Source organism: Camelus ferus, chromosome 23, assembly GCF_009834535.1.
Source record: "Camelus ferus isolate YT-003-E chromosome 23, BCGSAC_Cfer_1.0, whole genome shotgun sequence".
NCBI classification, from domain to species: Eukaryota; Metazoa; Chordata; class Mammalia; order Artiodactyla; family Camelidae; genus Camelus; species Camelus ferus.
Window position 1 is genome coordinate 13712964 of NC_045718.1, and position 107795 is coordinate 13820758.

Genomic DNA, 107795 nt, shown 5'->3' on the forward strand with positions numbered 1-107795 from the left:
AGCTATAGAAGGCGTTTTTCATACAATTAAAGAATTCTGAATGTGCTGTGAATGTTAGATGACATAAAATTATTGTTAATTTTCTTAGGTGTGATAATGTTATTAAGGTTATATATGTGTCTTTATTCATGTTAAATAAAGGTGGAATGCCAGTGTTACTTTCAAATGGCTTTGCCTCTCTCACCCCCAAAATTCATGTGATTTATTTTATGTATGTGTGTGTATATATATATATGTATGTGTATATTATATATATATATAAATATAAAATGAGAGATGGGGAGAGAAAGCAAATATGGCAAAAGCGTGGTGGAGAATATAGAGGAGTTTACTGCACAGTTTTTTAACTTTTCTGTTTATTTGAAAACTTTAAAAGTGGGGAAAAGGGAGGGGAAAAGAGGAAAAATTGTTATAACAATGTACTGAGGTTATTTGCCTAAAACCTTTTTTGTTGTTCAAAGCAAATGTACTTGGAAACAACAGTAATTCACATGGTTTTATATCTGAGGCGATTTGCAGAAGCCATAGGGAGAGGGACTGCCAGGAGTCTGTTTATAAGAAAAGTAGAAAAGATTCTACCTCTGTGTCTGCCTTTTGCTTGGCGTGTGCCTGGGATCTCGGCCACGGGGAGGACCTGTTCTGCTTGTCTTTGCTTCTTGTCCCAAGCAGCCTCATTTCTTCAGTCTGTGCCCCTGTTTAGTATCTCATCAAGATGACACATTACAAATAAAATTAGTTAGCCCTCACTTGATGACAAGTGTGTTCCAGGTAAGTTTGTAAGGAAAGTAAATCATATTTTTCCATTGATTTTTCAAAAACACGGTTCCAGGGGGAAATTTTGGCTCTGATCATTTACTTTTAACAAGATGTCCCCAGTCCGTGATATCCATCAGGTGTTGGTAGAAAGTCCAGCACAGCACTTCTCTGGGAGGGGCCGAGTCTCGGCAGTGCCTATTAGCTAGGACCGGAACGAGCGTGGGAAGGTGATGCTCAGATTTCCCTCCAGCTCTGATTCTTGTGACTCGTGTTTCATGGGGCCTGGAATTGGATGGCCACGTCTGTGGAAGATGCGCTTTAGATCCTGACAAGTTGTAAGGACTTTGTGATCTCTCAAATATTGGAGAGCCTCTGATAGAGTTACAAGTTTTCATTTCTTATCAGATGGTGGGAAACACCATCTAAATGAAGCATGCACCCATTGCCACCTTTCTTACCCAAATGTGTTTCCCCTTCCTTTCAGAGGACAGGTTTTCCTTGATCTGTATAGAATCTGAAATGTATATAAAGAGAGAAGAAATGAAAAACTGGATCTCAGTAGCTATCGTTAAGGCCTAGTTTCATTTTATTGGTGGAGTCTCAGAGCCATACACACTTCCTCGAAGCCATTACAGTAATTCTCAATTCTCTCCAGTCCCCTAGATTAAAGAGCAAGTGTGTGGGAGGACTGCAGCCTCCCGTTCAGTACGAAGATGTTCACACCAACCCGGACCAGGACTGCTGCCTGCTGCAGGTCACCACGCTCAATTTCATCTTTATCCCAATTGTCATGGGGATGATATTCACCCTGGTAAGTGGAGACGGGATGTCACCCTCCGCTCTTTCATAGACTCTCACTGTGCCTAGGATTCAAAAGAAATCTGTCAACTTAACCATTGAGGAAGAAATCTTCGAAGAATAATTTTAAACAAAATCTGAAAGCAGACTTGTATATTAGGAACAGGTAGATTTGGGGAGAAGTTAATTATGTCTATGAAAATGTTCTACCTCTGTTTCCTTCTCTGTAGTGAAAGGAATGTTTTTGCATCTCCTGTGTAGTGCTCATTACTGTTTGAGAAACGTTATCCCATTAAGGTTAATAGTGAAGTGGATACATGAACACTGTATGTCAGAACCCTAGACATACACGTGGTATCATAAATGGAATATTAAAATGTAGGGTGACCAGCTCTGTCCTTTGTGTGATGCTGTGACATTCAAGGCTTAGCTAAGAATTAGATTAGTAAACAAACAAATATGCCTCTGGCATGCTTTCCAAGTTTTTAACAATTTTCACTGTATTGGCAACTGGAGAGTTTATGTAATTTATCCTTTCTATATTTTTAGGCTTATGTTCAGAGATATGCTTTTCCCCCCCACCTTTATTTTTTTAAGAGTAAAATAAATAATGCATGTGAAGAATTTAAATAATGCATAAATACATTGAGAAAGTAAAGGTGACTTAGACTTCCACTCTCATATAATTGCAGTTAACTTTTGGGGAGCTGTTCTTTAATATATCTGCTAATATACACATGTATACACTCACTCTCTTACATAATTTTGTATAATTGAGATTATGTCATATCTTTTTTTTTTGTAGGCACCTCTCATTAAGCCACACTAATGAGTTAAACTCCATATACTTCATGCTCATACAATTCTATATAGGTCTACATATACATAAACATATTTAGAGATTTTGTGGTTTAATTTACAAAAAATATGTGATCAGATGTGTTTCATCCATCTTGCTTGACTTGCTCAACAAATCCATCAAGATCCCTTCATCTCTTAACAGCTCTAAACCAATTTTTTAAAATTGTCATTGATAGTCATCTATGTGCATGTATCCTAATTTATTCAGACATGTGAGAGGCTTTTTTTTTTTCAGCACAGTTTAACTATATGAAGCTAAGAAAAACTTACTAGAATCACCCTTAATTTTTAATTTCTTTTCAAAGGTGCTGGTAGTGTAACTTAGAGATTATCTTGTGGCCCGGTCTGTCTGTCAGTGTTGTGTAGGCTGTCTCATTTCAGAGTGAACCACAGGAGGACAAAGTTGTTTAATTCAGGTACTGAATTTACTTCTCCCTCCCAGTTTACCATCAACGTGAGCACGGACATGCGGCATCACCGAGTGAGACTCGTGTTCCAGGATTCTCCGGTCCACGCTGGTCGGAAACTGCGCAGTGAGCAGGGCGTGCAAGTCATCCTGGACCCGGTGCACAGCGTTCGACTCTTTGACTGGTGGCATCCTCAGTATCCGTTCTCCCTGAGAGCATAGGTGCTGCTTCCTGTCACCAGGGGCAGCCCTGAGCTGGGCCAGTCCAGTTGTAATCAGATTCCAGTTTGGAAGGAGTGGCTAGATTGTATATCTGGTCAGTAATGCACGTGCTCATCAGGTGTCTGGGGCTCCTGTTAGGGAGAGAAGGATGGAATCAAGAGGAAGAACACTATGGTTTATACACATATTTTAATGTACGATTTTGCATTTGAAAGGAGAGGCCTGCCCGACTTCCTGTGTTTAACCCCGTTTGGTGCTACTGCGTTTGTTGCTCTTTATTCTTTTCTCCCAGCAAACATGGGTGATCCTGCCCTAGGGAAAAAGTAGACTTCCGTCTCCAAACAAGGAAATTTCAGCATTTCCTTATGGATCAGAGGAACCTTAGAGGCCTAAAGTTATTGTTACTGTTATTTCAGTTTAGCCACTCCTCAAATTCAAGTGAATATTTTCTCTTCTCCCTTTACCCTTCTCCAGAAATAAAGCAGGTGACAGGGTTTTCAGACTCTTACAATATTGACTTGTGTATCTGTCTTCAAAAATTTTTTGGATATTTGTCACATATTCTTTTGCCAGTTTGGGATTTTAGGTATGTTTTTTGCATGAAGCTGATAGTAATGATGATGATGATTGTGTGCCTTCGGTACTATGCTAGGAACTTCCCATACTATCTCTGGTTCTCACAGTCCTACAAGGTAGGTGATACTACTCCCATTCTTTGGTTGAGAAAACTGAATCAGTGACTTACCCAAGACCGTTAATATCCAATAAATGGCAGAGCCGGGATTCTGACCCAGGTCTTTTTGCTGCGTCACAATTAAAAAGGTCAGTCTCATTATTCTCATGGTAGATGGTGGCAAAAGGGGGTAGGCAGAGTGTATGTAGATGAAAAGGTAAAAGGGTGAGTAAAATTAATTTCGGTATACCTTATCCCTAATCAGCCTGTAACACGTATAAGATTGATGAATCTTTTAAACGCGTTTCTAAGTAAAATATAAAACAAACCAAGAAAGTTATTGCAGGAAGAATGGTGGTATTTTCCTTGAATTGTTAGAAAGACATTTCTTATGCTGAAGGTCATTTAAAAAAATGCATTTCTGTGTTGAAACCAGTCTCCTGCACTGTAAGAATTTAGTGACTTTGCCCTGCCCTGCCTTGCCCCGAGTGTTGCCTGCCATCCTGTGTGCCTGTGGGAGCCTGGCCTTTCATCCCTGCAGAAAATGCTAATGTCCTGTTGATAAGAGGACTTGTTGTAGCTGGTGTGCTCTGAGAAGAGGATCGTGTTTGTTTTGTTCCTGCTAAGGAGATAACCTCGCTGCCTGTCTGGCCCTCCCTCCCACATACTAGCTAGGGAGCTGAATATTAGCTAGATCTTGCCATGAGGTGGGCATTAAGATGATATTCTTTAAACATGAAAGTCTCATGGGGGCAGTTATTATCATGAGCCAAACTGCTAAATCAGTGTGTCATTTTTTCCTTATCATTCTGCCGACCCCAAGAGGATTCTTAGGAAGCATCTGCCTAATACTGCTGACCTCTAACCTTACGCCACACTGAGGGTGCTGCTAAGGCTGGTCACACAGAAAGTGAGCCTGGGTCACTTCAGTATTTAAATGATAAAAACAAAAACCTCAAGGACAATAAGCACCTTACAAATGTCTACAATCAAAAGTTGCCTCTTTGAGGCAGGAGGTGAGAAACACACAGTCCCTAGTTCCCTGAACTAAAGATGCCATGGAGCAGAAGGGAGTTGTCCTGGAGGGTTGTGTGTCCTCCATTTAGGAGTTACTTTTAAAAGGGGAGTGAAATAAATTCGGCTTCATAATTGTGTTCTGATTGAACTTCCTAGTTTTTCTATCGAACTCCACAGTATGATGATTGATACAATATTAGATATTATAGCTTCAGCTGATCTCTTAGTATAATATTGATAAACACTTGGTAAAGTATGTCATCAAAGATTATCGTGGCTTCAGCCTTCCCTCTGCACTTTCTGAGTTGCCTTTTCTAGGATGATTCCCGTTTTATTAGTGAAAGGCTATGAAGTATCTCAGGGATTTCCTTTTGATGAAAACCCCAAACCACATGGAGAAGAGTTGGAACTCTCTGGACTGCTTTTGTAAAAACTGCCTTGTAATTTTCACTTCCTTAAATGTATACCTTGATTTTGCTTTGAGGGTCAAACAAAATATTTAGCTTCATTCCTTACCTCAGATAAATCAGAATTACTCAGATTTTCCTGCCTTCTACCAAAGCTACAAGGAAACTGAGCCAAATGGTGAATATACTGGGGGAAAGATAAAATAATAGTTATGTGGCATGATCTCAACCACAACGCTTATTGCTGATATAGAACATGTGTGCATATCTCTAAGTATACATTGTCTGTGTATAAAAACCCTTCACACTTCTAGCAGTTATTACTGGGGATTGTAAAGGATTGAGTAGGCACTGTGATGAAACTTCACAAACCAGATGGGAGGATGCATTAATAGCCACAGGGGATAGGGTAAGGAGCAATTCAGGAAGATGGAGAGATTTAACTAAAATTTGTCAGGAATTTTGGCATTAAGAGTGTTCATACTATGTATAATAAGACAAACGTTTCAGTTTGTAGTAACAGTGTTAACACAGCCAAATGCTTGATTCAGGCAAGTGACACAATTTGCTGAAGTACACGCTAATGGGAATGTTACCTGGATTTCAAGTTTCTCCACTTAAAAAAATGCGTGCAACCAAAAGAAAAGTAGTAAGTGGGCGCAGGAGTGTGAAAGGTGACAGCCCATTGGCAACAATAACGCCAGTACTGAGGCCGATTTAGGGAGCAGGTGGTTAGAGACAAAAGGGGTTCAAAGGGACGTGTGCTGAGCCTCACGGGACGGGAGGCAGGGCACCCCTGGGCTCTGCCACTTCACTGGCGTTGGGTAGAACCCCAGCGCTGCTCCTCATACGGGCCTCTCCAAGCTGAACCAAGATGGCGCGCCTCATCAACGCGGCTCCCGTGTCACTGTGCGAGGGGCGTGGGCGTGGCCTCGAGGGAGCCGGCCAGGCCCCGCCCCCGGGGTGGGGCCAAGGACGGTCCGCAGCAGGAGGGGGTGGGGCCCCGAGGCGGGGCGCTTAGGCGCTGGGGGAGGCTGCGGCTGCCTCCGCGCCTGCTCTGCTTCCTGAGACGCGCCCCGCGACCCCGGTCGGGGGTGGCCTCCTGCTCCGAGCTGGGCTCCCCGGCCTTCTACGATTGCCCGCAGGTGAGCTCCAGAGCCCGGGTTGAGGGAAGGATGCCCCTCTTTCCCACCTTCAGCTCCCCTCACAGTTTGCGGAGGGCGGGGCGGGGGGGAGAGGGTCTCAGTCTAGCGCTTTTTGGGAAACAGCATCTTTTTACTCCAATGTGTCCTTTCCCGTAGGCATCGATACTGCCCCCTCTGCCGCCCCTCACCAGCATTTGCAGCGCACTGTGCCCTTGTGGGTGAGAGTGGCCGGGGTGAGGGGCGGGGGGAATGCCCGATTTGCGGGGAGGGCGTGGAGTTCGTCCTCAGCTCCGATGCTGGGAGGGGGCCTGAGTTGGCAAGTCTCCTGGTGGGAACCGGATGGACTGCGCCCCTAGTTCCCCTCCAGGAGAGTCAGAAAAGAAGTGCCTGGGCCAGCTCCGCTCCTTGGGCACAAGAGGTGCTGAGGTCTTCGCGCTCCCCGGGGGTCTTAACCCTTCCCGCGTTGCTCAGATCACCCGGTCTTAATATCGCTAGCTCTCCATTCCGCGAACTGCCAGTCTCAGGCTGTGCCACAGATGCCCCGATCTCCGCAGTGCCAGGGCGGTGGAGTGGAAGGAGCGGCCGATCTGTTCAGAGTGGGGGTAAAGGTGGGCGCAACCGGAAAGGAGGGCTGGGATCGAGATTCCCGAAGTGGGAGGAGGGGAGTGAGGAGTTGATTTTCGACCACGCAGTAGGGATGTTTTCCAATACAGTTTGGTGGTGGGGAGGGAGAGAGAGGTCTGGTTGGAGGATTTGGAAAGGTGGTGTGGCTGTTATTTTTGTTTGTTTTGAGAAGGAGGGATTGAGGACAAGGTGCCATTAAGTGCTAATGTCACCTTTGAGGAGAGGTACGCTGTAAAGGGACAGGGGAATTGGCTGCTGTTCTTTAAGGAGGAGGCTCTGCTTAGCCTGGAGATTCCCTCCTGGTGGGAGTGTAAGGGGCCCCTCCAGTGGCCAGGTTTCAGGCTCTTCCGTCAGTCTTTCCAGCTGGAACTGGTACCTGGTACTTTGTTCACATCCAGCAAACATTTATTGGGCACCTACTATGTGCCAGACACCATGCTAGGTGGTAAGTGTTCTGAAGGCAACTTAGGGCCATGGAGCACCTGAAAAGTGCACACAGTAGGCCCTCTGTTAACAGCTCCCCGCCACCTGCCTCAATTTTGTTACATTGCTGTTGGATTAGAAAAAGACATGGCCACTTGCTCTCAAACAGCTGTCTGCACTGGTTCCAGCCCACCCACCCCCTACCACTGTTAATTAGACAGGCAGCCCCAAGGGAAGCTGCCTTCAGAAAAGGAACAGCTTGAATGACTTCCTTTGGCTATTTGCTAGGACTTTGTCCTGAGGCCTGAGGAGTTTGCCTGGGATAAGTGGTATCTCAGAATATTGAGATGATGAGTGGCACAATGATTATCGGGGGCCAAGGATGCACTAGACACCCCGCACCATGGAGCCGCCATCTCTGGAAGATAGGAAAGTGAGGGGAGAGGGGATGTGGAAGGAAATCTCATCCAGTGGTATCTGGGCATGTCATGGTGGTATCCAGCGGCTACTGAGCATATCATGATGCCAGAACCGTGGCATGTATGAGGTCTGGCAGCTGGGTGGTAGAGAGAGATTGGAGGGGCAGGGCAGGGCAGGCAGCCAGGCTCCTGGGTCTCCTCTCTGCGTTAGTGGCTGAAATCTTAGCGTTGGAAAGAGTTGTCAAGGATTGCCTGTAGGTCCTGGCAGAGTCTCTGAGGATAGCAGGGGAGAGGAGACCAGGGGAACGGAGGAGAAAGCTGCATGGTAGTGAGGCGGGGGTGAAGGCTCAGCAGGGCCAGGGAGCTGGGAGCCAACAGAGCTTTAGGATACTGAGGGAGGACAGCGAGGTCTTTTTATGCCAGGATACCCTCCTGTGGGATTTAGGCCCTTGGATGGGTTGCTGTAGAAACCCATGGTATGCTTTCTGAGCGGTCTGGAGTTGTGTGTGGTGTGCGCGCTGGAGAGGAGGAGGTGGTATGGAGTAGGGGGCACTAAGGGAGTGAAGGCTGCCTCAGAGTCTAGGTCCCAGGTAGGGAACTGGGAGAAATGGAGGGGAGGGAGTGGGCTCAGAGGGAGAGGCATGTGTGTGTGTTGCAGCCACATGAAGTTACCATATGTCCCCTCTCTGGTCTGCTAGCTCACTGAGCTATAATTAGCTCTGGAGGGCAGAGGGTGCTGGCTTCCAGGAGGGTGGCACTTGGGATGGACAACGGAGTGAAAAGTACTCAGAGGGATGCTGGCGCTGGGTCGACTCTGAGAGGGGCTGCTTCTAGGGGACCCTCAGCCTTCACTGAACTGGGAGGGACCTTTGGTAACTGAGAACGTCATGGGGAAATAGCACTGGGGGAAGGGGCTCTGAGCCAGGATGGTATGAGACTCGAGGCCGGGCGGAGCCTGAGGACTCCCCTCTCATCTCCTGGCCTCTGGCTTACCAGTCACACAAAAAGCATGATCACCGCCCAGCTCATTCCTCTGCTTTCAGAGAGCTTAGGAGCTGCACCCCACCACCACCTCCCTCAAATATCTTCTCTTCCCCCAGGTCAAGTCAGTTCTAGCCCAGAGCAGCTTCTTGCCTGTCGGTCAGGGGCTGAAAGACCTTGGCTGGGGCTGTTTCATTCTGAAAGAGCTGGAGGAGAAACTGCCACCGGTTAATTTAATTGGTCACACTCCAGTTGGTGCCCGGCACTGAACCCCGGGCTGGGCCAGGGACTGAGTATTTGGTCACGTGCCGCTCTGTTACTGCTCTCAGATGATTACTTGTATATCTTCTGTTTTCTCAAGTAGACTGTGAACTTCTTAAGGGTTGAGGTCATACTTGCCTTTTGTATCCCTAACAATTCTTAGCTCAGTAAGTAATCTATTAGAGAATAGGAAATCTACTCATAGTAATTGTTGAATTAAATTGAAGAGGTCTGTCTGTCTTTGCATTCCCTGGGTTCAGTGAAGCAGGGCCTCCTTGCAACTAGAAATATTTGAACAGAAGCAGTGGATCCTCTGGGGACTCAATACAGTGGTGTTCTATCAGTGAGGGGCATTAGATTCTGTAGGCGGTAAAGTAAAAGTCCCCAAATCTATGAAGCATGGTATGTGGGTTTAGGTTTATAATTCTGAATAATAATAGTAACATACAGATAAAGTATACATTATATAGTAATTATAAAAATACATAATGTATACAGTGATTTAAAGGAGTGCAGTGTACTTTTGTAGTTAAGTGTCAGAGGAAATAGTTGGTTTGCATTTGGAGGCCTCTGTTGCTCACTTTGCCCAGCCAGTGGCGTTGAATTCTCACAAATTAAATGCATGTCTGATGTGACTTCGTGGCCACTGTCTTCAGGTAGATAACTGTCATTTTACTTATTATTGTATTATTTAATTGTTTTATTTTGGTGGGAGGGAGGTAATTAGGCTTGTTTATTTTTAGAGGAGGTACTGGGGATTGAACCCATGACCTTGCGCATGCTAAGCATACGCTCTACCACTTGAGCTATACCCTCCACCAGGACAACTGTCATTTTAAAGGAGAGATAGGTTTCCATTCAATTTAAGAAAAAACTCCCTTAGGACAATGAGGGCTTCCTCATTCAGTAGTGAGCTCCTTGTTCCTGAAGGTGATCAAGTAAAGACTGAGTGCTCAGGGATGCTGTGGAAGGAGCTCCCACCCAGGGTGGGAGGTTGGCCTTCAGGACCTCAGAGAACCTTTCAAGTAGGAATCTGCATTTCCCGGTGGGGGTAGTGGGGAGCAGGGGTGCTGGATAGTAGACATTCTCAACAACTACCACAGAAGAGGGCTTTCCTGTGTTTGGCTTAGAGGGGAGCTGCCAAGAGGAGGGCCTGGGAAGTGGGGCCAGGCTGGGAGCTTGGCCTGGGCCGTCCCATGGGAGGTGTGGTATGGGTTTAGGCTGTGACCACTGCCATCTCTAATGCACATGGAGCCCCGGGCTTGGGAGACCCTGCAGTGCGGCCCTGGTGGGTGGTGATGAGTAGAAGGATGTGTTGGGCCCGGTTCCTTGACCTCAACTCGCACCAGACCAGTTGTGGAGTACCCCGAACTTTTGGCCCTTGTTTGGGGCAAATCACCTGGAACAGGTGGAATTTCCATTCGTTCATTATCATCCCCATCCTTCCCTCCTTTCCCTCTCACACATTCTCACAGAATTTCAGGACCACACGTGCGCTCACTGCTCTTTCATGACCAGCAGTGTGCTTTCATGATCCCGCATGCAGGCAGAGTTCTCACAGCACCCAAGTGCTCTTGTGAACGTAGGTGATTTCATGACTGCCCATGTGCCAGTGCCTGTGTAACCACGTGTGCTCACTCTCATGGCTGCACAGACACACATGCATTCTCAGGACCACAGTCATAGCACTGTGAGCCCTGACATACACTCGGAACCACATGCATCCCCATGCAGTCTCGCTGTTATCCATACCCACGCACACTCAGGCCCCCGTTATCGTGAGTATACTCTGACACACACACACTTTCATGATTACACATCCACACCACGAGTTCTCATGCCTGTCCACTTACACATTCTGTTGCATGAATACACCCCCCTGACATATTCTCTCTCTCTCACAACCGCACATACCTCTACGCGCATTTGTGACCATGTACACGTGCAGACTTTTCATGGTGCCTGCATTTCTCTGGGCAGCTCTGTGCGCTCTGGACCTTTCACACCCCAGCACCTGACGGCACCCCTCCATGGTGTTCCTGATTACTCTTCGAGCACTTCTGTTTTCTGCTGCCTAATAGCTCCCTAGTCTGATGGGCTGATCTACTGGTGCAGAAACTTCTGAGCAACTTTTTTTCGACACCAGAGGACCCACATTGCTTCCACACAGACCTCTAGTTGGGAAGATTTTTAGTCTCTAAATACACCACACTTACTACTTTGTTTCTTCTTGTGCAAGCATTACTGGAGGACATATGGAAGTGTTTATCAGTGGCTCTGATCAGCGGAGGATGGCTAGGGTTACTGTACTCATGATGTCAGTTTGGCCAAAGCCATGTGCCCTGTTCAGTGGTGCAGTCTTTAGCTTTTGTAAGTAAATGATGTCTCTTAGACATTTAGAACGTGGGAAATAGCTGGTGGGTCTCCAGTGTCACCTGCGTGGCCCTCCCAGGTGTTTGTTTCGCTCTGTCGCATTGATGTGCTGCCCCTCTAGAGAACATGGGTTTATTTTTGCAGAGGCCTCTGTAGACAATGCCTACTGGGGATCTTCTAACTGCTTTTTAGCCTGGAAACCCTTTTATACAAATGAAATCTTAATCAGATGTCCAGTAAGGTTGACAGATTTGAAGTTGGTGAGATGAAAGAAAGGAAAGAGCCTTCAGAGCCCTTTGCACTGTCTCACCTCTTTGACCTTTTTAGGTCCCAGGCTGCCACTCAAGGTGCTGCGTCTTGAAGCCCAGTTTGCAGGTCCCTGCCTTAACCCAAAGGGGTAGTTGTGATGGCTGTAACTTTGGTTATTTTAGAAGAGGAAGTATTTGGAGGGGGTGCACAGAGACTCGCAATCTTCCTGTCCCCACTAGCCTTTGACATCGGTCCTCCTGGGTGGTGAGGATGAGAGACCGTATGGCCAGGTCCTGGGGCAGCTGCGATTTATACCTGTGTCCTGGTGTGGCTGGTAACCGTGCTTGCATTCCATGCCGTCTTGGTTTGGACGGTAAGTTGTATGCTCACCCAAATGATAGGTCATGTCTTGGCAAGAGGTGGCTCATAAAACTCCTGGGGAGCAGCTGCAGAGATCAGAGATGGAATCCACAGATACGGGCCCGGAGGAGCCTGTCAGGTGGGCATCCGTCTTCCAGCATCTGCCTGAATGTGCCGACGTTCGAAAGTTGAGCATCTGAGCTGGCAGTCGGTGCCAACCTGTGCTCGGGTAGCGTTTTATGCTTCTCAGAACAGTTACATGTCTCTTGCCTCCTTTGACCCTCATGACAAACCATGAGGTCACTGGAGTGGGTGTTGTGTCTTATGACCTTCGTTTTCCAGATTTGAGAACTTGAAGCCCAGAGAGACAGAGTCTTGCCACTGGTCTTTTAGGGGCCCAGACAACTGGGTACTTTTAAAGGAATCTGTGGCCAGCAGTAAAGGTTTTCCATTTTCTTATTGCACCTGGTGTGGGCCCAGCCTTGAGGTCCTTCAGGAGCCTGGGGTGCTCAGAGTTAACACGTACTGTGTTCGCTGGACACTCATGTCAGCACTTTGCATGTGTTGACTCTAGCCATCCTCACATCAGCTGTCTGAGGTGAGTATTATCATTATCCCCATTTCACAGATGAGGAACTGAGGCTCAGAGAGTTTAGGTGTCTTTCCAGAGTCACATGCATGGTCAGTGGAGGAGCCAGCATTCAGTCCCATCAAGCTGCTCCAGAGTCTGCCTTTCAAGGCAGGAGTGGTCCCTGTCTGGCTGTCAGGATGCTTTCAGTTGTCCAAGGGCAAGACAAATGAGCTTATTCCCAGGCCTCGAGTCAGTTTTGTTTTCTTCCTATTTTAGAGATCCGCTTCTATAAAGTCAGTCAGAGATGGACTTCCCTAAAGTCTGTCACATGTAGCCATTCAGCTCCTTGTATGTTGGGACCCTGCTAAGTGCTGGAGCATCCAAAGATGATTAGCATTTCGTTCTTACCCTGGAGTCTTCAGATGAGATGCTGGGTCACAAACAGAGGGAAAGGTTGTGCTGGGTCAGTGGAAGTGTCAGTGTCACCTGTGGGGGAATCAGGAAAGGCTCCATCAAGGAAGCGGCGTTTAACATGAGTTTAGAAGGGTGACCAGAAGTTCCTTAGACTAACACGGAAAGAGACTGAGGCAGTCCAGGTGAGCTGCTAGAAACTCTGAGCAGTAAATGGGTGGACCCCGGGAGCGTGACAGTGAGCGAGGCTAGGGAGCACGCTGGTGGGGGGGGAACCACCTGGGCTTTAGGAGGAGGGCATGAGTGAGGGCAAAGCTTCCTGGGGTGTTGAGCTGGACAGGGAGAGGAACGAGGGAGGAGGAGAGGCTTCTGGGTTCGAGGGAGAGAGAGGTGGGGAGCTAGACTTCATCCCACTAGGAAGCCCCACAAGGTGAGAGGAGCTGAGGGCTCAGGGGAATGTGTTTCTGTCATTCCTGTGGCAGTGGGAGTGTGGTGTGGTGTGGGGGACCCAGCAAGTCTCCTTACAATTCAGTGTGGAGCTGGCTAGAGGGAGGAGGGGAGAGATCTGAGCAGGTGATGGATGAGGTCTTGGAGATGGATCACTTCCCATGGGTAAGTGGGTGCCTCGTGACCACGATGCCTGCTGTGCAGGGGCCTTCCCCAGGCTAGAGCGGAATCGGTCCAGGAGGGCCGAGGTGCGCGACCCCGGACTGCCATCACCCTGGATGAGGGCGAGAAGTGTTGGGGCCCAAGTGCCTTGGCTCCTTGGAAGAAAATGATGCCTGAAGGAGACGTGTCCACTCCCTCTTCCTCCATCCCCTGCCCCTCTCTGGACTCAGACTGACTGGAATTCCTTACTCTTGATCTTGCTAGCTGTGTAGACTTGGTTACATGACTCTGAGTCCCGATTCTCAAGTCTGTGAAATGGGGAGAAGGATTGTGTCTTCCTTGCCCAGGAATTGTGAGGATGAGAGGAAGTTAACATGTCGACTGGCAGCCCAGTGTCTGGCACGTGGTAAATGCTGAACGAATCATAGCTGCTGTTAAAACTGTTACTGTTTTCCTAGGTGACCACCTGCCTCCCCACCCCCTCAGCCCTTCACCCTCCCTCCAGTTGAGTGGGTGTCTGAGCCTCCTCCTCTGTCTCTTTACCCTGAAGGGCCTCTCGCCGTGGGGCTCCCTCTTTGCCTGGCTTGTGGCCCACACAGCCCTTTGGCCTCCGGGAGCCGGCAGCTTTGCCCTGGCTGAGCTCTGTCACCGTGGTGGGGCCTGCCATCTGGTGGGGCAGTGGGGAGCCAGCCTGTGTGTGTGTGGCCGGCCAGAGCATCAGACCCAAGTGCCCATCCCTCTTGTTTGTTAGGACAAGTTGGAGGTGCCTTTTGCGAAGCCCGAGGCCTCAGAGTCTGCCTCTTCTGTGTTTATAAGCCAGAGGCCTGGTTTGCATCCGACCCTTCCCTCCACACACCCACACTCGCACCAGCTCCCTCCGGAGCCCTCTTGTGTTGTTCACAGCCTGCCCACACTCCTCCCCAGCAGGGCCCCTGGCAAGTGTATGCTTTGGGGCTGGTAGCTTTCGCCTCTGAATCCAGACCTGTGAGTGTCACTTAGGAATTGTGCAGGAGTTGAAGAGGCTTCTGTTAGGCTGAGATGGTAATTGCGCTATTTAAAGACGGTCGGGGAGCCAGGAGGAGCCAGACACCCGACATGGTTGTCCTCAGGCTCCCTTCTGCTCACTGTGCTTGTGCAGGCGGCAGGGCCAGGGGCACGAGGTCCCAGACAGTCATCTCAGGGGCGTCTGCGTGGCGTCTCCCTCTGGGCTCACCTTGTCTGCACGTTTTATGTGATGCCATTTCTCCAGGGAAAAGTGGATTGGCTACCTGGCCCCTGGTTTGCAGGGAGTCTGGGAAAGGGCTGGCACCGAAGCCAGTTTCTCAGTTGCCAGAATGACCGGGAGGATTTGGGGAGGCCAAGTTGGACCAAATAGGCAGCACATCACCGTGGGTAGCCTGAGGTCCCAACCCCTTTCCCGCAAGGAGCCGTTAAAACCCCACCCAGAGGCCCACCTTTGCCCACTACTGAGGTAATTCATACTCCCCTACAGTCGTGGGGCACTTTCTGCTTTTCCAAGCTGTGTTTACTCACGATCTCATCCTTCTGAGGTGGGCTCAACAAGGGTCGTGGGTTCTGTCTTAAAGCAGAGGCTTCAGTAGGTCATGACAAGCCCGAGGTCACCCAGCTGGTCGGAAGTCCCAGCTCTGGGCTCCCTCTTCTGCTGCACTGCCTGGAGGTGGGCTGGACTGGGTCCGTGAGCTCCTGAGCACACTCTATCCTTCTCCCAAGGACAGCCTCTGCCACAGGGGGCCCCTTCCCCAGAAGGGCCTTCTCTTCTGCTTTCTCATTTCTTCTTGGGGATGGGGGCATGGGAAGGGATGAGGGCCTGGCTGTTGATAACTTGGAGAGGTGTGGTGGGGCCAATGAGGCCTTTCAGCCTCACAGGTTGGAACTTGTCAGGTGAAGGGGCCTGGGCACAGCTGGTGGGAGAATCAGAGGAATTGCTCATCAGTGAGATGGCAGCTCTGGCCAGACTGGGGTAGCAGCCCCTCCCATCTGCTCCCAGCTGCTCTGTGGGGCAGGGATGTTGGGGTAGGCAGGGTGCAGACCAGGGTGCTACTTTTCACCTCTTGGGACCCTGCCCTCCACAGTGGCTGTCCCGCTTGGGGCAAGGATCCCTGCGTCAGTTTTGTCCAGTCTCTGTGACAGGGGACATGTGTATATCCTAAGTCTCCTTGTCCCTGTGTCTGCCTGCGCACATGTGCGGGTGTGAGTGTGCGAGTGTGGGCATGTCCCCGTGCCGCCTGACCTGCTGGGCCCTCCTCTGGGAATGGCTGTGGCTGTGAGCTGGGGGCTCTCAGCCCGGTGCTCTAACTTTGATCCAGGCCCACCCCGCATTCCTCCCCAGCCTCACTCTGGCTGTCCCCCATTTCTGGGGGCGGGGGAATGAGGGGATGACAGGTGGCTTCAGGTAGAAGAGGCCTGACTCTTTTTTGGTTCCCCTGCTGAGTTCAGCCTGCCACAGGTGAGGGGCTGCCCGGGTGTGACTTCCCAACTCACGCTGGATCCAGATGCCACCTCTCCTCTCCCTGCCCCTCCCAATATGCTTGTGGCCCAGTCTGCCACCTGAGAGGTGGACAAGAAGCTGTCCCTGTGTCTCCCAAGTGGGGAGAGTGTGGGGAAGAAAGGGAAGCACCATTTATGGGGCATCTCCCGTGTGCCCATCACTGTGCTGGGTGCCTCACCTCTCATTCTGATGCAACAGGGGTTCTGAAGACAGCTCCATCCGAAAACCGATTCAGGTGGTGGCTTCCAGCAGTGAGCAGGGAGGTTGGAAGCCGAGCCAACGGCAGGCAGAGAAATTCCCAGCTGTGTGCTGCCTTCCTCAGTTCGCCTTCCTTTGCTCTGACCACCAGGCTTCCCTGTTCCAGGCTCCCGGCGTTACTGCCAGGCTGTGCTCATGCTGCCCACCTTAGTGGGTGCCTTCTGGCAGTGCCAGCTCTGGTCAGTTACACGGAGGGAGAAGATTCCCCGCCACGAGCAGGGGACCCCCAGTACGGCAGCTCTGCCCTAGGAGAGTGACTTCCCCACCCCCACGTCACCCCTGGGTTCCTTCACATCATTCAGTCCCTGCTCCAGCCCAGAGCTGGCAGGTCATGAATTCAGAATGGAAGGCGCTTTCTGCCCGGTTTCAGGGGTTGGGGGTGATTTGAGCCAGAGCCTTCCCCCTAAAGGATGTACAGAAAGCCCTGACTGCTCCTCTGCCAGTAGGAGCTACTCTGGCCTTGTTTCCTGTGACCCAAGTAGTACGGCCTGCAAGGGACTCACGCCCACTAAGAGCCCCTTAACCCCGTCTGTGCTTGCCTTGGCCTGGATGTGGAGGAGAAGGCTATGAGGGAGGGGAAGGGTCGGAGACCCTATGTCCACTCCTCCCACTCTCCCAGCCCCAGGTCTCAGGAGGACTCTGGGCAGCCTCTGGCTGCTCCCTGGCTGCTTACTGAATCATTTCTATATTTGGCCAGCAAGCCACGTGGGTGGAGGAACCACTCCACTGCGGCTGCACCTCCGACAGCTGAGGGTGGGGGAAGCGGGAGGCAGAGGCTACAGCAGTGGGCATGTGCCTTTCTTGGGAGGACCAAGGAAGGCACCATCTCGAGTGAGTTAAGCCCGGAGAAGGGGTGTATGCCAACCCCCCCACCCCGTTCTGATCCAGGTCCCTGCCTCCTCACCCCTCACCCACCTCCTGCTCATCTGGTCCTCACAGCACTCTCTTCTCCCACAGACCCCTGCCCTCCAGAAACAATGGTTGTCGCTGGACCCAGCTGGGACTCTGCCAGGCTCCAGTGCTCAGTCTAAGCGAAGGGCCCACTTCCAGCCCTGCTCTCCCTGCCTGTCATGGCCACACTCAGCTGCTGCCTGCTCGTCTGGGGACACAGGGCCCCCAGCCCCAGCCCCGAGAGGTTAAGCCAGGCCCTCCAGCTCCATTCCACAGGGGCGCTCTGGGCACCAGGCCCCTTTCAGACCAAGAGCAACTGATGCCACGGGCGAAGCCCCTGCCCACCTGTTCCCTCATCTGGCACTGCCTGCTCTGAGACCCATGCGCTGGGTCCCCTTGGAGGTGCCAACCCTGTGAACCCCCCCCCGTCCCCTGATTCTGAGAAGACCCTGCCCACCCCCACCATGTGTGAAGTGATGCCCACAATCAACGAGGGGGACCCGCTGGGGCCTCCCCATGGCACCGATACTGACGCCAACTTTGAGCAGCTGATGGTAAACATGCTGGATGAGCGGGAGAAACTGCTGGAATCCCTTCGGGAGAGTCAAGAGACTTTGGCGGCGACACAGAGCCGGCTTCAGGATGCCCTGCATGAGCGGGACCAGCTCCAGCGCCACCTTAACTCTGCCCTCCCCCAGGTAAGGCCCGATGGTCCATACCTCCCCTTCCCTCACCCACCTGGCACCCTCTGGGCCCTCAGCTTTCTGCATCTGTTGGCATATCGACAAATGGGATTCGCAGAGAATTTCCTCTCCTTCACCTCGCTTCATGAAACCTTTCCTTGTTGTTCCCAAATGCCTCCACCTGGTACTGGCTTCACCTGGAGAAAAGGATGGACTTTGGTGTAGGGATATAATCCAGCCTTAGTGGCCAACCGCAGTGAGCCCACTGGGCCAGCAGGTGGCACCCGAGACTGGAAAGACATCTCCGCCCTGGTGGCTCCTCACTGGTGCCCTATTCTTGGACGTCGTGGGTGAGAAGCCACAGAGAGTGGAGCCGGGAGAAGACTCAGAGATAATCTAGTCCACCTCTCACTGCACAGATGAAAAAAAAAAAAAACAGGCATCACATGGAAAATTACGGGCAGAGCTGTGACACCTGTCTCATTCTCCGCAGTCAGCGCCACCACCAGCAGTAACAGTCACCATTCGCTGGGTGTCTCCTGTGTGCTGAGCGCTCTGTCTGGGATTTACCTCCCTGAGTTCTCACCGCTGTGAGGCTGGTGCTAGTGTCACCATCACTGGGGGAGGCAGCCCCGGGGCCAGACCAGGCAGGACTCAGCCCCAGGCCCTCCCCCCACACGTAGGGAGAAGGACCACGGTGGGCGGGTTTCCTACCCAGGGCTCAGAAGTGTTTGGGGGAAGGGGGCAGAGTCTCATGATGCTTTACAGACAGGAATTGGGGTGGGAGGTGGCCCCTTCCTACCCCACTGTGTTCTGGGCCCTGACCAAGCCCTGGGATGAAGGAGCCAGTCCCTGCCCCTGGGGAGCTCACACACCGGAAAGGAGACAGACGACAACCCACAGGCCTGGAAGAGAGCGTGGAGGAAGGGAGGCCCCCAAAAGGGCTGTTAAAACAGTGTTCACTGTTAAAGTAGCTGCCAGCTCATTGGTCCTCGTGGCCGCCCTTGAGGGAGGACTGTATGTCTGTCTTTAAGATTAGAGGTTCAAAAGGCTAGATTTCTTGTCCAAGGTCACACAGGTCATGGGCAGAGCTTAGCCCCGCACTGGGAGCTCTGTGAGGGCAAGGGTCACGCCTTTCTTGTTACTCTGTCTCCAGTGACCAGCACGGCACCTGATGCATGGTAGGTGCTCCCAGTGTTTGTGGTTAAGCGATGGGCTCCCAAACTGGTGTTCTTAACCGCTGCTCCAAACAGCTTTCAGAGGAGAGAGAGCGAGCCTCCCACTGGGAAGTCTAGAAGGTCCCAAGGAAGCAGGCCCTCTGAGATGGGCTTTGAAAGATGGGCGTGATTTCATCAGGTGGGGACAGGGGACTGGGTTTTCTCGGGGGAGGGAGCCCTTTGAGCAAAGGTGTGGAATTAAGAAGCTTACTAGTGACTGAAACAGCAGGTGACCCACGTTGACCAGGTCTTCAGGTGTCAGAAAGGAACCGTGAAAGAGAAGCTTGAAAAGCAGGATACGTTTACATGTAACGGCGTAGACAACATTGTGCTTCGGGGAGGGGACCCTGGCAGCGCCGTGTCAGAGGGGTCAGAGTTGGGGAGGAAAGGGGGAGGCATCCTGGGGTGGGCAGACCAGGCGGCAGCTGAGCCTGAGGACAGGGGAGGAGAGAGTGCCAGACCTTTGATGGTGGTGTCGTGGTATAGGGTGGGGGAGTGCCATCGAGTCCTGTGTCGAGGTACAGACGTGCGTGTGTGTGTGTTCACGTGTGTGAGCTGAGTAGGGAAGAGGCACTGGGGCCGGGTTTGGCCTCCAGGCTGTGAGTTGCTTGACTACCTTTGGCCATGGCCTTGGCAGGAAGGCAGTAATCACAAACACGGTCAGAGGTCTAAGGCTTCTCAGGCTTCGGCATCCTGTGTCCCTTGTCTCCTTCCCACAGCCCTTCTTGTCCCCTTTGGAGTGATAAGAGGGGATTGCTTTGGAATTCTTCCTTCAGTGATGTGTCCTTTGTACGTGAGAGAGGCCCCAGGTTAGGATGGGGCTGTGGCCACTACTCGGTCACTCCCAGACACTGGGCATCCACAGTTTGGACCACTTATCTAAAACCTTTTCTGAAATTAGGTGATGTCTAATTCAATAAATAGATATGATGGGGCTGGATCTGTAGGGTCAGCCTGTCACCCTGTATGCTTGTCCTGATGGAGGAGAGTGGGCTGGAAAGGTCTCTGAGGGTGTCTGGGCCTGACAGTGTGGGAACGGGGCCCCTTGAAGGGATGTTTGGAGCAGGGGTATTCTGTAAAGCCAGGGCAAGTGTCCTGGCATCAGGCCCCAGGATGCAGTGAACCAGGGCTGAAGCCACACTGCCGACGGGGCAGGTCTTCATGCTCCCTTGTTCCCAGGTAGGTGGATCCTTCAATCACCTTATTTCTCCAACTACCTGCAACCTGCAGAGCCCTGGGGAGGTGGTGGAAGAGAGCTCTCCAGGACACTCACTTCTAAGCCTCCTTCTCTTCCTTCTCTAATATCCATCAATCTCTGGACCTTACTAACGCCAAACCAGAAATGAAACTCCCCTCCATCCACTTCTATGGAGAAATGTCATTGAGTTTCTGGGGAGACAGAAATACAAAAAGGAAGGGAGGACAGACTCAGGTTATACTGGTGGCCGGAGGGGGAAGGGGCTGCAGAGCAGACTTGGCGACTTCCCCAGTCTTATGTCTAACTGTGTGCCCTTGCATTCCAGCACGTGCTTGGAATGCTTCCCCTCTGGAGAAGCACATGCTAGCAGTGTGGACGGAAAGGGATTTTTCTGGGGGCGGTTGGTGGAAGTAAGGGATGTGTGAGGATCCCACCGCTGACTTGGGCGTGCAGGGTACTGCTTAGGTGGTGGACCCTCGAGCACTGACGGGCCTTGGGGGTTTTCAGGAATTTGCCACCTTAACCCGGGAGCTGAGTATGTGTCGAGAGCAGCTTCTAGAGAGGGAGGAAGAGATATCAGAGCTGAAAGCAGAGCGGAATAACACAAGGGTAAGTGGAGTGACCTGGTGTGTGTTTGTGTGTGTGTTGGGGGGGCTGGGGAGTGAACCCCTTGACCAAGGGAGCAGGCATGGCCAGGGCCAGGGCCAACAGTCCCCAGGGCCAACAGGGAGGGCCCCAGTCCCTTCCTAACCTTTTCCTGCGTGATGTTCTGGGGTGATGGTCATTGTATTCAACCATCAGTGCTAGACTTTTCACCTGTAGTTGGGGGGGTCATGGGAAGTGCGCGGCCCTGGGAGGGAGGCCAGGCCAGCTAGCCTGGGGCAGGTATTCAACTCGGGCAGCAGCTGTCTACCCACCTGAAAGCATTTCAACATTCTGACAGTGGTCCACATGGCTGTACTCACATCTGCTGGGTGATCGCGTGGACCCTGTTTACAGCCCCTGGGGCACAGCCCTTCCCCTCACCCCTCCCCCTTCTCTCTCTCTGCCAGCTGCTTCTGGAACATCTGGAGTGCCTGGTGTCCCGCCATGAGCGGTCACTGAGGATGACTGTGGTGAAGCGTCAGGCTCAGTCTCCTTCAGGGGGTTTCTAGTGAGGTGGAGGTGCTGAAGGCTCTCAAGTCGCTGTTTGAACACCACAAGGCCCTGGATGAGAAGGTACCCAGGCTGGCCCACAGCTTCCCCAGCCCTGCATCCAGCCAGGCTTCCCTGGAGCCTCTGAACATCCCTTCTCTGTGATTTCTGTATCCCGTGTTTAGGGAAAACAGCCCTCTAACTTCATAGCTGGCTCCCTCCTACCATTGATCTAATTTTCAGCCCCTCCTATTAGATTCCCTCTCAGAAATTTGCCTTTTGGGAGGTCCTTCTCTTTGCCTTGTGCTCAGTGGTGGTAGACCAAGCCCAGGTGTCTCCGGCCTCAGTCCAGTGGGGTCCCTATTTCTTTCTCCATCTCCCCTTACCTTGGGCAGGTGCGAGAGCGTCTTCGGGCAGCCCTGGAGAGAGTTACCACCTTGGAAGAGCAGCTGGCAGGTGCCCACCAGCAGGTAAACTGGCTGCCCACCCTCCATCTCTAGACTCTAGCTCCTGAAAGCCAAGGCTGGCTTAACCTTCCCCCACTCTGTTACTCATCAGATTTCTCCCCTCTGTCTTGGCTGGGAACTGTTAGCCAAAGCTGATTGAGGCATCTCTCTCGGGGAGGTGGGGGACTTGGAAGGGTCTGGAATATATAGGAGATTCTCTTCTCTTTGACTCACTGTCCTGGGAACTGTGCCCTGCAGGTGTCGGCCCTGCAGCAGGGGGCAGGGGTTCGGGATGGAGTGGAAGAAGAGGAGGGGACTGTGGAGCTGGATCCAAAATGCCTGTGGAAGGTGAGTCATGGGAGCTGCCTAGCAGGAGGCATCTTACCCTAGACAGAAGATGGGGGTCCTGCCCTGCCTTCGTTCAGTAGAGCAACTGCTTGAATTGAATCTGGGGCTTTCTCTAATACTGCCGTTTCTCTTTTTCCTTCTTTCCCCTGCCCCATCTATAAAGAAATCTATAGATTTTTGTTTTAGTGCCTAATATGTACACTGATAAGCATATAATGTGTTTGTCCACTGCGATTGTTAGGTGCCCTCTAACTCATGTGTCCATCTCGGGCAAGACCACTGCCCTTTCTGAGCCTCTGTTCCCCTAGTCATGCCCCTTTCTAGGTTTCAAGAGGCTGAGATAGCAGGGAAACTAGAAATGATTGTTTTTCAAGAGGTAACAAGGGTGTTTGGTCATTGTCTGGAGCCAGCTCGTGAAACCCAGAGGAAGGAAGGGAGTGCTCTGAAACTGGGGGCCGAGCTGTGACCTGCTGTGGTTGTGCTGTCCATCTTCCCACCTCCCCAGGGCAGGGCAGGGGAGTGGGATGCCCTGGGCTCTGATGACTGACTGATAGCTCACTGTCTCTGGAGGATGGCATGGGCCAGGTAGAGGAGCTGCAGGAGCTTCTGGAGAAGCAGAACTTTGAGCTGAGCCAGGCCCGGGACCGACTGGTCACCCTGACAGCGACCGTGGCTGAACTTGAGGAGGATTTGGGCACAGCCCGCCGGGACCTTATCAAGTCAGAGGAACTGAGCAGCAAGCATCAGCGGGACCTCCGGGAGGTGAGCAAGGGCCTGGGCCAGACCCTCTCTTTCTGGGTGAAGGCATTTGGTGTCGCTGGGTGTCCCAGGTGTTAAAGGGGAGCCAGGCAACGGCTGGAGAGTGTAAGACTGAACACTTGGTGGGGCCCCAGTGTGGGGAGGAGTGGTGGGAAGGGTGGGCGAAGGTCAGAAACTGACGGGGCGATATGGAGGGGAGACAGCCAGCCAGGTGTGGGTGGGGAGGTGCAGACAGGATCGTGGTAGGGAGACGCTGATGACCTTCCCTCCCATCCTATCCTCTCCTGCCCAGGCTCTGGCCCAGAAGGAGGACATGGAAGAGCGAATCACCACCCTGGAGAAGCGCTACCTGGCTGCTCAGCGTGAGGCCACATCCATCCATGACCTCAATGACAAACTAGAGAATGAGCTGGCCAATAAGGAGTCCCTGCACCGCCAGGTAACTCCTGCACATGGGGTTGGGGGTGTGGTGCTTGACCCTGGAGGTCTGGATGATCATGCTAAGCACTCCCTTGGCCCAGAAGACCTTGAGGTGCTGGCAGGGTCACCTTGGGAAAGGGAAAGTCAGGTGTCTTGGGCAGCCAAGAACCAAGATTGCCCCCTCGCTGCTTCTGACCTGTCACCTTTACTCTGCTGAGGCTGGGGCAGGGATGGGGTAGGCTTCAGGGCTCCCTCTTGACTCTCCCCCCCTCCACTCTGCTAGTGTGAGGAGAAAGCGAGACACCTCCAGGAGCTGCTGGAGGTGGCAGAGCAGAAACTGCAGCAGACTATGCGCAAGGCTGAGACACTGCCGGAGGTGGAGGCCGAGCTGGCCCAGAGAATTGCAGCCCTCACCAAGGCAAGTAGGCCAGAGGTCTGGGAATCTGCCTCTGTTCCCCGTTTCCCGCGCTCCTCTGAAGCCGGGCAGTGAGTAGAGACTGGGAGGCTCACTGGGCTGGGAGCCAGGAAACTGCTTCTCCCTGCCCGACTCTGGGAAACACACTTTGTCGTGTGTCAGCTGGGAGAGTTATCCCTGCCCTCATTGCCACACAGGGCTGTGACAGTCCCAGAAGAAGGGATGTGCAAGTACTTTCAAGAAGTAGAAGAAATTACGTGGGGCGAAGTATTTTGATTATCATTTGAAAATAACCCTTGTGGTTAAAATGGCCTTTTGTTTGGGTCTGGAGTGGAGAAATTAAGACTTTTAATTCTGGAAAGGTGAAATCTGAGAGGAGATGTGATCCAAGTTTATATATCCTTGAAGGGGGTGAGTGTTTAGGTCGAGCATAATTTTTGTTTTGTTTTGTTTTGTTTTGTTTTGTCAAACTGAAGCATTCTATATCCAGGGACCACCCCTGGCTGTTTGAAGGCTGTAGCTTTTGGACAAATAAAAGGGAATATAATTTTACCCAACAGATAGTTAACTTTATGGAGGTGTGCAGGCTGAAAACATCCTAGGTCTGGAAGAACTTTGTAAATGCATGGACATCGACATGTTTTGGGTTTATCAAGAGAATTTAAGAGTGTTTGCAGTGGGACAGGGGCTTTCGTGGGATCATCATAGCTACTCCCTCAAGCAATGGATAGAAGGAAACGAACATTTAGTAACCATCAGGCCCCAGAACCTCTGGAGAACAGGGGCTGTGCCAGCGTGGCACCCTGGTGGGGGTTCTGGGGGTGGAACCTGCAGCCTGGGTATACTTTGGTAGACTCAGGACCAACTTTGTGCCTGCTACTGACTGGCTCTGTGACCTAGGAGAAGTCACTCCCTCCCTAACTGGATATCTGTGTCATTGTCTCTAGGATGATGAGGTTGGGCTTGGTGGCCTCTAAGGCTTTTCAGGCCCCTAGGAATGAAGAGCTGAGCTTAAAGTGAAGCAGAAGACGTTATGTGTGGGACGCTGAGCAGTCAAGTTTAGCATCTCCCAGAACTGACAAGGAGTGGGCTGAAGTGGACTGATGGTCAAGGGAGTCATAGTAGAAGGGCTTCAAAGAGGGATTTCCTGACTGTGAGATGTACAATGGTCTGGAATATCTTGTCAGAGGAGACAGTGGAGCGGGGTCTCTGTCTCTGTCTCTGTCATGAACAGAAGGGGAGACCTGTCTACCTGGGCAAGTTTCACAACAGAGGTGATCACCATGGCTAGCATTCGCTGAGTGCTTGCTGTGCCCTAAGTGTTTGCCATGGGTTAGTCCTCGCAGTGGGCATGGGTGCTCTTCTTACAGTTGAGGAGACAAAGGCTTGCAGAGGTTCAGTAACTTGCCTAAGGTCACACAGCGAGGAAGGGATGGAGTCAGGATTTGAACCCAGGAGGTCTGGTTTGGGTCCATGTTCCTAAGTGCAATTCCATCTATCTGGAAGCATAGAGGAAATTTATAGTAATTCATGCTTTCAAGTGAAGTTTTTTCCCAGGAAGTGTGGGGAGAATTTATAGTGTCTAGAGGTACCAACTCTGGGATGTTTCAAGGCTAGCTAGCCCTGGGCAGGAAGGAAGGGGTATAGGGGGGTGGGAGAGGCTGGGAAACCTGGCAGGGGTTGGGGTACTTGGGAAGAAAGCCAATGGTGGTGGCAGTTCTGCTCTAAGATGGTAGGTAGAGGGTTTGGCTTCCTTGGTCCCTGAGGCCCTGATCCCCAAAGACCACCCTGGCACCTAGGTGCATAGGATACATGGCCTGAGCAGGAAGGCGGATGATCTACAGACTGCACTGACCCATTCCTGCCTCCAGGCTGAAGAACGACACGGCAACATTGAGGAGCACCTGCGGCAGCTGGAGGGCCAGCTGGAGGAGAAGAACCAGGAGCTGGCTAGGGTGAGGGCACCAGGCTGGACTCTCAGGCCCCTCTCTCTGCCTCAGGGCAGGCATCCCAGGATGGTCTCTGGACAGGGAAAGGAGGAGGAGGAGGAGCTGGGGAAGGACCTGGCTAGGGACAGAGCCAGAGCCACAAAGAGGTGGGAGGAGATGGTCAGGAGAGCTGAAGAGAGCCCCCCCCCCCCCCCCCCGAGGATGAGAAGGGGACAGGGGAATGGGATGGAACCACAGCAGGAATGGGTGGCTCCCTTGGAGTGTGGGAGATGGCCCTGGGGTGGCCTGGTGCGAGGTGGGCTGGCTCTGCAGGTGCGCCAGCGGGAGAAGATGAACGAGGACCACAACAAGCGGCTGTCGGACACCGTGGACCGGCTGCTTAGCGAGTCCAACGAACGCCTGCAGCTCCACCTAAAGGAGCGCATGGCAGCCCTAGAGGAGAAGGTGCGGTGGGTGGTCGGGCTCCTGGGCGGGGCTGCCAGGAGGGGCGGGGCTGGTGGAAGGGGGCGGGTCCGGCGACGGTGTGGGTGGAGTCGGGTTGGGATGTGAGAGGAGAGTCGGCGTGGGGGCGGGGCTGGGGGCGTGGGCGGGGCGAGGCGGGACTGTAGGGCGGGAGGAGCAGCCTGGGCTGTGGGTGGGGCAGCCGGCAAGGGAAGGTGGGGCCGGGGAAGCAGGCCGGAGGGCAGGTAGTGCTGGGACGGGAAGGGGCGGCCTGAGCTGGAGCAGAGGAGTCGGGCGGGCGGTGTTCTTGGCTAACAGCTGTTCTCCCCCAGAACACGTTGATCCAGGAGCTGGAGAGCTCCCAGCGGCAGATTGAAGAGCAGCACCACCACAAGGTACCCCGCTGCTGGCCAGCCCTGCTAGCCTGGGGTGCTGAGCGCGCTGCGAGGAAAGAGCACGCCCCGTTTCATGCAGCGTCTCCGATAGCCAGCACTGTCCGGGGCAGTTGATTGTCCAGGCACACACCTTACGTCACAGTAGATACATCGCCACCTGCCTGCAACACAGAAACTAAGCCCTAAGCATAGGGCAGAGCGGGTAGCTGAGGGGCAGGGCCCGGGGAAGGACTCAGCAAAGGAGTTTGGTGAGGCCTCATACCTGGTGAGGCAAGAGTCCAGTGACTTGGGGAGGATAAGCCACAGCCTCTGCCCCAGGAATGTCTGTGAGGTTCGGAGTTCACGGGGCCCCTCTGCTGCCCAGCCTTGTTTGCCATGCGTCTGTGTGGTAGTGAGGGCTCGGCAGGCCCGTTCTGGTAGAGTCCTTCCAGACAGACCCTTCTTCTGGCCCTGCCCTGCCCACCTTTCTGCTTACTTTCCAATTGGACCTCTTCTCTTTGTGTTGTCTGTGGGCTTGATCTCAGGCCCCTGGCTTTGGACTTTGCAGTGCATTCTTTTGCTCCTCCCCAACTCTGCTGTCCTCTTTGTCCTCTTCTCCCCTCTCTTCCCCTCCCTCACCCCGACCTCCACCCTGGGTCTGCCTGGCACAGGGCCGCCTGTCTGAAGAGATTGAGAAGCTGCGCCAAGAGGTGGACCAGCTGAAGGGTCGAGGAGGGCCGTTCGTGGATGGCATCCACTCCAGGTACTGGAGCGCAGGAGGCTAGGCACGCTGGGATGGGGTCCTGGATGGACCTGGATGGACCCTGAGGAAGGAGACTTCCTCCCACCAAAAGACCTCCTAGGACCTCAGGGTCTTTCTCCTATTCAGAGTGGGATGCTGAAGCTTAGAGACCTTGGTAAAGTCATCCAGCTCGCTTGGGCAGTTAAGAAGGGAGCACCTGTCCCCTGATGGATGCTGAGAGGCAGGTAAAGCACGGGATGTTCCTTCCTGAGTGCCATGGAACACAGGCCGTGATTCCTGCTTCCTTGACAGAGGGCTTGTCCTTGAGAGGGGTCTGCTGAGTTACATGCTCACCCGTGTCCCACCGGCCCTGCTCACAGAGAGTGTCTAATCATTCTAGTTCTTTTGAGACACCATCTCTGGGGCTCTGGAGGATCTCTGAAATTCGAGGACCGCCTAGGTTCAGGGAGCAGGCAGTAAGCAGAAAGGCAGCAGGAGAGATTGAAATGAGACGTTAAGAACGTCCTCACTGTTGGAGGTTGAGATGCCTTGTTACTCATACTGTTATGGCGTCTTTTCCTGAAAACATTTCAAGAGATGGTGAGCGGAGCCTTCTACCTAATGCTTGAATTAGGCCTATGTTTTAGAGAACTTCTGGCCTTTTCTTTATATTTTTGAAGCAACTGGCATTGAACTCGGACCTCAAGCCTACCCTCAGTTCTCTGCCCAGAGAGGCAGGGCGACAGTCAAGAAGACTCAAGGCTCATGGCTCCTGGATGTTTTCCGTCCCAGCCAAAGTCTCTTTGATCAGAACTCAAAAGGTTCCCTCTGGTCGTCCTTTCGCTGTGTCAGAGAAGTAGGGCATCGGCTTCCTTGAATCGAGGCTAAAGGGAGTGTGTGTAAGTGTATGTGTGGAGGGGTAGGGCTTAAATTAGGGAGAAGGATGTTGAGTTTGAAGAAGAGAAGCTGTGGGGCTTTTGGGGTGGTAGAGACTTAAGTGTCACCTTTGAGTTTACTAGGAATTATTATATAAGAGTATGGAGAGACGCAGGGAATAGAGACAGAAAATGGTAATTGGAATTCCTCCTACTTTCTTCCTTCCAGTAGGTGGTTCAGCAGAGACCAGCCTCCCCAGTTAATAAGACATGGCCCAGAGTACACCGAGCTCTTTGGCACTGCTTGCTTTCCTTAATGGTTGGGAATTCTTGTCTTTCGCTATGGAAGCAGTGGCCCCATCATGGAACCGGGGCTGAGCTGCCGGGGAGAAGAGGAGGCTAAGCAGAAACTCCCCTCGTCCTACAGAGGCCTTGTGTAATTTGTTGTGGGCTCACCCTGTCCCTTTGCTGTGGGCTTCCTCAAGTTCAAACTAATCTGGGAAGGCACAGGGAAGGAAAAACAGTAGAGGAGGCTTGCAGATAGTCTACAGGATCATTGCTGTGATCCTGAAAGTTCAGGGTTGGGATGGATAGACCCTTGGGGCAGTCCACGTGCTTTCTCTTACAGCGTCAGAACCTCTGGAAGCTTCCTAGGTATAGAGTGTGCCTGGGTTGAACTCCGGCCAGGGATTCAGTCCAGATTCTAGGGAGACCAGAGAATCTGGTCTGGGGGAGAAGACCAAGAAACTGGACCCTCAAAGTTAAAAGGACCTTCAGAGACCATCCTTCCCAACCTCCTCCAGGGCCGCGCACACCCTCCCAGCACCATTCTTGTCAGATGGCCAGGGAGCCTGTCTGAATACCTCTTTGATGGGGAGCTCAGCTTTCTTAAAGCCACCAGTTGCATTGTAAGCCAACTCCTGCCATTTGAAGGTGCTTCATGTGTTAAATGGAAAGCTGCCTCCCTAAAACTTTCTCCCCGGGATCATTCTGATCCCTGGAGCACCAGAGAATAAACCTAATCTCTTGCTCACATGGCAGCCCTTAAATCACTTACAAAAGCTTGTGTCCTGCTAGGATTTCTCCTCTCCAAGCTAAAGATCTCTTAACTCTTTGGGCCCAATGGGTATAAGCCGGGGCTTTCGGTCCTCAGGGCTGGTCTTTTCTCCCCCCCGACTCAAGGACACACGTAGTCAGTGCAGCGGATGTGGGGTTCTCCCTGAGCACCAGCACCCACGCATCTCAAGGTCTGCATCGTTGCTACCCAGCACTGCGGGAAGAGCCTGCCAAGGTGAGGGGGCGGAGGGCTGAATGTGGACGGGTCTCCCCTGGGGAGTCTGGGGTCAGTTCAGCCCCGTGCCTGGCTCCAGTTTCACAGACGGCTGGTGTGTGGCGCAGATCCTCCCCCCGCCCTCCCCCGTGTCAGTGACAGCTGCAGCCCTGGGGTTGGGGCCATCACCAGCCAACAGCTGCTCCCTGCCTCTCCTCCGCCTCCCCGTGGGCAAGAGGTAGGGGCTGGCGGGTGGCCAGCCAGTCCCTGAGGCCCCGCCGGAGCGTGTGCGGGTGTGCCTGGGTGTGCAGCCACGTGTTTCTGGTGGTCAGGGCGGGGGATGCAGGGGCAAGGTGGAATTGGCCAGCTTTCTGGAACAAACGCTGTGGTTTATGGGGGAGATGAGGGAGGGATGACAGGTTAACTGGCCCTTGGGATGGCACTTAAAAGTTTTCTGAGAAGCAGCTGTGAGTTCACGTGGAGTCTGCCTAGGGAGATTGTTAGGGAACAGGAAAGATTAGAGGCAGAAAAGGACCGACTTCAGTCTTCCGGGGAGAAGTCTGATTCCTTCCTCGCCCCATAATTGTTAACCACGCTCTGTCTTGAGCCCGGGCCTCTGCATTTTCTAGGGCACTAGAAGATTTAGGCAGAGAACGGGGGAACCCCTGGTCTGATGGCGGAGTCGAAGTCTGAAGTCACCTCTTTTTCTCTCTCCCCTCTCCCCTTTCCTCTTTCTTTTGATAAGAATACAAGAGCTGCCCGGGAGCTCAGTCTAAAGGCTACAGGGGCTGGAAAGGAGCCCCAAGAGGAACTTGGGGATGTGGGTTACGGAGGGTGGGGCTAGAGGTGGGCTCTTTCCCGTCCTTCCCCTGCTCTTCTCGCTCTCCCAGTCCAGGTCTGCGCTCTTTCCTCTTGTGGGCCTGTGTCTGCCAGAGGGTTTGTAGAATGATTTCTGAGAAACTACTTCCCCTCAGGGTTGACCAGAAGGTCCTGCCATGTGCTGAAACTGAGCAACACAAGACAGTCTGGCCTGCTCGGCTGTTTTTTGTGTCCTACATCTGGTCATCTTTTGTATTGGTAGACATGGGTCCCCTTTATATAGTGCTTTCTTGCTTCCAGGCACTGTGCTAAGTGCCTTGCATGCGTTTCCTAATTAAGTCCTCATAGCTACCTATGAGGTAGGTACTGTCACTATTCCCATTTCACAGATGAAGAAACTGAGGCACAGAGCTGGAACAACTCTCCCACGGCTGCTCAGCTGGTATTTGATGGAGCCTGGGATTCAAAGCAAGGCAGTCCCAGGAATCTGTTCCTCACCATTTGGCTATCTGTCTCCTTGAGTTAGAGAAGTATTCGTTAGACTTGAACGCACAAGTCAGTTACCCAGGGAGCTTGTTAAAAGGCAGAGTCTGAATCAGTAGGTGTGGAACAGGGCCTGTGATTTTGCATTTGTAACGAGCTCCCAGAAGGTGCCAGTGCTGCTGGTGTAGGTGGGGAGGGTCCTGCCCCTTAGCCCTCCGGATGAGTCTTATTACTCATCCGCTGCCTGCCTTCTCTGCTAAGGACTGGGAGCCATCTCCACTGCCTGGGGTGCTGGTCCCCACAGCCACCGCTGCATTTGAGAGTGACCCTGAGATCTCTGACGAGGACGTGCAAGGGGGTCTTCTGCGTTCCATGGATGCCGTCTCTCCCAGCAGCCACTCGGACGCGCAGACGCTGGCCATGATGCTGCAGGAGCAGCTGGATGCCATCAATGAGGAGATCAGGTCAGGGCAGGGGCGGCGGCCTGCGCGGTGCCTGGGCGGACGGGGCCCTCTGAGTGTGGGTGCTGCTGGCGAGTTCTGCATGGCCGTTTGCTTGTCTTTCGGAGTGCCCCAGGCTTGGGGCCTGTGTGGGGCATCATCAGTCAGGCAAGATCCTGGCCCAGTACTGGACAGGGAGGGGCAGGGCCTCCAACTGACTTCTCAAGCTTCACTTTCCTTCCCAGAGCTTTGGGGGCTGTGTTCCTGAAGCTCCGGCAGCTGAACAGAATCACTAAGAGTGTAGCCCCCATGTACTGAAGCCAACTCCGAGTGAGGGCTTTATAAATGCTACCATCAGTCATACCCGAGTCACTGGGGGAGATAGCATTATTTCCATTCTATAGAAAAGGAAGCAGCAACCAGAGAGATTATATGATTTGCCCAAAGCAACGCAGTAAGTGGCAGAGCCAGGATTCAAACTCGGGTCTAAACTCAATCCACTGCGCCATGCCTCTGTCCCTAAAGAGGCATCAAACAGAAACCAATGTCAGGGAAGGTTATCAGGACCTGCACTTTGCTCTGCCTTTATAGAGAGTTTCTTAGTGTTCGTGACAAACAGCCAGGGAAAAGCCAAACCAGAGAACATCAAAGATTTGCGGGGCCAGGCAGGCCATCTGGTTCAGTGATTTCCACACTTCTGGATTTCACAGACCAGCTAATAAGAAAATGCTACGCACGCACGCAAGCACGCACGCACGCGCGCAGAAGGGGACTAACCCATAGGACTGCCAACTTTCATTCTGTAAAATAAAACATTAAAGATAATTACCATTTCCTGTCGCAACCATTCTACAAAAGAAAGGACCTTTTAACATCCCTAAAATTGGAAAGATGTGCTCTCAGAGTAAAGGCAAGTTCTGCTCCTAAAGGACAACTTCACGTCAGCGCGTGTGTGTGAGTGTGCGTACACACACTCGTCTCTGAGTGCCTTCCCCAAACACACAACGCTATCACTGTTGTTTCTAAATCTTCCATGGAACGGGAAACTCCATCAGGCGGCAGCATCAGTTAAAGGCCCTGTGTTTGGGAACCACTGACTTAGATCCCTCCTGACATTGAGTAGATTGGGGAACTGAGGCCAGAGAGAGCGGTCACCCCTGTACTTAGTAGTGGGTCAAGGATTCTGACTTCTAGGAAGGTTTATATTCCACTGACTAAATTGCCTCCTTTCCCAGCAACTGCTTTTGTTAAACTAGGAAGTTTTGTTGGAGTAGGCCAGCTAACAAGAAAGAGAGAAGGTTTTCTAAGCTGCAGTGGGATAGAACCAGCTCTGGCCACCAGGCCTTGTTTGTCCTGCCAGTGCCAGAAACAGCAGGGTGCAGCTGGGCATGCCTTCCGCCTGGGGCCACCCACCGGGTGGTGAACGCAGCCGTGCCCACACCTGCCTGCCTCCTGGCTCAGGGCCGGGTGGCCAAGCGTCCCGGGTGAGGAAGGAGGAGAAGTCTCACGTCTTACGGTGGCTTTTTCCTCTTGGTTCTCGTCCCCTAAACACACAACGTTACCACTGTTACTCTAACTTTTCTGCGGCTAGTGGTGATTCCCGGTTTTGCCCGCCTCCCAGGATGATCCAGGAGGAAAAGGAGTCCACGGAGCTCCGTGCCGAGGAGATTGAGACGCGAGTGACAAGTGGCAGCATGGAGGCCCTGAACCTGACCCAGCTGCGCAAGCGTGGCTCCATCCCCACCTCTCTGACTGCCCTGTCCCTGGCCAGCGCGTCGCCTCCACTCAGCGGCCGCTCCACACCGAAGCTGACTTCCCGCAGCGCCGCCCAGGACCTGGACCGAATGGGGGTCATGACCCTGGTGAGAGTCTTGGGGCAGTTGATGAACAGCCCTGCCATCCCTGGGCTCTGCTTCCGGGTTGGCCGAGGGGAGCTGACAAAGCACAGCAGGGCTCACTCCCCGCTGGGCCCTGGCATCTTCTTGTCACGATGTGTGCAGACCCCGGCGCGTCAGGCCACCTACAGTGTCCTTCTGGGTTTGGAGAGGGCTGTGCGGTGTGCTCCTTACCCGCTCCCTTGGATAATGTTTAAGAAACACACCCAAAGCCCCCACCTCTTTCTCTTTTCCAGAGGTAGCCCTGATTTGCTTTTTCAGGCCGGCTTTTTTGTTTTCTGCTGTGATATTTCTCTCCAGGCCTGTGTGAGGCACTGACTTGTATCTCCTCATCCTAAAACCACTGGGCTCCCCTTGCGGGTAGACATCCGAGGGGTGAGTCCAAGCTCACCCTTCACTCTCTCTTCCAGCCCAGTGATTTAAGAAAGCATAGGAGGAAGCTGCTGGTGAGTCCTGCCTGATGACCCAGGTACTAAGGTTAATTCTCCCAGGCCCTTCCCTTTGGGCTTCTCCCCCTGGGCCCTTGAGTCTGAGCCTGAGCTCCGAGAGAGGCCGCAGGGCCTCCCCTCTGCACCTCTCCGTGATCCTCTGCCTGTCTGGGCGGGGGAGGCAGGCCCCAGATTGCTCCCTCTATCCCCTGACGGCCCCACTGTCTGTTCAGTCACCAGTGTCTCGGGAAGAGAACCGAGAGGATAAAGCCACCATAAAATGTGAGACTTCTCCTCCTTCCTCACCCAGGACGCTGCAGCTAGAGAAGCTTGGCCACCCAGCCCTGAGCCAGGAAGAAGGCAAGAGGTAAATGGACCAGACCCCACCTCGAGACTCTCTGCCCCCAGGTTTATCTTGTCCCTCTCTCTGCCTCTGAACAGGCTGCATCTCACCTGTCCCAGGTGTCCGAACATCCCACTACTCTTTGAAACACCGTCAGGGAAGGACATTCCCCTTGTCTCCTTTGGTCACTTTGATCATACCCCTTACCCTCCCAACTCTGACACTTACTGCCAGTTCTTCCTGAAGTCTAACTCCCATCTCTCCTGCTGTAATTTATATCTCTCTCTTCTCATTCCACCCTCTCCTGGCTGTCATCCTGTAGTGCTTTGGAGGATCCGGGCAGCAACCCCAGCAGCAGCAACAGCAGCCAGGACTCCTTGCACAAGGGCGCCAAGCGCAAGGGCATCAGATCCTCCATCGGCCGCCTGTTTGGGAAGAAGGAGAAGGGCAGGCTGACCCAGCTGAGCCGGGACGGAGCCGCGGGCCATGGTCTCTGTCCACTCCTAGTGCATGGGTGCGAGTAGGGGACAGAAGCTGGAGGGTGTCCTTGCATCCGGTCTTTTCTGCCTCCCTCCCAGGGACCAACAGGCAGAAGCCACAGGCACACAGATTTAAGCACTGGAGAAGCGGTTTTCTGTTAGAGCTATTTCATGGTGGGAAGGGCTGCGTCATGAGATGGTAGCTCCCGCCAGGGGAAGTGTCAGGCATCAGATGAATGGCTGATTTACTTAGGATGCTGAGGACTTTCCTATCTGGAGTATGAGGTTGGACCTCTGACGTTTCTTCCAATTTGGAGATTTTTCTGATGTACTGTGCTCAGGACCTTCTGGAGAAATTTCTTGGTTCTTTCTTTAGGAAAGTCAGTTCCACATTAGAACTTATCCCTGATACATCTTGCTTCCAGGACTCAGAATCTCATGATGCCTAATTAGGGCTTTGTCGACACTGTATGTAAGTGCTTGGGCCAGGGTAGAATTATTACCACCTCCATGGTAACGTCAGGTTCTGGTGCGTGCCTGGCGTGTGGTAGGTGCACGACAAATGTTAGCTGTCTTCCTCTCCCTTCCCCTATTCCCTTTCCTTTCTTCCTTCCCTCCTTCCTCCTTCTCTTTGCCTCATCTCTTCAGTTATTTGTTCAACGTTTACTGAGTAGCTGCTACAGATAAGGCTCCGTCGTAGGTATTGGAGCAGTGGTCCGCTCCTTCGAGGACCTCCGTTTCTAATGAAAAGGGAGATGAAAGGGATGGTCCCAAAGCAGCATCAAGATGACTGATGGGCCTGGGACACTCCCGGAGCTCAGAGGCCAGCCATGGAGCGGGCAGTGTGACAGGGGTGGCTTTCTCCGCTCGGCAGCACCTGGGCAGTAGCGTGAAGGCTAAGTAGGAGGAGGTGTGCGTAGGAGGGGAAGGGGAGCGGGGAGCTGAGAGAAGGCAGAGGAGGAGTCATGGGTGCTAGAGTTGTGTGTGCAGTTGAGACTATTCAGAGTGGAGAAGAAAGGGGGTGGGAGGAGCAGAAGAGGTGGCTTTAGCCTCTAGGCCAGGGCTCTTAAAGGTCTTGCAAAATGCATGGTGGAGCCGGCCACAGATGGGAGGGGGCAGGGCTGAGAAGGTCTGATCAGCGGAAGGGGCATTTTGTATGAAGCCTTATGATTGATTTCCTGTGGTCCCACACTACATGGGCATGTAACCCTGAGACAGCATTTCAGGTCGGTTTCTGGATCACTGGCAGCCACTGCCCTCTGTGCACTGTGGGTAGTGACTGGGACTTAAAAGAATCCTAAGATGCTGCTCCTATCATGCACTGTATAGGGTCCTGGCATCAGTTTGGGAGATCCTTAATAGAGGAGGCCAGAGCGTGCCTGTTTCCCCACCCGTAACCCAGGTCAGGATGATCCTGTCTGAGCCTTGTAGCCCACTCTGGCTCTGTGGTTTTCCTTTGCACCTTGGTTTGGAGGAGGGACAAGTTCTGTCTAGGATTCTGCTGCCATTAGGATGGAACAACTTGGGTGCATTTGGGCTGGAAAATATTTCCAGGGCTGAGTCTCCCAGGGGGAGGCTCTCTGGGCTTGGGGTGACCCACTCGATGCCACTGCGGGACTCCCTGGATGCGGGGATATCAAGCAGAGGCTCCAGGAATAATGTGTGGTCCCATCAGGCGCTATTGGGTTGTCGTGCCACGGGGCCTCCTGCTGGTCCGCTCCCCAGGCCTGGCCCCAGGCCAAGGGAGGAGGAGCAAAAGGGCCGACAGGCCGTTTCTTCCCTTCCAGTTGTGCTGACAGACTCCGAGCTTGGTCTGCAGGAGCCCATGGTGCCTGCCAAGCTGGGAACCCAGGCAGAGAAGGACCGGCGGCTGCGGAAGAAGTGAGAGCCTGGCCCCGCACCCACTGTCTCTCCCCTGGACTGTCGTGGGGCTGAGCTCAGGCAGCTAGGTCCCAGCAAAACCCTTCCTGAACTGAGCTGGCCTGGTCTAAGTGAGCCCGGCAGGGGCTGGGAAGCTGTCCTTAGGATGACCCAAGGCGGGAGGAGGCCAGGGTGCTGTAGGACAGTGGCCGAGCACCGGGGGATCCCTGGCAGAGCAGACTGAGATGTCTGTGTATCAGGCCATGTGCAAACAAAAGTCAGAGCCCCTCACCTCTGGGAATGGAGAGTTGTTACTGCCTCATGTCTTGGTGTCACACTGCTTCAGGCATAGGGCAGAGGTGACAGTCCAGTGGTGGGGAGCAGGGGTAGAGGGATCCAGCTCCCATGGCCCCAGGGAGTTAGCGTGGTTGAGAAGGAAGGGAGGACCAGGCAGTCTGTTGTTCCTCTTCCTGCAAGACACCAGCTGCTTGAAGATGCCCGCAGAAAAGGAACGCCCTTCGCCCAGTGGGACGGCCCTACTGTGGTCTCGTGGCTGGAGGTAAACTAAGGCAAAAGGAGTCTAAGTCCACTGGGGGGTCTGGTGGGAAGGACGTGTGGATTGGGGCAAGGACTCCTTGGGCAGAAGGGTGGTGGTCCCTAGAATTTTCCCAGCATGCTTCTCCTCTGCCAAGTGCACATGTGCCCTCCCGAGCATCGTAGCCACCCTCCAGGTACTTTGGAGGACAGAACTGATGCCACTTACTGATGCTTGTCAGGTAGGTAAGTCTGGCTAAGGAGAACTGATCAACACTGAGCCGTAAGACTTTTGCGGGCAGTTTCACTCTTCCTACATAGCTGCCCGCAGGAGCCAGTCACCCCTGCGATGTTGGTGAAATCCCTTCACCTTCCTAGGCCTCAGATTTTTTATCTGTAAAATGGAGAAAAGAGGCATTTGGTGATGCTCATCTCCACGTCTCTAAATTCCTCTGCTCTGCATTTGCTGTCCTGAGGCCACGCACGAGGCCTGCTCCTTGCCCCTCAGGACGGCCAGGCTCTTGGCAGTGGAGCCCAGAGGAAGGGGCGGGATTTACCGTGTGCCCCGTGTCTGCAGCTCTGGGTGGGGATGCCCGCCTGGTACGTGGCCGCCTGCCGGGCCAACGTCAAGAGCGGCGCCATCATGTCAGCCCTGTCGGACACGGAGATCCAGCGGGAGATCGGCATCAGCAACGCGCTGCACCGGCTCAAGCTCCGGCTGGCCATCCGGGAGATGGTGTCGCTGACCAGCCCCTCTGCCCCGCCCACCTCCAGGACTGTGAGTGGCCTCTCCCTCACCCAGGGCACTTCCAGAGCCCCAGAATAGTGTTTACAGAGTCTCACATGGATCTTTGGGAAGATGGTGGCATTGGGACCTGCCCCTTACTTCCCGTCCCCACAGAGAGCTCCATCTGGTCTCCAGGAGGAGGTAACACTGATGCTGGGAGGCTCCCAGCAGGCCGAGCTCCCTGCCTCCTGCATACCACCTCTCTGTTGCTACTCTGCCAATAATTCCAGATCTTTGGGCAGAGTTTCCAGGACAGGACTTCTGGGGTTTGTGTTGTGGCCAGACTGGAGGAAGCAGAGCGAGGAGGGCATTTGTAAATTCTGGTCCTCCAGCTTCTCCACGAGAGTGTAAACCACTCCATGGACCCCCACTGCTGAATGTAGTCCATCTCGGTGATTCGGGTCAGCCCTTAGGCCAGCTTCATACCACTCATTCGTATTGGTTCAGGAAACATTTGTTGAGTACTTCTGTGTGCCAGGCCCTGGACTGCGCAGAGCAGATACAGTGATGAAAGAGAGTTGCTCGAACGACACAGTATGCGGAGTTGTGGGCTGGGCCTGTGGGAGGACTCTGGGGAAGGGAGCTCTGTCCTGTCCTTGGGGCTCCCAGCTTGATGGGGATCCAGCTAGGTTTCCTCTCTGCCTACAGTCTTCTGGGAACGTCTGGGTCACCCACGAAGAGATGGAAACTCTGGCAACGTCCACTAAAACAGTGAGTTGGGCCGTGGGTCCTGGGCCTGGGGTCAGGCTGAAGACTTGCAGGAGGACGTGGGGAAGGTTGTGGGAAGTCACAGGGGGTTGCAGCTGATCTAGTATGTGGGCTAGGGGTCTGTTCTCAGGGTGGTGGGTTGGTGGGAAAGAAGTGAGACTGAGAACAGTTTGTGTGTAGGGGGCGGAGGAGGGTTCCATTCCAGGGGGTCGCACGCTCACCCTAGGCGACTGGTATATGCAGTGAAGAAGAGCAGGGCTTGGGGGCGTTTGGTCCTGCTGGAGGCCTGAAGCCACAGCATCCTTACCCTTGTGTTTGATCCTTGGTTGGAGAAACAGGGAGGGTTGGGGGAGCCTGGCACCTTGCCCGGCTCCCAGCCAAGTCTGGGGGTATGGAAGTGTGTTTTTGCCACACACACATTTGATCCCATCTGCTGCAAACACAGGCCTGTGCACCAGCCTCCTGTGCGTTCTTAACCATCCCAACAAGCTTTCCTTAGTCACCCATCCAGCTACTGGGGTGTCTGCTCCCTCTTGATGGGGCCTTGAGTGGAGGCTGCCCTGTTTCTTGACTTTGCCTGTTTCCCCCTGACACGCTGCACTCGTTTCTAGGACAGTGAGGAGGGCAGCTGGGCTCAGGTAAGACCCCCGGCTGCTTGTCCAGAAGCAGCTCTCGGCAGTTCGGGCAGTGTTCTCCCAGCAGGTCCGCTCCCCCGCAGGACTCTCCGAGCCCCAGTCTTTTAGGTCCCTCTTCACACGAAGAATCCCGGACATGAGTTCTCTCCTGCGGCTGAAGCCCCCCCTCCCTCCTCATTCCCCTTTAGCTGCTTGTGGTTTCTCACCAGGGCAGGTCAGGAGCTTGGGAGGGCTGCGCCCAGCATGCCTGCCTCTTGCCCTCAGTTTGACCCTCTTCCCAAGACTAACGAGACTCAGATTAGTACAAATCCTTCTTCCTCTGCCTGTCCCTCTTAGGGGTACCCCCAGTGAACTGGCTTTCATTCATTCACTTGGTGAGCAAGGTTTTATTGAGCAGCTAGTAGGTGTTAGGTCTTTCTAGGCTCGCTAGATACAGAAGTGAACAAACTAAGCCATCATGGGGCTTATATTCTAGGGGAGAGACAGTAAACAAATAAATTGACAACATGCCCATAGATAAAAGTGCCGTGAAGAAAAATGAAGGCCGGAGCAGCACTGCTGACTCTTACAGGGAGACTCCATCAACAGGAGACTGGCCAGACCGGGTGTATTGTGTTCTCACAGCAAAGCACTGTCCAGCAGAGGAAATGGATGACTCTTAGAAGTATAATGTTAAGTGAAAAATAAGTCTCCAAAGGTTTTTCTATTAAAACTAAAAACCAAGCAGATTTAATCATATATTGTGTAGAGAAATATTCATTGGTGATTGTAAGAACTGTAAAAAAAAAATTTGTTTTTTCAATCAAGGTAATAATGATGGGCAGAAAACCCAGCATGGTGGTTACATCTAGAGGGGCAGAAGGCATAAAGTAGAGAGGAAGGGCATGAGGATGGATGGGACACTGGCTCACATGGATGGTGTCCAGAGCTGTCAGCTTCATTTTTATGCTTAATAATGAACATATGCTACATGTATTTTTATATGTATCAACTCTTTCATTCTAAAAGATAACAAAATAAATTTTTCCATTCTAAAAAAAAAATCAAGAAGGGTAAGGAAAGAGAGTGGTGGAGGGTTGCCATTAAAACTCTTTCTAGGATAGAGGGCCAGGGCAGGAGGCAGCATTACCGGGACCAGGCCTCTCAGAACCAGCCTGGGTTGGGGTGGTACATGCAGTATGTGGAGGGGGGGCGGCAGGAGGACTGGTGGGAGGGAGCAACACCCAAAGGACCTGGAGAATTTCTGGATAGACAGCTGAGCCTTAGAGAACTGGGTGCTGGCCATGCAGGCACAGGCCACCCATCCTTCTTTTTTTTTTTTTGTCTTAAGCCAAAACGAAACTCCCTTGTGGACTGTGTGAGGCCAGTTTCCCAAGTGAGACTGGCTTTCTTTGCCACTCTGCAGGTTTTCTGTAATGCAGCCTGTCCCCTGGGCTTAGCAGGCTTGAGGCTGACCAAGAGTTAGGAAGGCCAGTCTGTCTTCCAGCACCACAAATGCATTTCAGAGTCGACAGGAAGGATTTCCTGTTATCTGCTGCCTAGGTAGTCGCTTCTGTTCATTAGTGTAGATAATTGATAAGTGAGTGGAGATGTACCATTTCAAGATCTTAAAAAGTTCCATTTAAAATCCCCACCTCCCGCCTCTAATGAAAATAAGCTGGAATGGTACTGAACCTCCGTAGAGGTTGGGGTAATATTTCTCTCAACCAGAGATGCCAGCTGCCACCTGCTGGCACTGCCTTGCCCCCCAGCCTCCTCTGTCTTGTTCCCCAGACCCTGGCCTATGGGGACATGAACCACGAGTGGATTGGGAACGAGTGGCTGCCTAGCCTGGGGCTCCCCCAGTACCGCAGCTACTTCATGGAGTGCCTGGTGGATGCTCGCATGTTGGATCACCTCACCAAGAAGGACCTGCGGGTCCACCTGAAGATGGTGGACAGCTTCCACCGGTGAGCCGGGCTGAAACCCGGGGCCGCCTCCCAACATGGGTCTCCCCAACTCTGGGGGCCTGTCTCGAGGAATAGAAGGTGCCTCCATCTCCTTCCATGCCTGTTCTGGGTGGTAATAGATCTCCCTTTGGGGAAAGCCCAGTCTTTGTCTCCCCTGCAGTTTGAGGGGTTTGGTTTTCTTCTCATCTCCAACCCTTACGACATAAACAGTCATTTCTCCTTAGCGTCACTTGGAAAATCTTCCCCATTTCTTGTGATTGGACTTGCTGAATTCTCTACGTTTACCCTGAGAAGACTCACACTGAGCCCAGCATCTAGTTTAGATGTCTAAGAAAGAAAGGAGTTAGACACCTCAAAGAAAATAAGGAAAGTTCTTTCTGGACCCCTGCCCTGCCAGCATCTCAGATCTGAGCCTCTCTTCTCCTTTTTGTTGCAGAGGTCTTCCATGCACAAGTGTCCGCAGTGGAGGTCCCAGACTGGCAGCCTGAGGGCAGAATTTGGCTCACAGATGTATTTTGTTTGGCCTACACGATTTTTAAAAAAAAATTATGACTTTAACTGCCAGTATTTAAACACTAGGGAATGTTGTGCAAAATTCTGGATGTCTGGCTTCTCTTGAAAAACAGAAAACTGTGGACACATCCTAGCGTGGACACAACCAGCTGGAGGTCGAGCGGCAGCCCTCCTAAGACATAGGCCGTCTCCTGGCCCTCCCGCTCCCTCCAGCCTGCCTCCCTGTCTCGAAATACCCGCTTGACCCTAGCTGGCATTTGGGTTGGAGAGTAAGGTGGGTGGTGACAGTTCCAGGAGTTGATGGTTCTTCAGAAGTCCTTTTTAACATCCCAGCTTCGATCGCGCAGTCTCCTGTTGGAGCCTGGCCCTTTGCCTTGGGCGCTTGAGGTGACAGAGGGTGGCACTGGGAGTGTGTCAGGGCTCTGCCCATGTCCCTTGGTCTCTGCAACTCATAAAGCACAGAAAAGGTAAATTTGGAAGGGATCTAGTTAGCCTCTAGATTTTACGGGTTAGGAAACTGAGGCCTAGGATGCGGCAGCAGCCCAGGGCCACTCAGGGATGACAGCAGAAGGCCAGTCTCCTGACCCAAGTCTCGTGCTCTGGAAGCCCCGGCTGTGTCCAGCCTCAGCACCGCCCCTCCCTCACCACTGGGGCTGAAAGGGAATCTTTTGTCTCGGTCAGTCTGGGAGGCTGCCGGGCCCAGCTGCACCTGTCCCCTCCTTGGTGATTGATAGGGCTGGGGAGAGAAAGGCTGCCCCTGCCGAGCCGAGATGTGCTGGGGGAGCCAGCGGGTCAGGGCGGCCCAGCCTCACCGAGCGTTACGGAGATCCTCTTCGTGACCATCTGCCCGGGCCCCAGGAGAGACTCTCGGCCTGTACCTGCGGTGCAGATTCAGCTTTAAATCTTGGGTACTTCAAAGTTTATAAAGCATTTCCACATTCCTGACCTCGGTTATGTATATAACTGCTTTTACTCCACTTGATGTTTCACAAGCACGTTTCTAGATCTTTAAGAAGTCTTTAAAATCATAACCTTTTAATGATGAGAAAAGGATATTTAAAAACTCTCCTTTCATAGACAGGATAAACAAGTCCAACAGAGATTGAATGTTACCCGGTCACTCAGCCAAGTGCTTACAGGATGGGGCCAACATCCTTCTTTCTTGAGACTTAACTCAGAGTTGTTTTTTTTTTTTTTTTCCTTAGACCATAGTGTTCTGTGGAGCAGGTTTCCATGAGAATCTCCTGTTTTGACAGGAGCACAAACACACACAATAATCAGCAACGTCCTCCTAAAAGGGGTACCGCTGCTGAGTGCCTGTGACGTTCCAGGAGCTGGCCTAGCCCTTTCATACACGATCACCTTTCATGTCACAGCAGCCCTGCAAGAGGCCTGTAAGCCCCTCTCGCCTGTGCTGAGTGCCGCTCAGCTGGGACGTGGCGCCGCTGGCAATCAGACCCAGGTGGATCTGTCTTTAAGGCCTTTCAGTTTTCATTACGCTATGCGACAGCTTTGAAAGTCATAGAAACTGGACTGGAAATTATAGTAAGTGAGACTGAAATTAGACAGGCGTTTCCAGTTAAGGGCTGTGTGGGCCTCTGCCCCCTCCAGTGGGCCAAGGCTTAAACCAGTGGACAGGGGCCTTGAGCCAGCAAAGAGTTCCTAGAAGTGGTATCTCTGAGCTACAAGAGATTGTTCTAGGCAGATGGGCTACGTGGGTAGACCGAAGGGGAGAGAAGGAGAAGTCAGCATAATTTAATCTCACAAAGCAATTACCTCAATGAGGGTCAAAAGCAGTTGGAGTTGAGAGGAACCTTCTTTTCTGTTCCTTCACTTTATAGATAACAAAACCCAGAGAGGCTGAATGAACAGTAGTGTTCAAGTTAAGGAAGGACCACAGTGAAAGCTGCCCAAGATGGAATGAGCTGCCTCGGAGGTAGCGAGTTCCCGTCACCAGAGCTGTTCAAGCACAGGTGTTCATAATGCTCAGAAGGATGCTACAGAGGTGACTCCTGCATTAGGTGGGAGCTTGGGCTGATAGCCTGTGGGGTCCCTTCTAACCCACAGATTCTCTGGTTCTTGGCCTGGTACTGTTTAAAGTACTTTTAGTACTTTATGTGAATTATTTAATTCATTAATCATTTATGGCATTTACTGTGTGTCAGGCACCATTCTAGGGGTTTGAGATATGTCAGTGAACAAAACAAAGCTCCTTGCCCTCATGGAGCTGAAGCTGTAACTGAGAGAAACAGACAAGGAATTGTAAACATATACCATGTTAATAGATAAGCGGTAGGGAAAAAAAAATGAGACCAGTGTGAGGGGGATTGCGAATGTGGGCTAGGGGTGGTGCAGGTGATGTTGCAGTTTTAAATCAGGTGGACAGGGTAAGTACTGAACTGAACTTTTGAGCAAAAGCTTAAAGGCGACAAGGAGGTGAGCCATGGAGCAGACCTGGGGCGAGGTGGAGGGTTCCAGGCAGAGGTAACAGCCACTGCAGAGGCCCCACGACACAGGCTGAATGTGCCTGCCATGTTTGAAGAACTGCCGGGCTGTCAGTGTAGGGGCAGATCATGTGCCATAGTGTAGGCCGTTGTGAGGATGCTGAGCGAAATGGGGATACCAGAGAGTGTCTGTAGGGGTCTTTGTCACTCCAATGCCTAGGGAGGGACACGTTGCTTTCATTCAAAGAACTTTCCTTCAGTCCATCAGGCCCACGCCCTGGCTGAGAGGGAGGACTTGGGGTCGGCAGAGAGGGAAGTGGTCTTGGGTTAGATCATGTCTAAGCCCTGGCGCAAGGAGGAGGCAGAGCGGGCTGGGATGCTCTTTGTGCGGGAGGATGTAGGTCCTGACGTGCTGTGGCTGGTGCTGGATGTGGGGCAGATGGGGTGGGAATGTGGCCCCACTGAGGCTCTGGCTCGGGGTGGGGTGGGGGGCTGTGTGCCTGCAGAACCAGTCTTCAGTATGGGATCATGTGTCTGAAGAGGCTGAATTATGACCGGAAGGAGCTGGAGAAGAGGCGGGAGGAGAGCCAGCATGAGGTCAAGGGTAAGCTTGTCAGGCGCGGTGGGGCCCCTCTGAGAGCAGCCTTGAGGGGCAGGGGTCCGCCTCACTGATCCCTGCCTCGGGCTGAGTGGAGGGCGAAGAGGCATTCCGTGCCTCAGGGAAGCTCCAGATCTGAGAGGGAAGACAGCCCCAACCTTAGGGAGCAGGGAGCTCCTCGTCTGATGAGGGAGACTCAGTCTATGCCCCAAGGATGCCGCCATCTGGTGGAGAAGAAATAGCCCCTGCCGGGTCAGCAGCAGCACCCCCTCCCCCCACACCAGACCGTGGCCACCGGTGGGACAGATGCAATGAATCCCTTGAGGGTCGTGCTGTGGACTGGTGTGGGAAACTGCTCATGGAACTTGCTGATCTGCGTGAGGTTGGACAGGAAAGGGGGGCAAGTCTTAGAAGGGACCTTGAAGGTAGAAAATAAGGTGGCCATTCCCTGCTTGGGGGCAGGGGGTGGCCCGCGCAGGGGCTCTGGGGAGAAAGCCCACTGGCCTGACCCTGAGTCCTGCAGACTGGCAGGAATGGAGTGGTGTGGGCTGCTTCTCCAAGAGCCCAGGTGCCAGGGAGGATGGAAAGAAGACATGGAAAGTTGTGGGGGATTTTTAGGGGTGAGGTAAGAGCCAGAGAACAGGGTAGACTGGGGCTCTGGGTCCAGGAACCTCTATTTCTTTCCCTGGAGAGGCCTTGGCCAAACCTGTCTCTTTCTGCTCCTTTTTACCCCCACCCTCCAGATGTGCTGGTCTGGACCAACGATCAGGTGGTTCACTGGGTCCAGTCTATCGGGCTCCGGGACTACGCAGGAAACCTGCACGAGAGTGGTGTGCACGGTGCTCTGCTGGCCCTGGACGAGAACTTCGACCACAACACGTTGGCCCTGGTCCTCCAGATTCCCACACAGAATACCCAGGTGGGCGTCCCTGTCCTCTGTCTCAGTCTCAGTCTCTTCCTCTCCTCCACTCTCCTGCTCTCTCTCTCCTGATAGGCATATGTTTGTGGATTTGTGGAAGGGTTGTTGGGGGAGCCTGTCCTAGAGGGGATCATAATGTCCTCAAACCTCCAAGTGGTCCCTGTGCATAACCCAGCCTCCTAGGAGACAAAGAGTCCTCATTACAGAGCACACCCAGCACAGCACCCCGAACACTGTGTTAATCCCCACTTCCTCCCATCTTTGCAGCTGAGACTTTTTCTCAACCTGCTTTCCTGACCTGACTCTTCTTCGAGGTAAACTAGCCCTGGTGCCCAGAGGGACCAGAAAACCCATATCTCCTTTGTTTCCCACCCCAGGAATCTGCTCTTGGGTCCTCAGGCTTAAGAAAGCTAAATATACCAAACAGCACAGCCCAGAGCTTCTCCATGCCAGGGCTTTGTCTCCCAGTCAACAGCTCAAAATATCAGACATCTCCTTCCATTACATTTCATAGTTACTATGAAGCTGTCATCTAAGAATATATCTATTTCTCTTGAGCCTATTTATATGTTTGGCCTTTCTAACTTCCTGTGAGTAATGGACTGGAGAAGCACTACCTGCTGTACACAGCACTTCCTGATTTGATTTGTCTTAAATGTACCCCTGGCGGGCTCCCCCTGGGAGAGGAAAGGGCCCCATCCTAACTGCCTGTGATTTGGTGGGGACGTTTGTGTTTGACCAGTCCTCACCTCCTATGATCTCATAAACTCTGTGTTGCCGGGGGGCCCGCGCCTTTGTCCTGCAGACAGAGTGGTCTTAATTCTTTGCAGCCTTTCCTCATATAGACTTGTCTGTGTGCCCTGATCTTTTTAGCTGCCCTTGTCTGGACTGTTCGCAGCTGTCAGATCTTTTTGAAATTCAGCCACCAGAGCTGCACAAGTTATTCTGGGAGCAGACGAGTTTTTGCTTGTGCGAGGGTAGGGCTGGGTTGTCTCGTAATTCTGGGTGTCGTGTTGGCCTCTCGGGGGTCAGTGTGTCCTACAGGCTCTTTGCAGTGACCCTCCCAACCAGCCAGAATGGGCAGCATGGGTTCCCCTCGTTCTTTAGGGGGAGCTGAGATTCTGCCCCCGCCGATGCAGTTTTTCTGTGCCCACCTCCAACCCCACTGGCTGCTTTCCCGCCCACACACACAGCGTTGTGAAATGTGCCTGACGTTTGTAAATGTCATATTCGCCTTTCACACCCAGAGGAGCCGTGTCACCTGGATGCTTGAAACTCAGCTCTGCTTCTCCGTGCTAATCACTTACGAAAATGTTGTATTCCCAATACCGACAAAGACTGTCCTCAAAGCATTCTGTGGTTAATATTTTCCGCCCAAGAACTGGGCTTGTTTTCCTCTCATTTCCTGTCTCTAAATACGCCCAGCTTTTGTGGACAGCAGTACGGTCTGTAAACAGTAGCAGGGCTACGGCTTTGTTGTTTTCTGATCTTTCTTATTTTTCTGACCCATTCATTTAGCTTAGCTCTTAGGGGAAGTAGGATCTGACCCTATATGGAATATTTCATTAAAAATGGTTAAAGGTAGCTGGTGGTGTGGGGAGGGTACAGCTCAGCGGTAGAGCGCATGCCCAGCGTGCACAAGGTCCTGGGTTCGATCCCCTGTACCTCCATTAATTAATTAATTAACCTAATTACCTGCCCCCCCCCAATTTCAAACCTTTATTTCTGACATTTCTCATATCTCCTAATGAGTTAAATTCCTGGGAGGCCTAGAGAAGGCCTTTATGTCCCACTCAGCCTAAGGGCCACCAATATCCGTGACTGAGCAGTCTTCCTAAGTTAAATTCTTGACGTGGAACCTTATAAAATACATTTATGTAATCGAGATAAGTTAAATATTCGTTATCCATGATCTGCATGCTAATCTACATCTCCATAAAGGTGGTAAGGCATGATTTCTTCCCTTACAGACAAATTGTGGGTTTTTTTCCCCCTGCTAGGTGAACCCTGTCCATCCGTGTCTTCTGTGTTCCTACTTTTTATTTTATTTATTTATTTATTTAAAATTTTATTTTATTGAGTTATAGTCAGTTTACAATGTGTCAGTTTCCAGTGTAGGGCACAATTTTTCAGTTATACATCAACATACACATATTCATTGTTGCATACTTTTTCAACATGAGCCACCACAAGATCTTGTATATATTTCCCTGTGCCGTACAGTATAATCTTGTTTATCTATTCTATATATATACCTGTCAGTGTCTACAAATTTTGAACTCCCAGTGTGTTCCTACTTTTTAAAAAATTATAGTTTTCTAATTTGCTCCATGTGAAAAAAATCCTAAGGTTTGACTTCTAAGAGGACACCGAGGTTAGCTTGAAGGAGCAGCAGCAGGGCTAATGGGTTAAATGCACCAAAAACCCCATCTCTGCCCTGGGACCCCCCTAGGAAACAGGTGGAAGATGGCATTAGAGGTCATTAATCATAGCCCCTCTGTCCCCTCCCTCTCTTACTCTGTGGACTCCAGGCACGCCAGGTCATGGAGAGAGAATTCAACAACCTGCTGGCCTTGGGCACAGACCGGAAGCTGGATGATGTGAGTGCTTGGCTGTGAATTAGGGACTTTGGGGATTTGGTTGGTTGGTTCATTGGAGTTGATGAGTTCTGGTTTCCCTGGGCTGATGATTGGTGGGGTGGCCTAAGGGAGAGGATCCGTAGAGGATGGGGAGGACCTCAGGGGACTGGGGAGGCAGGGCCAGGCCAGGCCATGGGTGTGGACAGGTCTCTGAAACTCCTTCCTTGCACAAAAGCTGGGGCTCCTATGCATGGCATCTCTAGCATCTTCCAACTCTCTGCCCCAAACCTCTTCACCACACAGGATCAGAGGTTCCCCCCAAAGGCCATGTCTTTGGGATCATACCTTTTTCTTTACTTCTTGGACTCGATCTCTTCAGTTCTATCAGCGCAGCATGTCTCCATCTGTTCCTGAAGTTTTCAACCCACCCAATCATGGGGTTGTTTGGAGGCAGATGCTATTCTGAGGTCACTGAGTGACAGGTTCGCTCACGGGTTCCTCAGTGCGGTCTGAAACAACTCAACACACTGCTCACTAGGCTTCTAGCATCCCAGCTTCCTCTCCAGTTTTACTCTTATGTCGACTTTTACACCACGTAAAGGTTTTCCTCTCCACCTGCACTGGTCACTGACGAAACAGTCCCTCCACTGGGCTTCATCAGGCCTCCGCCTTGAGTTTTGTTTGGACGATGTCTGGGAAGACTCTGATCATCTGGCTATAAGTCCCCCGTTTGAAATGCCTCCTAAAACATACGTGTCTCCTGAGGGGACAGCCCCCTCCTCAGCCCCTGCCCCGTCTCCCCCCAGCTCACTTCCCTGTCACCAGCCTGTCAGGCCCGACTTAGCTGCCGTGGCTCCAAACAAGTTAAAGAAAAGAGAGCAGACTGTTCATTTTTAGCCTCTCCATCTTCAGTTAGATCTGTTCCTGAGCCCCATCTTCTGTGCAGCTTCCCTTTCTTTGCACCTTTCCCCACACCGAGGCCTCTGCTTAGCCCTCCGGTCCTCCCTGTGGGACACCACTAGTGTTACCTGCTTATCAGTTGGTCCCTTCTTAGGTGGGTTTGACAGGGCTACAGCCCACCTCTGTGGAATGGCTACTCCGTATTCAGTAGACAGGACACACTCAGGGACATGCAGAATTTGTAGAGGGGTGATTTCTTCACGGAGGCACCTTGAAATCTGGAGTGTGTTATTTATGTATACATACACATATATTTCAAACATATTATACACACATATTATGTGTGTGTGTGTTCCCGTCAAGGAGGTAAACTTCCAAGTCCCACCAGGTGGTCCCACTCTGAGATCTGAATCTTCCCAGTGCCCCTGCGATGTGGACCCTCCTGCTTATCCCCCACACACCTTGGATCTGAGCTTTCTTCGCTGTATCTTTCCCATCTATCTTAGAGTGGTGCTTTCTAATTTATAAAACTCTTGATTCCTTCAGTCCTTACAAAAATATTCTCTACATGCCTGCTCTGGGCCAGGCATTGGGCAAGGCATGGTAATGCAGTGATGACAGATTTCTTCCTTTATGCTAACAATCATCATGGGAGTCAGGTTATTAACCCATCTTACAGATGAGAGATTGAAGCTCAAGGACATAACTTACCTGCTGTCACAGGCTGATACATGGCAGAGCAAGACTGGAGCAAAAGTATATCTGATTTCTGTGTTCTCCCTACATCCCGCTGCCTCCTAAAAGTGGAGCTAGCTGGCCTGTGAGGCTTCAGACCTTGGGGTGGAGTTATTGAGTAGGTGATGTCATCTTGGCAGCTCAGTGGGATTTCCAGGATGCAGCCAAGTATGGGGCTGGAGAGGACTGATTCTTTAAAAGGAAGCTTAAAGCAGAAAGTCAGGTCCTAGGAATAAGGTGAGACTGCGTGGTTGGGGTGGAGCACAGAGGGGAGGCTGGAGTTTCTGGGGACTGCCTCCTGTCCAGCCATCCAGCACATCACCAGCAGCCTTGAGCTGCCTCTTGCAACTGTTCCCTTTGCCAGTTCTGGTTCTCAGTTTCCCCTCTCAAGCTTCAAGGCCCTGGAGGGCTATATCCAGTTCTCTCCCACATGGAGAGCAAGCCTCGAGGGAAATGAGGAGATGGGAAACAGAAAGATAATCTATTAGAGGACAGGGGAGGAAAAGAGAAACAATCCTTAGGGTTGGCTGAAGATGGAAATGGAGAGAGATGGGGGTGGGGAGAGAGAGAGAGAGATTGAGAACACATGCAGAAGAGAAAGGTCCCTAGACTAGGTTAAGGATAGGATCATAAGGAAGACAGAGATGATGAGGGAATTTCCTGATACACTCAGGGATGGGACACCTGCTTAGGGAGCCACCTGCCATCCATTCACTTAACAAATACTGAGAGCCCGTGATGTTCCCAGGCACTACTCAAGGGCAGGGGATATGTTAGTTGGAACAAAAAAGATTATGATCCCTGTCCCATGAAGCATAGAATTTGAAAGGGGATGGGGGTCCAGAGAGGGGGAGAAAAAAGGAAGAGGGAGAAATGGATGAAATAATCCTGTAAGTACATGTAAAAATGCTACGGCAGAGATACATGATGCTAAGAACTGATAGAGGCATTTGGGGTTTTTTTGGGGGGGATGGTAATTAGGTTTATTTGTTTATTTATTTTAATGGAGGCACTGGGGATTGAACCCAGGACCTCCTGCATGCTAAGCATGTGCTCCACCACTGAGCTCTACCCCCCCCCCCCCATGGGGGCATTTGGCCTACTAAGGGCACAAGCAGCAAACCCCAGCGGGGCTGGGAGGGGTTGCCGAGGAGAAGTGGTGGGTTGGTGTCTCTCCTTCCTGCTGGTAGCCCCCTACCTGCGCCAGTTTCCAAGAACACAGGGGTGGAGGGAGATTAGGCATAGCTGCCAAGAAGAGTGGATGTGGGCTCTGAAGAGAGGGGTGGGAGGCCCATGCGGAGCGGCATCCTGTAGGGTTATGGCTCTGGGTGCCCTTTGGCACATATTGTTATTTTGGACACTTAGCTGGCATGGGTGAAGGGGCAGGTGGCAGGGGGCTCCTTTGGGGGAGCATTCCTCTGATTGGCCATCTGCCTGACCCATTGCTGTCAATCTTCTCACCTGATCCTGTCAGAGATAGGAGCCTGAGAAATAGGTAGGGCAGATGAGGTAATTCCCGTTTTACATTTACAGACAAGGAAACTAAAGCTCAGAGAGGTCCCTTAACCTGCTCAGGTCACACAGCTAGTGTAAATGGAAGCCAGGTCTTCTGACTCCTGACCCAGTGCTCTTCCCCGCAGACCGGGGCTGCAGCCATACTGAGGCCCCAGAAGGGCAGGAAGGAGTGAATGGAGGCGGGCTGGTGACTACTTCCCATGCATGAGGCTGGGAAGAGGAATGCTTTAAAGGTCAATGGGCATCCGAAGCCCAGTTTGAGATGGCTGGGGTGGGCAGGGAAGCCGAGTCCAACTGCAGGATGCCAGATTGGGGTGGGGGGAGGGGGTGGCGCGCGCGGAGGAGGGGTGAGGTATAGCTCAAGTGGTAGAGCGCATGCTTAGCATGCAGGAGGTCTTGGGTTCAATCCCCAGTACCTCCTCTAAAAATAAATAAACCTAGTTACCCCCCCTCCAAGATAAAAAACAAGTAATACAATAATAAATAAATAAAATAGTTTTTTAAAAAGCCAGATCCAAACAGAGGGGACCCCACCCAGCCTAGAGTCAGGGAATTTAAGAGTGACAAGGACTCCCCAGAGTCATCCCCGGAGTCATCCACTTCACCCCATTCATCTGCCGGAAAGGATTTCCAAAGGGAAAGGTACTCTAGAATCATCAGCCATTGACCGCCCTCACCCAGGCAGGGAGTGAGGGTGGCAATTCCAACCCGGCCCTGGGCCTCTGCGTTGTCCCCACGGTGCAGGGGGAGGACAAGGTGTTCCGACGCGCGCCCTCCTGGAGGAAGCGCTTCCGGCCACGGGACCACCACGGGGGCGGCGGCGTGCTCGGCGCCTCGGCCGAGACCCTCCCAGCGGGCTTCCGCGTGTCCACCCTGGGGCCCTTGCAGCCGCCACCGGCCGCGCCGAAGAAGATCATGCCTGAAGGTGAATGCCAGGCTGGCTGGGCCTGGGGCCTGTCCTGGCAGCCCGGGGAGGGCCGGCGGAGGAGCCGGGGCGGGCGCTGGCGCTCGGGGCGAGGCCGATGCGGCGCTGACAGCTCCAGGCGGGCCCCACGTGTGCTGCGCACTAACCCGCCGCTCTGTGTTCTCCCGCGGCTGCCGACCCCCCCAGCCGGGACGGCGGGGGCGCAGAGACTGGAGACCTCCACGGTTCGGACCTACTCCTGCTGACCCCCCTCCCTCCCATCCCGGGTCTGACGGGGGGTGTGCCCGTGGCTCGGGGTAAGTGGGCCAGGACGGCCCTCTGCCCGCGCACGGCCTCTCCGCGCACCTGCCCCTGGTCCCTGGTCCCCACCCCGGGCCCTGCCGCTCCAGCCCTGCTCGCGTGCGCTGCGCGGCTTGCCCGGTCCTGCTGCTTTCTGGCCTTGGGCGCTTCACGCTTGCACGCACGCCCCGGATACCTTGCAGCCTGTCTCCAGTGAGTTGGACTCACTCCCAACTCACCACTCAGTGCCTTTCTCTCTTTCTCTCTTAGCTCACTCCCACTATCTCTACGGACACATGCTCTCCGCCTTCCGGGACTAGCCACAGCCCCCAAGGCCGGCTTCCACCTGCTTGGTTTCCCAGGCTCTGATAGCCCTGACCCCTCCTGCTCGGTTCCCTTCCTCCTACAGGCTCCTACTCTCATCTGTGACTTTCCAGTCGCCCTGAATCTCAGAATATACTTGTCCACCCCCTCGGCATCGCACTAGCCCAAGTACAGCGTGTGTCCATGTTAAGTCTCTTGTGGATGTGGCTGGATCTCCTGGTGTTGTGGAGACAACCAGGTTGTCCATGCTTGTGGGCCTGGGGGAGGGAGAGGAAGCCAGCCCAAGACGGATGGACTCCAGCCTCCTCCTTCTGCATTTGGACTGCAGCCTCCACCAGAGACCAGGACATGGTGCCAAGGGCGGGGGGGTGGCCCTTCCAAGAAGAAAAGGCACTTGAGGCTGCCTTGCTTGGGTTGTTTGGCCTTCCAGTTTCTGTCCACCTCCTTTGGTACTAGACGGTCCACACCTGATTTTTGGCACCCCCAGCATTTCCCCTCCCCCAGCTCACCTGCGCAGCTGCCGCTCCTCCCTCACCTCCAGGGCCTTCCTGGGGGCTTGGAAGGGCTGCAGAAGGCCCCATTCTTCCTCAGGACTATGAGGCTGGCAGGGGGAAGGCTAAGGTGGAGATTCTAAGGCCCTGGTTGAAGGTGAATCCCCAACACCAAGTGTAGGATAGGGAAGCTCTCGGCCCTCCCGCCCAGTGGGAGGTGCAGCAGGCCAGCTGGAGAGCGAGCCAATGGCCTGGGTGACCTTAAGCCCAGATGGCGGTGGGAACGCACCCTGCCCCAACCGGAGGGGGAAGCCGCTGCTGGGCTTGGGGGAGGGGGGGATTGTGTGGCTCTTGGCTCTGGGGCAGAACGGAGCTAACCATGCCCTGCCAGCAGTGCTCCCAGTATCCCTGCCCTTTCTGCTCCCCCTGCCCCACTTCTTTGATAATTCCAGCCCTGTAGGAACATACCTGATGGGTGGGTTGAGTATACATTGACCTTAAAATCTGATTTGGGAAAAGGGTAATCTGAGGCTACTTTCCCCTGATCTCCTGGGAAGAAAATAAAGCTTCCCCTTTCGTGACTCATGACCCAGGTCCAGGAAATCGAGTGTTGGTGAAAGCTGTCATTCTGCTTGTCCCCAGACCACCACCCCTTGTTCAGGGCTCTTTAGGTGTGCAGGCACGGCCTCGTCCAGAAATTCCTGAGACCTGCCCGGCTTCAGCTGCTTCCCCCAGCGGCTTGGTGGCCTCCGGACCTGAGGGATACAGGTTCTGGTTTGGTAGGAATGTCACTTCCAAGAAATCCGCCTTCCTCACCCACTTACTCATTCTGCCAAGGTGCCTGGAAGTGTTTGGGACCCAAGTTCAGGGTGAGTTGATACAACCCAGGGCTTCATCTAAGCGAGAGGAGAGGAACAGTGCATGGGCCAGTGCGTGCCATCCAGCAGGTGGCTGAGCAGCTCGTTTGCGAGCTGATGACTTGGGTTCTGAGCCGGGGCTAGGCCAGCAGGTGGGATGCTGGGGTCAGAGCACCCTGTCCAGAAGGAGTGATGGAGCCTGGGGCAGTGCCAGGCTTAGAGTCTTATGCTACTTTTCAGTAGAGGAGAGGTCCACCAGTGCTGGAGCCGGGTGGGCTCCCATGGGTGTGGGCAAGGCAGCTGCCCTTGCCCTCAGTGTTCCCTGCCCTTCCTGCCTGCCAGGTGCTGGGAGTGGAGCTGGAGGAATTCTTGAGCAGAAAACAAGTTGGACAGAGAGAAAGGGCCCCTATCCCTGGGTAATGGATGTTAAGATCATGGAGAAACCCAGAGTCCTAAGATTGGTGAAGCTGGAGACTGCAGGGCTGTCTGACCCTTCAGGGAGCTCTGAGCTATCTAAGTGGGAAGGTCTACAGCTTAACCCTGTCATGACTGATCATGTCATAAGGCAGCAGCTGGCGGGACCCAGGTCTGTTCGGGGCATCTTGGGACGTTTTGCAGGGAGGTGATGAAGAAGAGAAACCTTCTGCATACATCGATGGAAAGCTCTTGTCTTGGTGTATCCCTCGCCTCACGGTCAATATATATTTTTAGTTGGAGAGTCACCAGTGACCCACACCCCCCTCACCAGCCTCCTGTATCTTGTCAGGTCCCTTCTCAGTACTGTACTGGCTCAGTGCATCAGGAGAGGGCGTGTGGGTGTGTATGAGTGTGAGTGTGGGTGTGTACATACCAATAAACAACCTGGTTTTAAGACAACATACAAATGGGTTTGCTTTTTTTTTTTTTTTTTTTTTAAACTTTGAGCTCCCCTGACACATCCAGCTTATTCCACAGTCCTGAGGGCTGCGGGCCTCTGGGAGGTAGTCAGGAACGACTTGTAGTCAGTGACCTTCTGTTTACTTACATAACCGTGGGACTGCGAGGTTAACGTGTGGCTTAATTGTGCCAAGGGAGTAGGGGAAAAGGAGGAGTGAGGAGCCCTGACTGCTGGGCGGGCTCAGTTTATTTCTTCTACTAACGTGCTTTTCTCTCCTCAAAGCCTTTCATGCTGATGCCAGAGTTACTGCTCCCAAGCGCCCTCTGGCCACATCACTGCTGTTCACACAGGTGGCAGCTCCCCACTGCCTCTGGGTCTGAGGTCCGGCTCCTTAGTGTACTGTAAGAGGCGCTGTTCCAGTGCCATCACCTCCTCCCAGCAGCCTTGAGCTCAGTTAGCTCCAGAATGTCGTGTCTGCCCAGTTCCGTCACCAGAAGGCAGCACGAGTTCTGCTTTCCTTGCCTTTGCAGCTGTGAATCTTCTAGACCCACTTCAGGCATTGTCTGGGAGGCACTGCCTGACCCGCCTCCAGCAGAACTAGATAATCAGTGACACTCTGCACCGCCGGCACTCTGCACACTGTGAGTGCTGGGCAGTCATTGCCTTCCCTTCACCTGTTGCCTCCTGGGCTGTGAGGACGCTCCGCTAGGTCAGTCTTGTTGATCTCTGTATCCCTAGATGTCTGTACTGAATGACTAAACGAACCCACCTTAGCTCAGAGGGTTTTACAAGGACTGTTATTAACTGGAGCTGAAAATTATTGAGAACTATTGTCTAAGCATGCTAAATGTATTAACTCATTGAATCCTCACAACCCTGCCGTGTATCATCACCACCATTTTGCAGAACAGGGAATTACCAAGCTGGGACCACGCAGCTGGTGAAGGTGAAGATATGCAGTCAGTGCCTTGTCCTTAATTACAGTAAGTTTGTTAGGACTTTCGGCCCAGGGCCAGCTGCGCTTAACAGGTGTTACTTGCCCCTCTCTCTCTCTTTTTTTAATTTATTATTATTATTTTTAAAATTTTGAATAGACTTTATTCTTTTAGAGCAGTTCCAGGTTCACAGCAGAATTGAGCAGAAAATACAGAGTTCGCACACAGCCCTCCCTCCCCACCCACACATACGTACTCCCTCACGCTCAGCATCCCTCATCAGTGTGGCGTATTTGGTACAATTTGAACCAACGTAGGCACATTATTACCAACCAAAGTCTGTGGTTTACATTAGCGTTCACTCGATGTTGTACGTTCCGTGGGTTTTGACAAATGCATAAAGAGGTGTAGCCTCTCTTTTAAGTGAACTCAAGCCACTGCCCAGAGGCTAAGCCTCCCCCAGCTCCCTTTCCCAAGCTCCTGCGTCTGGCCCGTGCATGCGGCACTTGGCTTCTGTGTGTGATCTTCATGGTGCTATGTTTCTTCTGTTCACCTGAATGGTGAACTCCCGTGGGCAGCGTAATACACCACACATCCTTGTTTCCTCTCCAAGGCTAACTGTTCCAAACACTGATGATACAGTATGGCAGAGTCCATGTGCACAGATGGCAGGATGGCAGCAAAGACAAGGCAACCTGGGGCCCAGAGAGGACAAACAGGTGAGGGAAGGTGCTAGCCTAGAGCCCACAAGCCTACGGAGGTCCCCTCCCACCCTCTCAGTGGTTACAGGTAGAGCTGACCGACCTTGGTGGCTGGCTACAGGAGTGAGATCCAAAGGAAGCCAGGAAAACTACAATTTCCCAGTGTTGCCATCTACTGGGGCGGGGAACATAGATGGAACAGGCTTACGTGGGCATGTGAGCTCGAGACTGGTTATGCTGTGTTTGAAATGAGACCCCAACATCATGTTTCTTTCAGCATTTGTAGAAATCGAAAGAAGATTCTAGGTTTCTTTCCTAGAACACCTTCCTTTGCCTCCCCTAGGAATGTTCATAGCAGAGTTGAGAGGCAGAGAATCTGGATCTGGTGGTTGCTTGTGGCTGAGGGGTGAGGCACAGCCAGAATCTCTGTGGGGTGGAGATCTGGGGTTCCCATCTGGGCCTGGATGGTGCCTCCTTAGCCAAGACCTTAGCCCAACCCACAGCCTTCAGTTCGTCCTGGGCTTCAGCTCACCCCCAGGCATCTCTGCCCTCGCCTGGAGCCCAGAAACCAGGAATCCAGACAAGTCCAAGGGATGGGACATGTTGGGGATGGTGCTTAGCCGTGAAAGGGACACCTGAGCTGAGAGGGCGCCATCTCTCTCACCCTCTGTTGTACCCCCATAACCTCCCGTTCTGGTTGGTCCAACCACCTACTACACCTGCTGCACTTAGAAAGGCTTTCCAGGCTGCCCAGTAGTTACTTTGATAAATTAGATGCCTAAGAAGGTTTACTGGAGTGCAGCAAACAGCACTTTAAGCATTCTGCAGTTCACACTAATTATCTAAACACTCCAAGAAGTTCCTGTTTACACACTGACACTCAGTATGTCAATTTCAAGTAAGTCTTTTCCTTTTTGTTCTGGTGGATTCCCTGCAGTCCATTATTAGGCAACATTTGATTAACCGGGTTTTATTTATTGCAGGCACTTCCACCAGAGACCGCATTTTAACTAATTTCCCTAAAGAACTCTCACTCATGACTCCTTAATTGGAGTCTTATCTGTCATTCAATTGTGAAGTTAAGCATTTGTTAATTTAAGAAAGTTCCTGTGCTTGATGACAAATGTTTTTTTTTCTGTGAAAATAATGAATGAGGCTGGGCTCCAGTTTGGCACGGTTTGCTAATCACATGTGTGAAATTACAGCAAATTGTTTCTTCCTGGCGGGGGAGGCTTAAGGACTTAACGACTGTGAAAAGGAAGTAAGTAGACAATGGTTACACTCAACGATGGTTGGGAAAAACTGACCCAAACAGCCAAGGCTGAGAACTGCTTATTGGTGCCAGATTGTGAAGATGAACCTCAGATTCCAATTGATGATAACCGAAGAGGAATAAACTTAAAAATATAGTCAAAACAAACAGTTACTGGGGGGAAGGGGGTGTGGGAAGGGATAAATTGGGAGTTCAAGATTGGCAGATACTGACTGGTGTATATAAAATAGATAAACAAGTGTAAACTGTAGAGCACAGGGAACTATATTTGATATCTTGTAGTAGCTCATGGTGAAAAGAATATGAAAATGAGTATATGTATATTCATGTATGACTGAAACATTGTGCTGTGCACCAGAAATTGACATGACATTGTAAACTGACTATGCTTCAATGAAAAAAAATACATCTGTATATTCAGCAACCCCAGAGCCTATCAGTTCCTTAGCAGATATGAGTGCCCTTCCTCTTGGCCAGCCCAAGCCCCCAGGAAGAAGGAGGAGTATTGAAGGCAGCAGACTGTGTCCACCCAAGGAGTTTGGGAGGTGTCGAGGCAGAGGGAATGAACTCGAGGGGAGAAGACCTCCCTTGAATGGGTAGTTCTGTAATTTTGGTGGCTAATGAGGGAGTGAATGTGGATTCGAGAGCCAAGGTGTTGCACCCACACCTGTTGCCCTCCTCATCTCCAAGGGCAGTGAGTCAGGGGGAGCTAAGGGCTGTGGCAATGACCTAGGTGTTCCTCGCCAGCCCTTCTGAAAAGGTGTGACTGGGTCAACTGAAGAAAAATGCACAACCCAAGAGTCGTGAGATATGTTTTATTCGGGTTTCTTACTGAGGACTATAGCCCAGAAGTCAGCCTCTCAGGTAGCTCTGAGGAACTGTATCTGAAGAGATGAGGGAGGAGCCAGGCTATATAGGAGTTTTTGCTCAGGGGGAAAAAAATGTAGTCAGACATGAAAGATTACTGCTAATCACACACACACACACACACACACACACGCGCCATCTGAGTTAATGATTTTAGTGCCTGTCTATGTATGGGAAGATGCAAGAATCTGGGCACACTGAAATTATTCCTCAGGGCCAGGACCCAAAGCACATCGTGCTCCCCATCTCTTCCCCACCTGGATTCCCTTCAGGGGGCACATCCTGCCACTGCAGTGGCTGATGGTTTGATGGTGGACAACACTGGTTGTTTACTGGAGTGGCAGGCGACATCCCCAGTCTACAACGGTAAACACAGTGACATAAACCCAAGAAGAAAATCCCACAAAAGGCGACAGATTAGGCCAGTTTATGATTCCCAGTAGGCCTAGCCCTGGAAACTGGTGATTTGGGGCAAGCAGGCCCTGGGAAACACTTTCTTCTGCACCCTCACCTGGATTCTGTGAGCCTTCTCTGAGCTTCCTTCTTTTGCGTGGGCAAAGTTGCTGGAGACACTCTGGGAGCAGCGTGTTGATTCCCCTCTCCAAGAGGAAGTCTGGGACCGCTCAGCTGAGCCCAGAGCAAGTGCAGAACGGGCACCAGAACCTGGTTGGTAAAACCGGGTTAAGTCTGTTGTAAAGGGCCCTGAAGAACTGAATGGACCGAGACACAGAAAACACACTTACGGTTACCAGTGGAGAAAAGGGGTGCGGAGGGATAATTTGGGAGTTCAAGACTTGTAGATACTAACTACTCTATAACAAATAGACGACAATAAGTTTCTTCTGTGTAGCACAGGGAACTACATTCAATGTCTTTTGTAGTTACTTATAATGAAAAAGAATATGAAAATGAATATATGTATGTACATATATGACTGAAATATTATGCTGTACACCAGAAACTGACAAAACATTGTAAACTGACTATACTACAATTTTAAAAAAATCCTAAATGCTCAATATCGCTAATTATCAGAGAAATGCAAACCAAAACTACAATGCGGTATCACATTACACTAGTCAGAATGGCCATCATTCAAAAGTCCACGAACAATAAATGCTTGGAGAGGCTGTGGAGAAAAGGGACCCCTCCTGTACTGGTGGTGGGAGTGTAGTTTGGTGAAGCCATTATGGAAAACAGTACAGAGATTCCTCAAAAGACTAAAAATAGACTTACCATATGATCCAGCAATCCCACTCCTGGGCATATATCCAGAGGGAACCTTAGTTCAAAAAGATACATGCACTCCAATGTTCATAGGAGCACTATATATAATAGCTAAGACATGGAAGCAACCTAAATGTCCATTGACAGATGACTGGATATTGAAACTGATACGTTTATACAGTGGAATACTACTCAGCCATAAAAAATAATAAAATACTGCCATTTGCAGCAACATGGATGTCCCTGGAGAATGTCATTCTAAGTGAAATAAGTCAGAAAGAGAAAGAAAAATACCATATGATATCACTTATATGTGGAATCTTAAAAAAAAGACAAATGAACTTATATATAAAACAGAAACAGACTCACAGACATAGAAAACAAACTTATGGTTACCAGTAGGGGAAGGAGGTGGGAAGGGATAAGTTGGGAGTTTGAGATTTGCAGATACTAACTACTATATATAAAATTAAGATAAACAACAAGTTTATACTGTGTAGCACAGGGAACTATATTCAATATCTTATAGTAACTTACGGTTAAAAAGAATATGAAAACGAATGTATGTATGTTCCTATTTGACTGAAGCATTGTGCTGTACACCAGAAGTTGACACAACATTGTAAACTGACTGTACTTCAACAAAAACAAATTTTTTAAAATCTTTGTTAAAAAAAAATTGAATGGAGGCTGGAACGTACCACACTCTGAATCCCCTTACTTCTGTAATGATTCTGAAACTTATAATCTGCGGTAAATCAGACACACTTAGCCTGAAGCAGTTAGAATTAATCAAGTTTTTAGTCCATTCAAATTTGAGCTCCTGATGCCTCCCTAGTTAATATCAAGTGATCTCTGTACGAATTCTTTGCTCTCAACTCTCTACCCACCTGCTCCCCTCAAGGAAGCCAGTATTTGGAAAACAGCATCCCATGTGAAGACTTCCCCAGCTTCATTTCATTTGATTGTTCTTTGTAAGCCCTTTCCCTGACCCTAGTGGAATTCCCTTCATCCTCTGAGCTGTAGGCAGGGACCAGGATCCCCTGCAGCCTAGAGGAATGGAAGGTATGGAGAGGGGACGAGGGGACATGCTAGTCGGCCTGCAAGAAAGTGACTGTGTTTGACCCCAATCAGACTGATTTAGACACCTCCCACTTCCTTATAGGGCTCCCAGTAATGTCACACTGGAGGAGAGGCAGGGATTAGAAAGGGGAAACCCACAAATTCCAGCTCTACACCCCTGCCTGCCGGCTGTGGGCTGAGTGCTAGGCGTGCGGGCGTGCTCAGTTAATTGGAAGGGAAGGAACCTCTTGGGATAGAAGTTGGAATGCAGTAGACTGTGAACAATGTCTTGTGAATTAGGGTGTAGCCCAATGCTCAACAATTTCCTGCATGTCTCACAAGAATTTCTGTGGAATCTTGTCTTTGCTCAGCCAATAGACCAGACCTGGCTTCCTTTATAATGGTAAAAAGAGCAGAGGGTCCCAGTGTCTAGTGACCACCAGCAACGTGGTGCCTCCGACACTTTGGAGCCCCATCTGCTGCACAAGCCCTGCCCCTGAGATGTGTCTGGACCACTGAGATGGAAGAGGCTGTAGCATCAGTCGTCCCCTCCCTCCATATCATCACAGACACTCTTCTAGCACCCAGTCTTTATTCATTTTTTAAAAAAAGAAATCCAAATAAGTTAGCAAAAAATATATATACAAAACAATGGCAAAACCACACAATGCTTAGTTAACAAAATAAATCACCCCCAGAGCCCCTGCCCCCCACCCCCCTACCTGTCCCTGGCAACTTCAGCACAAGAGACCTTGGTCAGATGGCAGCTTTACAAACAACACACAATACAAAACAGAACATAAAACCACCGGAAGGTTCCCAGTATTCACTGCAAAAAGCTTGGCCCCCCAGGGACTTGGGAACAGAGCATTGTTCCTCTCCCTTTCTTGTCTCAACTCAGGGCAGGCCCAGCCCAGCCACTGGCACAAGAAGAGATAAAAACTGGAGGTGTGCATAGCTTGTTCAGGTCAGGACACTGACTTCATCTCTCAAACTGTTTCTTTTGAGGGGGTGGGACTGGAGGCTGCATTAGGATCAAAAGGAAGCTCCTGAGTTTGCCCCCTGAGCCAGGGGGCTTACACAAGGGGGCACTCTGGTCCCCTGCTTTATCTCCCTGGAAACAGGACTGCTCTCTGGTCTGAAGAGTCAGCTAAATGAGAGCGTCCATTCCTTTCTGGGTGGTGGGTTAACCTTACACGGATGAGGAGGGGGATAGTCTGGCATTTGGCAGCCCCAGGGCTGGCTTTCTGGCATCAGGACAGCCTGGCTTAGGAGAGCCCCGCTGCAGAGCAGTGGCACCTGTGGCCAGCTTGGGGGCGCTCATAGACACCCATCCTGGCAGACAATCTCAGTTGGGCATGGTTTCATCTGGGAAGGCCACGGAGACATCCTCCACCGTGATGCTGTCCACGATGGAGGTGAGGGAGTGCAGGTTGTGAGCATCCGTAGGGTCAGCAGTGAGCAGATGATCTGTAAGGTGAAGGCAGGAAGATGTCACCTGGATGATAAAACTATCTCAAGACCCAAGACGGGGATGAGCCCTTTGGAGTGGCACAGCTTCTCTAGGACAGATGGGTAAGAAAAAACTGAGTCCTACTCCGCAGCCCATGCATTTCCGGATACTGTGTGCACACAGGTGTGTGGGAATGCCAGCGTGTCGTCTCTGAAATCTCCTGGTGAGGTTAGAATTCGGAAACAGCTATTCCGAGGTGGAGCCTGGATGATGCTTTGGGAGACTGGAACTGCCCTTGCTGGCCCAGTTTTGCAGCACTGACTCAGCAATTCCCAGAGACCCCCTGGGGCAGGGACTGTTCTCTCCATGGGGAAGGTCAGCCACCAGGCACCAACTGGGGAGCTGCAGGAGGCCTAGACCACTCCTTAGCTGGTCAAGGCCTCAGAGAGGCACAGGGCCTCCCTGCCCACCATCTGAGGCACTGGTTCAAAAGGTCCCTAGAGAGCCCAAAGGCAGAAGACTGGAGCAGGCAGTGAGGTAAGAGGGGAGAACTGAGTCTAGAGACAGACTGTGGGATTTGAGTCAAGGTACCCAGGGTCCTGGCCTCACTTACCCCCTGGGTTGGGGCCAAACTCCAGTGCGCTGCCCCACTCTGGACTGCAGGAGGCGCTATGGGAGCTGCATTCGCTGGGCACCTGCAAGACAGGGTTAAGGCCCAAGGTCAGGGCACAGCCATTCTCGGTGGTGTCTCTTTGTCCAGTCCCAAGGGGCAGAAGTCCCTGTGGTGGGGTTGGAGGGTGGGCCACAGGCTGCAGCCCTCCAGCCTGGCCCACCCTCTCTTCTAGAATCTTCACAATCAGCTCCTTTCATGCCTCTGTCTGGCCCCAGAACCCCTGCTTCAAGGCCTCTCCCAGCATCCATCCTGGGGAGAGATGCTGCCCTCACAGGACCCCCAACCTCAGGGGGTCTGAGGCTTCCCTGACCCTGGGATGAGGATGATGGAGGCAGAATGTACTGCCCAGCCAGGGCCACTTTTGTGCAGGCCTGTTGGGGTTCCATGAGAGAGACTGAGTGGGTTTTCTCTCTGCTCAGCCACACCCAAGGTGGGGTAGGCTGAGGCGAGAAGCAGTCTTTTCAGATGCAATTGGCCTAGACTGTTAGGCCCTGTCCCCAGGCAGGCACTGGGATGAACCTCACCCTCATCCAGCTGGCTCTGGGTTTGCTCCGGGATCCCTCCTTCAGTCCTACACCCCCGCCATGTGCTTCTCCCCACCCCTTCTGCCTTAGTCTAGAAAGGACACGGGGACACGGGGACACAGCAGGGCAGCTGGGCAGCCCAGCTTTAACAAAGGAAGGCGTCCTGCAGCCTCCGAGGACCCTGCCTGGCTCCCGCTCTCGCCGGCTGAGTGAGCCCCACCGCGGGGTCCCCGAGTGTCCCCGGGTTCGGACAGGGCAGGTGGGCGGGAGGGCCACTTACCCCCGGCTGGGGCCCGCCCCCGCCTCGGTAGCGGAGATCCCGCTCCTCCTGGTTGAGGGAGCTGAGCAGGGCCTGCAGGCGCTCGATGTACTGGATGGCGCTGCGCAGGATCTCCACCTTGGGCAGCCGCTGGTTGGGGTTGAGCAGCGTGCTCCTCTTCAGGGCCTCAAAGGCCTCGTTGACCTTCTTGAGCCGGCGCTTCTCCCGCAGCGTGGCCGCCCGCCGCCGGTCCACAGACACCGACTTCCTCTTGCACACCTTGCACGCCCACGGCAGGCACTGGCCCGGGCAGTGCTCGGGGGGCCCCAGCACCTTGTCTTCCAGGGGCCCTCGGGCCTCGGGGCTCAGGCTGAGCTCAGTCCGCTCATAGCCCGGCGGCTCAAAGCCCTGGAGGTGGACGGGCAGGTAGTTTTCCCCATCATAAAAGTGGGGCTCCTGGTAGAAGTAGGGGGATGTCTCATACAGCTCCATGGGGTCAGAAAAGACTTGCTCCTGCCACCAGCCCCCAAGCTCCCGCAGCCCCTCACGCCAACTGCTGGGTGCCATTTAAACCCTCCCCGCTGGCATGGAACCAGAGATAAATATAGCCAACGCCGCAGAAACCTGAGCCCCCCTCTAAGCTGTTGCTGCGCATCAAGACGTTTACAGTGGATTAGATGTGACTCCCCTTCCCTCTCCTCCGCGCACCGCCCCCCAGCGCCCCCCCCGCCCCCCCTCCCCCGCCAGCCTGCCCCCAGCCGGCTCCTGCGCACGGGCAGGGAGGCCAGGGGGTGTAATTTGATTAGTTTTCATTTCTCCGCAGCCCCCGTGGGGGCTGGGGAGGTGGGGGAGGACACACATTCTCCTCTCATCTGCTCCTTTCAATTACTCCTAGCCGGGCGACCTGCCTGCTCTCTCCGCGCTGGTCCCGAAGAAACGGGTGGGGGGTGGGGGAGGGAACCAGCTTTGGGCTGGCAGGGGGACTTAGGAAGTCAATTTGTTCATCCCCCTACTTGGTCACAGCACCTCACTCAGACTGTATCAAGCAGATGAGACGCTAGAAGACTCCCTCCCAGAGCGTGAGAGTGATTCAAATTTGGGGTTTGTATTGGTCCTCAGTGTCTAGGGTAAGAGAATTGAAACTTGGAGGGGCAAATGGAGTCAACTTCTGGGTTTTCACAGCAGCTTCGACATCATATGCCTCTTAGGTCTCATGTGATAGGGGATAAATTGAGGCAAGAGGAATTTTCTCGTCTTCTTTTCCCTGTTTGGCAGAGGTCAGTGGAAGTTTTCTCTTTAATACAGCTGGCCAGGGTCAGAGCAGGGATTAGAATTTACAGTCTGCACACCGTCTCCTTCCCCACGGTGGCAAGTTCAAGCTCTGTTAAGCCCTCTGTCTCCTCCCTCTCTCACTCGGAATCATTTATCTGCCCTCCTGTGTCACCTGTTCAACTTTCCTGCCCCATTTGGACACCAGGATTTTCCTGGCGCCTTACTGCGGGTAGGGAAGGACGGAGAGAAAGCAGAGAACTTCAGACTCAGCTTAGATACGCCCTCTCCTTGGCCACTCGGCTTGGTTGCTCTGGTCTTCCGGGCTGAGCCATCAGTTTCATGCATAAGATGCAGATCTCAGATGCCGGTGGAGGAAAGACTGCTTAGTTTTCAGGCTTCTCTGTCCACGGTCACCTCTGAGCAGAAGCCTGAGAGCCTAAGAGGACAATGTTCCCAATACAGTAGGCAGGCCTCAGAGATCAGTGGTGAACAAGGCTCACTCTTAGGGATGAAGGCTCACAGGGATGCCCAAGGCAGGGTCTCTACCCTTGAGGACTTGACCATCTAGTAGACCCTGTTGGTCACCTAGTTCTACCCAGCCCCTGATTCCCGAATCCCCTAACCGGATGGCCATTGTTCACCATCTGCTAACATCACAAGGCAGCGCTTCCCACTGATATTCAGAGAAGCCTTCTGGGTTTTGAGCTGCAGTCTGTCCCCTCTGTCTTTTATCCTTTGGTCCCTTTTTTTATTCCCTAGGACCCCTCTTCCTAACAGATGAGACTGATGTTTTAAATTCTAACCAGTGGCAAGGATGATAAGAGGAAGAGGAACTGTGCTGGGGACACAGAGAAGACTTCACAGGGGAGGTGAGATCTGAATGGAGCTCGAAAAACCCAGCTTTCCTGTCTCTCACTGTCTATGGTGAGGCACCGGGAAAATGCTGGTGTCTTTCAGGGTAAGGAACAGAGATGAGGAGGGGGACACAACTAGAAATTTTTTTAAAAAACCCAAGCATGTTGAAGAAGAGCAGCAAGGTATTAATTGGGTTCTTGGCCTTCCAGTGTGATGAGAAGTGACCTCATGGGGGCTGTGGGTTGTAAACCACGCTTTGGCCCCAACCAGATGAGTTGAAGAAGAATCTCTAACAGACATCTCATCAAGAAAAGAAAAAAAAAAAAAGAAAGAAAGAAAGAAATAGAAAAAGAAAAACCTATCCTCAGTTTACATTCTAATCCTGAGCCCTGAGAAGAGTGATGTTGAAGTTACTATGGAAACCCAAAAATTGCATCATTTTGTCCTTGTGGGATCCAGACTGCCTCACCTGTCAACAATGTGTCCACATTCTCTAAAAATGGAAGCAGGAGAACTGGGCTTGTTGTGTGATGATTTCCAGGATTTGACTATCAAGTTGGTAAGTGTGGATACTGTGCAAATGTTACATTCCACGGCAAGAGAGAGCTATTTTAATTTAACAGTAAGCATGGGCCATGATCAATTACAAATGAGTGGGCTCATCAAATGAGTGTTTCAGTTTATATAAAATCGAAACCACTTGAAGGCTGGAGTCTCAATGGAAAGCCTGAGGGTGAGGAGAGCTCTAGGCTGGGTCTTGGAGAAAAGGTAGGATTTGGCTGAGACGAGAAGAGGAGGACAAGGGGAGTATTGGGTAGGAGGCCTGGTATGGAGCTCAGGGTTCAGGTAAGTGGGTGACTGGACAAGCCTGTGAAGATGGGAGGAGACCCAGAGCGGCAGCAGGGAGGGACTTGAAAGCGGAGGCAAGGAGACTGCATAGAAGATGAATGACAGTGATCCAGGAGTGAGGTGCTGAAGATCTGAACAAACCACTCAGAAGCAAGAGGATGGATTCAGCTGGGAGAGGATGCGTGTTTCAGCTGGTAAAGGGATGCTACATGCATGTGATAGGGGAATGGCTGCTGTGTTAAAGAAAGGGCACCTGGCACCTGGGAACACCCCCAGAACATTAGTCCCCTTCCTTGCTTTGTCCTCTCCTCCATTCTTGGCCTCTCCGTCAGGCTGTCGCTCTGGCTGTCCTCATTGCCTCCAGAAGACCAAAACAGCAGGAATGGGAGGCTGGAAAACCTGGCCACACCCCATGTGTGTATGCAGCTATTCATCTACTCCTTCCTTCAAGGAACACGTGTTGTGTGCCTTGTGCTGGGTGGAGTCACTGGTGTGAGTAAAACGTGGTCTTTCTGCCGGCCAGGCGCTCACAGCTGAGCGAGGAAGATGACTACACAAAGTCATCTAAGCAGGGTAGGAAGTGTTAGGTGATTAAAAAAAAAAAAAAAAAAAAAAAAGGAGTAGGCTAGAAAAAGTGCAGATGTCATCCAGAGAAGGAATTCATTCATTTATTCCTTTTCTCTGCTCAACTGAATTTCCTGAGAGTCCACTCTTTCTCATCCCCCGGGCAAGACTGAATCTGGGCAGAGAGCTGCGGGTAGCGTCGGCCCCCGCCCTCTGGCTGGATGTGAGTTCTGCCTTAAGTCTGTGTGATGTCTGCCTCTGACCAAACGTGAGGGCAGGACTGGGAGTTTAGGGTGCTTTTGCATCTGGGTTTCAGTGAATCCCTGTCAGTGGATGTGCTTGTGTATGTCTGTCTGAGTAGGTGGCCTGGGGACCATGGTAAGTCCCAGCTGCGGGGCACAGACCTTCCCAGGACTGAGAAGACAGCGTGGCCCAGGTACCTCTGACCTCAAAACCTTAATGGGGGGCTCGGTCTTTTACTCACCTTGCCCCTCTCTCAGAGCTGAGCTGTGGAAAGGCTGCACCTAGGGCTTCCCCGCACAGTCCTCCACCCCGTGCAAGCTGCCCTCTGATGGATGGGAACACATTGGTGCCAAGCACAGAACGGCCTTTGTGCTCTGCCACCAGCGGTGATCCATCAGCTCTAACCTGACAGCAGGGCGTCAGGCCCTAATCCCTACCCCTGCTGGCTTGGGCACTCAGGGCCCCCTGCTCTGACTGTAGCCTCCTCTTCGAGCAATCCTGCTCTCTCCAGAGGAAGCCCTTATCCCTGCCCAGGGCTCCAGGGCCAGACTGGGTTTTGCCCCCACCCTGACTGTCTCAACTTGATTCTGTCTATTTGCATGCTGTGCTGATCTCATTTGCATGGTACTGGTTAGGATTTCACAATGTTCAGAAATCCCCTTCACCTGCTCCCGACTCCTTCCTTCCCCATCTGCTGCGCAACCAGTCCCAGCTCTCCGGCTCCTAGCAGCTTCTGGTCCCTACTGACCCTGCAAGGGGGCGGACCTGGGCTGCCAGTTTGCTTGGCTCACATCGGAGCAAGTTTCTTGTCCCAGAGTCTCACATGCCTAGGTACAGAGGATCACGGGGAAGGTTCTGGAAGGGGGGAGCCTCTGGCTTCTCTAAACAGGCCCCACCTTTTGTTTTCCTAGGCTGGCTCTCTGGTGTTCTGCATGAGGAGCCGGTGGGGGTTGGGTGGAGGGAATGCTTGCCTATTTCAATGGGCCCTAGACGCGTGAAGATGGCATGCAGATCAGCATTATTTGTGGGGCAGTAGCTTTGTAGCAGCATGAGAATAAGTCACAGCATCGTGGAACGTCAGAGCTGTAAGGTAGACTGGAGATCAGCCAGTGCACCGTCTTCCTTTTATACACTAGGAAACACGCTCAGAGAGGGGAAGTGACTGCCCAAAGGCGCACAGAGCACTAAGTCTAAGAGTGCTGGCTCTTGGATTGCCTGAGTTTAAGCCTCGGGGCTGAATGCAGGTTCCTCCTCTCCCTCTCTGAGGCTGACAGGTGAAGTGAGAACATGCTTTCCAGGTGGACCTGAGGCCTCAGTGGGGAGGCAGAGAGGGGACTGGAGGTGCTCTAGTTTTGAATGGAGCGTTCAGGGAGACATCAGGAGAGGCAGTGATGGAGAGATGAAAAGAAGACACAAGAAAAGTTTAAGAGACAATAGGCTAGGGAGATCAGAGGGAGTCCTGAGGGCTTGAGACAGGAGGAGAGGTTTGGAGGCAGCTGGGAGCCAGGGTGGAGAGATGAAGGGAAGGGGAGAGCCCCAGGCCTCGGGAGGCCACACATTGTTTCCATTGAGAACTGAGCATCAAATAACCACTGGGAAATCCGTCCCTGCCTGGAATCTGGAGCTCAGAGCCAGGCTCATTCATCAAGAATCTCTGGCCTTGGGGTGGGGAAGTGCAGGTCTGGAGGTGGAAGGGGATGGGTCCCTGGGGGATGAGGGTCATGGAGAGGTGATTGGTAGACACCAAGCACAGAGCTGGTTTTTTAAATAACCAGACCAAAGCTCAGCAGAGTGTATGGCAGTGTGGACCTGAGGGCCTTTGGAAAGACGGTGGGTGAGGATTTCTTACAAGTAGTCCATGCTCCTATGAGGGCTGGGCCTTCAGCTCCTGGTTGAGTTGAACACTGTCAGGACCTTCAGGGAAAGAGGAAGAAGGGGCCCCGGATAAGGAGTCAGGGCATACTGCTGTCAGCTCTCCTCTCTGGTTCTCAACACCCTTGTTTGTAACCAAGATGCTGGCCTGAATGATCCCAGTGACGCTTTGAGAGGCGACGTTCTTTTTCAGATTCAGCATGTGGGGCTGGAGGAAGTGCTCATGGGGTCAGGGTAGGTGGACTCTTTTGAGTGTTGTTTGAACCAGCTCTAAAGATGAACTCATCTTTAGATCAGAGAAGGCAGGTTTCCTTGGATATTTTGTGCTGTGGGATTTGGTGGCCCAGTATGTGGGCGGTAAGATAATTTACCAAAGACAAAGAGTGAACACAGAAAAGGCATTAATTAGGTCACGCTGCTGTAGGCAGCAAGGGCCAGAGACGAGGTGTCTGTGCGCCCCGAGGGCCAATTGCTGAGATCTTTTATGAGGGAGGGTAACCTTTAACTCCTTGTGTGTACATGACATTGGGTGCAAAGGGAGTCACAGGGTGCGTGATCGGCTCACGCACAATTCTCTGGTTGGTTGATGTTGGGGTAACAGAGAAAGGAGGGGGTTGTGAAAGGGTAGGGCTAGGGATTTTGGTAGAGGGTTGTGACCCGTTCTTGTGGCTTGGCTTCTGGGCATTGTAAGCTTAATCACTGTCTACAGTAGTTAGTTCAGCTAAGGCAGGTGGGTATTAAGAATGGACTGTTCTTTGTCATCTTTAAAAGGCAACAGCTGGACACGGGAGGGGTCTCGAAGCGGGAAGCTGCCAGGTGTCTGTGGACCCCACGTTTTGTCCCTTTCCCATCTCTACAGTTCCTGTACTCAGTCTCACTGAAAGTTCACCAGAATGTTCTCTGGACCCACTGTGGCCTACCCAGAACTGGCTGGCATGCATTTGTCAAACTCAGCTCTGGACAGGCCCCCACCTCCCACCCGCCTGTACCCCTTCCCTTCCAGCCTCCCCGTTCTGCCCTTCCTGTGGGCTCAGCGCCCTAGCATGCCGCCCCACCCCCTCTACTCCCTGGACAGCTTCTATTTCTGCCTCTTTGACAAGTTGTGACATATTTGGGAGCAGCTGCTGCCTGGGTGGAGGTGCCTTTGCCTTTCTCCCAGCTCTGTCTTCTCCTCCCCAGTACCTCTCCCAGCAGCCACCCCTTCCCAGAATGTGCTGTAAGACCCTCCCTGCATTCCCCTCTCTGGAACTCAGACATCCAGCTCCCCCCAGGTTCCTGCAGGGGCAGTCAAGCCTCTAGACTGATACAGAGGGAGCCCCGTGGGACAGGAAGTCGGGTGGCCAGGTGTAGGGGACAGGGTCTCTTCTGTCCAGGCTACGTGCTTTAAGGCAAATTTCTTCCCCCTCTGGGCTTCATTTTTTTAATCTTTAAAATTGAGATGATGAATAATGTCTTCCCTGTTAACCACAAGTCCTTTGCCGCCTATTAACTGCGGCTTGTGGACTCTTCCTATGCCGTTTCACCCAACTACTCCTTCTTCTCTAAGGACTTTATTCCATTGTCCCTCTTTCTCTCAATTATTTTTAAGTTCTTCCTGTCTGCTGGCCTTTTCTATGAGCCCTTAAAACATGCTGAAGCCTCTCCCATCAAAAACTCCCTCCTTTTTCCATGTAGCCCCCCCCCCCCCAACTAAGGCTCTGTCACCAAACTTCCCTTCTGCACCAAGTTTCTAGAAAGAAGCGTTTACACTTATCCTTTCCACTTCCCACTCACTTATCTGTTCAGTGGCTTCCATCTGCCTCAGACACTGAAACTGCTATTCCCAAGATCACCAGACACCGTCACCAGGTCCCAGCTCTCGGAGATAGTCCTCAGTTTCAATCTTACTTGGTGGGTTTGTGTCATTTGACAGTGTTGGCCACACCTTTCTTAAGAGTGTTCTCTTAGCTTCCGTGACCCCGCCGTCTCCTGGTTCTTCTCTGGTTTTTCTCACCATTCCTCCTCCTGTCATTTTTCTTCTCTTTTCCCTCATCATCTTCTTCTTCATAAGCTTCTCCTCTGTTAAGAGGAATTTTCCGTTCTTAGACCTCTTTTCTGCAGTCTTCTTAGGTAATCTCATTCTCCCACCTAGGTTTCAACAACCATGTATAAAAATGCTCAGTAAATGATAGCTGATCTAAACTGTTATATATTGATGACTCCCAAACCTGACTCCATTCTCTCCCCTGATCACATATCCAAGATTATGGCAGTCACCCCCACTTACATCTCCACTTTGAGAGCCTTGCAGTCTCCTAAACTGAAATATATCTGAAATGTAATCAATTTACTTACTTCCCTCTTCCAGTATCTCCCCTCTTGGTGACCAATGCCACCACCCACCCAGTAGTTCCTCTCTATCTCCTGTCCGTCCATATCCAGTTATTCAAAAAGCCTCGCAATCTCTGCTCCCCTCTGCATCTTTACAATTCGTAACTGCACAAAGGGCCAGGAAGTTTTTGAGTTTCCACTAGTTAGATCAAGAGCCTCACAAAAGGGGCAAACCTTAGAAATAAAGTAAAAGGTATTCTAGATGTGCTTTTTAAAAGTTTAAAAATAAGAGTAGTCTAGAACTGCTTTTAAAAAGTTCAAAAACAAGCCTCAAACAAAAGATCAAACTAATTTAACTTCCTGCCAGAACAAAATCGAACACTCTTTAAAGGAATATGATAAAGATTCAACACTCAGTTATGTTAAATTGACAATGTCAGTTATCCAATCAAAAATTAGTAGGCAGCAAGGAAGCAGAAAAAAAGTGTGGCCTATAATCAGGAGAAAAATTAGTCAACTGAAATAGACCCAGAAATGCTAGAGGTAACACACTTAGCAGACAGGGCCATTGAAAGAGCTATTATAAATAGGCTCAATATTCTTAAGGATTTAAAGAAAATCAGAGGCATAATGAAGAGAGAAATAGAAGATATAAAAAGAAATCAAAATTTCACTGGATAGGATTCCACATTAGTCTGCTTTGGCTGCCATTACAAGATGCCATAGACTGGATGGCCTAAGCAAGAGAAATTTATATTCTCACAGTTCTGGAGGCTAAAAATCTGAGATCAGGGCACCAGCACGGTTGGGTTTTGGTGAGAGCTCTCTTCTTAGCTTGTGGATGGCTGCCTTCTTGCTGTGTTCTCACATGGCCTTTCTTCAGTGCACAGAAAGAGAGATCAAACTCTCTGGTGTTTCTTCCTATAAGGGTAATAATGGCATTAGACTAGGCCCCCAGCCTCAAGACCCAGTTAATTCCCCAAAGCCCCATCTCCAAATACCATTACACTGATTACAATGAGGGGTTAGGGTTTCAATGAATGAATTGAGGGTGAGGCACAAGCATAACATTCAGTTCATAACAGATTAATAGCACATAAGATATTGTGGGGGTAAAGTGCATTGAATCTGAATACAAAACAATAGGGAATATTGAAAAGATACACAGAGAAAAATATTTTTAAAAAGAGCTTTACTGGCATGTGGGACAATATCAAGTGGACTAACATACATATAATTGAAGTCCCAGAAAGAAGCAAAAAAAAAAAAAAAATTAGAAGAAATAATGGCTACACATTTTCCAAATTTGATGAAATGTATAAACTCACAAATCTCAGTCACTTGATGAACCCCAAAAAGGATGAACATAAAGAAAGCCACGAGAAGGCACATCATAATCAAATTCCTGAAAATCAGTGATAAGGAGAAAAATTTTAAAGCAGTCAAAGAAAAAGAGGCACATTATGTATAGAGAAACAAAGATTTTTTTTTTTTAAAGCTGCTGACTTATTCACAGATACTCTGAAGGACAGAAGATAGTAGAACAATATCTTTAAAGCGCTGCAAGGAAAAAAAAAAATCTGTCAGCCAAGAATTCTGTACCCAGTGAAAAATACCTTTCAAGAATGAAGGTGAAATAAAGACTTTTCTCAAAAAAAAAAAAAAAAAAAAAAGCTGGCAGAATTTATGATCAGGAGATATTCACTATAATATATGTTAAAGGAAGTTCTCTAGGCAGAGGGAAAATGATACAAAAATGAAACTTGGATCTACATAAAGGAATAAAGAGCATCAGAAGTTGTAAACGTGGGTAAATATAAAAAGACATTGTCTCCTTATTTAAAAATTTATTTAAAAGATCACTGTCTATTTAAAGCAAAAATAATAACAGTGTATTATAGGGTTTATAACAAAAATGTATGGCAATAGCAGAGAGAATGGGAGGTGAGAGAAGAAGTATACTGTTGTAGGGTTCTTATACATGAATTGATATAATACTGCTTGAAAGTAGACTTGATAAGTTAAAGATGGATACTGTCAATACTAGAGCAACTACTAAAAATTAAAACATAAGAGCAACTACTGAAAACTAAAACATAGAGCTTTAAGAAAATACTGGAGATAACCTGGAATATTAAAAAATACTGAGTTAATCGATAAGAAGACAGTTAAACAGGCAGAAAGGAACAAAGAGTGATAGGGTAAATTGAAAACAATTAGCAAGATGGTAGATTTACACCCAAACATATCTATAACTGCATTAAATATAAATAGACTAGATTAATCAAAAAAGATCCAAATACAGGCTGTATAGAAGTTAACTTGATACAAAGATACAGGTAGTTTGAAAGTAAGATGATGGAAAAATATGTACCATGAGAACACTAATCATAAGAAACCTGGAGTAGCTATACTAATATCAGAAAAATTAGATTTCAGAACAAAAAATGTTACTTGGTGTAAAGGGATACATTACATAATGATAAAGGAGTCAATTTATCATTAAAACATATTAATCTTAAATATATATGCACCTAATAACAGACCTTCAAAATACATAAGGCAAAAATTAATACAGAAAGCAAAATATGTAAAGACAAAACTGAAGGGAATTTCTTTGTTTATTTCAGACAAATCCAAAATTTTAGCTAGAGATTTCAAAAATCCTCCCTCAGTAATTCAGAGAACAAGTAGAAAAAAATCAATCTGGAAATAGAAGACTACCAATCAATTTTTCCAATTGTCATCTGTATGTATATTCCACCCACTAATAGATGCACATAGGATAGATTATGTGCTGAACCACAAAATAAATCTTTTAAAATATTTATAATTTAAAATATTTATAGTAAAATATTTTAAATTATTTATAATATTTATTTTAAAATATTTATAATAAAGAGCATGGGCTCTGATCATAATGGAATTAAATCAGAAGTCAACAATAGAAATTTCTAGAAAATCCCCAAATATTTGGAAATTAAACTTTTAAATAACTCATGGGTCATTACTTGCTGAGCTCTTTCTTCCAGGCCCTGTGCTAAGTGCTAGATAAACTGTAATTCATTTAATACTCACAATAATCTCATAATCACTATTTTGAAGATGAGGACCCAGAGTTCAGAGAGGGTAGGCAGCTGGTAAGTTGTAAAGCTAGGACCAGAAACTCATGCCAAAGGGCAGCTCATAATCAGTCTGTGATTTAACAGTCAGCTAGTTACGGGGATGCCCCAAGGAGAGCTGTGCCAGAGAGTCCTGTTGGGCATGGGGGCAGGGGAGTGTGTGGCTCAGCTGTTGACACGCTGCTTGCCTCTTCACCAACTCCCCATCCCCAATATTACCCCCAGGCTTGGTGCTCAAGAGCCTTCCTTATGGTAAGTCTCCCATTGAATGCTTCCTTGTGTTCTTTCCCACCCAAATTCCTCTCTGTTTGGGGGCTCCTCAGCCCTAGCCAGCCCTCTCCATGGCAAGCTCACAGGTCTTCCTCAGGTGCTCTATCTAAACTCTTCACAAGCCTTCTTGGCCTTCCTCCTCTAGAAATCCCACCCTTCACTGCCCTCACTTCTGGCTTCCTAATCTCAACAGGCCTGCTTTCTGCCCCAGAGCTTTTTGGACACTTATCCCTGGGCCCTGAGCTCCAAGCAAGCCCTGAGCCTGCCCATGCTCTTCAGGGCAGCCTTCTCAGACCAGATCTACTGTTGCTGGTCACTTGGAACCCACTAGTAGTCAGAGTAGTCCCCAGACTCTCCAGCCCTGCCCAGGTGTTTGCTTTTTCTTTCTCTTTGACTTGAGAGACCCTTGAGCCAGACAGCCTGGGTTTTAATCCTGGCGTTATCACTCGGTAGCTATGTAAGTGGCTTGATCTCTCTGCCTCCGTTTCTTCACCTGTTTAATAATGTAATAGAAAAGAACAAACCTGACTCCATATTAGGTCTGTTCCTTTGGCTTTAACCCTGTGCCCTGTTTCCTAGGCTTAGTCTTGCCGGCTCTGCACCTTTTGTGAAACAGTGTTGCCTTTAGCCTGAAATAGACAGGAGAGCCTATTTTTGGGGCTCTGACCTTTAAGGATGTTAGCATTTTTGCACTCATTGAAAGATAAAAATTCGCAGAATGGAAAACAACTTTTGTTTTGTTGGAGGTTTACAGGCATACCATGATCTGACCCACATGGACAGCTGCAAGAACAAAGGATTCCAAGAACAAAGAATTCCTACACCAAGAAGTTTCCAGCAACCAACCACACCCCCTTCCCTTTTAGTATAAAAGGAGCCTGAATTCTGACTTGAGTAGGATGGTTCATCAAGACATTAGTCTACCATCCTCTCAGTCTGCTGGCTTTCCGAATAAAGTTGTCATTCCATGGCCCAACACCTCGGCTCCCGATTTATTGGCCTGGTGTGCGGAACGAGTTTGGACTCGGTAACAATTTCGGTAATAATAGGATCTGCTCATAAAGTTATTATACAGATTAAATGAGTGCATGTTTATATGAATGCTTGACATGTGGGGTGTACTCAATAAGCTTTAGCTCCATTATTACTGGACCTAGTTCTGTCCATGTCTCCCCCATCTGACTGGGAGCTCCCTGAGAGCAGAAGTAGTGTTTATTCCATCACTCTATCACCCTGGGGCTGCATCTCCCCTAAAGAGTGGGGGCCCTTGATGTCTCTCCCATTATACGGGAACTGGGTCTGTGCCTGAACGTCCTGCTTTGCCTGCCCCTCGTTGCTCAGGACAGGGAGGTGACTATGGCAGGCCCCCTGGAGCTCCTGGACAGTGAGGCTGTCTTGGGAAGGGGCCCTGGGAGGGATCTGGTCCTGGTGAGGGAGCTGTGGGGCCCTAGACAAAGATTCCTTCCCGGAGCTGGGCAGCTCCAGGAACAAGGTCACAAGGCAGCCTCCAAGGGCCACTTCTGCCCTGAGGAAGGAGCAAGCGAGGCATTCTCCCTAGACTCTCTGTGCGGGCACACGATTCTGACGACGTCAGCCTAGACACAATCCTACTCCTTTCCCTCTATCAGAAGGCAGGGCATGCAGTGCTGCGCGGGGCCGAGCCCAGGTCAAGGTGGCACTGGATCCTAGTCCTGATACTTACAAGCTGTGCGAACTTTTATTCATTTAATATCTTGGAGCCTTTGTTTCCTCATAAGCAAAACAGTAATTAGAAACCTTGTTTCTCTGGGCATATCATGTACTCAATAAACGTTTGTTGACTAAATGAATGCATGTTCATTTCCTTTCATTTGGGGGGTTTAGAGAGCGGTATAACCAACCCTGCCTCTGGTAAGTTGAATTCCAGCATCTGTGGGCTAAACAGCTCATCAAAGTGACATTTAGTTCACTCCCAGCTTTTAATCCATCCCAAGCACACACTAAAATAAGCTCCCCAAATGGAACCCTGGGTAATACATTCCCGTTCTTTGGTCATGAGAAAATCCCTTCTAGCATCACTTCACCCCTCCCTGCCCCACCCCTAAGGGGGCATTGCGGGCATGGTTTGTCTTTGACTTCTCTGCGGCTGGGTTGTAGGACATGTAAGTCACTGGGTCAAGAGTCAGGACATCTGGATATTAGCCCTAGCTCTGCTGTTAACCCCAGTGTGGCCTTGAGAAACGGAAGCTAATATTTACTGAGTCTCTGCTGTATGCTGGCCACCCCACCATGCTAAGTGGCATACATACACTGTCTCACTCACTTCTTACAAGTGACATGGTCCCTTTACAAAGGAGAAGTCTAAGGCTCAGAGAAGGTTAAGAAACTTGGACTAAATCACACAGCCTTTAAGAATGGGTTCATGTTCCCCGGCTCCACAGCCCCTTTGCATTGTGCCCCCTAACCTCCCCAGGGGCCTTAGTGTCCTGATCTGCAAAATAAAAGAATTGGATTCTGTGTTCTGGAATGTCCTGTCCGGTTTGGGCCTTTGGCCATCACCTGCTCAAGGCCTCTGAAAGGACCTCAGGAAATTTCTGCACAGCTTCCCAGGCTTGCCCTTTCCCGACCTTCTATTTTGTTTGTCTATCTCTAGGCCCTCCTCGCAAAATCCCCCCGCAGTGAGTTGCTATGTGACAAGGAGCCAAATGCTTCCCCGAGTCAGGGCAGTGCCATCTGCTGCGTTCCCTGCACAGCGGGCTGTGGGAAGGCTGCATGCCATCCTCCGGGTCCCGCTGCCCAGGGTGCTTTCCCTGGGCCGTGTTGCCTCTCGCATTCCCCGCCCGGGGGGAGCTTGGGCCAGCCCAGAGCAGGACTCGTTTGCTTCTCTGCCTATGAAAGCAGTTGGCCACCTGGAGGTAAAGGTGGAGTTGGGTGAACCTGCTTCCTGGGCCCAGGGACTTTTCCTCAGCAGGCTGTTTCCATGCCTGAAGTGCCAAGCCTCACACCCTCAGGCCTCCCACGGAGTTCACACATCCAAACACTCACCGACTCATATGTTCCATGTTCTCACCCCATCTTGGTTCCACAACAGTGGAGACATAGCCCTGACTTCCAATTTCTAGCCATAGTTCAATCAGCCTCTGGTTTGCTTTTCTGCAATTATAGATGGGGAAGTTGAAGCCTCGGGAGGGGGTCGGGGACCAGACTGAGGCAGGATCTCGGGCACCTGCCCTTCGCCCACCCAACGCCTCCCTCTGTGGTCTCTCAGCAGGGCTGCTTCACAGCCCTGTGTCTGGCTTCCAAGTCTCCCGCTACCTACTCCTCATCTTTCTTGTCTGTATCCAGATTTCTGAAAGTGACAATTCCCTTTGTTAGTGAGGTGTTCATTCTTCCTCGTCCAGGCGCAAATGTTTTCTTGGATTCCTGAACCCATAGCCACCTGCATTCTCCATCTAGTGTCACTGAATGGAGGTTAGGTAGTCAGGGGAAGTACCCTGGACCCGGAGTAGGACTGACTCAGGGGCAACAATGTGACCGTCATCACCGTGTCACCACCACCAACTACATCATCATTTAGGACTTTCTGTTTACCAGGCACTGTGATAATTGTTTTATACACAGTAACTATTTTGTCTCTACAGTGATTCTGTGAGGCAGGTAGCATTACTCCAAATTTCAGACTAGGAGTTAAAAATTTTTCTAATGGTACCAGTTGAAGGTAGATGCAGAATTAGAACCCAGATTGACCAATGTCAAAGTCAGTGGACAGTCTCCTCTGTTAAGGTCTACAACCTCTAACTCAGGCCTTGGACAACCTTGGTAGCCAACACCTCTGCAGAGGAGTATACAGTAGGCACACAGCAAATGCACATGGTGGCTGTTCACTACATATTTGCTGACTAGCTTAGCTAAACAATGGAGCTTGTGTCATCAGAGCGAGTCCCCTCTGTGGCACAGAGTGAGAGTTCAGGGCCACTTCTCCTCTGGGTTGACCTGAATGTCCTGGTCCCCATGGACTGTGACCTGGGGTGAATTCCTGGCCCTTCGGATGTTAATGATACCCACTGGGGGAAAAAAATGAAGCTGTAGTTCAGAGGGGCATAGAATTGTAGACTAGCAGAGTCAGGAGGCTGGACACTTTGACCTCCAGAAGGAGGTTTGCAGCCTGAGGTGTGGGTGCGCTGCTTCAAGTTGCCTGGGGCTTTGTCATTCCGAGACAGACAGTCTCACTCCTGGAGTTGTGAATTTGGGAACATTCTATCCACCCATTGGCAAGCATGCCTGGCACCGGCGCCGTAGCCCCGGGAGTGGGTGTTGGCATGATCAGCGGCACTCCCGGAGCCTCCCTCTGCCACACAGGGCAGACGGCACCTCCTGATTCGTCTTCCTTTTGCTTTGGCTGTTCTTGCCAGGGCTTGGCTCTGGGCCTTGGAGGTCGATAGTCAAGGTCTTGACTTCTGACTTCTGATACCCTCAACCCTCCCCTTCCCCACATTCGCCAACTACAGTGAAATCATAGATGCACAGATGAGCAGATCTGGGAAGAATCTTAGACCAACTGTCTCCTTTTAAAGAGGAGAGACTGGGAACTAGGGAGAGGAAGTGGCTGGCCTGAGGTGACAGATGGCAGGGTGGAGTAGCCACATTGGACTTCAGCACCTGCCTGTTTTATCCTCAAGAGCCAGGATTTATTTATTTAATAAGCATTTAATGTCTTCTACGTATAATCACATTGCTTTTACCTGGGTGATCACATGGATGTACCCACACTCATGCGTTGTTCAGAGCCTCCCTTCTGCATCTCTCTGCCAGTTCCCTGTCCTCTTCACCACCCCCATCAAAATTCCTGGTCCAGATTTCTACCCCTGTGGTCTTGCCTCTTAAGGTAGCTAGGGGCTGATTGTGACAGGGGGAGATGTCTAGACCCTTAGCCTCTGCCCTGCTCCCACACAAGCCAAGGTGCCAGGCAGAGAGCTTCGCTGTTTACAGCTACAAGGTCTCACGACGGCTACTTACCATCAGCAAGCCTCAGTTTTCTCACCTGGCAAATGGGGATAATTATGCCCTTAGCTTAATGCCTGGCACCTGGTCAGCTAATAACATGTCAGCTAGTATTATTAGCAGGACTATTATTATTCCTGAAAGCAGTGATTCTCTGGAGGGCTTCCACCCAGCCTGGAAGATGGCACTCAGTCTCCATAACCTTTCCGTGCGCCCTCCCCAGATACACACAAACCCTGCTCTCTAGGAGTCTTTGTGGAGGTCTCAGTCCTCACCCTGGCCCCATCCATTGTCAGCCAAGCCACTGGCATTTCACGGATCTCAGCTCTGCCTGTTATAAGTTATAAATAACCCCTTGCCATCTGCTCTGTGAAACCCCAATACCAAGACCAAAAGCAGAAGCTTCCCCATCCTCCCCCATCTTCTGCTTCTGGCAGGATTTTACTTTTCTCTGCTTCAGAATTTAAAGCTGTTCCCTTTTGTACCTTCTCCCCTACCCCCAAGCCTGTGTGCGAACTCTCTGTCATTGCAAATGTCCAGGAAATCTCTGGGGAATAGTTCTCCTAGGAAGGAAGTGTCCATTTAAGGAAATTACACAGACACAGTGTGCTCCCTCCTCAGTCCGTGGCTGGGCAGGGCCAGCAGCTGCAAGGTGGATGGACTATGCACAGAAAACCTGAGGGGCTGTGAGACAAGTGACACCCGTGGCAAAGGGGTTCAGAAGCAGTGGTTTTCTGAGTCTCCAGAGCTAAGCAAGCCCTCAGCCTTGTTGGGGGGAACATGGGGAGAATCCTTGGAACCTTTGTTCACCCTCATTCCCAACCCCTAAAGACACATCTTCTTCATAAGGCCTCTGTGCTTCAGCCCTTCTCAACCTGCCCAAGTTATAATGAGCTAATCTGGATGGCTGTATGTTATGGACCAAGCATTTTATCCCCCCAACCCCCAAATTCATATATGAATGATATGAAACTCCAATGTGATGATACTTTGAGGTGAGGCCTTTGCGAGGAAATAAGGATTAGATGAGGTCAAGAGGGTGGGGCCCTTGTGATTGGATTAGTGCCCTTTTAAGAAGAGACAAAAGAGAGCTTGTTCTCTCTCCACATGCATGTGCTGAGAAAAGGCCGTTTGAGTAGAGCAAGAAGGCAGCAGTCCCCAAGCCGGGAAGAGAGTCTTCACCAGAACCTAACTGTGCTGGCACCCCGATCTTGGACTTCTAGCTACCAGAACTGTGAGAAAATCAGTGTCTGCTATTTAAGCCACCCAGTCTAGGCATTTTGCTATGGCAGCCTGAACCAGCATTCTACTCTATATAAACAGAATGTCCAGGACAGTCCCTCTTCTCTGGAAGAGCATTTCAACAGGGCCTTCCTGGAGACACTGCCATGGCTGTGGTCTGCTCCCTAGTGAAACTGGTACAGAGGCAGCCATACTTTTTCCATCATGAGCCAGATGATTAGAAATCTATATGCATGTAAAAGACAAAGTTTTAACTGTTCTATCAAATTTTGCTAAATAGAAAGTAATATTTATAAATTACAGAGTATAAAAAGAACCATTTAGCAAACAACTTGCATTCCCACCACCTAGTTTAAGAAGGAGAACATGGCAGCATTGCCTTTGAATGCCTCCCTGATCTCACCCATTCCTTCCTCAATCTGAGGTAACCTGCCTCATTAATTTTGTGCTTAGAATTCCTTTGTTTTCTTAACAGTGTTATCACATTTTTCATCCTGTAATAGCATATTATTTGATTTTATATGTTTTTGAATATTTTATCAATGGAATAAAAGTATGTCTTCTTCTGTGGCTAGCTTCCTTCATCTGCATTACGTGTGTTGCAACTCATTTTCTTTTCGTTATAGTGCAGAATTCCATTGGGTAAATACACTGCAACTTCTCAGTTTTATTGCTGATGGAAAAGTATGTTTCCCCAGTTGTGGAGTACTGAATACTATGTTACACTGAATACTCTCCTTCACATTTCTTGATGCGTATATGGAAGAATTGCTCTATGCTATATACATAGAGTAAAATTGTTGACTCAGAGTTTATGCCTCTTAAACCTTGCTAGATAATGTAAAAACTGTTTTCCAAGGTTATCGCACCAATTTATACTTCCACTAATAGTTTTTGGAGAGGGGTTAGATAATTTTATTTTTATCTTTAAAAAATTTTTAATTGATGTATAGTCAGTTATGATGTGTCAATTTCTGGTGTACAGCATCATGTCCCAGTCATGTGTGTATATACATGTATTCATTTTCATAATCTTTTTCATTAAAGGCTATTACAAGATATTGAATATAGTTCCCTGCGCTATACAGAAGAAACTTGTTTTTTTTTTGTTTTGTTTGGATTTTCTTTTTTAAACATTTTTTATTGAGTTATAGTCATTTTACAATGTTGTGTCAATTTCCAGTGTAGAGCACTGTTTTTCGGTTATACATGAACATACATATATTAATTGTCACAGTTTTTTGCTGTGAGCTACCACAAAAATCTTGTATATATTTCCCTGTACTATACAATGTAATCTTGTTTATCTGTTCTACATTTTGAACTCCCAGTCTGTCCCTTCCCACGCCCCGCCCCCTTGGCAACCACAAATTTGTATTCTATGTCTATGAGTCTGTTTCTGTTTTGTATTTATTTATTTATTTTTTTAAGATTCCACATATAAGCGATCTCATATGGTATTTTTCTTTCTCTTTCTGGCTTACTTCACTTAGAATGACATTCTCCAGGGACATCCATGTTGCTGCAAATGGCGTTATGTTGTCAGTTTTTATGGCTGAGTAGTATTCCATTGTGTAAATATACCACATCTTCTTTATCCAGTCATCTGTCGATGGACATTTAGGCTGTTTCCATGTCTTGGCTATTGTAAATAGTGCTTTTATGAACATTGGACTGCAGGTGTCATTTTGAAGTAGGATTCCTGCTGGATATATGCCCAGGAGTGGGATTCCTGGGTCATATGGTAAATCTATTCCTAGTCTTTTGAGGAATCACCATACTGTTTTCCACAGTGGCTACACCAAACTGCATTCCCACCAGCAGTGCAGGAGGGTTCCCTTTTCTCCACAGCCTTTCCAGCATTTATCATTTGTGGACTTTTGAATGATGGCCATTTTGACTGGTGTGAGGTGATACCTCATTGTAGTTTTGACTTCATTTGTCTGATAATTAGTGATATTGAGCATTTTTTCATGTGCCTAATATATTTTTATATACAGTGGTTAACATTTGCTAATCTCAAACTCATGAATTAATCACTTGTATGTCTTCCTTGGAGAATTGCTTGTTTAGGTCTTCTGCCCATTTTGGGATTGGGTTTTTTTTTTTTCTCATTAAGACATATGAACTGCTTATATATTCTGGAGATCAAGCCTTTGTCAGTTTCATTTGCAAACATTTTCTCCCATTCCGTATGTTGTCATTTTGTTTTACTTATGGTTTCCTTTGCTGTGCAGAAGCTTGTAAGTTTAACTAGGTCCCATTTGTTTATTCTTGCTTTTATTTCTATTGCTTGGGTAGACTGCCCTAGGAGAACAGTTTGAGATGTATGTCAGATAATATTTTGCCTATATTTTCTTCTAAGAGGTTTATTGTATCTTGTCTTATGTTTAAGTCTTTGATCCATTTTGAGTTTATTTTTGTGTATGGTGTAAGGGAGTATTCTAGCTTCATTGATTTACATGCTGCTGTCTAGTTAGAAATTTGTTTTTTTAATCTATTTTTATATATAGTGGTTAACATTTGCAAATCTCAAACTCACAAATTTATCCCTTCCCACTCCCTTCCCCCCGTAACCATAAGGTTGTTTACTATGTCTGTGAGTCTGTTTCTGTTTTGTAGATGAGTTCATTAGTGTCCTTTATTTCTCTTTCTTTTTTTTTTTAGATTGCACATATGAGTGATATCATATGATATTTTTCTTTCTTTTTCTGACTTACTTCACTTAGAATAATGATCTCCAGATCCATCCATGTTGCTGCAAATGGCATTTTTATTATTTTTTATGGCTGAATAGTCTTCCATCATATAAATATACCACAACTTTTTTATCCAGTCATCTGTCGATGGACATTTAGGTTGTTTCCATGTCTTGGCTATTGTAACCAGTGCTGCTATGAACATTGGGGTACATGTATCTTTTTGAATTAGAGTTCCCTCCAGATATATGCCCAGGAGTGGGATTGCTGGATCATAGGGTGAGTCTATTTTTACCTTTTTGAGGGATCTCCACACTGTTTTCCACAATGACTGCACCAAAATACATTCCCACCAGCAGTGTAGGAGGGTTCCCTTTTCTCCACACCCTCTCGAGCATTTATTGTTCATGGATTTTTTAAATGATGGCCATTCTGACTGGTGTGAGGTGATACCTCCACTAATGTTGATATTGTCAGATTTTTCTGTTTATCTGGAAGGAACAAAATGGCATCTCTTGTGGTTAAAATTTACATCTCCCTAATGATTAATGAATATTTTTTCTGATATTTTTGGCCATTCATGTTTCTTCACTTGTAAAATTCCTCTTCCAGTGTGGCGCCCATATTTCTGTTGGGTTGTGTGTGACTTTCATGGTGGCTGGTCGCGGGGCTTCCTCGTATCCCTCAGGAGCCCTCTGTCAGGTGTGAGTGCACCTGCTCCTGCTCTGGCTTGCCTGTCACTCTCTTAGGTTGTCTTTTCACTTACTTTCCTTTACAGTTAATGCTTTTAGTTCCTATTTAAGAACTATTTGCCTACTGCAAGGTCATAGGTACTCTTTTCTGTTTTCTTCCAGGAGTTTTATTGTTTCACCTTCATGACCTTCATGTTACATCTCTTTGTCCAGAACTGAGTTTTTTTTTTTTTTTTTTTTGTATGTGATGTGAGGCTGTTGGTACCTCAGTGATGAAAGCTGTCCATGGAGCAGGCCTCTGGGATCTTTAGTTGTCTTCTGGAAGGCAGATAGGTTATGATCAGATTAACCCGATCCAACTGAGGCTTATCCGTTTCCATGTTACCCTTCCTTTTTAGGATATAGTTCTCTGGTGGCTATACTGAAAACTGGGGCCCTGAACTCTAATTAGGTCTCCCCTAAGCCATAAACATTGCCAAAATTTCTACTTGCTTTCTTGAAGCATTGTCTTACATATGCACAATTTAGGCAAATGTCTTGATTGAACATTTTCTTTAGACTTTTGGGCTCAACTAAGCACGTTTCCCTTTTCTTTGGATCTTGGCCTCTCAAGTCCTGGCTGCCAGCTTTGTGCCTTCAAACACTTTTATCCAGCTTTTAAAGTTCTCAGTGTGAGGAATAATCTGATACCAATAGTTTTTTTTCATAGATAGAAACTAAAGCTACTCTTAGATGAAGAACTCAATGAAAGTAGGGGCATCGCGGATCTTATTCATCACTGCATCCTGGTGACTGGAATGTAGTGGGTGCTTCATAAATGGGGCACCCTACATGGCTTCTGCATGGGTCACAAGTTATTTGATTTGTCCCCTGCACTACAAGTGAACTTCAAAATCTGGTTGGATGCTACAGCTAAACCATGGTGGCATCTCTTGGAGTTTTGATTAGAATTGCACTGAAACTCTAGATTAATTTTTGAGAGAATTTGACTTCCTTATAATTTTGGAGAGAGCTGACATCTTTGTAATTTTGTGTATTCCGAATCATAAATAGGGTGTCTCTCTTATTTATTTAATTCACTAAGAAAGGCAACATAATACAAAATTAAAAGCATGGATTTTACAGCCATACTGCTTTGGTTCAAATCCCAGCTCTGTCACTCAGTAAATTTGTAACCTTGTGATAGTATCTAGTTTCCTTACCTGTAAATGGGATGATTATAATAAAAGTGCCTTTCACACAGGAGTGGTTATGAGGATTTATTAGGTTAATAATCGTAAAGCATTAGAATCCTTTGACATGTAGGGGGTTCTGCACAAGTGTTTGTTACCTGAAATAATAATTTTCCTTTAATGTTTTTCAATACAGTTTTAAATATTTCTTCATAAAAATCTTGTAATCTTTTGTTAGGTTTATTCCTAGTTACTTTATATTTTGATGTTCTTTTAAATGACTGTAGTTTTAAAGATTACATTCTTTATCTGCTTCTGTTGGTTCATTGAAATAAAATTAAGTTAAATTGATTTTTGCATATTTATTTTTTTTGTCCAATAAATGCTTCTATTTATTCTAATTAGCTATCATGGATTTCCTAGGATTTACTAGATAATTTTATCACTTGTGAAAAATAGTAATTTTGTTTCCTCCTTCTCAATTCTTAAAATTTTTCTCTCTCTTACTTTTCTCCTTTCCCTCCTTTCGCGTCTTACTTAGAACTTTCAGGTCAGTGGGGTGATAATGTACATTCTTTTCTTGTTCTTGGTCTTGGAGAGAAGATTTCAAGTATTCATTGTTAGGTATAATGTTTGATGTGAGTTTTAAAAAGCTCTTATCAATCTTCTTCTGTTTCTACTTTGCTAAGAGCTTTTATCCTGAATGGATATTCAATCAAATGCTTCTTTCAGCAGCAAGTGAGATGATTTTCCTCCCTTAATCTGTTAATGTGGTGAATTATATTAATTAATTTAAAAAATTTAAAGCAGCTTTTATTCTTAGAATAAACCCATCTTGGTCAAGATGTAGTATATTTTTTTTTCTTTTCCTTTTTTTTATTTTACTTTTTTATTGAAGCATAGTCAGTTTACAATGTTGTGTCAGTTTCTGGTATACAGCACAATGCTTCAGTCCCACATGAATGTACGTATATTCATTTTCATATTATTTTTCACCATAAGCTACTATAAGATATCAAATATAGTTCCCTGTGCTCTACAGTATAAACTTGTTTATCTATTTTATATATACCAGTCAGTATCTGCAAATATCGAACTTCTAATTTATCCCTTCCCACCCCCTTCGCCCGCTGGTAACCACAAGTTTGTTTTCTATGTCTGTGAATCTGTTTCTGTTTATAAATAAGTTCATTGGTTACTATATGCAGACAACATGATACTATATATAGAAAACCCTAAAAGCTCCGCACAAAAACTACTAGAGCTAATAAAAGAATTTAGCAAGGTAGCAGGATACAAGATTAATGTACAAAAATCAATTGCATTTCTTTACACTAACGATGAATCAACAGGAAAAGAAAGTAAAGAAACAATCCCTTTTAAAATTGCACCCAAAGCAATAAAATACCTAGGAATAAATCTGACCAAGGTAGTGAAAGACTTATACATGGAGAACTACAAAACATTGATTAAGGAAATTAAAGAAGACTTAAAGAAATGGAAAGATATCCCACGCTCTTGGATTGGAAGAATCAATATTTTTAAAATGGCCATTCTGCCCGAGGCAATCTACGGATTTAATGCCACCCCTATCAAATCACCCAGGACACAGTATGGTTTTATTTGTTGCTGTATCTGGTTTGCTAATGTTCTGTTTAGATTTTGCGTTTATATTCATAAATAAAATGACCTAAAGTTCTGTCCTCATTTTTTTTTAAATCTAAGTTTGGTATCAACATTATTCTAGGTTCATAAAATGAGTTGGGGATTTTTCATTTTTTTATATTTCTGGAAGAGTTTTTATAAAATAGGAATTATTTGTTTCTTGAGCTTTTGGTAGAACTGCTGACTCAATTTCTTAATTGGTTAAAAGAGTATTCAGATTTTTTCTTCTTGAGTTAGTTTTGGTAAGTTTTAATTTTTTAGGAATTTTTCCATTTCACCTAAATTTTCAAATATTTGGCAAAAATTTTTTCTTAATACCGTCTTATTACCTTGTTAAAGCCCTTTAGCCTATGTAATATTGTCTCCCCGTTTTCATCCCTAATATTTCTAAGTTGTGTCTTCTCTTTTTTACTTGATCATTCTTGCCAGAGTCCTATCAATTTTATTAGACTTTTCAAAAAACTAACTTTGGTATTATCAATCCCCTGTACTATTTTCTATTTTATTTATTCTGCTTCTTATCTTCGTTTCCTTCTCTCTACTTTCTTTGCGTTTAATCTGTTGTTCTTTCTTGAATTTCTTTTATTTCTTTATTTTTTAATAAAATGAGATTTAATTTACAGTATTACATTAGTTTTGGTGTGTACCATTCTGATTCAATATTTTTATGGATTATACTCATGGAAAGTGATTGTAAAATCTTTGCTGTATCCTTGTGTCTTATTTGCTTTATACATAGTAGTTCATACCTCTTAATCCCCTACCCTGCTCGTGCCCCTCCCCCTCCTTCTCCCCCCTGGTAACCGCTAGTTTACTCTCGGTATCTATGAATCTGTTTCTGTTTTGTTATATTCACTGGTTGTTTCAGTTCTTAGGTTCCACGTGTGAGTGGTAAGTGCTGACGTCGGTACGAGGCTTACCTCTCCAGCCTTCACGTGACTTTAGGCTTCTGAATTGACCTGTCACTCTTTTCCAGTCTCCTGATGCATTTAAAAAGACGTTTTGATTATTTTGTCCAGTATACTTAGTTTTCTTTAGTGAGAGGGTCAGAACCTAAAGTCCATAACTTTGAAAAATTAGTAACAAGAGTGAAGTTGACTGAAGAAATTCATGGATTTTTAACAGCGCAAAAGCAGTACAAAAGCACTTAGATTAACACAATTTATATGAAAGCACACTCTTTTGGGCCTATGCTGCATGTGGGTTGATTCTGAGAGCCTTGACGAAGTCCATGCAGACAGGTATTTAACAAATGGAGTTGTAGAGGGTGCTCCAGCGGGACACAGCTCAGCACAGCCTCCAGATTTACCCGCTAGTGATGGTTCTCCACACTGGCCTCGGTGATCAAAGACAGCGTCTGTCTTAAGAGGGGGAAGATAGTCAGGGATACAGCTGGTTACAGATCAATGTGAAAAGTGCTATGGCAGAGATAAGCCAGTAAGCAAGAGGCCTTGAAGGACCAGGAATAAATGGGATATGGGACAGGAGGGAGGCGGGATCTAGGATGACTCCTAGGTTTCTGCCTCAGATGCTGAGTGGAGAGTGGAGCCAATTGGCTGAAGCAAGGAGTACAGGGTAAGGACGTGTCTGGAGGCAGATAGTCAGCTTGATGTGGGCCTCTCACTTTTCCCTTGCCCCCATCCCAATTGATCACTGACCTCCCAGTGCCATAGCAGGCCCTCAAAAGTTGTTGACTGAATGAACTAATGAATTAAGTCCTATTATTGCTGCATAAGAATTTCTCAAGTTAATTCCTCCACCCCCATTAATTGCTCCAGTTTTAGGGTCTTTATCTTTCTTATCAGAACTTTTACAATAACCTCATGACTTATGCTCCTCTCCACTTTTCCTTACTAACACCCACCTTCCTCATTGTCTCAATGGTCACCTCTCTAAAATGTGCTATTGCTCTGATTTAACACTTTAATGCTTCTCATTGCTCTTAGGATAAATTCAAGCCCTCATCTCTTGCCTCAGTTCCTCCTGAACCCTATGTTTAGCTGTACTAAACAGTAGTATACGTGTGTGTGTGTGTGTGTGTGTGTGTGTGTGTGTGTGTGTGTGTGTGTTTAGGCCCCAGTACCTTTGCACACGGGCCTTCTGCCTAGGATGCTATGCACTTTTCTCTGCTTGACAATCTCCTGGCCATCCTTTGAAATCCAGTTCAAATGTCTCTTGTTCATGAAGCCTTCTGGGACCTTCCAGCCTCCACCCACAGAGGATGAGACCTCTATCTGAGCACTTGCTGCTTGGCTGTAATTGTTTGCTCACACATCCATGCGCCTATCTCTCCCTAGCCACTAGACCCTGAGTTCCTTAAAATCCTGAGCTTGGTATCCCTAATTCCTTGATAGGCTTTAAGAAATATACTGAAGGGAAGAGGGTGGGAGATGAACGTCTTCTGTGTACAGTGAAAATCGCTTTCAGTGCAAAGAACCTGGAAGAAGAGCCTGAGTCAACTCTACGGCTGACATGGCTGTAAAGGTGGTCCAGCCCCCAAAACATGGGCTTTTCCTCCACTCCCTCTCTTCTCATCTTTCTTCGCCCCTCTCATCCCTTCTTCCATGCCCTTCTCCCCCACCGCCTTCTCTTCCTTTTCCTCCTTCTTCCTGTTGCTATGGAACTTGAACGTTAATCAGACATCGCACCAAACAATATTATGGCAATATTAATGGAAGCAAGCAATAATAATAGTATACCCACCATTCTGCTGCTACAACAAATTAAATTGTTTTAGCTGTCTGTGTTCCCTTTCCATCTTTGTACGCCCACATCATTTTGCATAGTCGTTATCATAATGTAGTTTTGATTTTGTAGCCTACTTTTTAACTTAATATCAGACGCATTGCTCTGACTGCTCCAACTTAGATTACTCCATAATGATCATTTTAATGGCTGCATAATATTCTGTTAAATGGATATGCCAAATTAACGGTTTCTTTTCTGCTAGACACTTACAGTATTTTCCCTTTGCAGAGACCACTGTCATATACGTATTCTTTTACTCCTTCCTCTTTCTTGCTCTTTCCTGTTCACTTTTCTTTTGCTTTCTTCTCTCTTCACTCTCTTTTTTCCATCTCCTTGTATCTCCTTGGCTGCACACTCTTTCCTAGAGCAGTAATTTGCCCTCAAGTGGATGTAGAAATTATTTTAGTGGGACCCGGGATTTTTTTTTGATTACTAAAAATTTGTTATAAAGTGATCTTAAGGACACTTTTGCTATTTTTGTACCCTTAAAAGAGGATACATGATAATTGTCCTGTTTACAAGGGGTAGGAACATAGGACCCGGTAGAACCAGACTGAAGAAGGCTCAAGCAAGTGCTTGGACCCAATGTTTATAAAGGGAGGAAATAAAGAATCAGAATGTCTATTAATAGGGAGATGGCTAGATAAACTGTGATGTGTCTGTGCTAGTAATATTATGTAGCATTTAACATGTTGATTGCCCACTGTGGATGGGGTGCTCCTGGGGAAAACAAAACTGTCACCCAGATTTGGGTGACATGGCTATCAACATGTTTGAAAGAGATTGTTGTAAATCTATATGTACTGACTTAGATAGATAAGACTCTTTTTGGTGAATTTAGTTGCAAAATATTTGTAGTTTACAATTTATGTAAAAAATAACAGTAAAACCCAAACCCACATGATAAAATTATGTATTTTCTATGGATACATTATGCAAATATATAAACAAGCTGGTAATGGTGGTCACTTCTGTGTTTAGGGAAAAGGGTCTGGATTTAGGGAAATGATCAAAGGGAATTTGAACCTGAACTACAATGGTTTCTTTTTTTTTAATCAAGGAAAGTGTATTCACTTGTATAACAAAAAATTAATTAAAATATATTGCCACTGTGTGACTTTCTGTTTACACTGTGCACTGACCAGCGCCTGATTCAGGTGCTGGCCACGAATAAACAGGATGTAAAAAGGAAGTGCTATTAAATATGCAAATAACCTTTTGGGAAGAGTGGGCTTTTTGGGTTTTTTTCAGACAGTGCTGGTGGGTCTGGGACAGGAAAGAACCAGCTCTGCTCCTTCAGGAGATGGGGGTCTAAGGCAGATTCTCAGCCCCACCCCAGTCCTGCTAGGTGGAAATTGGGGGTTTTGAAGTTTAGCCTCTTGCGCTGGGTCCCGGATGGAGGACAACACATGAGGCCACACAGCCCTGCTGCTCAGACCGAGGGGAACAGGTGGAGGCTCTGGGGCCTAGAGTGTGAATGCTGGCGATTCATGAGTGGGACAGGCAGGCGGAGTGCCCAGCTCGGGGCCAGTGACAGCTGGGTGCACGTGGGTGGGGGAGAGAGCAGAGGCGTGGGGGTGGGGTGGCTGGGTTCAGCGGCGGTGGGGACGGGGCACGAGAGAGCAGAGGACAAGGGAGGGAAAGAAGGCGAACGCCTCCTGTCCAACCCCCAGGGTGGAGCTGGCCCGAGGTCAGAGGTCTCAGGCTGACCTGGAAGGCCTAGGAAGCTGCGGGGTAACTGGACATAATGAGAGAGAAAAAATAGAAGTATTCCATATCTGCCCCTTTCCCCTCCTCCCCCATCCTCAGCTGTCCTCTACCTAGCCCTAAACCCAAGGCATCTGGGCCATTCCAGCAGCTGTACCAGTCCTTTGCTGGGTCAGGGCCCGGGCAGGGGAGGGGAGCAGCTGCCACCCCTCCCCTTGCAGACAAGGAGTAGGTGACCAGGCTGGGGACACCCCAAGCTCATGGCTGAACACTCCGCACTTTTCTGTCCAGAGCTCCTGTCTGCCTCCTGTGCCCCTCGCCCTGTTCCTCTCTAGTTAGGTGACAGAGCAAGAAAGTTAAAAGAACTATGAAAATAATAGTTATTATTCATAACATTTACTGAACACTCACTGTATTACACAGTGCTCTTGACTTTATAATTTATCACTGAATATTCCCAACCACACATTATGAAAATAAAGCCCGCTTTATAGGTGAGAAAAATGACGCTTCTTGATTAAGTAACGTGCTCAAAGTCAGACACAAGAAGGGACAGAAGTGAGCTTCGATGCCAAATTCCTTTGACACTGCAGACCACACTCATAACTCTTGACAAGGATTGAATTTTAAAAATACCCAGCAGGGAGCCAGCAGTCCCTCATTTCCAGAAGGAACAAGAGGTGGGTGGGTCAAAGTTAGCTTTTCTCACTGTCAGAACTGAATGAGATGAGGTGGATAGTAAAGGAAGCTGGAAAACCCTTTTCTCTACAGGTGTCTCTAAACAGGAGCGATCCCATCCCTTTGGGCTGGTTTAGAAGACTTTGCCTGGAAACAACGGGAACAAGGTCCTTTGGATTGGGAGCCAGGTCTCTTCTGCCGTGGAGCATCCCACCTGAAGCCTTGCGCAGCGCACCCTAACCTGGAGCCCAGGTTAGGCTCCTCCTCCCAGCCCAGAGGGGCGCGTGGGGGAGCCCGCGCTGAGCCCCCGGAGTGAGGGCTGCCTCTCCCCAGCTCCTTGCCCCACACCCAGGCTTCCGGCCGCCAGCAGGGGGACCCTGAGCCCCAGGCAACCGCCCTGAGCTGGGCGGCTTCTTCTGGCTCTGGATCCCTTCTCCTAGCAGATCCACGCACCTCCCTGAGCCGCAGTTTCCCGCTTTGGGAAAAGGGAAGATAATGAGCCTTACTTTACCAGCAACGCTGTAAGGGTTAAATGGGTTCTAGACTGTAAAGCGTGGCCAGACGTTCTTCTTCGTTTTGTACTCTCGGACTGTATTGTTCTGAAAAGTCAGCGTTCAGTCGAAGCTTCTTGAGCTCTACCACGCACCAGGAGCGATTTTAAGCCCTCCACGAAGTCCCTCCAACCCTGCGGCCGGGGACAGTGGCTGAAATGGAAAAGCCCAGCCGCTGGAGGGCCCCCCTGTGTCTCCCACCCCATCTGATCTCCCACCCCAGCCAGATAGAGTAGGTGGCTCTGAGATGCAGGTGGACACCTCTGGCAAGCTCCTGTTTGTTCTCCTGGCCTGGAATCTGGGGCTTTGGGGTGGGCCCCCCGAGGGGCCAGGGAGCCACGGCCGCAACCTGCCTCTTCACCCCGACTTCAGGCAAACGCACGCAGTGCAGAGTCTCTTCACGCTCCCGGTGCTCGTTGGTGACAGGGTCTTGGGAGGGCAGAGGAGCAAGGCAGTTATGAACCAAATGTTAGAGTTCTGCTTAAAATCAGGGACCGACTCAGGGACAGGATAAGACTTGAGCTGAGAGAATAAACTAAAGCCAGATAAAGATCTCCTGTCCATTCTTTTCCCAGAATTGTTTCCCAAGAATGTTGACTCCTCAGCTTGATGGGGTGAGTGCCTAGTGTTTCGACTCCTGGCTTCCATCCCAGGGCTTCAGTCACACAAATCACCGGGAAAACCTGTTTGGTGGACTCTCTGACAGGTTCCCAGGGGTCCCAGGGGTTGGGAGCACAGGGGCTGCTCCACTGGTCAGCTTTCAACCTCATTCTCCAGAAGATTCTTGCTTCAGTTGAAACCCTTACCCCAGGACACAGTCTACAAAGCATCTAATTAGGAGTTCAGAGTGACAGGGTGATTGCTCACATTAGGTTGCTTTTCAAAGTCCATGTGTTTGGTTCCCTTGGGTGGACTGCAGACCCTCTGGGAGGGGCCCATTGTGTTGTGCTGGAAAGAACCCTGGCCTGGGAACTGGAGGCCTGAGCTCATATTTCAGTTCCAGCATTTGGTGCGTTCAGGTCTCCCTCTGAGCCTCGGTGTTTTAATCTGTTAAAGGGGATCACAGCAGTATCCCAATTAGGCAACATGATGATGTAGGAGATAAATGTGAGAAAGGATCAGGCACATGGTTCTACCTTTCCTTCTGTCTGTATACACCCAAGACATGAAAATATAGGTGCACACAAAAACTTGTACGTAGATGTTCACAGCAGCATTATTCATAACAGCGTGGAAATGGACCCAACCCAAACGTACATCAGCTGAAGAATGGATAAACAAAATGTGGGGTATCCATACAAGGAAATACCATTCAGCCATAAAAGGAATGAAATACTGACACATGATGCAGTTTAGATGAACTTTGAAGACGTTATACAGAGTGAAAGAGGCCAGTAACAAAGGACCACATATTGTTTGGTTTCATGTACATGAAATGTCCGGAACAGGAAAATCCCTAGAGACCAGAAGGAGATTAGCTTTGCCTGAGGCCAGATAGGGGTGAACGAGGGGTTGGGAAAAAGTGCTAATGGGTATGAGGTTTTTTTTAGGGGGTGAGAAAAATGTTCTAAAATTATATTATGGTAATGGGTGCATAATTCTGTAAATATACTAAAAACCATTGAATTGTACATTTTAAATGAGTGAACTTTATGTTACCTAAATTGTATCTCAACAAAGCTGTTAAAATTTTTTTAACTTGGTCTGAATTTAACCTGGCAACTCTACTTCCATCCTTCCTTCCCTCTTTCCCCCCATCTTTGTGGCCTTCTTCTCCCTCTCAGAGCATACAGAGGGTAGGGGGCGTATTTCTTTCTTGAGGGGCAAGAGCACTGTTTGACAAGTGGGAAGAAATAAGGCAAGAATTAGGGAGTGTGGGTACCAGTCTGCTTAGTCTCCAACCGAAGTCGTGTAATTCCCCCTCCTTGATTCTCCCTTCTGCCATCTGATGGGAAGCGGAGGATCCCTGCCTTGCACCCTTAGAATTGATGTTTGAGGAGCTGGGGAAGGTGGGGGTGAGCTTTCTGGCGAGGATGGGGGGGGGGCTGTGCAGGGAGGAGTGAGCTCTAGTGAATCTATTACCTGATAGTGAGGACTCCAGCTCTTCCAGGCTGGGGTGGGATGGCACGTGGATTGCCCAGAGGCACCTCCTTGGCTGCCATCAGGGCCAGAGAGGCCAAGAAATTCATAGCGAGTGCCCTGTGCGCTGGGGTTGGGGTGGGGGCTGGGCCATGGGCTCCAGGTGGATGCCAGAAGATGGCTGAGTCTTTAATTGATGTGCAACATGGCAGGGCAAACTGCTGGCCTCGTGTGGGTGCGGCCGGGGTCAGGGAGTGGAAGAACTTCGGGGAAGAGACTGGGTTGGGGCAGAAGGCCTCCCCCCAGGATTCAGAGGGGCAGGGGAGACGGGCTCGGAGATCTAGTATCTCCAGGTCTCCAGCATCCAGAGCTCCGTGCCCAGCCAGCTGTCATTAACCATTTAGGACCTTGACAGCTGGGGTTTCTTCTCAGCTTCTCTCTCCTCTGATTCCTCTCTTCCTTGCTGCTGCTCCCCTCCCTCAGGCTGTGAGCACGCTCAGATCTCCCCACCTAACACCACCCTCTTTTTGACCCCACTCTCTTGCAGCTAACAGTCCATCTTTTGTTCTCTTCCCTGACAATCTCTCTCAAAGCCTCATCTGCACTCACAGCCCCTCCTTTACCTGCCTGCTCAAGGGTTAACCTGTGAGATAGTGCTTCTGTCCCGACTCCTCCCTCTCTTGTCACCAAATCTTTCCACCTCCCCCTCAGATCATTCCTGGCTGCTCTCCAGCCCTGAGTCCCTCAGCACCCTTCTTCCGGAAACCCCTGTGAACCTGCTGCTCTCCCTCCTGGGTGCTGTGGGCACAGCCCCGCTATTTTCCAACTTCTCTTCTGCATCCCCTCCCTGAGTGATCCCATCTCTCCCAGACCTCAGTTGAAATGACCCAGATGGAGCTCCAGTCATCCCCTTGGCCATTTCCACAAACCTGCTGGGCTCTGCCCTGGAGGCCCCCATAGGCACATCCCATCAACCTGTGCAGGAGTGGGCTTCTCATCCTGCCCCCTACCCCACAACTAGCTTCTCTTGCTCCGTATCTCCCTTATAGGCATCAGCATTTGCCCAGGAGCCCAAGCTTAAGATCTGAAAGACACCTTTGCCTCTCCGTTCTCCCTGGCTGCTCTGCTTGACCGGGCAAGGAGTGGGGACGTCCTATGTGGCATCTCTCTTGTTTGTCTTCTCTGTTCCCACCGCTTCCTCTTATGTCTGGCTTTTAATCTTCTTTGACCAAGACTGCTGTTACCTCTGACAGCAGGTACCCTCTCCTTCCCCCAGTTCACGCTGCACAGGGTCACAGAATGATCTTTCTAAAGCACCTTTCAGATCCTTCAGTCTCTTGCTCAAAACCCTACAAAGGCTATAAAGAGATCTATACATCTATACAGGTTGAGTTGAAGCTCAGATTTTTCAAGTTTTTAGAAGTCACATAATTAAAAACAAATCTATGTTTAAATAAAATCTTATACCAGGAAACCGTATGTAATATAAATCGAAATAGCTAAAGCGGGGGTAACTCTCTGAGCCCCTAAGACCTGGCCCTCCTTCCCAGCCATCGGAGGGGCTCTTAGCTTACAGCATCAAAACCTCCATGTAAGATGGCTGCCAGTGGTCCTGCGGCACTGGTACGAGCTCTTTTCCATCCCTGCTGAAATTCAACGAGAGGAAGTACTCCTCAGTGGGGGGAGGGGACATTGGGGTTCAAAGTAGGAAAACCCTTCCTGACCCTCCCTGGAGGGACTGTGTATTGAGGTCGCGTACTCCCTTATGTTCTGCACCTGCCTGGGAGCTTTTCTAATCTCTGTATCGCCAGTGCTGGCTCGGCTCACTGTCTTACTCAACAAAGGGGGTTCAATACATGTTGCTTGAATAGAATAAATGAGTGGATGAATGAATGAATGAACAATGAACAAAGAAAGAAATGAAAGTGACATCTCACTTCAGGATTTAGGAACAGTTCTGTGCCACCTAAAGGGACTTGGACTAACTGGCCCTGATCTGTGCCTCCCCCGTCCTTGAACACACACAGACACACAGACACGCAGACACACAGGGACTACTCAGCCTGTGACAATTCTCCTTCCCACAGACCCAGCACCTCCCGCACAGAAGCCGATTCTGGAGACAGGAGGGAGGAGGAGGGAGGGGGAAGGAGGCAGAGACCTAGATTCCAGATATGAAGAGGAGAGGGTGGAGGAAGCGAGGAGAGGGAGGGCAGTCCAGGGAAGTCGCTGCAGAGGCAGGCTTGGCTTGGAAGTGGTCCCCACGGGGGAAAGGCCGGGGACTTCCCTGCCATCCAGAAATCCTTTCTTCCCAACCTGCCTGTCCTTTCCCAACCCTGGTCCTCCTCCTCCTTATCCTGGTACACATGCTGCCCAGAACAATGCTGAAAAAGAAGACAGGGCCAAAATAACCTCCTGCTACAGAAAAGGGGAGACTCCTAAAACCTCATCTACGCAGCCCCCCAGCGCCGCCGCCGGGGCTGAGCTGAGCCTTGACACCCGCCTTCCTTGCTGCTGTTCTGAGGGGTGACAGGATGGCTTCGGTCTCCCTGGGAGGGCCCCTTCTTGACCTGGGGTTTCTAGCCCAGTTTGGAGAACTCCAGGAAGGAAGAAGTGCTTACACCTAAGCCCCCCTCTCCCCGTGCACCCCTGCACCCCATGCGGGGACTGCAGGTTGAGAGGGGTCGGCGGAGGAGCCCAGGACGGGGCTTTGAGAGGAAAGAAGCAGGACCAAGAGGGCGAAGGGGGAGGCGGGGCGCCAAGCCCCGCAGCTCTTTGGACTCGCTGTGATGTTATTTTGCCCCCAGAGCCACATGCGATGAAATAGGTTTTCACTGGGTACCTTTAAAGACACCCAGCCTGAGACCTGTGGGAACTTAGCAGGACTGGCTGCACCGAGCAGATTCCAAAATTCTTCACTCCCCTCCTCTCTCCACCCTCACTGCTCCACCGGCCTGGTGCTGCCTGCTTTCCTTGCGGATAAAATTTCTGTGCTAGCCTCTCCATAAGTCAGCTTGTTAAGCCCTCATAACCATGCTAAGGCGTGGCATTCCTATGCCGAGTTTACAGATGAGGAAACCAAGGCTGAGCTGTTCAAGGTCGGGAAAAGCATGGAGGGTCACCAGTCTGCAGAGCATGAGGGGACCCTGGCCGTGGGAGGATCAGCTCGTTAGGGGTCCTGGACGTACTGTGAAAGCCAGAGTTTTTGGCTCAGTGTGAATTCCAGACACCTTGGTTCCATCTGTTCTGCTTACACCTTCCCACGTCGTCCTCCGCCCACTGTAGACCTCTGCCCCTCTTCTCCCCCTCCCCCTCCACATACTTCCCCTCCTCTCAGCCCTGGGCTCCGCCCCAGATGGGGTAGCCCGAACTTAGAAGGCTTCTAGGTGGAAAAGCCCAGCACCCATGGTCTCCACCTGGCATCTTTCCCCCCTGGGAACGGACTTAGCGGCAGGACAGGCTGGTGGACATCAGTTGTTTGAGTTGACTGGTGCAGAAACTGAAGCCAGGAGAGGAAAAGGAGCTGGCCTGGGGCCACAGGGCCAGTGAGTGGCAGAGCAGGGTCTAGAAACCAGCTTCTAGATCTTCTGACTCTCAGTCAAGAGCTCTGTTCACTGCCGCACATGGCCCTGCTACCCAGGAACACTGCGTTCACCACTGACTCCCCCACGCTCCCCCACCCAGAAGACTCTGAGATGTCGTGTTTCCCAGAGCATCTCTCCAGGATGGGCCCTGACTGGATCAGCTCAGTCATCAAAGAGGCCAGCCTAATCCCCCAGAGGCCTGACCCTGAAAACAGGCAGAGGTGGAGGGAGGGCGGGAAGGAGCGAGGAGATAAGGGACAAGCATGATCCATAAAGCATAAATAAATAAAGCATTTTACCCAGAGCTGAGGAACAGACAAATCACCTGCAGGTAATATATAAACGTATCTATGGAATGTCGACAATCCAGAGCGAGGCGAGAAGAGCTGCTTGGCTGGGGGAGGAGCGGGTAAGGCGAGCTCCTCCCGAGCTGAAGATGCTGCTGAAGTTTAGAAAGGGTGATCCAATCACCCACCCCTTGCCCCGGGTTAGGCCTGCCTGGGTCTTTGCATGGTTTTTCTGACAGCTAGATAAGTGAAAATCAAGAGAAAGCTTTGAACCAAAAATAACTGGGGCCAAGGAAATGGGCTGAGAGGCAGAGGCATGGATGCAAAGACTTGTATGTTCACTGTGGCACGCCGCCATCGGAGTGTGGAGAAACTCTGTAGGGGAAGTGGAGGGGGGGTGGGTGGGGAAGGAGGGTTGACGTGTCCCAGTTTCTCCAGCTAGGCTCTAGGGAAAGATGGCAATTTTACTCTCTGAGGCACAGATTCCTCACTCCCTCTGAAGGCAGACATGGAAGTTATCTTTCCCCAAGCAGAAATTCCTCCTCCCCCAGGAAGATCCAACCCGCCCTCACCCTCCTCCTCCCATCGACTCTAGCTCCAGCCCCACCCCAGGCCTCACTACACTTCAGCACAGACCCCCAGCAGACGCAGTGTGTTCACCCTTGTCAACCGAAACAACAACAACAACAACAAAACACAACACGAGAGTTGTGAGTCAGGTTTTATTTGGGGGCAAAATGAGGACTATAGCCCAGGGGAGCGCCTCTTGGATCGCTCTGAGGAACTGCTCCAAAGAGGTGAGGGGGAGGTCAGCATATACCTGATTTTTGAGAAGGGGGACTTCTGCAGTCAAGCAAACACTTTGGCAGAAGTCTGCTGCTAGTCACAAGGAGCAGGTGTCTCCATTCATGATGGTAATGCTTTTCTAGATATGAGAGGACACAGGAAGTTGGGCTCATAATATCTTCTCCTGAAAATGTCTATCTGAAGTTCTGTTCTGCACAGTTTTCCACATTCCTGACCTCCACCTTGAACTCCTGTGTTGAAGGTCAATGACTGCAGTGGCTAGTGACCTAATCCTTGTAGAGGCAAGTGACAGGTTTAGTTAGCAGGGCCCCCTCAGGGTTATGTATTCGACCGTTTGGGGTTTTGGAGGCACTCCATGCCCATTTCGCCCCGCGGTGCCAGGAATGCTCGTCCCCAGGTCAGGCGAGGAGTTCGTTGCTAGGCCCCTCAGTGCGCTACTACTGCAGCAGGCCTTAGTAACAGCAGCCAGGGTCTCTGGACCACCTGTCCTGATCTGTCATGGTCCAGGAAATGATTCCCTCTTGATTCCATATTTAAAGTTGCACTATTATAATCACCGATCTCACATAGAATAATGTATCTAGTCAACTGCTTCAGGTCACCTAAACATTTTACCAGAGGCTCAGCCACACATTTGGTAATGCAAGAAGCAACAGCTTTGTAAAGCAGACAAAATATAACCGCTGGGAGGAGCGCTAAGGACGTAATTTATACCAAGAACGTCCACTGGGTATATCCCCAGGTGAGATGACTTAGTCTGCTCTGCACCAACCCTTATCTTTACGGGAAACTGTGTACTGGCATTGCTCGTAAGGTGCCCAGCCCGGTTTCTTGGTGTTATTGGGCTGCTTATACTTAGTACGGGTTAATTGTTCCCAACTTAATGGGGGGGCCTTAAACTTAAATGACCACAGCCTGGTGTTAACCATAGAAATCCAGCCCACAACTAAGGGAAGTTACAGTCCTTTGTTGAAATTTTGCTTGTTGCTCTGATTGATTTTGAGTAAACTGTAGAAGAAAATTCATATTTACGGCCAAGGTTGAGAAGATATTAGAAATTGGCCAGGTGAGGGGATCCCGCCTAGTAATACCCACAGTGGCTTGAACAGAACTATAATTTCTTTTTTTATAATAATTTCCTAAAGTCCTTCCAGTGAGAGCCTTGGAGGGGAGAAATCCACCGAGGTAACCCAGAGGAACTGGAAACAGGTAATTGACCATAAAACTAACAACTGGATTAACTTTAACTCTGCATAAGACTGTGAGATGCAGCTGGTTCATGGGCAAAGGTGTGCGTAATTATCAGAGTAATTACAGGCCTGGTCTGACCTCTTGGGTCAGCTGTCTACTTCAGAAGTTGTTCTTCTCATCCTGGTCTGGTAGTTCTCCTCTGTTTGAGCGTCGTTTTAAGGTGATTTTAAGGTCAGCAGTCCTCTCTACAGGCCAGTTCAGTGCAGGGGTTCCTTTCTAAGTGGAAATATTAATCCAAGAGTCAATTGATCTTCAGTTTTGCTGTGCATGAGCTAGTTAAGGGTACCTTCTGTTACCGAGTCCAAACTCGTTCTGCTCACTGCACGACCGGCCAATAAATCGGGAGATGGTTGGGGCGCGGAAGAGTGACTTTATTCGGAAAGCCAGCAGACTGAGAGGATGGCAGACTAATGTCTTGGAGAACCATCCTTCTCCAATCAGAACACAGGCTCCTTTTATACAAGCAAACAAACAAACAAACAAACAAAACAGGGGAGGGGATGTGGTTGATTGTTGCAAACTTATTGCTGCAGGAATTCTTTGTCCTTGCAGTCGTCAGTGGGCCAGGCCATGGTGTCCTGTAAACCTCCAACAAAACAAGGCTTATTCGCTGTTTTGCAACTTGCCATCTCTACCTAAGTGCAGAAGTGCTGACATCCTTAAAGGTCGGATCCCTGAGAATAGGCTCTCCCATCTATTTCAGGCTAAAGGCAACATTGTTTCACAAAAGGTGCAGAGCTGGCAAGACTGAGCCTAGAAAACAGGACACAGTGGTCAAAAGTAAAGAACAGATCCAATATGGAGTCAAATTTGTTCTCCCCTGTTTCAGTTCCATCTAGATTAGAGACAGTCCTTTAAATTATATCTTTTCTGGTATGCATACTCTCCTGGTTGCTGGTTATGGGGCATCTATCTTCATCCAAAGACAGAGTACTGATATAAGTTTCAGAAATAAACTTAGAAGTCTTTTTAATAATTTAATTAAACTTTACAGTAATGTAATATAACAGCAAGGAGCTATCTAGGAAGTGAGTCTTAGGAAGTTCAGACCTCAATTAACAAAAGTAGAATTTAATATCCACTGAAATATTATCTTTTTATGTCAAAAATTACCATCATTTCTACCAAATATAGCCAAGTTAAGACGAAACTGTTTGCAAAATAAGTCTGGTTTCAATAAACTTGACCTGATGATTTATGTAAGTGTAATTGATCATATAGGCTTTAAAAAAAAAATTGGCTTTGCTGTAACTTTTTATAGGGACGCTCAGATTAAATTTTTTAAAAGGTCTTTCAAGGCTAGAGAAGCCATACCAAAAGCTTGTCACAAATGTCACCTACAATATCTATAGATTTGGGTAATTTCTCCTTTTTCAATGTCTCTAAAATACCGTAGGATTCCTGTACCTGTTAGAAGCTGGCCTTCCTAATTTACCCAAGTAAAACTGCTGGGAACCTAAGTGTTTCCAATCTCTGGAAGGTGCAAGTAGAGAGAAAGGATAAATGTTTCAGTTCTGCTTACAGAGGAATAATTTACCAAATTGCTGTAAGTCATGACTAGCTTGAGGGGAGGGGTTTCCTTATATCTGGAAAACACAGGTTAATAAGTCAGTAATGTTTCAGTCAGAAACCATAAAAATTATAACCATAGTCATCAGTTCACTCAGTCCTATGAAACTAATCCTTTTAAAAATAGTTTTGTAAAGCCATCAGGTTTTTCATTAGATTCTTTAATGTCTTTTCCAGTTCAGCAGTATGATCTGAAAGTTATCAGGAATCTGTACTTGTGAAAAGGTCCTTGCTATGAGTCTTCTTGAACAGGAAGCATTTTTTGCAAAGGTATTAGAGTAAAACAGTAACTCTCTGGGAATGATAAAAGACTTAAGAAGTCACGGCTGAAGACCTGATTACAATGCAATTAAAAAAGACACTTGGTTACGGCTGCAACATAAAAGATTTTAAGATAATAACTAGAATTATGACTGATAAATTTTACCAAGACATACCAGATTTTTAGGAATTCCATATAATTTCCAGAATATCTAGATTAAAAACATTTGCCTGTATACTATAAGCTAAGAAGATTTATTACTCATTTGACTACGCATCTCATGTAATGTAACACACCAAATGAGCCTAATTAGTTTAATATTTCTCTTTGGGATGTTTCAGGGCCCCCTTGAGGCATTCCAGAGTTAGCTAGAGGTAAAAGAAACTTCATTAGATTTGATTTGGGAAGTTTGTCAAAAATATCAAAAAGATTTAAAAACACTTGGTCAGACAGTATCACAGGTCACTGCGAAACAATACTTAACTCACTTAACCAGAGTAACAATAAAAGATTTCAAAGGCAAATACAGAATCGATCACTTAAAAGGTAAAGAAACTTAAAATCTGTTATCAAAATCAGATTAACATTTTAACAAAAAATTGTTTTCTTAACAGAGAAAAACCAGATTCAAGTTTTGCACCAGCTTACTTTTAAAGTGTATTTACTCAATTAAATTTATTCCAAACTTAGCCAATTCTGGCCATGCAGAAGACTTTTCTCAGAGTTTCCTTTTCCACAATTCTTCCATCGCTTTCTGTATCCATGTTAGTTTGTTCCTTATTTTTTCCATCCAGAAGCAACCAGCTCCAGGACAAAACTACTTTATTGTCCCTTAATAAAACGCGATTCCATTCTTCATACCTTCTTTCATTGAAAACACACATCCTACTTTCCTACTGTATACTGAAATGTTTCCTTTATTATTTCTAGTAGCATTAATGACATATTTGAATTAGAATCCTCTACTCTTATAAACATTAATTTCTAGTGAAAACTAAGAAGTATGCAATTATGAACTGTCTTTTACACTAGCATTCTGTAGAGTGACAGACATAAATACCAATAATAGTTTCTAAAACCATGTGTTTTCGTTATAGAAAATATCTCAGTGTGGCACCAAACATATGTTTAACAGTCCTTAATACCTTTAATTTCTCTAAAAGGAAACTGATGTTCAGTAATTAATGATTTACTATGTTATTTTATTTGGGAATGACCTAACTATTCAATAAATGTCCATCATTTGACTTAATTTAGCACAACTGTAAAATTTTAACTTACCAGAGATCTGAAGAGATTATTTTTAAATAGACAGTCCTAAAACATAATATTCCTAAAGAGTTCACCCCAAAGCCCTTCTCTCTTTTATACTTTTTTACTTATAAAAACTTCATCGTATCAAGTGATTTTTCTTGCTGACAAATTTGCAACAGATACAATAAGATCTTACTTGACTTCTGTTAAATGTAGCTACAATTAAAGTATTACATTTAATGCTGACGACTCTAAAGACATATAAATTAATGCAATTTATTTAATACTGAATATTTCCTAGTTCACATGAACCTGAAATTCACTCTGGCCAGTGTACTTTTAGATTTCTGAGAACTTATATAAGTGCTTAATTTTCTTTAAGCCAAGTAAGTGGATCTAATACCATCTAAAGGTATAGACATATATGCACACATAAACATATAGACAGACATAACCAGAGATCCCAGCTTCATTTTATTTTTAAAATTCTTTTTGTTGAAGTATAGTCGATTTACAACGTTGTGTTAATTTCTGATGTACAGTATAGTGATTCATTTATGCATATGTATATATTCCTTTTCATATTCTTTTTCATTGTAGGCCATTACAAGGTATTGAATATAGTTACGTGTGCTACACAGTAAGACCTTGTTGTTTACCTATTTTATATATATCTTATATATAAAAAGTTAGTATCTACAAATCCTGAACTCCCAATTTATCCCTCCCCACCCTCTTTTCCCCCTGATAACCATAAGTTTGTTTTCTATGTCTGTGAGTCTGTCTCTGTTTTGTAAATAAGTTCATTTGTCTTTTTTAAAGTTTCCACATATAAGTGACATCTTACGGTATTTTTCTTTCTCTTTTTGACTTACTTAGAATGACGATCTCCAGGTCCATCCATGTTGCTGCAAATGGCACTATTTTATTCTTTTTTTAATGGCTGAATAGTGTATGTGTATATATATGCACACACCCCACACACACACACAACTTTTTTAACCAGTCATCTGTCAATGGACATTTAGGTTGCTTCCATGTCCTGGCTATTGTAAATTGAGTCACAGCTTCATTTTAAAACTTAGTCGTGAATGAGGTATTACAATATAAAACTCACTAGTTTATAATAGTTATTTAAAAGGCTTCTTGCCCCTGCTTTTTCCCCTCAGTCTCAGGAAGTTAGCGATAGTCTAGATAAGGTCAGTGTTCTTGAGAACCCTGGTCTCAAGGCACAGGGAGAGTAGAGCAAATGCTTCTAGAAGGGCTCATTCTCTCAGGGTCAGAAGTCCGAAAAGGTGTTTTATCAAGCCGGCTTTCTCTAACAACTGCATACACAATAAAAGACCTCATATCAGCCACTTTCATGGCAAAATTTTCCTTTAATTCCCTATTAAGTAAGGACTTATAAGTATAACTTTTGTTCGTACATAAACCTGGCTGGAGTGTTCGTCAGAAGCTGGATTTCTGACACCTCTTATTTCTCTGAGAGATTCTGTTGCCCGTTTTAAAGTTGAATTTTTCAGGGATGGAATTTACTAATGAAGTTGCACGGTGGGCTGGCGTGCTACCTGTGCAGCTTAACGCCTCTAAGTGTCACTCAGAGTTGTTTCGGCCCTTTTACGTGACTCAGTTTCTCCCTTCAGTGGTCTAAGACCACCGTGGGTGCTTGGATCACCGAATGGCCAGTTCTTAAACCTGATCTCTGGATGAGTAAGTCTTTTGATTAATGAGTAGGTTTCCCTATGGGACCACTGCACAATCTGAGGACGCTGCCTCCACCACTCCTAAAAATTCCTCAGTTGCCGGAGAAAGCCCGTAACTACAGGGGGAGTCATGTCCCCCTTCTTTGGAGCAAAGCTCTCATATCGTATCTTCACTTCTATCCCAACAAATTCTTTTAGGGTAGCCGAATTGAGGAAAGGTGCCAGATGAACCTCTTACCTGACCATTCAGCACAGATAGCTCAGTGTCTTTCAACCGAGCAAGCCTCAGTGTCTCAACCAGGCCCCCTCCCCCAACATCTTTCCCCTGGGAGTGGGGAGGGGCAGATACCTGTTACAAACTCAGGGTCACCAAAGATTATGGGAGATCTGAGAACCAGGAGCAAGTCATCCAAATTCATCTAGACCCTCTGAGGAGGTGGAGGGGCCCAAGGGGCCCCTGCTGGTACCAAGTTCTTATTCCTCCTAGAGTTCAGGTGAAGGAGAGGAGTCTGCTCTGGGTCCCTTTGTTGGTTGTCAAAGCTGTAGGCTGAAAAAAAAAAAAAAAAAGAAGCACATGAGTTGCGAGTTAAGTTTCATTTGGGGCAAAATGAGGACTCTAGCCTGAGGGACAGCCCCTCAGATAGCTTAAGGAACTGCTCTGAGGGGGTAGGTGGGGGAGGTCAGTATATATATGATTTTAGTGCAGGGGGGATACACGCAATCAAGCACACATTTTGGCAGAAGGTTGCTGCTAGTCACAAGGAGCAGATGTCTCTGTTCATGAATTTAGTACTTTTCTAGATGTAAGAAGATGCAAGAAATTGGGTTCATAAAATCTTTTCCTGAAAACGTCTGACTCTCTGAAGGTCTGTTCTGCCAGTCTCTCCCAGCACGCAGTTTGCCTCCTTCCTGATCTCTGCCCTGAACTCCTGTGTTGAAGGTCAGTGACTGCAGGGGCTAGTTATCTAATCCCTGTGGAGGCAGATGGCAAGTGACAGATTTCAGTTGGCGCTCTCTTCTTAGCAGAACCCCTCTCTTGACATCCTGAAACCCAACAAGAGCACAGGTGTGGCTAGGTGGCATGGAGCCCCCCAGCCTGACTCTTTGCTCTCCCAGGGCCCTTCCCCAATATTTGTGTACAGGGATTTCTCAGGTTGCGATCTCTGTAAGGCACCTGGTCTGAGTGAGCATCTGCCCTGGGGTAGTCCTTAGTCAGTACCGGTGGCCCACTTACACTGCAGCAGGAGACAGCTGAGCAAAGGATCAGGGTGGAGCAGAGTGGGGAGAGCTCCGTGCTGGGAGCCAGGAGCCTGTTTTCTCACTCTGGTCTTGTTAGGATTTGTGTGGGGGCTTGTGAACGTCCCTTCCTTCCCCGAGTCTGCTTCTTTATCAATAACATGAGGAAATGAGATGGGAGACCTTATGGCTTAAGTACTGCTCTATGAAGAGGGAGAAGGAAAGATGATGGGCACAAAGGGGGTGACACTGGTGGAGATGCCCTTGGGAAGCTGGGCCACTTCTCTGAGCCTCAGTGCTCTCATCTGTGAAGTGGAAATTACTAAGACTAAAAGGCAGTTATGAAATATACAGGAGAAAGGAATGTAATGAATGACTCAGGATAAGAGACGGCAAAGCGATGCAAAGCAATGTGTGCTGGAAGCTCCTAGGAATATTCAAGGGGCCGATTTCTTGGGAGAGCAGGGTTTCAGGATTGAGGGGTGGA

The 107795-nt window shown here is 49.3% G+C and overlaps 3 protein-coding genes and 2 long non-coding RNA genes across 12 annotated transcripts in view; 3 read left to right on the top strand and 2 right to left on the bottom strand.

The window, feature by feature from the left end:
- TMEM183A (transmembrane protein 183A) overlaps positions 1-3826 on the top strand; it is a 13033-nt gene extending 9207 nt beyond the window's left edge. For 3 of the 6 annotated variants that reach the window (XM_006178176.3, XM_032466715.1, XM_014553723.2), the window contains exons 7-8: positions 1412-1567; positions 2858-3826. In XM_006178176.3, the coding sequence (XP_006178238.1) occupies positions 1412-1567; positions 2858-3043 (342 nt within the window). In that variant the 3' untranslated portion in view covers positions 3044-3826. Of the gene's footprint in view, positions 1-1411; positions 1568-2857 lie in introns of those variants that run through there. The other 3 variants (XM_032466718.1, XM_032466717.1, XM_032466716.1) reach the window with 2 other exon arrangements.
- A 2317-nt stretch (positions 3827-6143) lies between these two features.
- Positions 6144-54829, top strand: PPFIA4 (PTPRF interacting protein alpha 4). The gene is given in 30 exon segments (XM_032466669.1): positions 6144-6285; positions 17291-17922; positions 20830-20931; positions 21375-21464; positions 21466-21540; positions 21852-21926; positions 22161-22250; positions 22821-23012; positions 23302-23448; positions 23713-23847; positions 25716-25799; positions 26106-26237; positions 26567-26629; positions 27280-27371; positions 29408-29516; positions 31059-31261; positions 32859-33099; positions 33543-33578; positions 33794-33927; positions 34226-34392; positions 36170-36263; positions 36720-36801; positions 37354-37554; positions 38212-38274; positions 40680-40855; positions 44319-44416; positions 45154-45329; positions 47861-47929; positions 51803-51983; positions 52533-54829. Coding segments are annotated over 29 exon segments (3591 nt in total). The 5' UTR covers positions 6144-6285; positions 17291-17688; the 3' UTR covers positions 52583-54829.
- Positions 41676-48383, bottom strand: LOC116659298. Its single transcript, XR_004314620.1, has 3 exons — positions 48254-48383; positions 42181-42246; positions 41676-41810 (listed from the first exon to the last, which is right to left on the bottom strand). It is a non-coding gene; the product is annotated as an uncharacterized LOC116659298 (long non-coding RNA).
- Positions 54830-61451: 6622 nt separating the features above from the next.
- MYOG (myogenin) lies at positions 61452-64384 on the bottom strand. The gene is made up of 3 exons (XM_032466730.1): positions 63807-64384; positions 62943-63024; positions 61452-62346 (listed from the first exon to the last, which is right to left on the bottom strand). The coding sequence occupies exons 1-3, from the start codon at positions 64350-64352 to the stop codon at positions 62225-62227; spliced, it is 750 nt and encodes a 249-aa protein (XP_032322621.1). The 5' UTR covers positions 64353-64384; the 3' UTR covers positions 61452-62224.
- On the top strand, positions 63441-75939 carry LOC116659296. Of its 3 annotated transcripts, none has more exons than XR_004314617.1 (4): positions 63441-63735; positions 65817-66015; positions 66122-66471; positions 75889-75939. It is a non-coding gene; the product is annotated as an uncharacterized LOC116659296 (long non-coding RNA). The 3 variants fall into 3 exon arrangements; XR_004314616.1 differs by having other exon boundaries at positions 65817-65926; XR_004314615.1 differs by having other exon boundaries at positions 65817-66471.
- Positions 75940-107795: the final 31856 nt, after the last annotated feature.

Bases quoted from the DNA above. Each gene is read 5' to 3' on its own strand.
- MYOG (XM_032466730.1), bottom strand. From the start codon at position 64,352: ATGGCACCCAGCAGTTGGCGTGAGGGGCTGCGGGAGCTTGGGGGCTGG. The intron at 63,025-63,806 runs GTAAGTGGCCCT...CCTGTCTTGCAG, and splicing joins GGGGCGGGCCCCAGCCGGGG to GTGCCCAGCGAATGCAGCTC. The intron at 62,347-62,942 runs GTAAGTGAGGCC...TTCACCTTACAG, and splicing joins GTTTGGCCCCAACCCAGGGG to ATCATCTGCTCACTGCTGAC.